The following is a 144,179-nucleotide window of genomic DNA, read 5'->3' as shown; positions in this document are numbered from 1 at the left end:
CAGCTCCGCAGCCTCAATCCGGAGGTCCCTCACGAAATCACAGCCTTTGCCCAGACCGTGTGGGAATATAAATCCGCGGTTGAAGAATGGGTGAAACAGGTCATAGACAACCCCCAGGCCGGAGATCCCCAGCTCACCCGCCGAACCGGAACCGTCCTGTGGTTCTCTGTGGAGTGTGGTGTCGGTTTTGTGCAGGACAATCACTCTGGCAGCGAATTATTTGTAGGCCGCCGCTCAGTCAAAAGGCACTACTTGCCCCAGGCCCGGCATAATCTGTATTCAGGGGACCAGATCGAATTTACCCCCATGCGGTCCATGCAAGGACTATTTGCTACAGGAGTCACCTTGCTGCAAAAGCCACTCGTCCCTGCCATCACCCCAGAGACCTGGCAGGAAGATCCAGGCTCTGCGGCCAGGACCCGTTGCCTGCAGGAAACCCCAGATGGCCGTCTAATCTTCAAAGAACAGCCTCAACCGGAACCTGCACCGCTCATTCCGGGCTTGTCACCACCACCAACCCTGAGGGTGGGACAGATCAATAACAGCGTCCTGACCTTTAATCCCAAGGTCCAGCCCTGCTTCATGCCTCCCTATACGCTCCCTTGGAAGCAGCCTACACCATCTGTTCCAGCTCTCCCTGCACCCATGCAGCCAGTGGTTCTGCCAATCCCTGCACCGGCTGTGGATTCCGGTTTGCAACAGGCAACAGCAACCTTCTCCAGGCTGGCAGTACAGCCTATACCTACTGTTACAGGTAGAGGTCGCTGGCGTGCAACCGTCAACACTACTCTCAGGCACCAGCAGAGGCTAGAGCCACCTCTGATGAGGTTCAGCAGCTCCAGCAGCGATGAAGAGATGAAGAGATGGATGCCTACGTTTAGGGTATCCACAACATAAAGGAAGTCTAACAAATGACTTTGTTCTGGGAGCCACGCCATGGACTGATAACCTGACGGGTGAGGACCTGTTTGGCATTGTTTGTGTGCTGTTTTAACCGTTCTTTTCAGGTTGCCAGTTTTGTCCTCATCCTGATGGTCATGTCAGTAAGGACTCCCCCCATCAGCACTTTAACCCCTTACATCCAAGTTGGAAGTTTTATCCCCTTTCTCAGGTTACCTGATAGCCTGCTGCTATTAACTTTTAACCCTTTGGATTACAATTGACTCTTTGCCCTGTGGATTGCAAGGAACTTTTATTCAGTTTCCAGAGGATTCTACTTCAAGCACTTCCAGGAATACGGACTCAAGTTATTGTTGAGCCTATCCCTTGCACTTATAAGATTGCACTATTTGATAAAATGTTTTATTGCAACATAAAAGCTTGCACTTTATAACTTATGTCATTGTAACCAGATTACAAATGTTATTTAATGTTCAAGATATCCTGCCCATTGTGTGTATTATCTTTCTAGGTGCCACAATGTGAATTTATGCACTGTTCCAAATGATTGCACTTACCATTGCACTTAACAAAAATTGTAGCAACTTACCAACAGTGTGCCTTTTCACAGCTCTTGTTCTTTCCCCCTTATACGGACTGTCAATAGATGGACGTTATACACCAATGGCCTACACCCGGTGAAGTATACCCATAGGTATCCAGGGTAGGACCAAATGATAAGTCCTGACAGGTCCAGATTATTTCACAGGTACCCCTGCTGCTTCGGGAATCGTTAGAAGCCCTAGGCTGCTTCTTCCCGCTTGTTAAATGTTCCGGATTGTTCCCATCCGGAGGTGTCTCATTCCAGGAGCGCACGGGATTAAAGACCCTCCTCCTGTGACATTGCCAGAAGACATGGAGACGACGCATACCTCCCCTTCTGAGCCTTTTTGCCTAAGGTAAGGCGCCTCAAACCTTAGAGCCACAACTTAGCTTCCTCATAGACATCATAGTGATCGTGCTACAAGCCAAATTTCTTCAGGCTATGGTGCAGGGAAGGGACAACAGGATAAAGCCACCCTTCTATTTGTGGGCTTTGCATTACATAATGGTGGGATTACGGAATAAAGACACCCCTATACTTCCTTTGATGTTTGAAGGATCCAGAACATACAAAGTCAGTCAGTAATGTTTGCTTTGTGCAGTGGTTATACCAAGATAAGGAAACTGTGTGTTGGACACCTTATGCTAGCAGGCAGGAACCTCGAGAAAAACGTTAAATGTTTGTCTTTGGAATGTCTTATGTGTAAATTCATGCAGCACGTTGTATTAATTGGGTACCCAGAGCTTATTCCTTTACCGCCTATCTTGCGCCGAGGACGGCTTCACTTAAAGTAAGCGGGTATGTAACATCCCAGAGTATGTCACAAAACTCTGTCTTTCATTATGTTAAGATGTGAATGTGTTAATATCTGATGTAATCTCACTGTGCATTGCCATGTATTTGTCTGTATTTTATATATATGCTGTAATTTCCATGTGCACCAGCAGGTGGCAGCAGTGTGTAGCAGATAAGCATGTAGGAAAGTTAGAATACCTAGACTGGAATGGTACATTCCAGGCTAGTTTCCCCCATCTGAGGAGGAGTGGAATGTTCCCACTCTTACTTCAGAGGGAGGACAGAAGGTTCTAGGAGGTGTACCAGCCACCCCCTGTTGGGGTAGGCTGTGTGAATAGGAACTCCCAGAAACAGGGATCCCAACAAAGGATTCGGGCCTAACCTGAGGCCTAAAGCAACATTCCCAGCCTGAGTTCCTTACCTCAGCTGGAGGAACAAAAGAAAGCAGCAATTGCAGAACTTCTAGATCTCCAGGACGAAACCACCATTCCCTGCGAGCAGTCCTGTAAGTACAGATTCCAAATACAAGGAGAAGATAAGTACCTCCATAGCTAGTCAGGCCCAAAACTAAGCAGAACCCAAGACAGAGCAGAAGACAGATACCTGCCAGATCTATAGGCGTATGTTCAGATGCAGAATAGATATATATTATTCCTGCCACATATTGTCAACACCTGCTGGGACCCCAAGACCAGTGGCGTACCTCCAATAGAGGCAGACCACGCAGCTGCTATGGGGCCCCTGGGGGAAGGGGGCCCGCAGTGGAGGATATGTAGTGTACGGGGACTGTAATACCCGTCACTACCAAAGTGTCACTTGGTGTGCTGTCGTCCCTCCTTAGTTATGGAGAACTTGGTATATGTCAGTTTTATAAAATGTCATGTAATGCAATGCTATGTGTTTCCCTGTTACTATGACACTTGCATGTACAGGCCTGCTAGGGGTGTCATTCCAGCTTCTAGTCACTAGAGGGAGCTAGGGAGCCCTAGTCTATATAAGGCCCAGTCAGGGAAGGGAAAGGGAGACGGAGTCTAGTGTCTGTAATCTACAGTTGGAGATTAGACAATGTCAGAGACCAGTCCAGGCCGGAAGCCTGCTGTCCAGGAGAAGATTCCCTCCTGAATTCCCATATGCAGAAACAGGAATATCTTAGCTAAAGAGCCTGAGGAAGGAAGCAGCAGAGAGAGACAGAGGCAAACTGCAGAGAAGCAAGAGGTACTAAAAATAACAGAGGAGGTACTTTCTAAAGCTATAGCCAAGGATATAATGCCAGAACTAGGTTATTGGGCCTTGGTGAAGAATTGCTATATTCCAGGATCAGACAGAAATAGAGTGCAAGCTCCTGTACTGCAAGTCCTGTGTTCAACACTCTGTAATCACCTTGCTAAATCTGTAATTGCCTGCATCAACCGTATTGCAAAATCGACTGTATGCCAAGGAACTGCGATTCCAATATTGTCTCTGCATGAAAACTACTAAAGTTGGAGTTCTGTTTTAATACCACGTGTTCCTCAATTTATTCCTGCTATCCGCAAACGGCGTGCCACCGTTTAATTGGCACTGGCGTCACTAACAATTTCTACCATCACCTGCCTATGCAGAGAGTCAGCCGTCTCAGGTTAGTGTCATTGCACTACTACACCCAGAAACTCTATTACACACAACTTGAGTACGCTGCACCTCTCTTTTGGCGTCACGAACAGGATACGCACGCTTTCTAGTGCAAGAAGCGTGAACTTTGTGCCTTATACAGTTGCCCTGTGACCAAAGTGACAAATTACCTGTTTATTGAAAGTGGACTTTGTGGACTGAAAATCGTACCCAAAGTGTACCCAAAACTTCTAAAAAGCGCTGTGCAGTGTTGCGCTACCCAGAGAAAGAAAATCGCTGCATTGGAGTGTGGTTTTGTGGACTTTTTACAATCCTGCTTGCTGTCAGTGAATAGACAGCGTTTATACCCAAAGATGGCTGCTGGGCTTGCTGAATTTACTGCTGCGTCACCTTCATCCCGAAAAGGCGGGAAAAATTGGCGCCTTTCCGAGAAAAGAGCAGGAAGGAGTTCAAGGTCAGGCGCCACTGCTTATCTGGATATTTGCATGTCTGCCAGCATGGACACCGCCTTCCATATACTGGAATACCTGGGGGGCGGCCTCCCAGTGCAGTGGGAGGAGCTGGCTGCTGTAATTGACGCGACCCTATCGCTCTCCTCAGAGGGATCGAGCATGTTGGAAAGTGAGCATAATTGTACTGCAATGTCTACGCCTAAAATACCGCAAGTGCCTGATGTTGGTGTAGAGCCAGAGGAGGCTCCACCGGCCTACTCTCCGGGACCGGAGACACCCGCCTGCCGCCCAAGGGAGAAAGAACCAGAGCCCTACTATGGCTCGTGGAGAGACTTTTTTCAGCCCTCGTTCAAGTGGTCATCACTTATGGCGGAGATCCGGGAGGCCGCTATAAAGCGGAATACGAAGACCAAAATCGTTTATGAAGAATTGACTAAAACAATCCATGAAAAGCATGCTAACACCCAACCCCGCCTGGAAAGGAGAAAGGGAGTGGTGCTGTCATTCGACAAAACCCGTGGCTACGGGTTCATCCAGGACTATCTAACTGGCAGAGACCTCTATGTGAATCGAAGGTCTGTCAAAAGAGACTACCTCCCTTCTTACCAGCACAGCCTCCGTGAGGGAGAGGAAGTGGAGTACACCCCTGCCGAGAGCCTACGAGGCCCTTATGCGACTGCCGTGACCCGTCCCAAGCGAACATCTGAGGACTGGGAGGCAGAAGAAGAAGAAGACTACTCTGGCTGCGAGCGGGAACCTGAACGCTCTCCAGAGCCGGCCCATCACGCCTTCCAGGAGCGGAGCTCCTTCATTGGGCCTAACGTCTTCTGGCAGCCAACCGTGTTGGAGAAATGGGTGAGCCCCTATCCTTCCCCCGAGCTGCCTCGTCGGGAGAAGACCCTGCACGAGATGGGGAATTTAAAAGGACTTCAAAATACCTTCAAAAACATCCGGATGGGTCGGAGACCAGACACATCGCCAGAACCTGCAGAGGCCGAGTCCGCACCATCGGTGACTGTACCTGCGCCGGCGGCGCCAGCAGATGACAGCGACTCCGACACAGAGAGCATCGGTGAGCAGATTGTCCGGCTGGAGGAGAAGTTGCGGGAGCTGCGCAAGATCGCGACCGCCAGGATCCACACGCCGCCAAAGAAGGACGAGGTAAGGGTGCCTGTCACCACCCGTAGACCACCTTCTGCTGCCACCGCTCCGTCAGTGCCCCAAAGGAGACCCCCGGTTGCTGTGAATAGCCGCGCAGAGCCCACCGGACCGCTTGAGGCGGCGGTAACCACGCCATTCCATCCCACAATCCTTATTCCGGGACCGGTACGGTCCACCCAAGGGTTTACCCCTAGGCCCATGGGGCCAATACCTATTAGGGGCCCCTTCACCCTACAGCTGCCCCCCAATACAGTTATGTGGGCCCATCCTCCTGTAGGGGACTACTACAGGCCGTACTTGCCAGCAGAGCCAAGTGGTTATGATATGCCACTGTGAATCAGCCTGCTAGGCCTTTGATTTATTTCACTGCAGACGTTTGATGTTAACCCTTCCAGGACAGGAGTCCTATGTTTCTGGTCCTTTGTTGCGGCTGCCAGTTTGTCCACGGCTCAGTGGTAGGTGTTGACCACTGAAATCACAAAGTCAGCAAGGCCACGTTTTGTTTCCAGGACCTCCTGCCTGCTTTTGCTACCCCACGCCAAGTTGTGCCTGTTCCTTCAGTTGCACCTTTTACCCTTCACCCCCTTTTCAGGTTGATCAGGGGTCTTACAGCACTTGTCTTTGCTGTCCTTTTATTGTGCAACTTCATACTAAGGAACCGTGCCCGGAGACAGACTCAAAAGAACCTGAGCCTCTGAGATTTTTGCTCTTAAAAAGGAAATGTGCCCAGAGATGGACTCCACCGCATGAGAGCCTCTGTGATTTAATAGAAAAATAACCTAGGTACGGACTCATGTTTGTTCTTTGAGCCTCCAAGAACTTTTATACTGTTTTATCTATTTTGCTGTTCTATCATGGACTTATTCATTGTCGTGGACTATCCTGGTTATAATGTTACGCTGTCCCAGGTCAGCGCCCCCGTTCCATTCATTATCCTGAGAGAAGAGAACGACGCCCCTTGTCACTACCCTTCACCTTTGCCAATTGGACCTGATGTAAATGTAAATGCAGATGAATTACATGTATGTATGCCTGCATGTCTCTATTTTCTATTTCAGGTAGAGATTCCAGTTGGGCGACCCATGATGGAGTACGAGGTCGTACTCAGCTTAAAGCAGTGGGGTATGTAGTGTATGGGGACTGTAATACCCGTCACTACCAAAGTGTCACTTGGTGTGCTGTCGTCCCTCCTAATTATGGGGAAGTTGGTATATGTCAGTTTTATAAAATGTCATGTAATGCAATGCTATGTGTTTCCCTGTTACTATGACACTTGCATGTACAGGCCTGCTAGGGGTGTCATTCCAGCTTCTAGTCACTAGAGGGAGCTAGGGAGCCCTAGTCTATATAAGGCCCAGTCAGGGAAGGGAAAGGGAGACGGAGTCTAGTGTCTGTAATCTACAGTTGGAGATTAGACAATGTCAGAGACCAGTCCAGGCCGGAAGCCTGCTGTCCAGGAGAAGATTCCCTCCTGAATTCCCATATGCAGAAACAGGAATATCTTAGCTAAAGAGCCTGAGGAAGGAAGCAGCAGAGAGAGACAGAGGCAAACTGCAGAGAAGCAAGAGGTACTAAAAATAACAGAGGAGGTACTTTCTAAAGCTATAGCCAAGGATATAAAGCCAGAACTAGGTTATTGGGCCTTGGTGAAGAATTGCTATATTCCAGGATCAGACAGAAATAGAGTGCAAGCTCCTGTACTGCAAGTCCTGTGTTCAACACTCTGTAATCACCTTGCTAAATCTGTAATTGCCTGCATCAACCGTATTGCAAAATCGACTGTATGCCAAGGAACTGCGATTCCAATATTGTCTCTGCATGAAAACTACTAAAGTTGGAGTTCTGTTTTAATACCACGTGTTCCTCAATTTATTCCTGCTATCCGCAAACGGCGTGCCACCGTTTAATTGGCACTGGCGTCACGAACAATTTCTACCATCACCTGCCTATGCAGAGAGTCAGCCGTCTCAGGTTAGTGTTTATTGCACTACTACACCCAGAAACTCTATTACACACAACTTGAGTACGCTGCAGATAGGCCCCGCCCACTAATTACACTTGTATGGCTACCTGAGAAAGTAAGAGGTGGCGAAGGACCTTTGGTGATGTCATCAACCATGTGACCAGTGCAGGAAGCCAATGAATAGCAGAGCAGCAGAAGTCTAAAGGACCTTTGGTGATGTCATCAACCATGTGACCAGTGCAGGAAGCCAATGAATAGCAGAGCAGCAGAAGTCTAAAGGACCTTTGGTGATGTCATCATCATGTGACCAGTGCAGAGGACTGGTGAAAGACCTGTGGCATATCACTGTGAGGGGGCGGGGCTTCTGTGTGGTGCCTGAAGGAGAGGTTAGTGGTGTTCTGGGATAACATAACATCCTAGAAAAGCTGGGAGTTGTAGTTTTGTCGTATTATATGTTTCTCAATGTAATTTAAACGTATGCCCTAGTACAGGCTGGTAATGCTGGGAGTTGTAGTTCTCTCCTCTTATACCCCCTCTTTGGAATGTATACTGATGACCCATAATAAGTCTGGCCATACTGGGGGTTATAGTTATTTCTTTTTAAAGCTCTTACCTGGTACAACTAGATGATGTCCTATAATCTGGACATGCTGAGAGTTGTAGTTCTCTTTTCTTAGGCTGGATTCTCATCACAGTTTAGTTTTCCGTTTTGCATGCAGGACTTTTTTCTGTCTAAAATAACGGATCTCCGACAGAAATGGCATAAACGGATGCCAAATGTGCAGAACTGATGCTTGAAATACAGGATCATTTTTTTTTCTTTATTTTTCTGTTTATCTGACGGATCAGAAGAACTGAAAACTAAACGGTGATATGAACCCGGCCTTATACTCTGTGTAATATCTACTTGTATCTGATCATAACAGCCTGGACAGGCTGGGAGTTGTAGTTCTCTCCACTTTCACCTCTCCCTGTGTTGCTCCCTAATTTCCAATAATAATCTGGTGATGATGAGACTTGTAGTTCCCTTGTCACTATTATAATGTTCTGCAGCAGCTGAGGTGTGTATTACTTCTTCACTTCTGTGCTGGTGACGGTCGCTGTTCTGCCGTCATAGGAGCACAACAACGAAAATCACTGCAGTTCCGGATCTGGCACTTCATGGACAACAACACCTGACGGATCCCGCTGACTATGATGAGATCTGTCAGGTTTCCATCTTCCAGGCTATAAAATTGTGTCCAGCATTTATGACCTGATCCACGAATGAGGCCCCAACACAGATGTGAACGAAGCTTTATATGTTCTGCAGCAGCTGAGGTATGCATTAGGAGGTTCTGACAGTTCATAAGGCAAGGGGGGCTATGGTGGCACTGGTATACTATTATGCCAGCACCACCATAACACCCCCTGTGTGCTGCTTGTAGTGGACAGTGCCCTCAGACAATGAATGGGGACAATCAAAAGCGGGTTTTTTCCCGGTATTGAGACCCTATGACGGATCTCAATACCGGAAAATAGAAACGCAAGTGTGAAAGTAGCTCCTAATGTCTACACGGCTGCAACTGCTGGGGGTATGGCAGGGGAGAAGCCAGGGCAGGTGGTGGGATGGGCCAGTGGACCGAGTTAGTGGGGCCCCATTAAGATTCTTGCTATGGGGCCCAAGGATTTCTATGCCCAAGACTATTGCTGTAAATTGTATGGATCTAAAGCTGCCACTTATAACATCAAGTAAAGACAAGTTGGACCCTATTATCTGTGTGGAATTCCATCATTACTCAGTTACTCCTATTTGCACCACTCATTTTATTGCATGTGAGCCAGGATACAGGAGTCCAGCCGTACTACAGGTAGGAGACACCGTTGACACTAGATAATATCCCCCTCTGGCATTCCTCACCTAGTACGTGTGCTCATAACATCTTAAAGGGCCCTGCTACAGTACCTGCGCAAGCTGCAATTGGCGTCACAAACTAAAAAACATTAATATTGCGCCAGTGTGCATCTGTCCCAATCCGGCTTACTGCACATGCTTGGGAACACCCACAGCCAGTACACAAAGCGCATGCAGCCAGCCTACATGGTGAAATAGATAGAAGCCACAGAGATGCAGACACGGGGAGCATACATATTCACAGGCAGCAGTTCACACAAAACACAGCAGCCGCAAGCAACCAGCCTACACAGGAGGCAACCTGCAGCCAGTACGCGAGAGGGCATGCAGCCAGCCTACATGACCAAAACTGTCACAGTGAACTGTACAGTGACACCAGGTGTGCTCTGGCAAGGATAAGGGGAGTTGGATGCACTGTGCGGCACCTTCTGTCCTCCTGAATGAACAGAAGCTGCCGCACATTAGTTCCTATGGATCCCCTGACTGTGGCAGGGCTCCATAGGAACATAGGGGTCCTTTACACCTATATTAGGCATATTTCAAATGCAGATCGCGGCGCAACAGCTAGTTGCGATGCAATCTGCAACTTCTCCCCGCTCACGCCAGGTCTAAAAAAGTGGGCGTGGAGTGGGGAAGGGGGCAGGCCCGTCTCAATTACCATTTTCTGCGCCTGTTTCAGGCATAGAAAAAGGTCTAAATGTAAGACAGCTCGGAAGCTGTCTTACATTTAGAAGTGGTGGAGTAAAACTGGTGCACTGCACTCATCCACTTGCAGACTTTATCAATAAAAAGTATAATACATTTTGGTTTCTCAGAGACCAGCATCAGGTGCATTGACAGAAGAGCCAGTGCAAACAAGAAAATAGAGAGTGTTTTCATTTCATGATAGGGAGTGGTAGCTAAAGTTCACTTAATTGTGTATTTACCGATTAGTATCAGGCATAGAAATCCTTACAATCCTTTAACACATTGCACAATCCACAAATAGTAACAAATAGGCAAATTATCTGTAAGGAACCAAAAGGAGGGCCTTGTGGTCCCCATGATAGAAGGGGCAGTAGTGGTAGACTAAAAAGAGGTTGGGATAGGGACCCCTTTGTACAAAGTGGAGATTGCCATGTGACTGATGGCAACATGTAATCTAGGGGGAGATAAGGGAACTAGAGATGAGCGAATTTCCACTTATGAAATTCGTTCACACTTCGTTTGGTGGTAAAAGGTGAATTGCGTTATGGATTCCGTTACCACGGACCATAACGCAATTCTATGACGGAATGCATAACAGAATGCCTTTAGAGGCATTCCGTTATTCATTCTGTCATAATAGAAGTCTATGGCTGCAAAACGGATCCATCCCATCCCGAGAGGACTCCCCTGTATAACGGAAACGGGACGGATCCGTTTGTCAGCCCATAGACTTCTATTATGATGGAATGAATAACGGAATGCCTCTAAAGACATTCCGTTATGCATTCCGTCATAGAATTGCGTTATGGTCCGTGGTAATGGAATCCATAACGCAATTCTGCTTTTACCACCAAACTAAGTGTTAACAAATTTCAAAATATGAAATTTGCTCATCTCTAAAGGGAACAATAGGGGGTGGTTTATTGGATGGGAGATAACATGACAAAGCAGGTGACGAATACCAGATGATGAATAGCAGACTAATTTTGCTCCTACATTATAGAATAAAGCAAGACCTACAGATCCATCCCTTATGATATGTTGTAAGGCGGGATTGTGGTACTTCACACACATGGTGTGGGATGCTATGGATCACGGTGAAATAAACACATGCTTTGTGGAACCGTTTCTGATCTGTGGGAGGCTCAGGTCTCACAGCAGATCTTGATTTTTGGGTGGGCCACAGCGAGTTAAGCAATAAAGGTTGTTCAGAGAGGACCAGTGGTTGCTCAGGGGGAGCCAGTGGAGGTGTGCGGGCACCACTGACTCCTAATCAGTGGGAGGACATACTCCAGCCCTCCGTGTGAGGTGCCGCAATCAGTCAGGTTCACTCAACTGTGCTGTATGGTGTTTTAACTAAAGGGTGGCTTGTGCCACAAATTATTTGCCCCAATGTTTTTTGTCATGGTTATTTGTGTTTGATGAGCGAGGGTGTAACATATGCACTCCTTATAGATATCCAATTTAAAAGCCTCTTAAATAGGGATGAACGGACCCGTGGATGTTCGGGTCCGCCGGGTTCGGCTGAACTTTGGGTCAAAGTTCGTGTTCGGGACCCGAACTCTGACCCAAACCCCATTGAAGTCAATAGGGACCCGAACTTAGGTGCACTAAAATGGCTGTAAAATAGTCATAGTAAGGGCTAGAGGGTTGCAAAAGGACGCAAAATAGGGGTAAGAGAAGGACAATTGCTCTGCAAACAAATTTGGATAGGGAAATTACTTTAAATAACATAGAATAGAAAAAAAAAATCTAGAACTAGGTGGCTGAGGTCAAAGTGGAGTAGGAGGTTGAGGAGGCGGTAGACGTGGCGGTGTAGGTAGAAACAACGGTGGAGGAGGAGGAGATAGCCAAGACTGTTTTTTTTTTTCTCCTTTATTTATATATTCATTTTTTATAATTTTGGGAAGGCCCCAAAACATTGGAAAATAGAAAAAAGAACGCAAAGAGAAAGTGCGCTTGAGTATAACAATGGCTGGGTGTGGCCGGTATACTTGTCTACTCAGCACAAGTCCTGTGGGATCCATGCCAGGTTCATTTTAATGAACGTGAGCATGTCCACATTGGCTATGGACAGGCGGCTGCGATTTTCTGTGATCACCCCCCCTGCCGTGCTAAACACACGTTCGGATAATATACTGGTCGCAGGGCAGGCCAGCACCTTCAAGGCATAAAAGGCAAGCTCAGGCCATGTGCCCAATTTGGAGACCTAGAAGTTGAATTGGGCAGACCCATCAGTCAGTACGTGTAGGCATGTGCACACGTACTGTTCCACCATGTTGCTGAAATGCTGCCTCCTGCTAAGATGTTCTGTATAAGCTGGTGGTGCTAGTTGTTGTGGCGTGCTGACAAAGCTTTTCCACATTTTGGCCATGCTAACCCTCCTTTCTGAGGTGCTGGCGGTGCCCCAGCTGCGTTGACGACTTGTTCCTCTTGCTCTGCTTTCGCCTTGTGCTTCCACTCAGCCCCCACTGTCAGATGGGAATGCCATCAGCAGCGCATCTACCAGTGTGTGCTTGTACTCTCGCATCTTCCGATCATGCTCCAGTGACGGAATTAAGGACGGCACGTTGGCCTTGTATCGGGGATCCAGCAGGGTGGCCTCCCAGTAATCAGCACTAGTTAGAATGTGGGCAACTCGGCGGTTGTTGCACAGGCACTACAGCATGTAGTCACTCATGTGTGCCAGGCTGCCCAGAGGCAACGACAAAATGGACTCTGTGGGAGGTGTATCGTCTGTGCCCCGTCTATCCCCCCAGCCACGTCCAGTGATGCCCATGAGCTGCTTTGGGTGCCACCCTGCTGTGAACACGGTTCCTCCTCCTCATCATCCTCCAGAACTGCATCCTGGCTGGACAATTGTGTACCTTGGCCTCTGTTGGTGCAGGAACCCACCCTCCGAGCCACTTGTGAATGACTGGCCTGATAAGCAGGGTGAGAACGCAGAAAGCACGCACAGACAGCCCGCACTTTCTGCAGCAGCTCTGACATATCGGGGTAATTTTTCAGGAACCTCTGCACCACCAAATTCAACACATGCACCAGGCAAGGGATGTGCGTCAAACCGGCTAGGCCCAGAGCTGCTATGAGATTTCGCCCATTATCGCACACCACCAGGCTGGGCTTGAGGCTCAGTGGCACCAACCACTCATCGGTCTGTTGTTCCCTGCCCGTCCACAGCTCCTGCGTGGTGTGGGCTTTTTCCCCCAAACAGATGAGTTTCAAAATAGCCTGCTGTCGTTTCACCCTGGTTGTGCTGAAATTGGTGGTGCAGATGTCACCCACCGAACTAACAGACGGATTAACTATTATATTTTTGTGTCAGGGGTACAAAGATGGTGTATTGTACCCACAAAAAAAAATCGCTATAAGTCACCCACAGAATTAACAGCCAGATTAATTATATTTCTCTGTCAGGGGTGCACAAATGGTGCATTGCACCCACAAAAGATCGCTATAGGTCACCCACAGGATTAACAGCCAGATTAATTATTATATTTCTGTGCAAAGCTGACAGAATAAATAGCCAGAGGCCCAGATGAGATTCCTAACACTCTCCCTCACTTCAGCTGCCTGCTTCCTGTCCCTGCACTACTCAGAGCTGATGGGCGGTGCTACATGTGATCCAGCTTGTACAGAGGCTGGGTCACATGATGCACTTGCCAATCACAGCCATGCCATTACTAGGCATGGTTGTGATGGCTTATAAGTGCCCACAGCTTAAAAGCTTGTTGATTGGCTGCCCTGCAGCCTGCAACAAGCTTTATTAAATGCCCGAACACCAAACCCGAACTTTTGCTGCAAAGTTCGGGTTCAGGTCCAGGTACCCGAACTCGCAAAGTTCGGTGCGGACCTGAACTTTGCAGTTCGGGTTCGCTCAACACTACTCTTAAAAGGAACCTGTCACCAGTTTTATGGTGTCCTAACTAAGGGCAACATAAATAAGTGATTGATTCTCTTAGCACAATGCTGGGTCACTTTCTTTAATTGACCCAGTCAATCTGCCAACATCTTGTATTGAAAAGCTCCAGCTGATAATGATGAGTCCTGAATATTCATGAGCTCCTGACTCTCCCCGCCCACCTGCTGCTGAATGACAGTTTGTTTCCATATGAATCAGCAGCAGGTGGGCAGGGGAGTGGCTATAGCTCTGAATTAAATATACGCTGGACTCAATGACATCACGCCGGACTCAAATCAGCTCATTAGCATGCGGCATCTTTGTGTGTATATTATGAGATAACCATCTGTCACACCAGTAAGTGAATACATCTAAGGTACTTTTTAGTAGTTAATGATTGTATATAATTAGTTAGATTATAATCAAATATCCACATGACAGGTTCCCTTTAAAGAGTAACTAAACTTTTATTTAACCTGTCCTAAATTGTCTTCAAAATGTACCAAATGCCTAAAAATCTTTTTTCTAATATACTTTAACAAATATTGCCTTTTTACTTAAGAAATTGGCACCCAAAGTACTGATTTCTACCATGCTTTAAATTCACTTCTCAGCGTTGTACAGATTGTTTTTGATTGTTATTACAGTTATTGTTATTATTATTGTTGTGGTTATATACAGTTGCAAGACAAAGTATGTGAACCCTTTGGAATGATATGGATTTCTGCACAAATTGGTCATAAAATGTGATCTGATCTTCATCTAAGTCACAACAATAGACAATCACAGTCTGCTTAAACTAATAACACACAAAGAATTAAATGTTACCATGTTTTTATTGAACACACCATGTAAACATTCACAGTGCACGTGGAAAGAGTATGTGAACCCCTAGACTAATGACATCTCCAAGAGCTAATTGGAGTGAGGTGTCAGCCAACTGGAGTCCAATCAATGAGATGATTTTGGAGGTGTTGGTTACAGCTGCCCTGTCCTATAAAAAACACACACCAGTTCTGGGTTTGCTTTTCACAAGAAGCATTGACTGATGCGAATGATGCCTTGCACAACAGAGCTCTCAGAAGACCTACTATTAAGAATTGTTGACTTGCATAAAGCTGGAAAGGGTCATAAAAGTATTTCCAAAAGCCTTGCTGTTCATCAGTCCACGGTAAGACAAATTGTCTATAAATGGAGAAAGTTCAGCACTGCTGCTACTCTCCCTAGGAGTGGCCGTCCTGTAAAGATGACTGCAAGAGCACAGCACAGACTGCTCAATGAGGTGAAGAAGAATCCTAGAGTGTCAGCTAAAGACTTACAAAAGTCTCTGGCATATGCTAAGATCCCTGTTAGCGAATCTACGATACGTAAAACACTAAACAAGAATGGATTTCATAGGAGGATACCACAGAGGAAGCCACTGCTGTCCGTTTACAGTTTGTACAAGAGCACCTGGATGTTCCACAGCAGTACTGCCAAAATATTCAGTGGACAGATGAAACCAAAGTTGAGTTGTTTGGAAGAAACACACAACACTATGTGTGGAGAAAAAGAGGCACAGCACACCAACATCAAAACCTCATCCCAACTGTGAAGTATGGTGGTGGGGGCATCATGGTTTGGGGCTGCTTTGCTGAGTCATACCCTGGACAGATTGCTATCATCGAAGGAAAAATGAATTCCCAAGTTTATCAAGACATTTTGCAGGAGAACTTAAGGCCATCTGTTTACCAGCTGAAGCTCAACAGAAGATGGGTGTTGCAACAGGACAACGACCCAAAGCATAGAAGTAAATCAACAACAGAATGGCTTAAACAGAAGAAAATACACCTTATGGAGTGGCCCAGTCAAAGTCCTGACCTCAACCCGATTGAGATGCTGTGGCATGACCTCAAGAAAGCGATTCACACCAGACATCCCAAGAATATTGCTGAACTGAAACAGTTCTGTAAAGAGGAATGGTCAAGAATTACTCCTGGCCGTTGTGCACGTCTGATCTGCAACTAAAGGAAACATTTGCTTGAAGTTATTGCTGCCAAAAGAGGTTCAACCAGTTATTAAATCCAAGGGTTCACATACTTTTTCCACCTGCACTGTGAATGCTTACATGGTGTGTTCAATAAAAACATGGTAACATTTAATTCTTTGTGTGTTATTAGTTTAAGCAGACTGTGATTGTCTATTGTTGTGACTTAGATGAAGATCAAATCACATTTTATGACCAATTTGTGCAGAAATCCATATCATTCCAAAGGGTTCACATACTTTTTCTTGCAGCTGTATATAGGGCACTGACATCTAGCCTGGTCCAATGGTACATGGGTGCCCATGTGATGTCATGTAGGCCAGTAATTAGGCTGGATGAGTCCTTCAGATATGAGTGTAAATTGATAACAAATTTCTGTAACTGTATGTCTATGTATTCAGAGAGATTGCAGGTCAATTAATTAACGCCTGAAATTATTGGGTGTCCGAGTGCGTCTATGAGATTTGTGTGTATTTTTGGTATATGGTAGTAAATGGGCATAACTGGATGGTCTAACAGAAGGGAATTTCTTTCTTTCTTGGTGATGACACCATTCTTATAGGCTTAATTGATGAATTCTTAAAAAATAACTAAATATTCCTGATTAGGATCTTTAGGTAATGGCGTGTAATAGTTACTGTCTGAGAGTATATGATTAGCCTCCTGTATACAGGAGTCCCTGTTTTGAATCATGACGCCTCCACCCTTATCAACACTTTTGACATTGATATTAGGATTGGATGTGAGTGAGGTGAGGGCTGTTCTTTCTTGGCGTGCAAGATTGTCCCCTGTTTTTTTTATTTTATTGAGGGACCGAAATTCTGTTGCCACTAAAGAGTAGAAGGTCTCTATGTGGTGACCTTTACTATGGAAGGTATAGAAAGTGGATCTTGGTTTTAAATTGGTATAGATAGGTTTGGGGTCCTCAGATGGTCCTCTGATGTGGAAGATGGAGGGTTTGTACACAATTCAGGGGTGTCGTATGATGGATTCATAGTTGCATTTGTGCTATTAGAGTTCAGCGCAAAATGTCTGGTTAGGGTTAGTTTCCAGATGTAAGAATTGAGATCAATAAAGAGATCAAATTTATTCATAGTCCCTACTAGGCAAAAGGAAAGGCTTTTTTTTGAGGAGGTTCTCCACATTTTTCTTAATGGTGTAGGTGGACAGATTAAATAGTTTTATGTTTTCTTGGGGTTCATTTTTGGACTTTTCATTTTGTTTTTTCTTTTTTGTGGCTCTTCCTCATCTGCATCCCTTGGGTCAGGCCTGTGCATTAACAGAATAATTCCCTCTTAATTATGAATTAATGCTTACAAAGGGTGGGGCAGGGAAGAAGGGGATGGCGGTGGTAACGGAGAAACATGGTTGTATTGTCCTGGATGGTCTATATTTTGGGTGCGGCTTTGGTATAGTGGTCTGTGGTTGTGATCTGGTAGTGTGCAGTTTTGAATTGGTGAAGGTGGTATGTTGTTTCTTGGTTTGTTTGGGAAAAGACGGTTTTGGTATTAGACAAGACGGACATTGTTCTGAACCAGAGCGCATGGGTGGGCTAGATTGGAATGACTGTTGGTTGTAGTAACGTCAGAATTGGACCCTATGGGGAGGGGGGTCGTTAGCCATTCTTTAGACATTTCCAGTTTGATATTATTGGTAGCATAATCTCTCTGATCACGTAGTTTTTTAGAATTTTTTGTCTAGAATCATGCATTACTCATTTTAAATTTTGGAGCAGATTCTCCTTTCAAAACGTGGGAAATTGCCATGATCTTTATGTCTATCTAGGGCACTGATGGCTAACCTCCGGCACATCAGCTGTGGTGAAACTATGACTCCCAGTATGCTCCATTCATTTCTATAGAGTTGTGAGAACAGCTAAGCAAGTGTGCATCTTGGGAGTTGTAGTTTTACCACACCTGCAGTGCCGAAGGTTAGCCATCACAGATCTAGGGTGTGAAGTAAATTATTAATCCTGGACTGATAATCCAAGCTAAGTGACTGTATTTGTGTGCAAAGGAGTTCAATAATCACTTTAATACATATGTGCACTTTGTGCAGATGCTTTTCCCAGGAATCTGAGAAGGTAGGGTCATTGGGGTAAGAAGACTCTAAATATAACCTTAAACCCCTAGGAATAATATCCTCTTCCAAATAGACAAGAATTTATAATCAAATTAATCTTGTATTTCAGATATAGATAGTCTCAATTCTGTAAAAGGCCTATTTAAAGCATCTGAGGAAATGTCAGTGGTGCCTGTTTCAATATTGGTAGATGTTGATCAAGATGTTGATCTCTCTTCTGATCAGCTTCACCTAATTTTAACCAAATCTAGGATATTCTTTCCAAAATAGCCACACTTACTTTGCATTCAAACATTGTCCACACTAAACCCAGCCTCCTCCTCCTCATCCTCCAACACTTCCTGCCTTGAGAGGGGGAAGGAGGAAAAAGTAGACATGGCTACTGCCCGAGAGAATTATGCACTGCATTATTTTTCATGTTCGGCAATTGTGATATCTGACCAAACAAGAGCAAATAACCAAGACACAAAAGGAGATTATGTATGTTTTGTTGGTTGTTCTTTTTTGTATTTGTATTCTGGTTTTAGTTCCCCTTTAACTGTTCTAACAGATCAGAGATAAGATCACTGTGACCTTGCCTAGACCTATATAGTCTATACATGGCCTCAGAGGCCTATCCTTCACAAAGAAAAAAAAATGCTTTGAGAGATGATAAGAATTTCCAAATGAAACCCCTGTGGAAACTTACCTGAATAAAAAACTGACATGATCACTCTAGGTAATGAAAAAGAATACTGTATAATCAACCCTGAGAAGTGTCATGCCTTTGTAAGAGAATGATTGCACAATCATAAGGACAATTATTGGGGAGCATTTCAGTTATCTGTTTAGAGAACACTGCAGCATTATCACAATATTGGATAGGAAATGTCCTGGTCTGGGGGCACAGGAGGATCAAATTAGGTGTAGATAATCATTCTAGTCATTTAGGTGTAGATGACCAATGACAGTAAAGGCACAAACTCTGGTACAGTCTATTGCACCTTTCCTTGAGGCCTTATTCTCACAGTCAGTGTTTGGTCATTGATGGTGAGCCAAAACCAGGTGTTGGTGAAAACACAGGAGAAAATCTTTCCATTATACTTTCTCTGTTCAACCTCCGCTCCTGGTTTTGGCTCACAATCACATGTGAATAAGGCCTTAAAGACAGAGCTAATAGGGCCCACTTGCATAGCTTCAGCAGAGATGGGTGGTACAGTACATACAGAAGTTGGTGAATTGTTGAAGACTGAAGTCAGATGTGAAAGGTGATGGTTCCTCCTACTGAGCCTTTTCCCTGAAACAGCTAACCACCTAAGTGACTAGAGTGATAATGTCATCTAGGGAAGAGGAATTTTTTTGTTTAGCTATTCATCTTTGGTATGACCTGCCAGCCCCTCCCAGAAAGCAGCCACCAAAGGTTATTTCAGGATAAGTATTAAGCTATGGTATGTAATTTGTGGTGTAGGCATATTGCCCAAGGTAGGAAGATCCCTGCTTAAAGGGGTTGTCCCATGAAAAATATTCTATAGTTTTCAAACCAGCACTTAGATCTGATTTTTTTTTATTCAATAAAATGTATCAGTACAACACCACTGTTGTTTTTTATTTCCTTGTCCTACTTACAGAGATGGCCGCACATGCTCAGTTTCATCCTTCAACTGTCTCCTGAGCTGTGATAGGGATAGCATGGACACGCCCCCTGAGCTACAGCAGATAAGACACTCCCCTGAGCTGTCAGCTTGATATAAATCTAGCAGAGCAATGAATGGGGAGATCTCTGGATCCATGTGATACAGGTCTGGTTCTAGCTTTCTTTGAACGAGATTATCATGAACTATATGTCTGATTTTTATTTTGTACATTAGTTATGGGATAACCCCTTTAAGACCAAACATTGCAGAAGCACCTGTAACTAGAGATGTTGCGAACATAAAATTTTCCATTTGGGAACGGCGAACGCGAATTTCCGCAAATGTTCGCGAACGGGCGAACCGGGCGAACCGCCATAGACTTCAATAGGCAGGCGAATTTTAAAACCTACAGGGACTCTTTCTGGCCACAATAGTGATGGAAAAGTTGTTTTGAGGGGACTAACACCTGGACTGTGGCATGCCGGAGGGGGATCCATGGCAAAACTCCCATGGAAAATTACGTAGTTGACGCAGAGTCAGGTTTTAATCCATAAAGGGCATAAATAACCTAACATTCCTAAATTGTTTGGAATAAAATGCTTTAAAACATCTGGTATGATGTTGTATCGATTAGGTAGTGTAAGGGTTACGCCCGCTTCACAGTGACAGACCAAACTCTGACAGACCAAACTCCCCGTTTAACGCACCGCAAACAACCGCAAACAGTCCATTTACACAACCGCAAACTCCCCATTTGCACAAGGTTGGATACCAAGCTAGCCATGTCCCGTTCCTTGTCCTCACTGACGTTATTGAAGGTCTCTTCCTCCACCCAGCCACGTACAACACCAAGGGTCCCCGAAAGGTGACAAGCCCCCTGGGACGCCTGCTGTGGTTGGTCTTCCACCTCCTCAAAGCCACCTTCCTCCTCTGACTCCTCTTCTTCAGACTCCTCTCTCTGCGTTGCTGCAGGTCCAGCAATCGACGACGACAAGGCTGCTTCTGGTGGTGATGGTGACCACAACTCTTCCTCTTCATGCTCATCTACGGCCTGATCCAGCACTCTTCGCAGGGCACGCTCCAGAAAAAATGCATATGGGGTCGATGATGTTGCCTTGGGTTTGACTGACCAGGTTTGTCACCTCCGCAAAAGGATGCATGAGCCTACAGCCATTGTTCAGTAACGCGGCCAAAAAATACCCAGCTCCGCAGAGGCTGTCCTCTTTTTTTTTTTATTAAAAAAATCTGTTCTTACCAGTTTAATCTCTGTTTTGTCCCCTATCAGGGGCCGGTGTATGGAATAGATTTTAGGAACCGGGAGATGGAAAAAGATGCTTGGTCTGTCCTCTTACTTCCAATTTGGGGCACTGCGCGTGCGCCGTGCAATGTACTGTGCTACCCTATATGAGTGGTATGTTAAGTAGTACTATTCCTATCAGTTTAATCCCTGTTACATCCCCTATCAGGGGCAGGTGTATGGAATAGATTTTAGGAACCGGGAGATGGAAAAAGATGATTGGTTGGTCCTCTTACTTCCAATTTGGGGCACTGCGTGTGCGCCGTGCAATGTACTGTGCCACCCTATATGAGTGGTATGTTAACTAGTACTATTCCTATCAGTTTAATCCCTGTTACGTCCCCTATCAGGGGCCGGTGTATGGAATAGATTTTAGGAACCGGGAGATGGAAAAAGATGCTTGGTTGGTCCTCTTACTTCCAATCTGGGGCACTGCGCGTGTGCCGTGCAATGTACTGTGCCACCCTATATGAGTGGTGTGTTAAGTAGTACTATTCTTATCAGTTTAATCCCTGTCACATCCCCTATAAGGGGACGTGTATCAAATAGAGTTTAGACAACCGCAAAAAGTTGTCAATAGTTGACACACTCATGACATAAATTTTATTCCTCTATGCGTCAATCTTGGTGTAGTGATGACTGTGCTCATGCGCACGTTTGGGAGATTGCAGGCGATGGCGGTTTTTCAAAGCCTATGGTCTTGCTGAGGTAGTTCAGTGACAGTTAAGTGACCCAGAAAACAATGATTCTGCAGTGTGGGCCCATTGTTGGCCTAGTAGGCTTTAATGATCACCTTAGATGATCAAAAAGAAAATTAATGTTTTTTCTATGCAAAATTATACAGCCGATCGCTTTTGGTCTGTTCACAATGAAGCAATGACCTTATCATCTGGGGTGTGCCAACATTGCCATTGCCAACACACTTATAGAGGTGATCGCTTCATTGTGATACGCAAGCCCCTTCACCACAACAAGGTAACGATCACGAAGGGGAATTGACACATGTATGTGCCTTTTTTTTGTTTTTGTTTTTGCAGCCACAGTGCAGCACCAGAGGCCAGAAAAATTGATGTTTTCCAGGCAGAAAGTGCACTAAAACATTGCGGCTTGAACCCTAGTTGGTGGCGGAGAAGTCACGCAAGTCATCCGGCATGCAGAGATTAAATACAGCAGCGTGTGGAACATTTTTAGCCCATGGCATCTCATCAGGCCTTTTTTAGTCAAATGCATCCCCCACTGTCAGTCCCTTCGGGATCCATGCCTCATTCATCTTAATAAAGGTGAGGTAATCTAGACTTTTTTGACCTAGGCAACTTCTCTTCTCAGTGACAAGGTCCTTTTTGACAGGACACTTGAAGCGGGGCAGGCCAGAAGTTCTATCGCAAATTGGGATAGCTCAGGCCACAGGTCAAGCCTGCACACCCAGTAGTCAAGGGGTTCATCGCTCCTCAGAGTGTCGATATCTGCAGTTAAGGCGAGGTAGTCTGCTACCTGTCGGTCGAGTCGTTCTCTGAGGGTGGACCCTGAAGGGCTGTGGCGATGCGTAGGACTTAAAAAGCTCTGCATGTCCTCCATCAACAACACGTCTATAAAGCGTCCTGTCCTTGCCGGCGTGGTCGTGGAAGGAGGAGGATTACTTTCACCTCTTCCCCTGTTAGATTCCCGTTGTGCTGTGACATCACCCTTATACGCTGTGTAAAGCATACTTTTTAACTTGTTTTGGAACTGCTGCATCCTTTCCGACTTCCGGTAATTCGGTAACATTTCAGCCACTTTCTGCTTATACCGGGGGTCTAGTAGCGTGGCCACCCAGTACAGGTCGTTCTCCTTCAGCCTTTTTATAGGAGGGTCCCTCAACAGGCATGACAGCATGAAAGACCCCATTTGCACAAGGTTGGATGCCGAGCTACTCATGTCCCGTTCCTCATCCTCACTGATCTCATTGAAGGTCTGTTCTTCCCCCCAGCCACGTACAACACCACGGGTACCAGATAGGTGACAACGAGCACCCTGGGATGCCTGCTGTGGTTGGTCTACCTCCTCCTCAAAGCCACATTCCTCCTCTGACTCCTCTTCCTCAGACTCCTCTTCCAGCGTTGCCGCAGGTCCAGCAAGCGATGCTGATAAGGCTGTTTCTGGTGGTGATGGTGACCACAACTCTTCCTCTTCCTCTTTGCACTCATCTATGCCTACAGGCATTGCGCATGAGTGTCCAGTAACATGGCAAAAAAATACTCAGCTCCGCAGAGGCTGTCCTAGCACCCCAGTGATACAAATAGTCGTTGACAGCTTTTTCTTGTTGGAGCAGGCGGTCGAACATTAGGAGTGTTGAAACCTAAAGTTTTCTTCGATTCAAAGCTCATATCGACCTTAAAAGGATATGCTATAAGAGACTTTTCACATTATCAGGATTCCTGTGGACACTTTATGAACATATTGCACTCCCAGTGAATACACCTACAACATTTTCAGTGACATTCAGTTTCCCAAATTGGGATAGAGCTCTAGAAGATAATACCCCCTCTTTCCCAAATAACAGCATATACTTGAAGTTTTTTGGTGTGATATATATTATTGAATTTATCGACACTATTGAGTGCTATTGAATATTCTATCGAATATTTCAATTTAATTTAATTTTCTATTGAATATATTTTTATTGATTATAGTGTCGATCATATCTACCACAATATATGTGATTGTAATGTTGTATATTATTGCTACATTGTTGTTATAAATTTTATTACTTGTATTTTATGGGGATTTAATAAATATTTTCTGCACATGTCAATTTGGTTGCCAAGTGAATGAGTGCTCGCTCATTTTCCTATTACTTGAATTCCAACGTGTCGGGCTGTCGTTCCTGGCCTGCTTGAGGACGTCCTGTAAGCCTGGGTACTTATGCACAAAGCGTTGTACGATCAGATTCAACACATGTGCCATGCACGGCACATGTGTCAACTTTCCCAAATTCAATGCCGCCAACAAATTGCTTCCGTTGTCACACACCACTTTGCCGATCTCCAGTTGGTGCGGGGTCAGCCACTGATCCACCTGTGCGTTCAGGGTGGACAGAAATGCTGGTCCGGTGTGACTCTCTGCTTTCAGGCAAGTCAACCCCAAGATGGCGTGACACTGTCGTATCCGTATACCTGCCCTGACCGTGATTTGCAAACCAGGTATCATTGGTCAGATGGACCCTTGCCCCAACACTGTGTGCCAGACATGCCATAACTTCCTTTTCCACAATAGAGTACAGGTTGGGGATTGCCTTTTGTGAAAAAAAAATTTGGCCGGGTACCTTCCACTGCGGTGTCCCAATAGCTACAAATTTTTTGAAGGCCTCAGACTCCACCAGCTTGTATGGTAAAAGCTGGCGGGCTAAGAGTTCCGACAAGCCAGCTGTCAGACGCCGGGCAAGGGGGTGACTCTGTGACATTGGCTTCTTACGCTCAAACATTTCCTTGACACCTGACTGTGGGCAGATGAACAGGAACTGCTGAAGGTAAGAGGCGGAGTGGCGGGTGGTTGAGAGGGGGCAAGGAGGACAGCAGTGGTTGACGTGGCAGCAGATGCTGGACCAGGAGGAGGATGGTGGCTTTGAGTTTGTGTGCTACTTGTACTCATCATGTGTTAATCCCATAGGCGTTTGTGATGTGAGATCATGTGCCTTCGCAAAGCAGTTGTACTTAGGTGGGTCTTGGACTTCCCACGACTCTTTCTTTTGGCACAGGTTGCAAATGGCATCGCTATTATCAGAGGCAGACACACAAAAAAAATGCCACACTGCTGAGCTTTGCAATGACGGAATTCTGGTGGTGGCAACAGCATGTGTTGATTGGCGTGCTGTCTGGCTGACCCCGGGTGCCGATACATGCTGTCTGACTGTGCCACTAGCTCCTTGCGACGACCTCCCCCTGCTTCCAACTCGTCTCCTCCTCCTCTCTGTCTCCCCATATGAACTTTCCCCCTGTTCTTCTTCTCTTCAAGCGGGCACCCACGTGCATCCACGGACACATGGTCATCATCAACCGCTTCACTTGTATCTGACAACTCAGCAAAGGAAGCAGCAGCGGGTACAACATCATCATCACACCGTACGTCCATGTGTGTAATGCTGCCTGACTGAGACATACTGTATCCCTGTTATCTACATCCTCTGGCAATAATGGTTGCGCATCACTCATTTCTTTCAACTGATGTGTAAATAACTCCTCTGACAGATCAAGTGAAGCGGCTGTGTTGGTGGTGGCGGCAGGCGGGCGAGTGGTAACTTGAGAGGTGCCCGAAGCTGAGCTGGAGGAGGATGGTGCGTCAAGGTTCCGAGCGGAAGCTGTAGAAGATTGTTTGTCCTGTGTTAGCCAGTCAACTATGTCCTCAGAACTTTTCGAGTTCAGGGTACGTGGCCTCTGAACACTGGGCATTATTCTAGGGCCAAAGGAAATCACAGCACCACGACCACGATGGCCCCTGCGGGGTGGCCTGCCTCTGCCTGTAACTTTTTTTTTGATTAGTGGTACTATGCGTGCAAGGTACTGTGCCACCCGATATGAGTGGTAGGCAGTGGGCACAGTACACTCTGTGGGCCTGACACACACTGGCAGGCAACTGCAATTATATTACAGAGAAAAAATTGTTTTACTGTTTTAAATGCAAGCTACTGTGCCACCAGATATGAGTGGTGGGGACTGGCAGTGGGCACAGTACACTCTGTGGGCCTGACACACACTGGCAGGCAACTGCAATTATATTACAGAGAAAAAATTGTTTTACTGTTTTAACTGCAAGCTACTGTGCCACCAGATATGAGTGGTGGGCACTGGCAGTGGGCACAGTACACTCTGTGGGCCTGACACACACTGGCAGGCAACTGCAATTATATTACAGAGAAAAAATTGTTTTACTGTTTTATCTGCAAGCTACTGTGCCACCAGATATGAGTGGTGGGCACTGGCAGTGGGCACAGTACACTCTGTGGGCCTGAAACACACTGGCAGGCAACTGCAATTATATTACAGAGAAAGCAGACTGGTGTACTAGCCCTAAAAAGGGCTTTTTGGGGTGCTGTCAGAACGCTGTCCTTACAGCAGATGAGTCTTTGAGGACTGGAGTGGACACAGAACACTGGCCTAGCTAACGCTTTCCCTATTAATTCAGCAGCAGCAGCAGCACTCTCCCTGCTCTCACTAACACTGCAGCTTCAGAATGAATTTAAGATGGATGCTGTCCATGCTTTTTGATAGGAGGTGGGAGGGTCTGGGAGGGAGGGTATGCTGATTGGCTGGAATGTGTCTGCTGACTGTGAGGTACAGGGTCAAAGTTTGCTCAATGGTGACGTATAGGGGGCAGACCGAACATCGCATATGTTCGCCCGCCGCGGCGAACGCGAACACGCGATGTTTGCCGGGAACTGTTCGCCGGCGAATAGTTCGGGACATCTCTACCTGTAAATGTGCATCCATGTTCTTCAAACACCTATGGAAAGGTAGTAAAGAGGAGACTGTAAAGTCATTATGCCTGAGGTGACACCCAGGCCAATAGTTCTCCAGAGTAAGGGGTAATGTAAGTGATCTTAGCTGGATCAGAAAGAAAATGCACAACAAAACCTTCAAACTAAATAGAACATTGGTTATAATATGAACATGTCTTAGGATTTCTGTTTTATCTTTGAGGAGGGATGATAAAGAATGGGTCCCATAGCAGAAGCTAAAGTTATAGTAGGTGTGAGTACAGCTGAAGGTGGACTATCTGCTGGCTGGAAGGCACCTAGGCAGTGGGAGATCCTCTAGAGGAATTAGATGATTTCTTACTGGTACTTTATTTGTTGTGCTACTTAATCAACTAGATCAGTGATGCCCAACCTACGGCCCGCGGGCCACATCCAGCCCGCAAAGCCATGTTATGTGGCCCACGCAGTGACTGGAGGCGGAGCTTGCACACAGTTGAAGAAGAAGGTACACGCCTGGGCGGCTGCAGTGGCGCAGTACCATTCTGAACCTCGAGGCAAATCAGAGAAGGAATGTAAGTGTAATAAGCTCAGTGACTGTACAGTGTTGTGTGCGTGTCTCTCACTGCTGTCGTTCCCGTGGGTAGTTGTTTGTAAGGGCAGTGCTGGGCTCCTACTGTGCTGTGAAGGGCTCACAATTCTATATGTTGGGGAAGTGCTGTGTCTGTATTCGTGCGCTGTGCTGGTCCTTGTAACCGGACTGTACGGAGGAAGGAAGGGCTGACTCTTAATGGTGGGCACAGGCGGCAGTGGTCTGGGTGTGAGCAGTGTGGTTTCAGGAGGGCTGACCCCTGTGAGTGTGGCTGGTCCTGGTACCTCAGTAAGGAGAGTTGGGATATCCTGAAGGGCCAGTGGTATCCATGTGGCAGGGGGTCCGGCAGTACATGGCTTTGAGGGTTAAGAAGGGAACCCCTCCTTGTTGTTTGGGAAGGCCAGGACATGGGTGGTGTTCATTGGTCTTAGTTGGAATTGTGACACTTGTAGCTGTGGTCTGAGCTGTGGCTGGCAGTAGAGAGAGTGGCCTCTTCACAGTAATAATGCTCACATGTGCCCCTTCACAGTAGTAATGCTCACATGTGCCACCTTCACAGTAGTAATGGTCACATGTGCCCCCTTCATAGTAAAAATGCCCAGATGTGCCCCCTTCACAGTAGTAATGCTCACGTGCCCCCTTCACAGTAGTAATGCTCACATGTGTCCCCTTCACAGTAGTAATGCTCACATGTGCCCCCTTCATGGTAAAAATGCCCAGATATGTCCCCTTCTCAGTAGTAATGCTCACATATGCCCCCTTCATAGTAATAATGCTCACATGTGCCCCCTTCACAGTAGAAATGCTCACATATGCCCCCTTCACAGTAGTAATGGTCACATGTGCCCCCTTCACACTAATAATGCTCACATGTGCCCCCCTCATGGTAAAAATGCTCACATGTGTCCCCTTCTCAGTAGTAATGCTCACATGTGTCCCCTTCTCAGTAGTAATGCTCACATGTGTCCCCTTTTTAGTAGTAATGCTCACATGTGCCGCCTTCATAGTAAAAATGTCCAGATATTTGCCCCTTCACAGTAGTAATGCTCACATGTGCCCCCTTCACAGTAGTAATGCTCACATGTCCCCTTTTCAGTAGTAATGCTCACATGTGCCCCCTTCATGGTAAAAATGCCCAGATGTGCCCCCTTCTCAGTAGTAATGCTCACATGTGCCCCCTTCACAGTAGTAATGCTCACATGTCCCGCCTTCATGGAAAAAATGTCCAGATGCACCCCTTTACAGTAAAAATGTCCACATGTGCCCCTTCACAGAAAAAATGTCCAGATATTTGCCCCTTCACAGTAGTAATGCTCACACGTGCCCCCCTCACAGTGTTTGCATTCCTTTCTGGCAAAGCTACTTGGTTCTGACCCGCGAAATTTATACCATGTCTAGTGCGGAAAATGGTTGGCACCACTGAACTAGATCATACAGTAAATGTTCACAGGCAGAGCACTTACTCAGACAGTGTCAGTTGCATGGATTGAGTATACAGTTACGTAGGTCTTTTTTGAAACTTGAATTTTGACACTGAAATTGATCTGCTGCCAACTAGAATTAGTTGCGGAGTCTAAGGGATCCCACTTTTCTTCACCAGGGATCTCTACAAAGAATATCATACTTAACTGGTCAGATCCCCAGTTTCTAGTCTTCAGAGTATTCACTGACTGACATCGACACTCATCCAAGGTCCAAGCCAGAGGTCAAACTAGAGAGGCAAAGAGAAGCCAACAAATCCAAGTGGGGGAGGCAAGATAAGACATAGGCAGACTAAAGAAGTTAATTACAGGAAGCATAGAGGAGAAATAACTGGAACTCAGGCAAAGGTCAGGGGCCCTTAATTTGGATGCCAAGGACACAGAAGAGTGGGGAGCAATTTGAAACACTTCCCTAACATACCTATGGGGGACCATAGTCAGTACTTCATGCACATGAGATCTATCAATATTGGCATATTCAAACAAATACTCATGTGTAAGGCCACAATAAGTATTGTGGTCACAGAAATAAATCAAAATTCTTCTTCAAGAAGAAGAGGGGCAGAAAACATTCACCTGTGTCAACAGAAGTAGTGATAAAAGACATCAATCACATGGCTTCCCAGCTAAGGTTCCCTGGAACTTAGGCTACTTTCACACTAGCGTTTTAGTTTTCCGGTATTGAGATCTGTCATAGGGTCTCAATACTGGAAAGAAAATGCTTCCATTTTGTCCCCATTCATTGTCAATGGGGACAAAACTGAACTGAATGGAATGCTCCAAAATGCATTCCGTTCCGTTTAGTTGCGTTCCCATACCGGGGAGCAAACCGCAACATGTAGTTTGCTTTCCGTCCAGGGATGCGGAGCAAGATGGATCCAGCATGACCCCCAATGCAAGTAAATGGGGACAGATCCGTTTTATCTGCCACAATAGAAAATGGATCCGTCCCCCATTGACTTTCATGGACTTCATGACGGATCCGTCTTGGCTATGTTAAAGATAATACAACCAGATCCGTTCATAACGGATGCAGATGGTTGTATTATCAGTAACGGAAGCGTTTTTGCTGAACCCTGCTGGATCCAGCAAAAATGCTAGTGTGAAAGTAGCCTTAGGCCTCATGCACACGACCATTCCGTTTTTTGCGGTCTGCAAACTGCGAATCCGCAAAAAACGGAAGCCGCCCGTGTGCCTTCCGCAATTTACGGAACGGGCGGCCCATTGTAGAGATGCCTATTCTTGCCGCAAAACGGACAAGAATAGGACATGTTCTATTTGTTCTATGTGGGCGTAAAATCAGCACCTAGAGGCTCCGTCTACTCACCCTTTATCCCGCCCAGGTCCCCTGTTCTGCCCGCCCCGCTCCTCTTGATTGATGTGACGGTTCGCAGCATCGCTCACGAAATCCCGCGCCTGCGCCGTTCACTTCTGTATTCGGCGCAGGCGCAGCGAGTGAGTGATGCGCTCCTGGTGCCGGATTCCTCACTGCACCGACTACGTCACAGTGAGGAAGCCGGCACCAGGAAAGCAGCCTTCACTCACTGCGCCTGCGCCGAAAACAGAAGTGAACGGCGCAAGCGCGGGATTTCGTGAGCGATGCTGCGAACCGTCACATCAATCAAGAGGAGCGGGGCGGGCAGAACAGGGGACCGGGGCGGGCAGAACAGGGGACCTGGGCGGGATAAAGGGTGAGTAGACGGAGCCTCTAGGTGCTGATTTTACGCCCACATAGCACCTAGAGGTGCATTAGCATATTATAAAAGTGCTTATTTTACCAAAACGGCTACAGGGGGAAATGTAAAAAACATACTGTTATGTAGTGCTGACATTAGCGCATCGCTAATGTCAGTCAGCTACATAACAGTATTTCTGGTGGTAGAAACCCTATAGGACTTTGCACGCCTGTGGTCATTTGGGGAGATTGCGTAGAACTACTGACTTGTGAAATTCTTGAACACAGTGTCTACTGCTTATATCTGTGCAGCAACCCTCATCATCTACTCAGTAAAGAGAGACTTTGTACTGTATGTGCCAACCAAGTGGTCCTGGTCACTGCCTCCATCATCAGCCAGCACCTGTTCCTGTCCTCCTGCCTTGCACCCTGCCAACCATCCACCGTCAATGGCACCACAGTTGCCACCAGGCAAGACCCCAAGCCCAGAGTGTGCCCCAAGGGGAATAAAGAGTGCGCCCTCCATTCACTGCCCACACAGTTGGGAGAGCACTGGAGCTGGGATTAGCTACTCTGAGGACAACTACCCTCGTGGCCTCAGCCACCACTTCCATCCTTCACTTCACTCCCCACAGCCATCCCTGTGGGCCAGCACACTATCCTATCTATCTATCGCTGTACATGACACACTGTGTCAGATCCAAATGTTATTTGTACGGTAGTTGAAAGCTACTTGTTAGTGTAGTCTCTGTAACGCTATTGTGTGTGGACATCCTTTTAATATGTGGTTTCAGTCATTCCAGCCACACCTATTACTAGTACATAAAATATAAAAGAAAAGCCACATAGTCTCCATAGAGGGTATTAGCAATAGAATGAGTCATTATGAAGAACTCTTTGACTTTTAACATATTGCAGTGATAGTAATCTGCCCTAGCAGCTACAACAATCAACTGTAAGTGAAATTGTGTAAGAATAACCAGGGGAAGATTTGACATTTCTGGGGTACCAAGCACCTCTGGGGATCCTAGTTGCACCACTAAACTCTGCACCACTCTTAGTGTAGCAGTGCAGACTGGGAACGTCTACTACAGCTCTACAGCTGGAAAGGGCCTTTCTTTCCCCCTGTGTCCATGTGAATCTGGTTCAGGTATGTCCACTCCTGTTTTTTTTCCCCAGCCAACCATTTGTAGCCATCAGGGACCTCCTGGTTCTCTGGGGCCCCACACATTTGCATGGTGGTAAAGTCCACCCCTGGGACCAACAAAAGTTCTATCACAAAGTAATAGTCTACAAGAATTCTCAGTACACTGCTCTGTGACATCATCACTGTACACATTCATTCAGGGAAGGCTGCCAATCACTGATAGGCCCGCCCACTGGACTCCTACATATAGATTGAGCATGGAATTAAATTAATAATACTACTTGTCTCACTACCAATAATACTACTCTTCTGAGACTCAAAATACTTCCAATCTGTTCTTGGATTTAAGAATGTGTTTCAGTACAAAATCTGTTTGCCTCCTAGTTTAGGGTGGTTCATCTAGAAAAGCCTAAAAGTATTAAATAAGCTACAAAAAGTCCCACCTTTGTAGGTCTGAGCGATGAATTCATTCATCTTCTTTGGGATTTCTAAGATTTGGACCTCAAGAAATCATGCTTATAAAGGGATTGTCCAGGGTTTGAAACCCACAGCTTTCTTCTAAAGTGAGCACCACCCCTGTCGACAGGTTGTGTGTGGTATTATAGTTCTGCCCTGTTGACTGCAATGGAGCTGAGCTGTAATACCTCACACACCCCATGGACAGGAGTGGTGCTGTTTTTGGATAAAAGCCATATTTTTATAACCCAAGACAACCGCTTTAAGGCCTCATGAAGCCGATCATATCAGTTTTGCGATCTGCAAATCGTGGATCCACAAAAACACAGATACTGGCTATGTGCTTCCCACATTTTCCCATTCCACACATCCTGCCCTATGTTAAAATTGCCTATTCTTGTCCGCAAAATGGACAAGAATAGGACATATTCTATCTCTTATGCGACATAGCGGAAAGGACATACGGATGCGGTGCGGACAGCACACTGTGTGCTGTCTGCATCTTTTGCGTCCCCATTGAAATAAATGCGGACCAAAAATATGATCGTGTACTTGGTAATAAGACATACCCATTTTTTTGTGATATTATAGTGACATCTATTGTAGCTTCATGCCATATTTATGAGCGCTACAGATGTAGCAGTCCTCATCTTCAGTCTTAGGCCTCCTGCACACGACCGTAGGTGTCCCATTGCTGTATTGCGGATATTTGTGGATCCGCAATACACAGGCACTGTTCCGTGTGCATTCGGCATCACGGATGCGGACCCATTCACTTCAATGGGTCTGCAAATCCGGAGATGCGGAATGGTGCGGAACGGAAGCACGCAACGGAACCCTACGGGAGCACAACGGAGTGCTTCCGTGGGGTTTCGTCCTGTACTTCCGTTCTGCAAAAAGATAGAACATGTCCTATCTTTTTGCGTAACGGCCGGATCGCGGACCTATTAAAGTGAATGAGTCCGCGATCCGCTGCGGCTGCCCCACGGACGGTGTTCGTGCATTGTGGCCCGCATTTTGCGTGCAGGAGGCCTTAAAGTGTAAGGGCTCATTCAGACGGCCGTATGCTGTCCGCAAAAATGTGGATCGTTTTTTTTTTGCGGACAGTTCAGCATGTCCGCAAAAAAAAGGATTGCATTCCGTTTTTTTGCTGATCAATAGACTTCAATAGGGCCATGTCCTGATTTTCACTGACAAGTATAGGACATGTTTCATTTTTTTGCTGAGCCGTGCAATGGAAAAAAAGGGCCCCATAGAAGTGAATGGGACAGTATCTAATCCGAAAAAAAAACGGATCCGCATTTTTGCAGACAGCATACGGCCGTCTGAATGAGCCCTAACTGTCATGTTTTCACCCCAAAAAATTTTTTTGCATATATTACTGCTGCTGCAGCATTATGCATAAAACAGTCTTTCGTTTCTTCACATACCACTGTTTTCCTTGAGTTTTTCCATTAGTTATGGCTGTTTTAACCTCTACAATGAGGATTTTCTCAAGATGGCTCCTCTGCCAGTTCTCTGAGGCCAAAACTGCCTTCCCTCACTTCTCATACACACTTGCTGTAGTCAGCAGCTTCCTGCCAGCCAATCCGATTGGATTACTGAGAGACACGCCTCCTTACTCTAAAGCCCAATGCAGTGTCACGGTGGGGAGTGGGGGAAACCCCCCACCGTACAATGTGAGGATTATCGGGAAGCACCTAGGCCTGGAAACAGGGAAAAGGGAGCTGGAAACCAACTAAGCATCCCTAAATCCTATCCCTGACCTCCTGACTGTATGAGCCGCCCTCGATGGTAGGGGGGCTCATACTCTCGAACCTGGGCCCTACTGACCCTAACTGTCCCTGCAATATGGCGTCAGAAGGTGGAGACAACAGATTCCTCAAAGACTTGGAGGAACCGGAGTCTCCAACAAGCCTAGCAACAAAGGGGAAGAAAGCAGCCAGCAGTGGACGACACGACAGGTAAGTGTCCAGAGCAGAAAACACCACTGCCAACAGGACCAACATGGACACCTATCTGACACAGCTGCAACAGGAACTCGAGCCGTACACACCGCTACCACTGGATCCTGGAAATGTGCATAGGCCCAAACACACACACCAGGCAGGACCCAGCACAAACACCAAACACAGAATCCAGTAGAAACAACCTGGACCACCATGAGGCATGAACCATGACGGCACCAGGCCGATGAGCTTGTAGTTCCCCCACAGGGGAACTCCAGGGACCCCCTTCCGGAGGTAAGGACATACAAAGGATATGTCTGGCATCCATGCTGACCAGAAACACCAAACAGGCCAGACATGAAACACCAAACCAGACATAACAACAAACCCCAAACATAAACCCACACCAAACATACAACATGTGAGGTAGGGAAACAGCAACAGACACAGAGGGGTGACATCAGAAGACATCAAGTGACATTGATGTCCCATAAGGTGGCCCTCAAGGACTGGGCAGATGGAATAGCACCAGCTTCTCAAGACACTGAAGACAATCAGAACTCAGGCTCACAACTCAGAACAATAAGGCTACGTCTACACAACAACATTTGTCGCGCGACATTTTGTTGCACTAATGTCGCGCGACAATTTTTATAATGGCAGCCTATGGTGTCGCACTGCAACATGCAACATGCTGCTACTGCGATGCAACAGTCGCAGAAAATCCATTCGAGATGGATTTTTCTGCGACTGTTGCGTCGCAGCATGTTGCATGTTGCAGTGCGACACAGACTGCCATTATAAAAATTGTCGCGCGACATTGGTGCAACAAAATGTTGCGCTACAAATGTTGCAGTGTAGTTGCGCCCTACAAATGTCGTCGTTTAGACGTAGCATAAGAGCCAAGAGGCCACACCCAGCTCCACCTGGCACACACATTAACCCCATACACACCAGAAAAGGGAACGAAAACAGCTTTAAAGGGGAACTGCACATGTATGCATAACAAACAACACGTTGCCACCGGCAACCATCATGTGCGGCGAAACTGTCACGGCAAACTACCACCAAGCCGTGACATGACTGTGCAATGCAATGCCCCTCTGTCTTCTGTTTACACTAAAGGGAAGACAGACCAGCCATAGCAACAGTCTTTTAAGGGACCAGTTGACAGGGACAGGGGACATTAATGAAAGCTGCTATTATAAAGTAACTAGCTAAAGGACCCGGCTTCGCAAGGGTATATTTAATTTATTTCATTTAATGTTTGTTTGTGTCGTAAAAAAATATTGACAATATCCACTATAACAGTGACATTCACAGCTCCTCACCCCTTAACACTGACCCCGCCCCCACAGTGCCCCGTCTTCTTAAAATGGGACCTCCACAGCACCCCCTTAACTTTGACCTTTACAGCAGCCTGCCCCTTTAATAGTGAGTTCCACAGCACCCCACCCCCTTGACAGTGACCTCCACAGGGGCCCACCCCTTAACAGTGACCTCTACAGCACCCGCCTCTTAACACTGACCATAGGTTACAGTCCTCCACCATTTCTGGCCCCCTTAACAGAGACCTCCACAGCAACTGCCCCTTTAACAGTGACTGCTACAGTACCCCGCTCCCTTAAAGGGCTTCTGTCACCCCACTAAACAGTTTTTTTTTGTTACTTATAATGCCTATAATGCGATTTATGCATACATACTGTAATTAATCATTTTGGTTCAGCAGATTCTGTTAAAAATGTACTTTTAAAATATGCAAATTACCTTGCTACCAGCAAGTAGGGCGGCTACTTGCTGGTAGCAGCCGCATCCTCCTATCCTAAAGACGCCTCCTCCGCATGCTGATTGACAGGGCCAGCGGACGGGATCTTTCTTTGCTGGCCCTGTTTGCATGCAAAATCTGGCGCCTGCGCCGTACCTGTCTTCAGTCGGCGCAGGCGCACTGAGAGGAGGACGCTCGCTCGGTCGCTCCTTCCTCAATGCGCCTGCACCGGGTGTAGATGTGACGTCATCGGCGCAGGCGCATTGAGGATGGAGCGACTGAGCGAGCGTCCGCCTCTCAGTGCGCCTGCGCCGATTTGAATACCGTTACAGTGCAGGCGTGAGATCTTGATAGCAGACAGGGCCAGCCAGAGAAAGATCCCGTCCGCTGGCCCTGTCAATCAGCATGCGGAGGGGGCGTCTTTAGGATAGGAGGATGCGGCTGCTACCAGCAAGTAGCCGCCCTACTTGCTGGTAGCAAGGTAATTTGCATATTTTAAAAGTAAGTTTTTAACAGAATCTGCTGAACGAAAATGATTAATTACAGTATGTATGCATAAATCGCAGTATAGGGATTCTAAGTAACCAAAAAAAAACAAAAACTGTTTAGTGGGGTGACAGAAGCCCTTTAACAGTGACCTCCACAGAGCTCCGTTCCCTTAAAATGTGACTTCCACAACACCCCACCCCCTTAACAGTGACCTCTACAGCACCCCGCCCCTTAACACTGACCTCCATAGCGGACCGTCCCCTTAACTTTGACCTCCACGTTCCCTGCACCTTTACCAATGACCTCTACAGTGCCCGCCCCTTTAACAGTCACATCCACAGCCAGGGCCGCTGATAGAAATCATGGGGCCTCGTACAGCATACATGACGGGGCCCCCTTCAGCTCCACCCCCTGATCCCTCCTTCAGCCACACCCCTGGCCCCGCCCTTGGCCCCTCCCCAGACGCCGCCTTGAAACAACATGCAGATTTGTCTACAAGTGATATTTATGGCGCTGGGGGGTCGTCTGTGAATGGCGCTGTTATGGAGGGGATCTGTGAATGGCACTGTTATGGAGGGGATCTGTGAATGGCACTTTTATGGAGGGGATCTGTGGATGGCACTGTTATGGAGGGGATCTGTGGATGGCACTGTTATGGAGGGGATCTGTGGATGGCACTGTTATGGAGAGGATCTGTGGATGGCACTGTTATGGAGGGGATCTGTGGATGGCACTGTTATGGGGGGATCTGTGGATGGCACTGTTATGGGGGGATCTGTGGATGGCACTGTTATAGAGGGGGATCTGTGGATGACACATACCGTATATAGCATCTTATGCTATGTGTCATCCACAGATACCCCTCCATAACAGTGCCATTCACAGATACCCTCCATAACAGTGCCATCCACAGATCCCCCCCATAACAGTCATCCACAGATCCCCCCCATAACAGTCATCCACAGATCCCCCCATAACAGTGTCATCCACAGATCCCCCCCATAACAGTGTCATACACAGATCCCCCTCCATAATGGTGCCATCCACAGATCCCCCCCATAAGTGTCGTGAAATTTTTTTTCAGACAGCACATGGTGTGCTGGACTGACCCATCAACCGGCTATATACGGACGGACTGGTAATATCGTATATAGCCGATGTATGGGTCAGTCCAGCATTATTGCACACAAGGCTCACAGACACTGCCTACCCCAGGGCCAGTGCCCGTGCCTGGCGCACACACTGCTTGCCTGTGGCCTGCCCCCTGGCACACACACACTGTCATTAATTTAAGTGCCCAGCGCCAGTCAGCAACAGACAGTCACAGTGGGCATCACGTTGGGGGCCTGGGCCGCTGCCTGCAGCCTGCCCCTGGCAGGCTGGCACAGTGGCATGCACCCACACTTGCTTGCAGTGCACTGCCCCTGCCTGGTGCAGGCCCACACACTGCCTGCGGCCTGAGTCTGACCCTTGGGCCTGGCACACACTCCACACACACAGTAAGTAGTGTGCCCACTGCCCAGTAACCACTTCAGCCACAGAATTCAGAGTCCCAGTCCCACCACTCACTCCATGATCCCAACTTCCCAAGACCGTCCCAATCCCATTCCATTGCCAATCAATCCCATTCCCCATCATCAAGCTGGCCTGGGCCCTGCGCTGCCGCCGCCTGCCATGCTGCTTCAGTCAGAGACAGACAGTAGAGAGTGAGTGACACTGACACTGTAGTCAGTACTAGAGACTGCGCTGCCGCCGCCTGCCATGCTGCCACTCAGTCAGAGAGTGACACTGTACAGTTACAGTACTAGAGAGTGAGACACTGACAGTTTCAAAACTCACCTCGCCGCCAGCCACCGCACGTCCGCACTGCCACTGCCGCCTGCTTCTGAGTGTGACTTGTCTGACTGGGAGCCGGAGATGCGCGGTAACCACGCCTCCGTCCGGCTCCTCCTCACTTAGTCAGACCCGACATAGACAGACAGCGCTGCGCCGTGCGCACTGCCCCCAGGGCGGGCCCTTAGCCGGGATTTTGAATAGGTGGCGGTGGGGGGGCAATTGCGACCGCTGCGACCCCTGTAGCTACGCCACTGCCGGGCCCCCCTGCCAGCCGGGCCCGGTACAACTGGGCCAGCTGTACTGGCCTATCAGCGGCCCTGTCCACAGCATCCCGCCCCCTTATCAGTAACCCCCACAGCGGCCGCCCTTTTATTAGTGACCTCCACAGTACCCCATCTCCTTAACAGTGATTTCCACAACACCCCGTCCCCTTAACAGTGGCCTCTACAGCAATCTGCCCCTTAACACTCACCTCCATAGCGGACTGTCCCCTTAACTGTGACCTCCACAGCAGCCTGCTCCTAGGGTAGCCAGAGGTCCGGTTTTAGGCCGGACAGTCTGGCTTTCAGACTCCCTGTCCTCTGTCCGGCGCAAGGATGTTCTTTTGAACAGCTCACTCTCAGACAGCAGCACTGTGCTGTCTGGGTGTGAGCTGCAGGGAGAAAGTCTCCCTCCCTCCCATCCCTGCAGCTGACAGAAGTTGATTTTTACCTTCATTTTTTCAATCACCGTCGGCTGCGGAGTGGGAGGGGGCGTGGCTTAGCAGGACCTGGGGGCGGGGTATTTAAGTCTTTTGAGGGTAGACTGAATGGCCACCCTACCTGCCCCTGAACTGTGACCTCCACAGCACTCCGTCCCTTAACAGTGTCATCCACAGCCCCTTTAAAGCTGACCTACAGCAGTGTAGAAAAATGGCTGGGTTGTTATGGAAAGCTGGTGTAAAACTGTGTGTATGTGGAGACTAAGGGCCTGGGAGCTTTTATTGGCTGATAAGGGTCATGTGACCAGGCTTCTATTGGCTAATGCATTTTTGGGGAATATCTCACGGATGTCCTTTTGAACAGCTCACTCTAAGACAGCAGCACTGTGCGGTCTGAGCGTGAGCCGCAGGGAGAAAGTCACCCTCCCTCCCACCCCTGCAGCTGACAAAAGTAGATTTTTACCTTCATTTTTTCAATCTCTGTCGGCTGCGGAGTGGGGGGCGTGGTCTAACTGGATTGGGGCGTGGCTTAGAGGGACCTGGGGCGGGGTTTTTAAGTCTGTCTTTTGAGGGTGGCCTGAATGGCCACCCTACCTGCCCCCTGAACTGTGACCTCCACAGCACTCCGCTCCCTTAACAGTGTCATCCACAGCTCCCTGTCCCTTTAAAGCTGACCTACAGCAGTGAACAAAAATGGCTGGGTAATATCACACTAAAGTTTAGAACTATTCCATCTGAATACATATACTGTATCTATATCTATCTTTCTATCTACACACACACACACACACACACACACACACATTTTGGCTTATTATAACCCTGTAATCATGGTTTATAGGTCCTACGGTACACATCTAATATGATATATCTACAGTATACATTACATGAAAAGTATACCAGGTATAAAGGTAATCTTTCAGTGTGCTATTCCATCTCCAGTACCATGTACAGGTATGTGCAGTGTACTAGGTGATCTGTTGAAGAAGTTCCACAGAGAAGATTTAGCTATCATCTAAACCCAATATTCACCTGTCATCCTGCATAGTTTAGTTACATACTGAGATATCTGTTTCTCCAGTTCTTTATCCCTCACTAGCCTGCAACACCTTTTACAGGTGAGCATGACACAGCTGAGGGAGTGGTAGAGGGTTTACCATCCCTCCAAGGTGGAGTGGGGAGTGAATAAGTAGCTTTTACCTGGCAGAAGTCTCAGCATTATACAGGCAGCCGCTATTCCAGTATTACACAGGCTTGTCACCAGACTTTACACAATGGCAACCACCAATGCACAACCTGTGTATGGAGACGTCTCTCCACTACCATCAGGACTAAAGACTGTGACTACTTTTCCAGATTTCCTCATGCTACTTGAATTTGTAAGTATTAATAATAGAAAGTTGTGCTTTTTATTTTATTTTATATAGTATAGTTATATACATATAGTTTAGACTGGAAGCATTCAGGTAAGGCATCATTTTTTAAAACTTTTTTTTAACTTTCTCTTGATTCTATTTTGCTACTACATACTGTATGTGAATGTATTCATGACAGCACATGACTCTGATCAGCCCAATATGATTCATGAAAACTATTTTGGATTCTCATGGTTCCCATTTTTAAGACTGATGCCCTACCCTAAACAGGGGTCTCAGTGTACGGCCACATGTTCAGGCTTCCTGAAGCAGTTTTGGAAGCCAAAATCAGGAGTGAATTCAAAAACTAAGATTAGTATCTGTCCATACTTCCTCTTCTTTTATGATTCACTCCTGATTTTGGCTTCCAAAACTGCATCAGGAAACCTGACCTTGTGGCCGTACCCTTATGCCTGTTTCTGGATTCGATCTCTGTATGCCACTGTGGATACAATATGCACACCATTGACCTTTTGCAGAATAATTCTGGATTCAGCAGCACATAGTAATAATTGGCTTTTTATAGCTTTACTGCGTAGAGTTTTATTGAACATCTGTACATGTATGGTTATGGGTGTAAATTTAAGGAGATAGGTAATTGCTTTATTTCTTACAAGAATCTGACACCTTTCCCTAAGCCCTATTATCATAAATTAATTTAATAGAGGGGAGTCCTACACTTGGAATACCATCTCTATTAGCCAGTGCAGACACTCTGGAGAACCCATTGATGGGCACCGTGAGGGTACATCCCAAGGTGCGGCTGGCCAAGCTACGTACACCCTTGGCAGCCAATGGCTGCATGATTTTACAGCAAAATCGTGTGGTCATTGGCTGCCTTGGGTGGGAGTGGCTTGACCACACTGTGGGGTTGTTTGCTTCAGCTCCACTGCAGCAGGTGAATTGAGGACTTACCTGATTCTTCACACATCACTTTCAAAACCAGTTCTTCACCCAAAGACCTTTTATCAACCAAAGTTGCCTTGTAGCAGGAGTTGAAAAAAGTAAATGTAATAAAACTCTTCTGAAGTGAAGAAACTTCAAGATTCTCTCCCTTCTTACAACTATACTTTAAGTAGTTTTTCTTTATTATCAAATATTTCTCCAAAGATTGTTCTGTATCAACTGTGTCATGAGAACAGGGAGTCCACCACAACTGACCAATATTTGGCCATACACTACTCACAAAAAGTTAGGGATATTTGGCTTGTGGGGGAAATTTCAGGATGAACCTAAATTGCACTCTAACCTTTACAGATGAACTTAATGTGACCTTCTCTAAACCTTTGAATACACATGTCTAACTGTTCAATGTTTCAGTACGTTTTGCACAACTTGCTGTCCTCTAACAAAGAGCTTAACGGCAAAATTCACAACAGGTGTTTGATCCATGATTCGCCCAATACATTTCCTGGTTCAATTAGAATTAGTATTTAAACAATTGATCAACAGTACCTCGCCATTGTGAGGCTTCAAGCAGAATGTACTCAAACTGAAGAGGCCACTGATCTTAAAGCGTGAGTGTCATAAGGAGGTTGCAACAGAGATACAGAAAGATTGGAGGAGTCACAGAAAGGCATAGAAGTAGGCATCGTTTGGCCGCATCCCCCACTTCATTGTTAACAATGCCCTGCAGAACTGGATGAATGCCACACAACTCCAGGCACATTTAAGGGAGGTGAGAGGCACCCAAGTGTCACGTCAGACCATTCAAAACCATTTACATCAGCATGGTCTGCATGCTAAACGACCTGTAAGGGTACCTGACCACAGGCGTCATCATCTTGCACGGGCCAGGGAGCATCTATGCTGTTCACTGATAAAAGTCGATTCACACTGACCAGAAATGATGGCCGCCAACAATGTTGAAAACGTCAAGGAGAGCGGTATACATCAGCCACTGTTGTCACCAGACGAGCCTTTGGTGGTGGTTATGTTACAGTGTGGGCAGGTGTGTCTAGTCAATACAGAACTGCCCTGCACTTTGTGAATGGTACAGTGACAAGCCCATACCTCTGTAGCCTAGAACCTCAATGACTTGAGGGCCGCCCTTCCAGAAGAGTGGGATGCCAAGCCTCAGCAGACAATAAGTCAACTTGTGAACAGCATGAGACGTCGTTGTCAAGCTGTAATTGATGCCACATGACAACTTTTTGAGACATTAACATTTTTTGTGGGGGTATACCCAACACTGTTGTTGCCTTTTGTTTCAATAAGGCCTCATGTACACGACCGTTGTTTTGGTCAGCAACCGAGCCGTAGTTTTTGCGACTTGGATGCGGACCCATTCACTTCAATGGGGCCGCAGAATATGCGGACAGCACTCCGTGTGCTGTCCGCATCAGTTGCTCCGTTCCGTGGTCCGCAAAAAAAATATAACCTGTCCTATTCTTGTCCATTTTGCGGACAAGAATAGGCAGTTATGTTAATGACTGTCCATGCCGTTCCGCAAACTGCGGAACACACACGGACGCCATCCGTGTTTTGCGGATCCGCAATTTGCGGACCGCAAAACATACAACAGTCGTGTGCATGTAGCCTAAATTGTTTAAGATGAGGAGATCACCATTGCATGCTTCTACTTAAATGCCCTACTTTTATGATATAATATCACTGTAGCATGAACTTTTTACGTTTTCCATAAATTTCACTTGAAAGCCAAATATCCGTAACTTTTTATGAGTAGTGTATGTATTAGATAAATGTTGGCCAAACCCACCAGACGTGAGAAAGATATAAATCAGGCAGTTGGATTGAAATTGACTGATCTTTTTGTTCTCACCAAGATCAGTCAGTGCCTGAAGTGTCAGGCAGTGGCATTCTAGCCTCAACTTGTTCAGGACACATGCATGCTCAGCCAACCTAAGCATGCATGTGTATGGTGGGGTTGGGAGAGATAGCTGTCAGATAATGTGCATGGCTGATGCTGCTTCATTGTGAATTACTGGTCGGTGTGTTTTGGAGAACAGTATGTTTACAATGGCTTATATATTTAGTATAAATTCTAAATAAATTAAATGATTATTCAAGTCTGTATTCTTCAGGATTTATGACACAAATGCTACGTGTGTGTGTGTGTGTGTGTGTGTGTGTGTGAATCCCGCTTGAGGATAATGCAGCAATGCGGAGGACACTTTAGCTGAACTTGCAATTTGACTTTACTCCAGTAGGAGGCGCAGTGTTTAGCAGTTACAGTCACAACCGGGTACAAAGCTCAATGGTTACAGATGAATTATAAGCTTGGTGGTTACTATGAGCTACCAAATAGTCCATCTATGAGAGTAAACAGCTTAATAGTTTCAGTCTTTCAATGAAGGCACACTGTCCTCTGGTTATAAATCTCTTCCTGAAGGCAGTCAGCACACTGGCCACAGTCTCTGCCAAAAACACCTGCCAACAAGATATGGTTCATTGCACGGGTCAGGGCGACGCTATGAAGGGTGTCAGCCACTCTATGTTCTCTGCTACCAATTGTTATCATCCCCTCGACTGCCTTTTACAAGCTCATATTAATCTCCCAAAAACTGAAGAATAACTGACAACCTCCTCATTTACTGATGTCTACTGAACTACTCTTCCCATTATTCACTGATGTGGTAATAAATGGTAGTCTCACAAGCTATAGTAAAAGATCTGTCTGTCTGGAAAATTAACATTTTTGTCAAAGAATCTGGTTCCAGTTTTCTATAAGCATATATTATTCCCGGTATGTCTCTTCCCAATGAGAGAGGTAGAAGAAGGATTGGATGCCTAGAAGAGCTGATATTGGCAGGGTATAGCCATCAGGGTCACTGGCTGATATTAGATTGGTTTGCCATGTATGAAAACTGAGTTAATTTGCCATGAGTGGCGGTAGGGTTGAACGAACACCTGGAAGTTCGGGTTCGCCGGGTTCGGGACCCGAACTTGACTCCGAACCCGAATCCCATTGAAGTCAATGGTGACCCGAACTTTGGGGCACAAAAATGGCTCTAAAAGAGTCATAGAAAGGGTTAGAGGGCTGCAAAAGGAAGCAAAATGGGGGGGAAGAGCAGGACAATTGCCCTGCAAACAAATGTGTATAGGAAAATAATTTTAAAATAACATAGAATTAAAAAAATAAGTAAAAAAATAATGATCTTGAACTAGGAGGCGGAGGTCAAAGTGGAGTAGGAGGTTGAGGAGGTGGTGGACGTGGCGGTGTAGGTGGAAGCGGTGGTGGAGGAGGAGCAGGTAGCCAACACTATTTTAGTATTTTTTTTATTTTTTTATCTTATTTTTTTATTTTTTATAAATTTGAGAAGACACCAAAACATTGGGAAATATAAAAAAGAAAACAAAGAGAAAGTTTGCTGGAGTATAACAATGGCTGGGTGCAGCCGGTATACTTGTCTATTCTGCACAAGGTATGGACAAGTCCTGTGGGATCCATGCCTGGTTCATTTTAATGAACGTGAGCTTGTCCACATTGGCTGTGGACAGGCGGCTGCTCTTGTCTATGATCACCCCTCCTGCCGTGCTGAACACATGTTCGGACAATAAACTGGCCACAGGGCAGGCCAGCACTTCCAAGGCATAAAGTGCAAGCTCAGGCCATCTGCCCAATTTGGAGACCCAGAAGATGAATGGGGCAGACCCATCAGTCAGTACGTGTAGGCGTGTGCACACATACTGCTCCACCATGTTGCTGAAATGCTGCCATCTGCTAAGACTTTCCATATCAGCTGGGGGTGCTGGTTGTTGTGGCGTGCTGATAAAGCTTTTCCACATTTCGGCCATGCTAACCCTTCCTTCTGAGGTGCTGGCGGTGCCCCAGCTGCATTGGCGACTTCTTCTTCCTCCTCCTCTTCCTTCGCCTTGTACTTCCACTGAGCCCCCGGTGTCAGGTGGGAATGCAATCAGCAGCATGTCTACTAGCGTGCGCTTGTACTCGCACATCTTCCTATCATCCAGTGACGGAATTAAGGATGGCACTTTGTACTTGTAGCGGGGATCCAGCAGGGTAGCCACCCAGTAATCAGTACTGGTTAGAATGTGAGCAACTCAGCGATCGTTGAGCAGGCACCGCATCATGTAGTCGCTCATGTGTGCCAGGCTGCCCAGAGACAACGACAAGCTGTGTATTGTCTGTGTCCTCTGTATCCCCCCAGCCACGCTCCAGTGATGCCCATGAGCTGCTTTGGGTGGCACCTGGCTGCGAACACGGTTCCTCCTCCTCATCATCCTCCTCATCCTCCAGAACTCTGCCGTGGCTGGACAATTGTGTACTTGGCCTCTGTTGGTGCAGGAAGTAGGAACCCACTCTCTGAGTCACTTGTGAATGACTGGCCTGATAACCATGGAAATGATCCCTCTTCCTCTTCCTCCTGTGCCACATCCTCTTCCATCATCGCCCGAAGCGTTTTTCAAGGAGACATAGAAGTGGGATAGTAACGCTGAGGACTGCGTCATCGGCACTGGCCATGTTGGTGGAGTACTCGAAACAGCGCAACATGGCACACACGTCCCGCATGGAGGCCCACTCGTTGGTGGTGAAGTGGTGCTGTTCCGCAGAGCGTCTCACCCGTGCGTGCTGCAGCTGAAACTTCACTATCGCCTGCTGCTGCTCGCACAGTCTCTCCAGCATGTGCAAGGTGAAGTTCCACCTTGTGGGCACGTCGCATATGAGGCGGTGAACGGGAAGGCCGAAGTTACACTGCAGCGCAGACAGGCGAGCAGCAGCAGGGTGAGAACGCCGAAAGCGCGCACAAACGGACCGCACTTTCTGCAGCAGCTCTGACATATCGGGGAAATTTCAGAAACCTCTGCACCAGCAAATTCAGCACATGCGCCAGGCAAGGGATGTGCATCAAACCGGCTAGGCCCAGAGATGCTACGAGATTTCGCCCATTATTGCACAGCACCAGGCCGGGCTTGAGGGTCAGTGGCACCAACCACTCATCAGTCTGTTGTTCCATGCCCGTCCACAGCTCCTGCGCGGTGTGGTTTTTTTTCCCCCAAACAGATGAGTTTCAAAACAGCCTGCTGTCGTTTCCCCCTGGCTGTGCTGAAGTTGGTGGTGAAGGTGTTACGCTGACCAGATGAGGAGGCTGTAGAGGAGGAAGCGGAGTAGGAGGAGGAGGCAAAGAGAAACGTCCTGGAATCCTCGGTGGCGGAAGGACATGCACCAAACTGCTATCCGCCTCAGGCCCAGCCGCCACTGCATTTACCCAGTGTGCAGTTAGAGGGATATAACGTCCCTGCCCGTGCTTACTGGTCCACTTATCGGTGGTTATGTGGACCTTGCCACAGATGGCGTTGTGCAGTGCACACCTAATTTTGTCCGCCACTTGGTTGTGCAGGGCGGGGATGGCTTGCCTGGAAAAGTAGTGGCGGCTGGGAACCACGTACTGTGGGACAGCCACCGCCATAAGTTTTTTAAAAGTCTCCGTCTCCACCAGACGGAATGACAGCATTTCAAAGGCCAGGAATTTTTAAATGCTGGCATTCAGGGCCAGGGATTGTGGGTTGGTAGGGGGGTACTTCCTCTTTCTCTCCAGTGTTTGGGAGATGGACAGCTGAACGCTTCCATGGGACATTGTGGAGATGCTTGGTGACGGATGTGGTGGCGTTGCTGCCACATCCTCTGTTTGCGGGGTGGCAGGTGCCACTGTCACTCCAGAGGGGCAGGAAGAGGCCGAGACTGCAGCAGAAGAGGGACCAGAAGGAGCGTGAGATCTTTCGTGGTTTTTGAGGTGTTTACTCCACTGCAGCTAGTGCTTTGCATTTAGATGCCTGGTCATGCAGGTGGTGCTCAGGTTTAGAACAGGCTCTGATTGCACAGTGTGCAAACCACTCGCGTCTTGTCGTCAGCACATTGTCTGCCATGCCAGGGAACTCTTTGGAGCTGGCTTTGTTGTGCTCAGTCCCTGGGTGCGGTGGGCAGTAGCAGGCGTACTAGCTAGGGGACGGCCACTCTGCTTTTGCACACTGCTCCCTCTTTTGCTGTGTGGCTGGCGCTGTGTGACCACCACCTCTTCCTCCGAACTGCACACGTCACTCGCATGACCTTGATTCCATGTGGGGTCTAGGACCTCATCATCCTCCACATCATCTTCCACCCACTCTTCACCCCTGCCCTCTTTGCCGGTCTGCACACTGCAGAAAGCCATAGCAGTTGGCACCTGTGTTTCGTCATCAGAGATGTGCTGCGGTGGTCCTCCTAATTCTTTGAGGTCACCAACTGAACTAACAGACAGATTAACTATATCAATTTCCCTGTCACATATGCAGTGCAGGTGTACTTCACGCAATAAATGGGTATATGACATGCACCTAAGGGCTCGTTCACATGAACGTTTTTTGCGTTCCGTATACGGGCCGTTTTTTGCGTTACGTATACGAAACCATTCATTTCAATGATTCTGCAAAAAAAACTACTTATGCATTCCGTTTCTGTATTTCCGATTTTCCGTTCCGTTGAAAGATAAAATATGTCCTATTATTGCTCGCAAATCACGTTCCGTGGCTCCATTCAAGTCAATGGGTCCGCAAAAAAAAGGAACACATATGGAAATGCATCCGTATGTCTTCTGTATCCATTCCATTTTTGCGGAACCATCTATTGAAAATTTTATGTCCAGCCCAATTTTTTCTATGTAATTACTATATACTGTATATGCCATACGGAAAAACGGACTGGAAAAACGGACCAGAAACGGAAACACAATGGAAACAAAAAACGGAACAACGGATCCGTCAAAAACAGCCCGCAAAACACTGAAAAATACGGTCGTGTGAACGAGCCCTAACTAACAGACAGATTAACTATATCAATTTCCCTGTCACGTATGCAGTGCAGGTGTTCTTCACGCAATAAAGGGGTATATGACGTGCACCTAACAGACGGATTAGCTATTATTTTTGTGTGTCATGGGTACAAAGTACAATGTTGCATTGCACCCACAAAAAAAAAAAAAAAAAAAAGAAATCGCTGTAGGTCACCCACAGAATTAACAGCCAGATTCATGTCTTTCTGTGTCAGGGTTGCAAAGATGGTGTATTGAAGCCACAAAAAAATCGCACTAAGGCCTAGTTCACACGATCGTTTTTTTTGCGAGTGTACGGGCCGTTTTTTTGTGTTCCGTATACAGTCCGTATACGGAACCATTCATTTCAATGGTTCCGCATTAAAAACAGAATGTGTTCCGTAAGCATTCCGTTTCCGTATTTCCGTTCCGTTGAAAGATTGAACATGTCCTATTATTGCCCGCAAATCACGTTCCGTGGCTCCATTCAAGTCAATGGGTCCACAAAAAAAAATGCATCCGTATGTCTTCCGTATCCGTTCCGTTTTTGCGGAACCATCTATTGAAAATGTTATGCCCAGCCCAATTTTTTCTATGTAATTACTGTATACTGTATGTGCCATACTGAAAAACGGAACTCAAAAACGGAACGGATCCGTGAAAAACAGACCGCAAAAAACTATAAAAGCCCTGCAGCCTTTCAACAAGTTTTATTAAATTTGTATTGATGGTAGGATATATGCACTTTGATACTAATATTATAATATGCACTTGACACTTTAAGACACTTCAAGAACAGATCTGGTGTGATGTTGTGAACTGTGGAGTGGGGAGAGTCGTCTGCCCGGTGAGATCACCAAGGATAGATGATGCACCGTCCCGCATGTCTACATCTACCACACACAGACTGATATATACACTCACCTAAAGAATTATTAGGAACACCATACTAATACGGTTTTGGACCCCCTTTTGCCTTCAGAACTGCCTTAATTCTACGTGGCATTGATTCAACAAGGTGCTGATGGCATTCTTTAGAAATGTTGGCCCATATTGATAGGATAGCATCTTGCAGTTGATGGAGATTTGAGGGAGGCACATCCAGGGCACGAAGTTCCCGTTCCACCACATCCCAAAGATGCTCTATTGGGTTGAGATCTGGTGACTGTGGGGGCCATTTTAGTACAGTGAACTCATTGTCATGTTCAAGAAACCAATTTGAAATGATTCGAGCTTTGTGACATGGTGCATTATCCTGCTGGAAGTAGCCATCAGAGGATGGGTACATGGTGGTCATGAAGGGATGGCCATGGTCAGAAACAATGCTCAGGTAGCCCGTGGCATTTAAACGATGCCCAATTGGCACTAAGGGGCCTAAAGTGTGCCCAGAAAACATTCCCCACACCATTACACCACCACCAGCCTGCACAGTGGTAACAAGGCATGATGGATACATGTTCTCATTCTGTTTACGCCAAATTCGGACTCTACCATTTGAATGTCTCAACAGAAATCGAGACTCATCAGACCAGGCAACATTTTTCCAGTCTTCAACAGTCCAATTTTGGTGAGCTTGTGCAAATTGTAGCCTCTTTTTCCTATTTGTAGTGGAGATGAGTGGTACCCGGTGGGGTCTTCTGCTGTTGTAGCCCATCCGCCTCAAGGTTGTGCGTGTTGTGGCTTCACAAATGCTTTGCTGCATACCTCGGTTGTAACGAGTGGTTATTTCAGTCAACGTTGCTCTTCTATCAGCTTGAATCAGTCGGCCCATTCTCCTCTGACCTCTAGCATCCACAAGGCATTTTTGCCCACAGGACTGCCGCATACTGGATGTTTTTCCCTTTTCACACCATTCTTTGTAAACCCTAGAAATGGTTGTGCGTGAAAATCCCAGTAACTGAGCAGATTGTGAAATACTCAGACCGGCCCGTCTGGCACCAACAACCATGCCACGCTCAAAATTGCTTAAATCACCTTTCTTTCCCATTCTGACATTCAGTTTGGAGTTCAGGAGATTGTCTTGACCAGGACCACCCCCCTAAATGCATTGAAGCAACTGCCATGTGATTGGTTGACTAGATAATCGCATTAATGAGAAATAGAACAGGTGTTCCTAATAATTCTTTAGGTGAGTGTACATGTAACTGGTTGGAGGATGCTGTGGCATCTGTTTGTGTGGGGGGGGGGGGGGGGGGGGGTGAGGTGTGCTGTTACAATATCATAATTATTGAAACCTGTAGTATTAGGCTACTTTCACACTAGCGTTCGGGGCTCCGCTTGTGAGTTCCGTTTGAAGGCTCTCACAAGCGGCCCCGAACGGATCCGTACAGCCCCAATGCATTCTGAGTGGATGCGGATCCGCTCAGAATGCATCAGTTTGGCACCGTTTGGCCTCCGCTCCGCTGGCGGACACCCGAACGCAGCTTGCAGCGTTTTCGTGTCCGCCTGGCCGTGCGGAGCCAAACGGATCCGTCCAGACTTACAATGCAAATCAATGGGGACGGATCCGTTTGACGTTGACACAATATGGTGCAATTTCAAACGGATCCGTCCCCCATTGACTTTCAATGTAAAGTCAGGAGTCCCTATTAATATACCATCAGATCGGAGTTTTCTCCAATCCGATGGTATATTTTAACTTGAAGCGTCCCCATCACCATGGGAACGCCTCTATGTTAGAATATACCATCGGATTTGAGTTACATCGTGAAACTCAGATCCGACAGTATATTCTAACACAGAGGCGTTCCCATGGTGATGGGGACGCTTCAAGTTAGAATATACTGAGAACTGTGTACATGACTGCCCCCTGCTGCCTGGCAGATGCTGCCAGGCAGCAGGGGGCAGACCCCCCCCTCCTGTATTTAACTTATTGGTGGCCAGTGCGGGCCCCCCCTCCCTCCCCAGTATTAATTGTAACCAGTGCGGCCCCCCTCCCTCTATATTCATCGGTGGCCAGTGCGGATTCCCAGTATTAAATATGACCAGTGCGGCCTCCCCCTCCCTCCCTCCCCAGTATTAAATATGATCAGTGCGGCCTCCCCCTCCCTCTATATTTATTGGTGGCCAGTGCGGATTCCAAGTATTGTGACCAGTGCGGCCTCCCCTCTCCCCCCCCCTTAATTAAAATCACCCCCCCCCCCCCATCATTGGTGGCAGCGGAGAGTACCAATCGGAGTCCCAGTTTAAATCGCTGGGGCTCCGATCGGTTACCATGGCAGCCAAGACGCTATTGCAGTCTTGGCTGCCATGGTTACTTAGCAATAAATAGAAGCATTATACTTACCTGAAGAGCTGCGATGTCTGTGTCCGGCCGGGAGCTCCTCCTACTGGTAAGTGAAAGGTCTGTGCGGCGCATTGCCTATAGCATAGACCTGTCACTTACCGCACTGGTCACAATACTTGGAATCCGCACTGGCCACCAATAAATATAGAGGGAGGGGGAGGCCGCACTGGTCATATTTAATACTGGGGAGGGAGGGAGGGGGAGGCCGCACTGGTCATATTTAATACTGGGAATCCGCCCTGGCCACCGATGAATATAGAGGGAGGGGGGCCGCACTGGTTACAATTAATACTGGGGAGGGAGGGGGGGCCCGCACTGGCCACCAATAAGTTAAATACAGGAGGGGGGGGGGGGGCTGCCCCCTGCTGCCTGGCAGCATCTGTACACAGTTCTCAGTGTATTCTAACTTGAAGCATCCCCATCACCATGGGAACGCTTCTGTGTTTAGAATATACTGTCGGATCTGAGTTTTCCGAAGTGAAAAATCAGATCTGAAATAAACAGTTATGCAGACGGATCCGTTCTGAACGGATGCAAACGTCTGCATTATAGGAGCGGATCCGTCTGTGCAGACACCAGACGGATCCGCTCCTAACGCAAGTGTGAAAGTAGCCTTAGATATGATATATTCGACTCCAAGTCGATAATTTTGAAACATACATATGTGTACAGCCCCCCTCCTGACACTGCAACTCTGATCTATAGTGCATGGTTATGTATGTATATGATACATGTACACCATGTTGTGCATGTTTGACTCATATGCATACATACTCTTTCTCACAGACACCTATTAATAGACACAATATTGTTGGCACTACATTCATATTGATATGTCTTCATATATGATTATATATATATATAGACTCTTTCTGCACACCCGAATATACAACTATGTAATTATTGGATTGTCATTGCATCATAATGCCAAGATATTTGTGAATGATATCAATATATATGAGTTGACGTCGAAGCGGTCTGAATCTCCGATACCGAAATATCTAGTGACAGTATATGTTGCCCTCTATTTCACTCTATTGGGGGGATAGGAGATTGATGGAAGCAATAGTCATACCAAGATTAGGAAGGATCTCCACCTACCCACATACCTAGTAAATAAACGCAATGATTTCGGTGCGCATCACGAGTCTCAGATAGGAGGACTTGCGCCGTCCCGTGGGGCAGGATTCTGGTGACGTCAGACGTCGTCTGCCCTCACTCGGATCGCGCAGACGGAAGGGCGGAAGTCCCTTCAATAACCAAATCTGTTGATTGCGTGATGCGCCGCAAGTGAAATCAACGTTAAACGGAACACATGACGTTAGTAAAGCCAGCCATTGGCCACTAGCTAGTTAAAAGACCTCCTAAGCCATTAGAAAGTAAATCCTCCTGATGAAGCATTAGCGAAACGTGCGTCGAGGACTACGCCAGACAGAGACAGCCCATACACACACTGCTGGATATCGGGTAAGAAGGAGATTCTGACCGCTTCGGTGCACACATTGCAGCATCATTGTGATGCGTTGAACTGTTTATACCGCACAAGTCGGATCATACGGATGTTATCTATGCCCCACATATCCATACCAGATGGTGTTTATAGCTAGAGGCAGCTTTTATATTACATGCTGGTCTAGATACTTAATACACAGTGTTTAACAGTGACTTTCTACCAGTTGGTAGCGGTGTTATTGTGGACTGCCCCTGTAGGCACTCTGTATGGTCTCTACAAATATTTATTTGTTTGTATGTTTTTATGTCATAATAAAAGATTTAATTTTATTGGGTATCATATAGTACCGGTTCTCTTTTGTTGGTATAAGTTTTATTAAATGCCCGAGCACCGAACTCGAACCCGAACTTTTCCAGCAAAGTTCGGGTTCGGGTACCAAAAATCGTAAAGTTCGATACGGACCAGAACTTTACAGTTCGGGTTCGCTCAACACTAATTGGTGGGGATCAAACAACTGGGACCCCCATCGATTCTGACAATGTGGAACCCATGTTCTCATCATGATGGAGCGAGAGGCCAAGCATGAACCTTGCTGATCCATTCATTCTCTGTGGGACTGGTGGAATTAGCTAAGTGCTGCACTCTACTCTCACCAGTAGTCCTCTAGAGAATGAATGGAGCTGCAGGGAGCATGCTTGGCCTGCCACCTCATCAGGACGGGAACATGGATTCCTCATTCTCAGGATCAATGGGGGTCCCAGTGGTTAGACCCCCACCTGAGCATTTGCTTATCTCGTGGATAGGAAATAACTTTCATACTTGGCACAACCCCATTATAGTGTTGACAATGTAAGTTGTAAGATGACTATTTCCTGTCTCAGACACTAATGGTGTCTGGTTTACAAGAAATCATATGCACATACACTGCTGTTAGGTCTATCATCCGTGCTTGCCACCCTCCTGCTGTTCCCTGTGGGCACGGGCACCGCACTACTTACCGTGTCATCCAGTGTCCTGGTCCATGCTTCTGCCTGATGCTCCCTCTTAAGCAGCCATTGTGTGTGCTCCCGCATCCTTCCCCAGCCAAAGCCTGAGGGTTCCCGGATATTTAAGGCACCCTCTCCAGCAGGAGCGTTCCTGAACTTTAGGTTCCCTGGTGACCAGCAAAGGTGTTTGATAGTCTAGTGTTATTGCGATTTACCTGTGTTTATTGTGCATTATGTCCTATATGTACACCAGCCAAGTTTCAAGTGTTTGCCATTGTGACCCTACACTTTTAAGCCCAGGTTCAGTGCGGATAATGTAAGCTCGTTTGTATACCCCTGTCCGTGCTCCAGTCTAGTCTCCTGCCTGCCTTGTGTTTGCTTCATCAATACTCTGCCCGCAAATCTTTCCTGTGTATGCATTAACTGTGCACTGCCTGAATCTTTAAAAAACAGCATTCTAGACTTGGTGAATGTTCAGACTATACCTGCGGTTTTCCTGTGTTTTTGCTGCATTTCCTTAACCCTGAGCCTGAGGTACTTGCACCCAAGGGGTGGATTGGGAACCTAAAGTGGCACTGGAAAAAATTACCTAAAAGTGGCCCCATATTGTAGGATGGTCTAAATTGACAGGGGCTGCGGCAACAAAAGTAGGCGGTCAGCAATACCATAGTGCAAAATACCACATACCACAGTGCCGCACAGTATATTGCCCCAAAAGCTGTCTCTCTGAGTTGACCATCAATAGAGGCCATTTTCTCTCCTCCTCTCCCAGGTGTCTCTGATTAAGATATGGAGCAAGGTGCTTAGGAGGTGAGATGCGGGACATAGTTGAATTCAGGAGGGCATGTCGCCGGCCTGGTACATGAGTATCTGATTCTCGCAGAGTTAATTACCACTGATTATGTACCCAGCCAGAGTCAGAGATGGGGGCTTGGGCAGCCCTCTGGGCATCAACCCACTGGGCAAACTTCCCTGTAAGGTCTATAGCCAATCCGCCCCTGCTTACACCAGAGTCCCTGACACCAGTAGTTCAGCTGCCAACTACCTGGACTATCCTAGGAGGAAGCAGTCCGGTTCATTCCCTGCAACTAAGTCTAGGTCCCTGTACAGGAATTAAAGGTTGAATACCAGGGAAGCCCCGAAATAACCACCCTTAGGATTTAGCTCAAAGCCAAACCGGTTAGTTGGCACAGTGGGTTCAGACTTGCTGATCCGTAACAACCGTATATATGGATTCTCACACAGTTCAGCTTTTTATTTTATTGTTGGTCTGATTATAGGCTTTTAGTTGAGGGTAATTTTATAATTTTTTGACAATGATTATCAAGATAGATCAGCGGGTGGCATTTATTATGTAAAGGAAGTTAATACAAGGGACTTACTAATGTATAGATTATTTTTTCTATAACGTTATACACTGCTCGTTTCCATGGTTATGGCCACCCTGCAATCCATCAATGGTAGAAAAAAGCGCTGGACTCTCTGGTGGCCGGGACCACAGGCCAGAGCAAACACGGCCACCGCTGATGGATTGCAGGGTGGCCATAACCATGGAAACGAGCAGTGTATAACGTGATGGAAAAAATAATCTAGCCAGAAAAGGAGGCAACATGGACAATCACAATACATTAGTAAGTGCCCTGTATTATCTTCTTTTACATAATAAATGCCACCCGCTGAAGTCAGACAACCCCTTTAATAGGGGTAGCCTCAGGTATGCTTGCAATTCTATTCCTGAGAAGCAAATGCAGCAACAAAGTACAAAATAACTTTAGCGTGATGTGAAAGGGGTAATATGATGTCAAATTTTTCGGTTATTGTAAATTAATAGAACTTAATATGTGCTATAATTCTCAATAATATGCCACTGACCCCGTTTCACACCCCCTCTGGGGGTCCTGGAGGTGTAGGTTCTGCTGTTATTCCAACGTAGGCAGAGAAATTGTCCCCCCTTCTCTTATGAATTGGGAGGTGGAGGGCAGGGTCCCCTGTAGTGGTGGGGGCAATGATAAGGCAGTTTTGCAGCAGAACAGTGCTTTACTGCTTTAGGCCTCATGCACACGAACGTTGTTGTGTTCCGTTCCGCAAAATGGGGTTCCGTTGTTCCGTGATCCGTTTCCGTTTTTGTTTCCGTGTGTCTTTCTTTATTTTTGGAGGATCACCAGACATGAAGGAAAGTTAAAAAAAATCTAAGTCAAGTTTGCCATGCAAATGATAGGAAAAAAACGGACGCGGACGCGCGGATGCGGATGACAATCTTGTGTGCCTCCGCGTTTTTTCACGTCCCATTGACTTGAATGGGTCCGCAAACCATTTTCCGTGAAAAAAATAGGACAGGTTATATTTTTTGGACGGACTGGAACCACGGATCACGGACACGGATGGCAAACGGTGCATTAGCCGAGTTTTCAACTGACCCATTGAAAGTCAATGGGTGCGCAGAAAATCACGAAAAACGGAACAACGGACACGGAATAAAACAACGGTCGTGTGCATGAGGCCTTACAAGCACATCAGTGACAGTTCTCAGCATGCATGGACTGGCAGTTCTTACACAAAGTGCAGTCCTTACAGGTTACACGGCTGCATTTACAGTTAATAGGCCAAGATGTCTCTTAAAATCCGTTTTCTTTAGCTGCCTTTTGCGTGAGCATGCGGAAATAGGGAAGCAACAAAAGAGAGTAGCGCAGCCCTGTATATGTACAGTAGCACAGAATATTTACAAAGTTTACAAATATCCTTTAAAAAAGACCCAACACCTCTCCTAACATGTCTGTTTTTGTAAATAATTGTATTCCACATGAAATGACAATTCTGCAGCATTTATTCTTATGATTGTATGTTGTGCCATTTCTCTATTATTCCTGCTAGAAGTTAATGAATAAAAGTACTACTGGGTGTTACCAGTTGGGGGGAAGGGGGGTGTCTCTATGCTGAGTCTGAGACTGGCAGCACTGGTAGGACATTGTCAAATGATGCTGGGACACACCGCGAACTGGTAAGTAAGTTGGACTTTTATTCGTAAACTTCTAGCAGGAATAACAGAGGGATGATACAACACAAGTCATAGGAATAAATGCTCCAGAATTGTCATTTTATGTGGAATACAATTATTTACTAAAACATGTGAGGAAAGGTGATAGCAGGTCCTCTTTAAATAGTAAGTCAGGTATGGTGAGATACTGTTCTGTATAGGAGTACATGAGGACAGGCTTTCCAGTACACGATCCAGGCTTGCACTTTCATTTCATGTTTTCTTGCCTTTTCCCATGTTGACACCCTTGCCTTTCGGCTGGTTGTGTCATTACTAATAGGCTATCTCCACCCTTATGTCAAATATTTCTTCTCCTATCTATGGTCTTCGTGCCTTGTAATCTGAACTGTAGCTCAGATTGGTTTTCAAGATTCTACCTTGCCACATCTGGATAATATTTCCCAATCTGCAATGTCATCTGCGAATTAGAGGGACTTTCCATGAGAAATCTGTATCTCTTTCAAAAACTCAATATTCATAGAAAACTTTTTTTTTTTTTTAGAATTGTTGACTTTTTTTTTCTCTTCCATTTCGGCAGTACTGTCTAAAATGTTATACAAATTATTGTCCTTTGGTAGTGTTCTGGTTCTGGCGAAGCTGCCAGTTCGGGTGATGTACTGCTCCAAATTAATTAATGTTAAAGTATACGTATACTGAGAGATCAATACTGAGACAACACACAGCTGGGTTATAACAGGGTCTCTGGTTTATTTGCGGAACAGTAGACAGTATATAGGACGGAAAGGAGTGGGGGGTGTAAGGTGGCGTGTATCTTTTCTATTGGCTATAAACTCTGTATTTTCTGTCACATCAATGACAAGAGGAAGTCCCCCCCTCCCCCCTTGCTGGTGGGTGAAGCCGTTACTTCTTCTTTCTTTGAAGCTGCTTGCTTGAGCTGAACGGAAACCGTCTTGTGACACATGATAAAGCAAAGAGCAAGATTCTTGTTATATGCATTGGCTGGGTACCTGGCCGCCATTTTAACTAAAGTATAGTTCTCAAAAAGCAAGTATCCATTTTGTATCAATAGTCCATAACAGTAGTAGCAATCAACAAAAATAATATAGCCTCCTGCATATGTAGATCAGATCTGGGATCAGCAACCTTCGGCACTCTAGCTGCTGTGAAACTACAACTCCCAGCATGCAAACGAATCCAGCAGTTCTTTTAACTCCCGCAGAAGTGAAAGGAGGATTCTGGGAGTTGTTCAGGAGGTTGCAGACCCTTGATGTAGATAATCTATTGTTAATTTGCTGTTGGTGTGATGAGAAGAGGTTATCTACAAAGTAATCCTCATTATAACAGTAGATATAGAATTGGGATAACAGTACGACAGCTCTATTGTTCTCTTGCTAGCCCTAGATAAAGAGCATTGAACTGCTTAATGTACAGTGCTGTAATTGAGTCCCGTCCCCCCCACTCCCAACAGATATGATGGGATATGAGCTACTAATGGCATACCTCCCAAGTGTCCCTCTTTTGGAGGGACAGTCCCTTATTTGGACCCATGTCCCTCTTTGATCCTTAAATATCCCTCTTTTTGACCTAAGGAATTAGTGCATAAATGTGCATTAATAAATTTACTACATTTCTCCTTACTATACTATCTGTATGGTTTCTACCTGTATATTAGGCCATAACGTCATTATTTGGTGTAATTTGGACCTTAAAGGGAACCTGTCACCGGGATTTTGTGTATAGAGCTGAGGACATGGGTTGCTAGATGGTCTCTAGCACATCCGCGATACCCAGTCCCCATAGCTCTGTGTGCTTTTATTGTTTAAAAAAACCGATTTGATCAATATGCAAATGAACCTGAGATGAGTCAGAGCTTGAAAATATGACTCTTCTCTGGTCACACAAGCAAGATATGACTCTTTTATGTTCATTTGCATAAAAGGCGGGAATTACAAAAATGCATAATACTTATTGAATTCGTCTGCAAATGAAATTAAAAGTGGAATTTATATGTTTAGGGTAACACAATGAACATTTAGAAACGCTCAGTGAGGGTAGCGTAGTCGAGGTGACAGGTTCCCTTTAAAATATCTATAATCCCATGAATTGCGTGCTAGTATTTAAATGGATATTGAAGCGCAAGAGAAAAAAATTGTGCCAGGGGCTCCACATGCTGTAAAAAAATAAAGGAACTTATACTCCCCGATCCCCAGCTGCTGCAGTTGTGATGGGGGTCAGTTAGAGGCGTGGCCTAGTATGAAAACAAGGGCCGTGATCCATGCCCGCATATATTGTCCATCTTTGCCATTTTTAAAAGTTGGGACAAACCATCAAACCACTGGAATCTGCACAACCTGCTGAAACATATTGGCGTAACCATCAGTCTATGTATTTCTGTACTAGCTGGCAGTGTCGGACTGGGGTGCCTAGGGCCCACCAGTAAAATTTATTTTGGGGGCCCACCACACGGATACATTCAAATAATACCTGCTCACACAGCAGCAAGATGCTACCAGATGACTAAATATGGGGGTCCCTGCAGCAACTTTGAGAAGGTAGGTCCTGGGGTAAAAAGGATACTGGCAGCTTTCCTCTATACCTAGAAGTCATCTCAGCTCTGATCGTGTCTAGAATAATAAACTGGGGAGATTCTTTAATAATCTATCAGTTTTTTTTTAATGAACATAGGCTGGTTGAGGGTCTGTACATTGAATATATGTAAGACTACTGTGTTATGTGCCACTTGTGTAGGGGGTGGGAGAGAGGGGCCCATCGGGGGATTCACCTGTACCCCTGTGGGCCAGTCCGAGCCTGCTAGCTGGGCCAAACTTATACCTTGATAAATGCCGTTTTAGCAGTGCAGTAGGACCGGAGAAGGTACAGATGTAGTAGAGAAAACATGATTTAATTATGAGACGTGTTATCTAAATTAAATGCGTTAAGCAAACACCTTCAATTGCTTTTCAATGGCTTTTGTCTCAAGATAACGCGATGGGTTAAGAGCTGGAGTGTGTACTTAGAAATTTTATTAACAGGGCAAATATCCCCCGCCCCCGCCCCTCCATCCTTGACTTTACAAATATTCAAAAGCTTTGCCCTCAGCAGGATCATGACTTTGGTTTTGTAGAAGAGTCATGATGGATAACACTGATCACACCAGGCTCAAACTGGCCCACAGGGAAACCGGTGAATCCCAAGGGGGCCCCTGAACAAGGGTGGGCCCCCAGTCCCCCACCTTTTGCACAAGTTGCACATGGCACAGTAGATTCAATGCACTACATACAAATAAGCAGCTCATCCAGGCTATGGCCTTTCACACGGGCGAGATTTCCGCACGGGTGCAATGCGTGAGGTGAACGCATTGCACCCGCACTGAATCCGGACCCATTCATTTCTATGGGGCTGTGCACATGAGCGGTGATTTTCACGCATTACTTGTGCGTTGCGTGAAAATCTCTTTGTGCGTTTTGCACGCAACGCAGGCCCCATAGAAGTGAATGGGGCTGCGTGAAAATCGCGAGCATCCGCAAGCAAGTGCGGATGCAGTGCGATTTTCACGCACGGTTGCTAGGAGACGATCAGGATGGAGACCCGATCATTATTATTTTCCCTTATAACATGGTTATAAGGGAAAATAATAGCATTCTTAATACAGAATGCATAGTAAAATAGCGCTGGAGGGGTTAAAAAAAAAGAATCATAATTTAACTCACCTTAATCCAGCCCGGCTTCTCTTCTGTCTTCATATTTGCTGTGCAGGAAAAGGGCCTGTGATGAGCGTAGTGACGTCATCAAATGGTCTGTCACATGATCCATCACCATGATAAAAAAGATCATGTGATGGACCATGTGATGAGCGCAGTGACATCATCAAAGGTCCTTTTCCTGTGCACAGCAAAGATGAAGACAGAAGAGAAGCCGGGCTGCGCAAACAAGTGGATTAAGGTGAGTTAAATTATTTTTTTATTTTTTTTAACCCCTATTGTACTATGCATTCTGTATTAAGAATGCTATTATTTTCCCTTATAACCATGTTATAAGGGAAAATAATAAAATCTACACAACACCTAACCCAAACCCGAACTTCTGTGAAGAAGTCCGGGTTCGGGTCTGGGAACCAAACATGCAGATTTTTCTCACGCGCATGCAAAACGCATTACAATGTTTTGCACTCGTGCATTTTCCCGCAACGCACCCGCATCTTATCCGGGCCAAAAACATGACGCCCGTGTGAAAGAGGACTATGCGTTCATATTAAAAACTGGGTCAATTATTTAGGACTACCCAGTTTATTATTGTAGATACATTGGGTGGTGAAGAAGACTTTTAGGCACAGAGGCAGGCCAACCAATGTCATCTTTTATCAGGGACCTCTGGAAGTCGCTGCAGGGGCTCCATAATGAATCATTTTGAGAATCTTGCTGCTGTGTGAACAGGTAATATTTGCATGTAGCTGTACATTTTGCCCCCAGAATGAATTTTACTGGTGGGTCCTAGGCACCCCAGTCTGAAACTAGACCACATTGACTTAGACTATTTTCACACTTGCGTTGTTGTTTTCCGGTATTGAGAACCGGCAGAGGATCTCAAAACTGGAAAAATAAAACATTTTCCTCTGGTCCTCATGCATTCTGAATGGAAAGAGATCAGTTTAGGATGCATCAGGATGTCTTCCGTTTCGGGCATCATTCCGTTTTGGGACTGGACACAAAACGGCTGCAAGCTGCGGTTTTGTGTCTGGTCATAAAAACTTAAAAAACGGATCCGGCACTGAAAACAATGTAAGTCAATGGTGATGGATCCGTTATTTTAGGAGCCAAAAAAAATGGATCATCACCCATTGGCTTTCAATGTATTTAGTGACGGATCCGTATTTTTCCGTTTTGATTTTACACAACTGCATCCAAACGGAACGGATGCATCCTGATGTGCAAAATCAAAACGGATTTTTTCCAATAAGGCTCCTTTCACACTTGCGGTAGCCGCCGGAACAGCCTGCCGGAAAAGGCTACCGCAAGTGTGAAAGTAGCCTTACCTGGGCAGGTGATGAAACACAAGTTCTCTTCTAACTCATGCCCGTGTCCTGCTGCTGTGCCAGAATCACTGACTCAGGGGGGATTAATGAAGTCACAAACACAAAAGAAGTCACGGATTACATTACTCTTACCCGCCCCTGATTCCTTTTGGCAGTAGTCATTATTACACCACCACCCTTAACTTCTCTTTTTTTTAGTTTTCCAATTACATTCATTGTCTGCCCACTCCTTTCTTTACTTGGTTGGGTGGTTCCATTTTTCACATCTGTGTTCATCGAGGTGTGACATGAGTTTTCAAAATACTTTACATGCTATTTCTTGACTAAAGGTTAGCCTGCATACTGTCAGGTGGGCATGTATGAGAATAGTTGTCATTTTCTTCTCATAGCCATGCATTGTTTTTTACCCTATGAACTTTCTACAGTGGGTGGAAACCGTGGAATTCTCCATTAGGGCATTATACCAAATGTATCAAGAGTTGCAGGTTGTTTGTTAAAGTTGGCGGACCTATAAACACTTTTGTCTAGAAATGCTACCTCTTTTTTATTACCACACCCTACTGGAGTAAGGCTACTTTCACACAAGCGAATTTGCTGGATCCGGCAGCGTTTTTTTTCCGGTATTGAGACTCTATGACGGATCTCAATACTGGAAAATATTAACGCGAGTGTGAAAGTAGCCTAAGGCTGGGTTCACACGAGCGTGTCCAGATTAGGTCCGGATGCGTCCCGGTGTGTTGCGGCAAACCCGCGCGAGTAGGAATGCAATTGCAGTCAGTTTTGACTGCGATTGCGTTCCGATGTTCAGTTTTTATCGCACGGGTGCAATGTGTTTTGCACGCGCGTGATAAAAAACCGACTGTGGTACCCAGACCCAAACTTCTTCACAGAAGTTCAGGTTTGGGTTCGGTGTTCTGTAGATGTTATTATTTTCCCTTATAACATGGTTATAAGGGAAAATAATAGCATTCTGAAAACAGAATGCTTAGTAGGTGATCAATTGAGGGTTAAAAAAATAAATAAAAATTAACTCACCTTCTCCTCTTGTTCGCGTAGGTCCTAGGTTCTTTACTTCTTTAAAGATGAACTATGGGCTAAAGGACCTTTGGTGACGTCAGATCACATGCTCCAATCACATGGTCCATCACCGCGGTGATCGACCATGTGATTGGAGCATGTGATCTGACGTCACCAAAGGTCCTTTAGCCCATAGTTCATCTTTAAAGAAGCAAAGAAGAGACCGGGACCTACGCGAACAAGAGGAGAAGGTGAGTTAATTTTTTAAATTTTTTTTAACCCTCAATTGATCACCTACTAAGCATTCTGTATTCAGAATGCTATTATTTTACCTTATAACCATGTTATAAGGGAAAATAATATAGTGAATAGACTGTCACCTAGCAACCATGCGTGAAAATCGCACCGCATCCGCACTTGCTTGCGGATGCTTGCGATTTTCACGCAACCCCATTCACTTCTATGGGGCCTGCGTTGCGTGAAAAACACAGAATATAGAGCATGCTGCGATTTTCACGCAACGCACAAGTGATGCGTGAAAATCACCGCTCATCTGAACAGCCCCATTGAAATGAATGGGTCAGGATTCAGTGCGGGTGCAATACGTTCACCTACCGCATTGCACCCGCGCGGAATACTTGCCCGTGTGAACACACTGATAAACCTGGAATGAAGCTACCCTCACCCACACTCCCCACCCACTTTTAAAACTGGTTTGAGTGGTGTAAAAATGCGCTTGTAAGACCAAAAAAGTTGCAAAGCCCTTATTTTGCAACCTTTTGAAGCCAGAATTTTGGAGTACAAGGATTGATAACTTCCTCCCAATGATTTTTCTGTGCTTAGGGCGTTCATTTATCAAGACGAGGTTTGGCGAGGGGCAGGCCTCGTCATAAATTAAGCGCATCCTCTGAGAGTCCCTGCGCCGAGATTGACGTCTACTCTAGCTAATAGCTGGTGAAGATTTCAATCATCATTTATGATAAATGATGGAGAATGTGCTGGGGCTGATTGAAAAGTGGTGACAGCGGTTTGGAAACGCCATTTGCTTCTAAGTTTAGGCACAACGGGGGTAATTTATGATGCTGAAATACGCCTATATTAGGCGTATTTCAAACGCAGATTGCGGTGCAGCGGTTAGTTAAATACATGGCAAATACATGAAAAAAAGAGAAAATGTAAGTGGTTTCTCTGAAAACAAACATATTTGGGGTCATTGACTAACATCTCTATGCCAGTTTTTGGAGTAAAAAAAAAAGCCACAAGACCCTTTTTCAAATATTTTTTTGCACAGGTGTTTTTAAGTCATCCTCGTTACTTGAGATGGCGGGGGCCTGGCTGGGGCCAATGTTACTCCTGGAAACAGACGTAAATGTTGGCGAAAAACGACTCCACTCATGCCGTGGAGTCGTTTCTCATTCCAGGCACAAGAACTGCTGGAGGATGAGCCTAATTTATGATACCGCGTGCACCTCATCATAAAAACTAGGCACATCCTCCGGTAGCACTAAGGGAATTAAAGACCAGTCTGTATAAATGAGCCCCATTTCGTCGATATGTTCCCACATGCTTATTCTATTCCAGGCCATGCTACTGGTATTTTTAAAAGCACGAATATTGCAGTCAAAAGGATCCATCAGGATTTGTTGTGATAGCTGTCATGGACTCATTAATGCATCATGGAAGTCATGATGCCAGTGTTAATAGTGGGTTTTGCTGCAATGTTTTTTTCTGGCATTTTTGACAGATTTACTAATAGTGTTGAACTTTGCACTGTCTAAGGACACGAATCCCAGTCTTAAAATTAGACACATTGACTGTTCAGGCACAAAGACCTTTATAAATTTGGCATAACTTAAATCTTGCGCACAATTTACTCCGCAATTCTGTGTGTGTGCCAAATTTTGGCCCAGTTTCAGAACGGTGGCATTTTTACCACTAAATAAAGCCATAGCAGGGAACTGATTACTCTCTCTGTCTATGGCCACATTCACAAACGCTGTCAGTTTTTCATGGCCATTTTGCATCCACATGGACATCCATTTTCTGGCCATCTGTTCGTTTTTATCGGCCATTTTGCATCCATTAAAAACATCCCAACCCCTGCAGTGCCCTCACAGTGCAAATAATTCCCCCCATAGTGCCCCCTGGATATTAGATGGCTCCCACAGTGATCCCTAGTATGAATAAAGGCCACCATAGTGCCCTCCAGTATAAAGAATGCTCCCATTAGTGCCCCTTATGATTTATAATGCCCCCATTAGTGGCCCCCAGTATAATGAATGCCTCGCAGTACTAATAATGCCCCCATTAGTGCCCCCCCCCCCCCACGTTATGCTGGGAGCTCGTTGCGACATTATCATTCTGGGAGAGCAGGTACTTCACTGCATCAAGTGAGGAGCGTGTGTGCAAGTGGATGAAGGGGTAATTTTTTTATATTAACCCCTAAAAGACCATTTTTCGCTAGTGTATCCGGTTTTAACAACCCTGTCTAAATGGATGTTAAAAATGATCCCACTGATTTCAAATAGGACATGTCCTAATTTCTGACAGACGCTATTTACTAGCCATTAAAAAAATGTTCATGTGAATAGCCCTATTGACTTTAATTGGTTCTGAAAACAGTTGTGTTATGGCAGCTAAAAAAAACGCTATCACATGGCCGTTTTTCACCTTCATGTGATTGTACACTAACAGTAGGCAGTGTAAACATTTTATCACAGCGGCTGATGCTGGCTGATAAATCTGGGGCATCTTTAGGCTGTCTAGTCTAAGTTTACATCATCTATAAGTTGGCTTAAGTTTGCTCCAAAAATATTAAAAAATTGCACAAAGGGGCTCATTTATGAACTGATATACACCACTTTTGTGATGTATATCAGTCGCAGATTTTGTTGTACGCCATTTTGCAGAAAAAAATGCCACTTTTACAACAGATCGAGAAAAGCAAGTGTGGCTTGGGCAAGGAAAAGGGCGGCCCGGAAGGCCACCTGTTTTTGGCATAGAAAATGGCTTAAATCTACGCCAGCAAGGGAGCTAGTGTAGATTTAAGGAAGTTTCCAAAGTTATGTAGCCCTGCACCTCCACATAACTTTGGAGCTTCCTCCAGCTGTACAGACACACTTAGGACCTGCATATGCTGGTCTTAATAAATGAGCCCCAAAGAGCACATTTAATTCACTCCCACTTTCCCACAAAACCACTGCACCTTTCCACAAGGCAACGCCCCCTTGTTGGACAAGCCATAAAAAGGTTAGAAATTAGATCTGGATTTTCAAAAGTAAATCTGCCCCAGTGTGTCTTACCACTAGCATTCTTTCTCCTCCCCTTTATGGCATACAAAATGAATTTCCACATTATTCCTTTTCTTCTATCATCACCATGTCTGTAGTACATAAGGCCGAAAAAAGACATTTGTCCATCCAGTTCGGCCTGTTATACTGCAAGTTGATCCAGAGGAAGGCAAAAAAAAAACCTGTGAGGTAGAAGCCAATTTTCCCTACTTTAGGGGAATAAAAAATTCCTTCCCGACTCCAACCAGGCAATCAGAATAACTCCCTGGATCAACGACCCCTCTCTAGTAGCTATAGCCTGTAATATTATTACACTCCAGAAACACATCCAGGCCCCTCTTGAATTCCTTTATTGTACTCACCATCACCACCTCCTCAGGCAGAGAGTTCCATAGTCTCACCGCTCTTACCGTAAAGAATCCTCTTCTATGTTTGTGTACAAACCTTCTTTCCTCCAGACGCAGAGGATGTCCCCTCATCACAGTCACAGTCCTGGGGATAAATAGATGACGGGATAGATCTCTGTACTGCCCCGGGATATATTTATACATATTAATTAGATCTCCCCTCAGTCGTCTTTTTTCTAAAGTGAATAACCCTAATTTTGATAATCTTTCAGGGTACTGTAGTTGCCCCATTCCAGTTATTACTTTAGTTGCCCTCCTCTGGACCTTCTCCAGCTCTGCTATGTCTGCCTTGTTCACTGGAGCCCAGAACTGTACACAGTACTCCATGTGTGGTCTGACTAGTAATTTGTAAAGTAGTAGGAATATGTTCTCATCACGGGTATCTATGCCCCTTTTGATGCAACCCATTATCTTATTGGCCTTGGCAGCAGCTGCCTGACACTGGTTTTTGCAGCTTAGTTTGCTGTTTATTAAAATTCCTAGATCCTTTTCCATGTCAGTGTTACCAAGTGTTTTACCATTTAGTATGTACGGGTGACTTGCATTATTCCTTCCCATGTGCATAACTTTACTATGCAAGCCTTCTACGAGATCATTAATAAATATATTGAAGAGAATAGGGCCCAATACTGACCCCTGAGGTACTCCACTAGTGACAGTGACCCAATCTGAGTGTGTACCGTTAATAACCACCCTCTGTTTTCTATCATTGAGCCAGTTACTTACCCAGACGTTTTCTCCCAGTCCGAGCATTCTCATTTTATATACTAACCTTTTATGTGGTACAGTGTCAAATGCTTTGGAGAAGTCAAGATATACCACATCCATTGATTCGCCGCTGTCCATTGATTCGCCGCAGTCTAAATACATCACTAAGGATTCCCTCATTCTTGGAAGCTCTATGTTTTCCTCCAAAACTCAGTTTTGAGACCTCCAGGTAAAGTGTCTCCAACTTATAAATCCACTCCACTTCCTTGTCATTTATATTTTTGACGGGATTTTCACCACTTTTTTTTACCAATTCCAATCCCAAAAATCTTATACCTCTTGGATCTTTTCCATGACACTTTTTAAAATGTAATGGTATACTGTGAGTTTCCAAGCCAAAAATGTTGGGAAATGAGAACCAACCTTGTCATCCATTGTAAACCTTGTCTTAGAACTACTATGTAGATCAATAAACCACAACAAACTGTTATTGTGCAATAATGAAAAATACCTGGTGCAACATCTAATCACCATTATCTTCATAACCGTCCATGTATAAGCACTTCCACAATAACAGTATATATTACAGAACCCACTCTCTCTGGTGACACAATCTCCTGAGATCTCAATATGGACAGGGAGTTGCCAAACCATACTTTAGTTTAGTACTTTAGTAACTTTAGCATATACAGTATATATTACCGGTAGCTGTTGTAAGGGCATAGAAACATGTGCGGATACCTTATAAAAGTAGAGTAATTAAAGCCCTCTTGTTTTAGTAAAAAAAACTTTATTAGCATAACATAAAGTACACATAATATACATGTATGTGGTATCCCCATATTCATAACTAGGGCCATACAGTAAGCTTACCTACTTACTTAGGGAATGGAATGTCTAACCTATATTTTTCCTCCAGTTAAAACCAATTAGATAGCTGCCTTACATCTGGTGGCATTAGAAGCAGAGCTTGTTAAGATCTCATTTGCATCCCTTCCAAACCAAATAGTGACACATATCTTTTTCCAAATCAGATTTTATTTTCTGTTTGTTTTCTATTTCCTGAACTGAACATGATTAGGGAGGCGGCCATCTTGCCTGAGCTGTTCTTAACAGCATTTCAAAATATGCTTCACAGCAGCCACCATGGGCCATAGACAGAATGGTCAGGAGGTGACTAGGAATGAGCGAATCGGTTCTTTCATTTGAACGAATTCTCCGTCTGTGAGGGGCTGTACAGATGATTCCCTATCCTGGTGGCAGACTGACATGGCCGCACATCTCGCAAGGCCATGACAATCTGGCACATGCACCTTTGATGTGAGCATTGGTACATGTGAGGATGATCTGCCTGCAAATATAAATCAGCGATTGTGCACACTCCGCTAAAATTCATAAGGCTTGGGGGGTTGGTTCTTCCGAATCCGCCCAACTTCAACATATGAGGGACTGGGAAGGGGAGGAGGGAGATACCCAAAGTAGGTTACTAAAAGGATTCTTGGCGGTACCAAACTTATACGTAGCGTTAGAGGCAGATAAGTTGAAAATATCAGGTCTGGCATTCCCTACGTTGCGTCTCTTGCATAAGACATGGTGGAAAGTGAGGGACCTAGAAGGCATAAAGGGCATCACGCAGTATACCTCAATATGGAACACTCCATGGTTGCCGCATCTGGGCTCCCTACAGGGTATGGGGGTTGGCGTCATAAGAGCATTATCAGAGTTCACCAACTCCTTGATCATAATGTTCTCAAAACTAATGAGCAACTTCAGGCGGAAACTGGTTTACTGTCCTCGGACATTTATAGGTATTTACAGCTGTGTCATGCCTTCTGGGCTGACTATGCTAACGGTATGTGGAGCACGTTATAGCAAAACAAAATCATTGCCCTGGTAGACCGGAGGAATTCCTTGTCTGGAGTTATTTCCCTGCTCTATCAGGCTATACTGGACTGATTTCTGCAAGACTACCCAGTGATTAGTAGGACAAAATGGGAAGTAGAGGTGGGGCAGTTAGAGGAAAACCAGTGGCAGGAGATATTGGAGAGGACTCCACAGCTCTCACTCAGTGAAGCCCATAGATTGTCACAATTGTACCTGATTCATCGGATTTACAGAACCCCTCAGTTTCTGTTTAATATAGGACTCCGTTTGAATTCCAAATTTCCAAATGTCCGCGATGTGGGGAGATGGATGCGGGTATGTTACACATGCTGTGGTCATGCTTTGGCATGCTGTGCTGCATCTCATTAAGGCCTCTTTCACACGGGCGAGATTTCCGCGCGGGTGCAATGCGTGAGGTGAACGCATTGCACCCGCACTGAATCCAGACCCATTCATTTCTATGGGGCTGTGCACATGAGCGGTGATTTTCACGCATCACTTGTGCGTTGCGTGAAAATCGCAGCATGCTCCTCTTTGTGCGTTTTTCACGTAACGCAGGCCCCATAGAAATGAATGGGGTTGCGTGAAAATCGCAAGCATCTGCAAGCAAGTGCGGATGCGGTGCGATTTTCACGCACGGTTGCTAGGTGACGATCGGGATGGGGACCCGATCATTATTATTTTCCCTTATAACATGGTTATAAGGGAAAATAATAGCATTCTGAATACAGAATGCATAGTACAATAGGGCTGGAGGGGTTAAAGAAAAATAAAAAAGTAATTTAACTCCAGCGCTATTTTACTATGCATTCTGTATTCAGAATGCTATTATTTTCCCTTATAACAAAAATAATACAATCTACACAACCTTGAACCCAAACCTGAACTTCTGTGAAGAAGTTCGGGTCTGGGTACCACATTCAGTTTTTTATCCCGCGCGTGAAAAACGCATTGCACCAACGCGATAAAAACTGAACAACGGAACGCAATCGCAGTCAAAACTGACTGCAATTGCGTACCTACTCGCGCGGGTTTGCCGCAATGCACCGGGACGCATCCGGACCTAATCCGGACACGCTCGTCTGCAAGGGGCCTAACTCTCTATACGAAGTTACATGGAATGTGACCCGATTTGTTTGTATATTGGGATATGTGGAGGATCTGCCAATCACTGAACCCAGAAAGGTAGCGGTGGTCAGAATGTTATATATGGCTCGCAAGCTGATTGCCCAGCATTGGCTAGATGAGTGTAGTCCTAGTAGAACCGAATATATATCCAAGATTAACTGACTAATCAATTTGGAACGAGGAGTGCTATGACCAAATTTGAGAAACTATGGACTCCTTGGATTGACGCCCCAGGGCTGGCATCCAGGGAACTCCAGAGATACTGTCTGGGACTAGTGAGAGGGGTACTCATGCCTGATGTGTGTAGCTGGATCTGTGATTGGCGGTCTCTTGCAGGATTTAGGGAATGTGTCTCCACTATTTAATAAGGGGAAGTTGTGTCTGATGGCAAAATGCAATTTTACCCACAGGATCAAAGATTCAACGCAGTATTGTTGAGAGTACTGTAGGAAAGGAGCATGTATTTATCACAAAGACATGATGGTGGGGTCGGGTGGTGGGGAATGTGGAGGATGGAGAGCATCATCAAGATGTTATGAGGGGGGAGGGTATGGGGGTGTTGGGGTTTTGTGTTTGTAAAATATGTTAATAAAAAATTACTTACAGTAATAAAAAAAAAAAATTCATGTAGATTCGTACACAGATCACTCACAGTAATGGCACAGGCGTAAGATTATGGGGGCTGCATGGGTTGTGCAACGCTATAATCAAGCATGTCCAGAGCTGTGGGGACGCTTTCTCGCTAGTGTAAAATTTGTTCAGATGAAGAAATTGCATTGCCCCTCTGAAGTATATGCAGTTCTGTTTATAACTGCCTGCATTCAGCCTATGGCCAGTTTCATCCAAATGTATATGATATTTGGGGTTTTGGTAACGTTGAATACAGTATTCATGTATTTTAAACATGCCATTTGTAACTGTTTGATGAGTACAAAACACACATTAATGCATTCATATGTCATCTGTATTTCACCAGTATAATACCACCAGCATGTAGTCTGCTTTATATACCCATTTCAAAGGGGCTGTCTTATTGGGGTACAATACTGATGACATAGGTATGGTAAAGATTCATAACTATGGATGCATTATGGAATCTATATTTTGCATATTGAGGCACATTCTTATGTAAAACTGGGGAAATGTAATCCTCGCTCTTTATTCTAGGTTGAGTTAATAATTAAAAAAACATGAAATGCCAGAAAGGTTTATACAACTGTATGAAAAACAGACAAGAATAAGAAAATATGTGCAAATACTGCAAAATATATAATAATTATATAATAAAATACTGTTCTACAGGCTGCACTTAAGACATCAAAAGCAACTAGAACTAAAGAATAGGACGTGACCTGACTTGAAATCCTAATTTCATGGCAGCAGATCCTGTAGGGTTAAAAAGTAACAAGTATCCCATTAAAATTGAGTTTCAGGTTAAAGGTAGAAGTTTAACTAGGAGTATTTGCATTTCTTGATAATATTTCACAAGGCACTTCCATAATAGTTTCTTTATTACCTGACAACATGTCTAGCAGGATCATATTTGAACGTTTTCTATGCAATAACCGGAATATTGCATGCGAACATAGAGTGTGATTTGCAGAGCAGAAGGAGCTGAACAGTTTAAGGGTGCATTCATATCACCATTTAGCTTTCCGTTCTGCTGATCCATCAGAAGGAGAGAGAGAGAGAGAAAAAAAAAAAAAACAGGATCCTGTAAAAAAACGGATCCTGTTGCATCAGTTAGGGCTTATTCACACGGCCGTTGTGGTTCCGTCTGCAATTTGCGGCCCCCAATGCACAGGCAACGTCCGTGCGGCGGCCGGGACGGATCCAGACCCATTCAACTTCAATGGGTCCGTGATCCGTCCGTTCCGCAAAAAAATAGAACACGTTCTATTTTATTGCGGAACAGAAGCATGGATTGGAACCCCACGGAAGCACTCGGTAGTGAGTAGCAGCTCATATTTTTTTTAGGATAATTAGCAGAATAAACAATTGTTTTCACCCCATTCATATTTCTTTACAGTTTCTTTAAATGTTCCTTTCATTTCGTTGCAGGTATTTGGTGGTCTAGTGTGGATTTTGGTAGCTTCATCTACATTGTCTTCTGGTTCACTACTTCAAGGATGGGTCATGTTTGTTTCTGTGACTTTATTTGTATGTACGACCATTCTTCTAATCTTGTCCCTTGTGGGAGCTCACGGAGGAAGATCTACATGGACAACCCTGGTAAGATATGAACTTCTAAAACTGGGTTGACATCACATTTTTCCCATCCATTTAATGTGTACAAAAAGACATATATATGTTAATGGAAGCCTCAGACAGTTGCCATACAGTGGCATCCGTTCACCATAGAGTTCCATTGTAAATAAAAAAAATTAAAAAGTATACGTTAATTAGGGATGGCCAAACTTCAGGTCAAAGTTTGGGTTCGGGACCCGAACTTGACCCCGAACCCGGACCCTATTAAAGTTAATGGGGACCCGAACTTCACTTTATTATTTTCCGTTATAACATGGTTATAACGGAAAATAATAGCATTCTTGAGACAGAATGCTAAATAAAATGGACATTGAGGGGTTAAAAATAATAAAAAAATAAGTCACCTTATCCACTTGATCGCGCAGTCGGTATCCTCTTCTTTCTGCAGGACCTGCAAAAGGACCTGTGATGACGTCACCACGTGGTGAGTGCGGTGATGTAACCGCAGGTCCTTCTATCTTCACTCAACAGGACCTGCGATGACGTCACCGCGCTCACCACGTGGTGAGCGTGGTGATGTCATCACAGGTCCTTTTGCAGGTCCTGCAGAAAGAAGAAAGAAGAGGATACCGGCTGCACGATCAAGTGAATGAGGTGAGTTTTTCTTTTAGTATTTTTAACCCCTCAATGGCCATTTTATTTAGCATTCTGTCTTAAGAATGCTATTATTTTCCATTATAAAAAAAAGGTGGGGGGTTGAGTCAGCACAACCTGCCTGCAGGTGCAGATCACTATGGCGAAATACATATACAAACGGAAAATGCAAATGTGATCGCACACTACATCCAGCACTCTGCCCTCCATGCTGGATGAGACATTGGTTTATATTTTGGCCAAAGCATAGTAAGCCACTCACCGCGTCAAGGTCGTCTCAATTGAGTGGTCCCTAACTCTTGTTCCTACCTGTTCATGGGCCATGACAGCCACATAAAATCCAGGGAATGTAGGTCAGCATGCAAGCCAAGTACACTTTGCTTGTAACCCCGTCCGGTGCCATTACAGCTTTCATCGGATCCAGGGATGCAAGTACCAACATGCATGCTGAACCCACCATATACTTCTCCTGGAGCCAGATGGCTAATGGTAGGTTCTGTATAAGCAGACCCACCTTTTTTTCTTTGTAGCATATATTGGAGGCGTGGCGATCTCCTTTGAGTCAAGCACACCTGACCAGTCAGTCAATCTGTCCTGGAGGCTGGTTTTAAAGTCAGTAGGAGCTGATTCACACGGCTGTTTATAATATCTTCAAATGATCGCAGGTATCGACCATGATGTGCTGGACAACAATGATTACTATAGTTTTATCTACTAAGGCCTTAAAGGGATTATCCAAGACTATAAAATGCTCCCCCATATGCCAGGCCCCTCACAAAAAATATACTTACCTGGCCCCCCGCTCTCTGTGCCGCACCTGGTCCCCTGACCGCAGCCGCTGCTGCTTCTCCCTGTGCATGGATGAAAACATCCAGGGGAGGGGGGGGGGGGTGAGCCAATGGCAGGCGGTGATCGGGATGAGCCTCCCTAGCATAGGGGGTGACGCTAGGGAGGCTCATCCCCGTCACCGCCTGCCATTGGCTGCTCTCCCCAATACCGGATGTGGTGGTGCGGGAACCAGGAGCAGTGCAGGGAGCGGGGAGCCAGGTAAGTATATTCATCCATGAGTGTTCAGAATTCCATGAAAAAATCCATGAATGTTCAGAACTAAAAAAAAAAAAGTTTTTTGTAGGCTCAAAGCTTCAAAATTATAACAAATAAGTAAAAAAAAAATGAAAGTTTAAATCACTCCCTTTTTCTAGAATAAAAAATAAATACATAAATAACAAAATATATAAACACCATGGGTATCACCGCAACTGAAAATGCCCGTACTATTAAAATATAAAAAGATTTTTTCAAAATGGCGAATGGCGTAATGGAAAAAAGGGTCAAAATGGGCAATTTGCCTTTTTTTCATTGCTTCTCTTTCTGAAAAAAATGTAATAAAATGTGATCAAAAAATCACACACACTTAAAAATAGTATCAATAAAAACTACAGATTGTCCTGCAAAAACTGAGCCCCCACACAGCTCCGTAGATATAACTATAAAAAAAATTATGGGGGTCAGAATATGGTGATGTAAAAAAAAAAGATTTTTTTTCCCCCAAAGTTTACATTTTATTTTTACACCATTTAGATATATACCTATATACACTGCTCAAAAAAATAAAGGGAACACTTAAACAACACAATGTAACTCCAAGTCAATCACACTTCTGTGAAATCAAACTGTCCACTTAGGAAGCAACACTGAGTGACAATCAATTTCTCATGCTGTTGTGCAAATGAGATAGACAACAGGTGGAAATTATAGGCAAATAGCAAGACACCCCCAATAAAGGAGTGGTTCTGCAGGTGGTAACCACAGACCACTTCTCAGTTCCTATGCTTCCTGGCTGATGTTTTGGTCACTTTTGAATGCTGGCGGTGCTTTCACTCTAGTGGTAGCATGAGACGGAGTCTACAACCCACACAAGTGGCTCAGGTAGTGCAGCTTATCCAGGATGGCACATCAATGCGAGCTGTGGCAAGAAGGTTTGCTGTGTCTGTCAGCGTAGTGTCCAGAGCATGGAGGCGCTACCAGGAGGAAGGCCAGTACATTAGGAGACGTGGAGGCGGCCATAGGAGGGCAACAACCCAGCAGCAGGACCGCTACCTCCGCCTTTGTGCAAGGAGGAACAGGAGGAGCACTGCCAGAGCCCTGCAAAATGACCTCCAGCAGGCCACAAATGTGCATGTGTCTGCTCAAACGGTCAGAAACAGACTCTATGAGGGTGATATGAGGGCCCGACATCCACAGGTGGGGGTTGTGCTTACAGCCCAACACCGTGCAGGACGTTTGGCATTTGCCAGAGAACACCAAGATTGGAAAATTCGCCACTGCCGCCCTGTGCTCTTCACAGATGAAAGCAGGTTCACACTGAGCACATGTGACAGACGTGAGAGAGTCTGGAGACGCTGTGGAGAACATTCTGCTGCCTGCAACATCCTCCAGCATGACCGGTTTGGCATTGGGTCAGTAATGGTGTGGGGTGGCATTTCTTTGGAGGGCCGCACAGCCCTCCATGTGCTCGCCAGAGGTAGCCTGACTGCCATTAGTTACAGAGATGAGATCCTCAGACCCCTTGTGAGACCATATGTGGGTGCGGTTGGCCCTGGGTTCCTCCTAATGCAAGACAATGCTAGACCTCATGTGGCTGGAGTGTGTCAGCAGTTCCTGCAAGACGAAGGCATTGATGCTATGGACTTGCCCGCCCGTTCCCCAGACCTGAATCCAATTGAGCACATCTGGGACATCTTGTCTTGCTCTATCCACCAACGTCACGTTGCACCACAGACTGTCCAGGAGTTGGCAGATGCTTTAGTCCAGGTCTGGGAGGAGATCCCTCAGGAGACCGTCCGCCACCTCATCAGGAGCATGCACAGGCGTTGTAGGGAGGTCATACAGGCACGTGGAGACCACACACACTACTGAGCCTCATTTTGACTTGTTTTAAGGACATTACATCAAAGTTGGATCAGCCTGTAGTGTGTTTTTCCACTTTAATTTTGAGTGTGACTCCAAATCCAGACCTCCATGGGTTGAAAAATTTGATTTCCATTTTTTATTTTTTGTGTGATTTTGTTGTCAGCACATTCAACTATGTAAAGAACAAAGTATTTCAGAAGAATATTTATATCTAGGATGTGTTATTTTTGTGTTCCCTTTATTTTTTTGAGCAGTGTATATATATGTGGTATCACTGTAATAGTACTGACCCATAGAATTAACCACCTCCGGACCGCCTAACGCAGGATCGCATTCCGGAGGTGGCAGCCCTGCGCAGAGTCACGCATATACGCGTCATCTCGCGATGGCCGAGATTTCCTGTGAACGCGCGCACACAGGCGCGCGCGCTCACAGGAACGGAAGGTAAGAGAGTTGATCTCCAGCCTGCCAGCGGCGATCGTTCGCTGGCAGGCTGGAGATGTGTTTTTTTTAACCCCTAACATGTATATTAGACGCTGTTTTGATAACAGCGTCTAATATACCTGCTACCTGGTCCTCTGGTGGTCACATTTGTTTGGATCGACCACCAGAGGACACAGGTAGCTCAGTAAAGTCCCACCAAGCACCACTACACTACACTACACCCCCCCCCGTCACTTATTAACCCCTTATTAGCCCCTGATTACCCCTGATCACCCCATATAGACTCCCTGATCACCCCCCTGTCATTGATTACCCCCCTGTCATTTATCACCCCCCTGTAAAGCTCCATTCAGATGTCCGCATGATTTTTACGGATCCACTGATAGATAATTCGGATCCGCAAAACGCATCCGGACGTCTGAATGAAGCCTTACAGGGGCGTGATCAATGACTGTGGTTATCACCCCATATAGACTCCCTGATCACCCCCCCTGTCATTGATTACACCCCTGTCATTGATCAACCCCCTGTAAAGCTCCATTCAGACGTCCGCATGATTTTTACGGATCCACTGATAGATGGATCGGATCCGCAAAACGCATCCGGACGTCTGAATGAAGCCTTACAGGGGCATGATCAATGACTGTGGTGATCACCCCATATAGACTCCCTGATCACCCCCCTGTAAAGCTCCATTCAGATGTCCGCATGATTTTTACGGATGCACTGATAGATGGATCCGATCCGCAAAACGCATCCGGACGTCTGAATGAAGCCTTACAGGGGCATGATCAATGACTGTGGTGATCACCCCATATAGACTCCCTGATCACCCCCCTGTAAAGCTCCATTCAGATGTCCGCATGATTTTTACGGATGCACTGATAGATGGATCCGATCCGCAAAACGCATCCGGACGTCTGAATGAAGCCTTACAGGGGCATGATCAATGACTGTGGTGATCACCCCATATAGACTCCCTGATCACCCCCCTGTAAAGCTCCATTCAGATGTCCGCATGATTTTTACGGATGCACTGATAGATGGATCCGATCCGCAAAACGCATCCGGACGTCTGAATGAAGCCTTACAGGGGCATGATCAATGACTGTGGTGATCACCCCATATAGACTCCCTGATCACCCCCCTGTAAAGCTCCATTCAGATGTCCGCATGATTTTTACGGATGCACTGATAGATGGATCCGATCCGCAAAACGCATCCGGACGTCTGAATGAAGCCTTACAGGGGCATGATCAATGACTGTGGTGATCACCCCATATAGACTCCCTGATCACCCCCCTGTAAAGCTCCATTCAGATGTCCGCATGATTTTTACGGATGCACTGATAGATGGATCCGATCCGCAAAACGCATCCGGACGTCTGAATGAAGCCTTACAGGGGCGTGATCAATGACTGTGGTGATCACCCCATATAGACTCCCTGATCACCCCCTGTCATTGATTACCCCCCTGTCATTGATTACCCCCCTGTAAAGCTCCATTCAGATGTCCGCATGATTTTTACGGATGCACTGATAGATGGATCGGATCCGCAAAACGCATCCGGACGTCTGAATGAAGCCTTACAGGGGCGTGATCAATGACTGTGGTGATCACCCCATATAGACTCCCTGATCACCCCCTGTCATTGATTACCCCCCTGTCATTGATTACCCCCCTGTAAAGCTCCATTCAGACGTCCGCATGATTTTTACGGATCCACTGATAGATGGATCGGATCCGCAAAACGCATCCGGACGTCTGAATGAAGCCTTACAGGGGCGTGATCAATGACTGTGGTGATCACCCCATATAGACTCCCTGATCACCCCCCTGTCATTGATCAACCCCCTGTCATTGATCACCCCCCCTGTCATTGATCACCCCCCTGTCATTGATCACCCTCTGTAAGGCTCCATTCAGACATTTTTTTGGCCCAAGTTAGCGGAATTATTATTTTTTTTTTCTTACAAAGTCTCATATTCCACTAACTTGTGTCAAAAAATAAAATCTCACATGAACTCACCATACCCCTCACGGAAGCCAAATGCGTAAAATTTTTTAGACATTTATATTCCAGACTTCTTCTCACGCTTTAGGGCCCCTAGAATGCCAGGGCAGTATAAATACCCCACATGTGACCCCATTTCGGAAAGAAGACACCCCCAGGTATTCCGTGAGGGGCATATTGAGTCCATGAAAGATTGAAATTTTTGTCCCAAGTTAGCGGAACGGGAGACTTTGTGAGAAAAAAATTAAAAATATCAATTTCCGCTAACTTGTGCCAAAAAAAATAAATTTCTATGAACTCGCCATGCCCCTCATTGAATACCTTGGGGTGTCTTCTTTCCAAAATGGGGTCACATGTGGGGTATTTATACTGCCCTGGCATTCTAGGGGCCCCAAAGCGTGAGAAGAAGTCTGGTATCCAAATATCTAAAAATGCCCTCCTAAAAGGAATTTGGGCACCTTTGCGCATCTAGGCTGCAAAAAAGTGTCACACATCTGGTATCGCCGTACTCAGGAGAAGTTGGGGAATGTGTTTTGGGGTGTCATTTTACATATACCCATGCTGGGTGAGATAAATATCTTGGTCAAATGCCAACTTTGTATAAAAAAATGGGAAAAGTTGTCTTTTGCCAAGATATTTCTCTCACCCAGCAAGGGTATATGTAAAATGACACCCCAAAACACATTCCCCAATGTCTCCTGAATACGGAGATACCACATGTGTGACACTTTTTTGCAGCCTAGGTGGGCAAAGGGGCCCATATTCCAAAGAGCACCTTTAGGATTTCACAGGTCATTTACCTACTTACCACACATTAGGGCCCCTGGAAAATGCCAGGGCAGTATAACTACCCCACAAGTGACTCCATTTTGGAAAGAAGACACCCCAAGGTATTCCGTGAGGGGCATAGCGAGTTCCTAGAATTTTTTATTTTTTGTCACAAGTTAGTGAAAAATGCTTATTTTTTTTTTTTTTTTTTTTTTCATACAAAGTCTCATATTCCACTAACTTGTGACAAAAAATAAAAACTTCCATGAACTCACTATGCCCATCAGCGAATACCTTGGGGTCTCTTCTTTCCAAAATGGGGTCACTTGTGGGGTAGTTATACTGCCCTGGCATTCTAGGGGCCCAAATGTGTGGTAAGGAGTTTGAAATCAAATTCTGTAAAAAATGACCTGTGAAATCCGAAAGGTGCTCTTTGGAATATGGGCCCCTTTGCCCACCTAGGCTGCAAAAAAGTGTCACACATCTGGTATCTCCGTACTCAGGAGAAGGTGGGGAATGTGTTTTGGGGTGTCATTTTACATATACCCCTGCTGGGTGAGAGAAATATCTTGGCAAAAGACAACTTTTCCCATTTTTTTATACAAAGTTGGCATTTGACCAAGATATTTATCTCACCCAGCATGGGTATATGTAAAAAGACACCCCAAAACACATTCCCCACCTTCTCCTGAGTACGGAGATACCAGATGTGTGACACTTTTTTGCAGCCTAGGTGGGCAAAGGGGCCCATATTCCAAAGAGCACCTTTCGGATTTCACAGGTCATTTTTTACAGAATTTGATTTCAAACTCCTTACCACACATTTGGGCCCCTAGAATGCCAGGGCAGTATAACCACCCCACAAGTGACCCCATTTTGGAAAGAAGAGACCCCAAGGTATTCGCTGATGGGCATAGTGAGTTCATGGAAGTTTTTATTTTTTGTCACAAGTTAGTGGAATATAAGACTTTGTATGAAAAAAAAAAAAAAAAAAAAATCATCATTTTCCACTAACTTGTGACAAAAAATAAAAAATTCTAGGAACTTGCCATGCCCCTCACGGAATACCTTGGGGTGTCTTCTTTCCAAAATGGGGTCACTTGTGGGGTAGTTATACTGCCCTGGCATTCTAGGGGCCCAAATGTGTGGTAAGGAGTTTGAAATCAAATTCTGTAAAAAATGACCTGTGAAATCCGAAAGGTGCTCTTTGGAATATGGGCCCCTTTGCCCACCTAGGCTGCAAAAAAGTGTCACACATCTGGTATTGCCGTACTCAGGAGAAGGTGGGGAATGTGTTTTGGGGTGTCATTTTACATATACCCATGCTGGGTGAGAGAAATATCTTGGCAAAAGACAACTTTTCCCATTTTTTTATACAAAGTTGGCATTTGACCAAGATATTTATCTCACCCAGCATGGGTATATGTAAAAAGACACCCCAAAACACATTCCCCACCTTCTCCTGAGTACGGAGATACCAGATGTGTGACACTTTTTTGCAGCCTAGGTGGGCAAAGGGGCCCATATTCCAAAGAGCACCTTTCGGATTTCACAGGTCATTTTTTACAGAATTTGATTTCAAACTCCTTACCACACATTTGGGCCCCTAGAATGCCAGGGCAGTATAACTACCCCACAAGTGACCCCATTTTGGAAAGAAGAGACCCCAAGGTATTCGCTGATGGGCATAGTGAGTTCATAGAACTTTTTATTTTTTGTCACAAGTTAGTGGAATATGAGACTTTGTAAGAAAAAAAAAAAAAAAAAAAACATCATTTTCCGCTAACTTGTGACAAAAAATAAAAAGTTCTATGAACTCACTATGCCCATCAGCGAATACCTTAGGGTGTGTACTTTCCGAAATGGGGTCATTTGTGGGGTGTTTGTACTGTCTGGGCATTGTAGAACCTCAGGAAACATGACAGGTGCTCAGAAAGTCAGAGCTGCTTCAAAAAGCGGAAATTCACATTTTTGTACCATAGTTTGTAAACGCTATAACTTTTACCCAAACCATTTTTTTTTTACCCAAACATTTTTTTTTTATCAAAGACATGTAGAACAATAAATTTAGAGCAAAATTTATATATGGATGTAGTTTTTTTTTGCAAAATTTGACAACTGAAAGTGAAAAATGTCATTTTTTTGCAAAAAAATCGTTAAATTTCGATTAATAACAAAAAAAGTAAAAATGTCAGCAGCAAAGAAATACCACCAAATGAAAGCTCTATTAGTGAGAAGAAAAGGAGGTAAAATTCATTTGGGTGGTAAGTTGCATGACCGAGCAATAAATGGTGAAAGTAGTGTAGGTCAGAAGTGTAAAAAGTGGCCTGGTCTTTCAGGGTGTTTAAGCACAGGGGGCTGAAGTGGTTAAAGGGCTTCTGTCACCCCCAAAACACATTTTTCATTTTTGGGCTTGTTAAAATCCTTATTGAACGGGGCGTGGCCTGCTGCGGACCGAGATGGCTGCATGGTGAGGGAGCTCCGCTTCACCATCCCTGTTAAGCGACCCAAAGCACCTTGGCAAAAGAGGGACTGAACCATCAGATCGTCTCCTACCTGCACAGTGACATGATGACCAGGAAAAAAGCCTCTCGCCCGGGTCTCCGACGCCTCACAGACTTCTTTTCTGCTCAGGAGTCTGATGGCGGCTTCCCGCCATTACGCGCCGTCTCTACACCAGCGCTGCAAGAGGCCGAGAACTACCTGTCACCCACGGACAAGAGAAGCTCCCCTTCTTCGGCAGCTAAATGCAGGGACTCAGAGGGGCAAGACACGCATTCACAAACGCTTCATCGATCCGATGCAAGGGGAAATAAACCCCATGATGTCTCCAGGCCTGATCAAGGGGACGCCATGTATCCTGTATCGCCGGTGAGTGACTCCATAGCTGGCAACGTGGAAAGCAGTATTAACCCCTTAGATAAGCCCCGATCCCCTGCTGTAGCTAGGACTACAACTAAAGTGGATGCGGTGTTGGACCCTTTGCAGAACTTTGTTTGTTCTGATCAAACAGTGTCAGAAAACTCGCTAAAAGCGATGATGTCAGCGGTACATCAGTCTCTCATTTTGCAGCTGCAACAAGTGGCCTCTTCTATTACTTCCTCCTTGGAAGATATGGGATCCAGAGTGAATCACATTGAAAATAAAATGGGGGAATTAACCAGCTCCCACAATGATTGATGCGCACTATTCTCTAGAGGATGAAGTGGCAGGGCTGAGAGCTAAGATGGCTGACCTGGAGGACAGAAATAGACGCAACAATTTAAAATTCAGGGGCATCTCAGATTCAATATCCCCGGCTAACGTACAACAATATTTGGGAGAAATGCTTCAGCTGGTATTCCCAGATAAAGATCTTCAACTGCTCTTGATTGACAGGGCTCATCATCTGCCCAAACCTAAACATTTTCCAGTGCAACGCCTAAAGACGTTATTGCGCGTTTTCACTTTTACTGCATAAAAGAGGAACTAGTTTCCTATGTCAGGAAAAATCGCAACTTACCAGCGCCATTTCAGTCCATCCAAATTTTCGCTGCTCTTTCGCAAGCGACACTGCAAGCTAGAAAGCAGCTATCCACAGTTACCAAAGCATTGAGGGATCTCCAAATTCCATACAAGTGGGGATTCCCGATGAAGCTTCTGTTACACAAAGACGGGAAAACGTACGTTATCAGGAACTCTGAAGAAGGCGAATCTCTGCTCAAATCTTGGAACATTGGTAGTTCATCACCACCGGTTCCAGCAAGAAAGAAAACAAATACCCATGTGGCCCCAGACTGGACTTCAGTGGGAGACTGATCCTGAAAGTAATACCTCCATGGTTCACTATTTCCTCCTAGTCAGGTTGTTATTATTAATATTAGGGATGGCGGAATAAGGCCGAACTGTTCATCCCCGATTTTTCTGGTCCAAGGTTCTTGTAACCCTTATTAGACCAGACCGAGTTTGTTCTGCTGCTAACCTATGTTTTCTTCACAAGTTGTCTATCTGCTAATGTTTGATTTTTTTTGTCCTATTATTCTTTTCATTTTTGATGGTCATTTGCTTGTAATCCCTTCATCACTTCAGCTTAGATATGTAAGATTTGTATTATGTATTCAGCTCTTAGATAATTTCCATTTTTATGGCAGTTAAGATAATGTCTATTAATGCTAAGGGATTAAATTCCCCTTATAAGAGATCCTCACTCTGGAAAGACGTTTGCTCCTCACAAATAGATATTTTATGTGTCCAGGAAACACATTTTGTACGCGACAAACACCCTGATTTCTCCCGTAAAGGTTTCTCTAATGTCTACTAGCCAACTCTAACAAGAAAAGAGCAGGGGTGGCTATTGCAATTAAAGACTCCCTGGGCTTTCAGGTTGATAAAGTGTTATGTGACGAGGGGGGAAGATACATTGTTCTGGTGGGTTTAGTGGGTTCGGTTGCAATTACCCTGGTTAATGTATACGCCCCCAATAAATCCCCTATAAGGTTTTTAAACAAAATCCTGAGGAAGACACGCACTATACAAAAGGGTTATCTAATGATCTGTGGGGACTTTAACATAGTGCCAGATGGGATTCTGGACTCATCAAATCCGGCCAGGCTAAAAGCTCCAACCCTGGGGCGTTGGTTGAGAGATAATCAGCTATATGACACATTTCGATGTTTAAACGCAAATTCTAAAGAATTTAGCTTTTATTCTGCGAGGCACAGATCGTTCTCCCGAATTGATCTGTTTCTTTCTGATAGACCACTATTATCCAGGATATCTAAATCTTCTGTTGGGATCACATCATGGTCTGACCATGCACCAATTTCGTGCTCAATCACCCAAATTCTGCCTGTTAATACTCAAAAATCCTGGAGGAATAACACCTTTCTCCTGCGGCACCCCAAGTATAAACCACTTACAGAATCCGCCATAGCAGACTATTTCTCTTTCAATGATACTGAAAACATTAACACTTTTACTCTTTGGCAGGCTCACAAAGCCACCATCAGAGGGGAATTGATAAAACAAAGCTCACACTTCAAGAGAGCCCGTGAGGCTAAGCTGTCAGCCCTTCTGGATGAAGAAGCTAGGCTAGAAGAGCAAGTCAGATCAGATCCTTCCTTATCTCTCCACAAGAATTTAATGTCCCTGAGACATGAAATTCACTCCACCCTACAAATGGATTACGATCGGCAATTAACATCTATGCGGCTTTCATACTATCAATCCTACAATAAACCGAGTAAGTTAATGGCGAGGAAAATAAAACCAATAACTCAAAAGATAAATATCCCCTACTTAATTGCACCTGACCAAACTTCTAGAATTACTCATCCAAATGAGATATCAGAAGCTTTTAGCCATTTTTACTCAAAGTTATACAACCTTAATAAAGATCCATCTACTTATCAACCATCCTTGGAGAAAATTAACTCCTTTCTTCAAAAAGTTCATCTTCCCTCTTTAAATAGAGAGCAGGTTGCTGAGTTAAACTCCCCAATTTTGGCTTCAGAAATTGAGGCTACAATCAGATCTCTTAAACCAAATAAATCACCTGGCCCTGATGGGTATTCCAATGAATACTATCAATTGTTTTCACCCCTGTCACAACCTCATCTTGTGCAACTTTTTAATAAGGTGTTAGTTGGAGAACAATTCCCATCGGAAATGTTGCAGGCTACGATAGTTACCATACCAAAGCCGGGTAAACCGACCGACTCCCCTGCAAACTTCCGCCCGATTTCTCTCCTCAATTGTGACGTAAATATCTATGCAAAACTGATTGCCCAAAGGCTTTTGAAAATATTGCCTTTGTTAATACATACTGATCAGGTGGGCTTCACAAAGGGTAGGGAGGCACCGGACGGTACCCGTCGGATATTGGATTTGCTGCAAAAGGCTGGGGGGTTGAAAACACCTTCTCTGCTTCTGACTTTAGATGCAGAGAAGGCATTTTGGATAAATTCGGCTTCCGGGGCCCTATTAAAAATGCGATCCAAGCATTATATTCCACCCCATCAGCTAGAGTATTGGCTAATGGTTCCCTCTCCTCCCCTTTTTTAATTACAAACGGTACCCGTCAAGGTTGCCCTCTCTCTCTCCTTTCCTTTTCTTAAGGCCTCATGCACACGACCGTATGGCTTTTTCAGTGTTTTGCGGTCCGTTTTTCACGGATCCGTTTTTTGTTTCCGTTGTGTTTCCGTTTCTGTTCCGTTTTTCCGTATGGCATATACAGTATACAGTAATTACATAGATGAAATTGGGCTGGGCATAACATTTTCAATAGATGGTTCAGCAAAAAACGGAACGGAAACGGAAGACATACGGATGCATTTCCGTATGTGTTCAGTTTTTTTGCGGACCCATTGACTTGAATGGAGCCAAGCACCGTGATTTGCGGACAAGAATAGGACATGTTCTATCTTTTCACGGTACGGAAATACTGAAATACTGAAACGGAATGCACACGGAGACACTTCAGTATTTTTTGCTGAACCATTGAAATGAATGGTTCAGTATATGTTCCGCATACTGAACTACAAAAACGGCCAGTATACTGAACGTAAAATACTGTCGTGTGCATGAGCCCTAATGGTAATGAAACCTTTCGCAGAAATGGTACGGATGTCAGATTCGATTCGTGGCATTTCAGCAGGTAATAGACAACATAAGATAGGACTCTTTGCTGACGACGTCATTCTGACCGTAACTGACCCCTTGCCTTCATTGAGGGCTACATTGCAGATAATCAGGGAATTCGGAGAAGTATCCTACTATAAAATAAACGAATCAAAATCCCAAATCCTAGCTGTTAAGGTTTCCCCATCTTTAGAAAGGGCATTGGAGAGTGAATTTCCCTTTCAATGGGCAGTAGACTCAATCACATATTTAGGCGTACAAATTTGCTTCCCTCTCACACGGTTAATCAAAAGTAACTTTGATGTTTTATATAACTCCCTCCAAACTGATATAGATCGTTACTCTAAATTGGACCTATCCTGGTTAGGGCGAATAGTAATATATAAAATGATGGTGCTTCCAAAGATTATATACCTATTTCGTACTCTACCCATCCCAATTCCCACCTCAGTCATAGCAAAATTTAAGTCTCAAATGCTTTCATTTATCTGGAAAAAAGGTCCTCACAGAATAGCGGCCTCTATACTTTACAGCCATAGATCCCACGGAGGGTTAGGAGTTCCGAACCTTCAGGGTTACTATGACTCCTTTGTCTTCAAACAACTGAGATATTGGTGTAGCCAAAAACAGACCCCTAGCTGGCAACAGATAGAAGTGGACCTTAACAAAGGAATTCCACTTTATTCTCTTCTTTTATTGCATGCTATAGATCCTAGCTTTCCGCTTCCCACAGCACAGACTCTGAAATCATCTATACAAACGTGGAAATTATTAATACAACGTATTGATCAGACATCTCCAAAAAGAATTGTTCAGGTTCCCATTGAGATTCTGCAATATTACTGTATATAATAGATTTCTCGGTGAGTGGCTGGCGGAAGGCGGGGATACAGGTACTAAATGACTTTTACGATAACAATGTTATGAAGTCGTTTTCAGACCTACAGGTCTCCTTTAAGTTACCAGACTCTTACCAGTATAATTATTCTAGGATTGCTCACTTTCTATCGAATTGGCCCAACAGCGTTGTAAGGCTTATTTGCTGTGCGCGCAAGGGGTTTCACAGATTCCCACAAACATAATTTACAAAACCGTGATAGGAGATGTACACTTGTCTAAAAAAGCACACTTCTTGAACTGGGAGAGAGATTTACGGATCTCCTATCCGAATTCTAAATGGTTAGCAGCGATCAAAACCACACACCACGCTACAAAATGCTCTAACTTATTAGAATGCTATCACAAACTACTCACTCGGTGGTATTTTACTCCCACTAAACTGAGTAGATTCTACCCCAATGTTGAAAATGTGTGTTGGCGCTGTCAGAAATCTCCAGGTAATCTATTACATATCTTCTGGGAATGTGTTACACTCCAGCCCTTCTGGACAGAAGTTGGAGACCTGATGAGAGAGGTGACAGGTCCCAAAATTTCTCTATCCCCGGCTATGGCACTCCTCTCATTGGATCTCGACCTGATTCCAAGACAATTGAGACTACTGATTTGCCATATATTACTAGCAGCTAAACTCTTAATTGCTAAAAAGTGGAAAACATCCTCAATCCCTTCCATGAATGACCTTATAGAAAAAATTTCCACCCATGCTATATTCGAACATCTTTGGGCTCAGCGGACCGACAGGATTCGTTATTTCCAATCCTATTGGTCTCCTTGGCTTGCAAAATTCCCTATGCCTAGTTAGGCTACTTTTACACCTGCGTTCGGGTGTCCGCTCGTGAGCTCCGTTTGAAGGGGCTCACAAGCGGCCCCGAACGCAACCGTCCAGCCCTAATACATTCTACGTGGACGCGGATCCGCTGAGAATGCATCAGTCTGCCAGCGTTCAGCCTCCGCTCCGCTCAGCGAGCGGACACCTGAACGCTGCTTGCAACGTTCGGGTGTCCGCCTGGCCGTGCGGAGGCAAGCGGATCCGTCCAGACTTACAATGGAAATCAATAGGGACGGATCCGCTTGAAGATGACACCATATGGCTCAATCTTCAAACGGATCCGTCCCCCATTGACTTTCAATGTAAAGTCTGGACGGATCCGTTCAGGCTACTTTCAGACTTAGTTTTTTTTTCAAACTATAATGCAGACGGATCCGTTCTGAACGGATACAAACGTCTGCATTATAGGAGCGGATCCGTCTGAGCAGACATCAGACGGACCCGCTCTGAACGCTAGTGTGAAAGTAGCCTTAACTTAACCCTTCTTATCTGAACATAGAAAAGTTTTTCTACACGGATCCGGTTTTCTAATGAAGCTAATTAGTTGACCATCCATTTCTCTACTTATCTCTCCTTCTTTTCTTTTCTTCCCTTTTCCTTACTTTGTCTTTATGTGTCTTGATTTCCCTTCCCCCAGTGTTTCCTTATCTTAAATGTCTCCGTTCTACGTTGGCAGCATCCAAGCGGGTGCAGTAGGACAAGATGTCTGCTTAATTTTGGCGTATGTTAACTCATTAGTGGCTGCGCCCACTCTTTAATGGTTTGTTGTATATGTATCTTACCATATGTGGTTGCGTCCACAAAGCAGCTGTTGTACCTCATTTAATGCCATTTTGACAATAAAACATTTTTGTGAAAAAAAAAAATCCTTATTGAACGACTATTCCCTATATAGGGCTCTTACCTTGGTCTGTGGCTTCGTTTCATTAAAAATCGATCTTTTAAAATATGCAAATGACTTCACTACCAGCAAGTAGGGTGTCTACTTGCTGGTAGCCGCCGCAAAAAACCGCCCCCTCCTCCAGTTGATTGACAGGGCCAGCGAGCGCTCTCCTCCTCCGGTTGGCCCTGTCAGCATTTCAAATCCCGCGCCTGTCTTCATTCGGCGCAGGTGCTCTGAGAGATGGACGCTCGCCTCCTCAGCACTCCCTCAGTGCGCCTGCGCCAATGACGTCTTCTCTTTCGGTGACGTCATCGGCGCAGGCGCACTGAGGGAGTGCTGAGGAGGCGAGCGTCCCTCTCTCAGAGCGCCTGCGCCGAATGAAGACAGGCGCGGGATTTGAAATGCTGACAGGGCCAGCCGGAGGAGGAGAGCGCTCGCTGGCCCTGTCAATCAACTGGAGGAGGGGGTGGTTTTTTGCGGCGGCTACCAGCAAGTAGACGCCCTACTTGCTGGTAATGAAGTCATTTGCATATTTTAAAAGATCGATTTTTAATTAAACAAAGCCACAGACCAAGGTAAGAGCCCTATATAGGGAATAGTCGTTCAATAAGAATTTTAACAAGCCCAAAAATGAAAAATGTGTTTTGGGGGTGACAGAAGCCCTTTAAAAGGGCTTCTGTCACCCCACTAAACTGTTTTTTTTTTTTTTGTGTACTTATAATCCCTATCATGCGATATTGCTATACCTTATGTTATTAATAATTTCCGTTCAGTAGATTTTGCAAAAAAACGTACTTTTATGATATGCTAATTGCCTTTCTACCAGCAAGTAGGGCGTCTACTTGCTGGTAGCAGCCGCAGAAAACCGCCCCCTCCTTCTGTTGATTGACAGGGCCAGCCGCGATCTCCTCCTCCGGCCAGCCCTGTCAGCATTTCAAAAATCGCGCGCCTGTGTTGATTCGGCGCAGACGCTCTGAGATAAGGTGGCTCGGCTCCTCAGCACTCCCTCAGTGCGCCTGCGCCGATGACGTCACCGAAAGAGAAGTGGTAGACAGGTAATTAGCATATTATAAAAGTAAGTTTTTTGCTAAATCTACTGAACGAAAATTATTAATAACATAAGGTATAGCAATATCGCATGATAGGGATTATAAGTACACACAAAAAAAAAAAAATCAGTTTAGTGGGGTGACAGAAGCCCTTTAAGGTCACAGGTCAGTTTTGCCAACGGAACGCTGTGGGAACAAAACCCGTAAAGCGGTGGCGTAATTGCGTTATTTTTTTTATTCCACCCCATTTGGAATTTTTTTCCTACTTCCCACTACATTGTAGGCCATATTAAATGGTGTCATTAGAAAGTATAACTTGTCCCACAAAAAATAAGCCCTCATACAGCTATGTGAACAAAAAATAAAAAAGTTATGGCTCAAGGAAGATAGGGAAGAAAAATGAAAATGCAAAAATGAAAAAACCTTCTATATCCTAATGGTTAAATTCTTATTAAACTGATAATAATATAGCTTAAATCAGTGTTTATGAGCTGTCAGGGAACTAGAGATAAGGGTTACAGATTGAGCTGTCAAAGTGTCTCACTGACGGGTTCTCTGAGGAGGAGAAAGAAAAGTCTGCAGATACAGTGAAACCAGGCCTCCCAAGTGTCCCTCTTTTGGAGGGACAGTCCCTCTATTTGACCCAAGTCCCTTTGTCCCTCTTTGCTCCATGAATGTCCCTCTTTTTGATCTGAGGTATAGATTTTCATTATTGCATGTACAATATTGATCCAGAAAGTGTTTGGCTGGTTCTTATGTCCATGTTAGAGCCCTCCTTGTATATTATTTCATTATTTAATGCAATCTGGATTTTAGAAATTTCTATTTTTACATAATTTTTGCACTATTTTGTAAGAGAAAACTATTGGAGTGTATAGATATGTAGAAAAAATGTATCTTTCACAAAATGGACCAAAAGTGTCCCTCTTTGAACGTCCAAACAGTTGGGAAGTATGTAAATCTGAAAGCTGTAGAGGAAAAACTGTTGAAAATGTTTAAAAGAGTTTTCCAGGAGTTTGGTTGGGATCCGACACCCTTAACCCCCGTCATGTATGAGAAGGCACCAGCGCTTGCAGTAGCATCACAGCCTTCTCTCACCAAACCAAGCACAGTGCCGTACATTGTATAGTGGCTGTGCTTGGTATTGCAACTCAGCCTCATTTACGTCAATGGGGCTGAGCTGCCCCTAAGCCATGTGACCGATCAATAGCCTAGGCAAAGCTGGAGAAGTCTGCGGTGCTACTGCAAGTGCCGTGCCTTCTCAAACAGCTGATCTTCGGGAGTCCCGAGTGTCAGACCCCCACCGATTAGATATTAATGACCTATCCTGAATGATCATCAGTGTAAAACTCTCAGAAAACCCCTTTAATGAACACCAAATGAAAGATAATTTAGGCCAAAAGATGTCCATAGCTTTTAAAATTGTGTTTTTGACTGTGCATTTATAATGTAGAACATTAGTAGGGGATATGTGAACCTAAAGGGTGAGGCTTTATTGTTAAAAGGACATAATGTAATCTCACCAAAGGAGTTTCTCATATAAAACACACCTAACAGCAGATAAGTTGGTTTCCCTCCAAACAATGTGTGCATAAGAAAGAAGACATTAGTACACAGAATCTGTGAATAGATATGTCACCTGAATGGTTTATTCAGCCCTTCCTTTCAAGTGAATGTCCACAATAGAGTGTACCTGCAGGAGTTCTGTATAACATCAATACATGGCATCTATGTGTAAACAATCCATATACAAGTAGTAAGTGATATCAAATGAAAAGCCTAACCCCACTTAAAACCTAGAAATGAATGTGTATAAACATCACTATATTCACAGCACAAAAAGTTTAGACTTTGTTGAGGTCCTTAAAGAGGACCTTTCATCAGAATCAAGTATGTAAACTGAATATACATACATGGAGAGCGGCGGCGCCCAGGGATCCCCCTGCACTTACTATTATCCCCGGGCGCCGCTCCGTTCTCCGGTTATAGGCTCCGGTAAAGTCATAGTTAGGCTCCACCCATTTGAGCCTGCCGGCGTCTCTTTCTCCTATGTTGTAGCGCTGGCCAATCGCAGCGCTCAGCTCATAGCATGGCTAAGAGCTGAGCACTGCGATTGGCCAGCGCTACAGCATAGGAGAAGGAGACCGCGGCAGGCTCAAATGGGTGGAGCCTAACTATGACTTTACCGGAGCCTATAACCGGAGAACGGAGCGGCGCCCGGGGATAATAGTAAGTGCAGGGGGATCCCTGGGCGACGCTCTCCATGTATGTATATTCAGTTTACATACTTGATTCTGATGAAAGGTCCTCTTTAAGCAGGAGAGCTGGTGATTCTCTATTCTTTTGGTGGTGGTGGTTGGGGCGTATTTTTTTACACCTTTACATTTTTTTTACAAAGGCAAAGCCTTTACTTCATATGTCACTTTGCACAGCAGCTGTTTTTGTATCTCCCAATGGGGCACACTCATTACTATTTACACTAGTGACCTAAACACAAATCCTTTGTCTGGTTCCCTTCAGAAAAAGCACCTCCTGCAAGTGACCCCATATTAAAGGCTTTGTACACCTTTGAAGGCAATTTTTTTTTATGATTGCATTTGACTCATTTTTGGCTTTTATTAAATATATTGAGCCGTTTTGTTACAAAGGGTCAACTCTTTTTCTAGCTGTATTACTGGTACTTTCACTTTATGCCGGTCATCTAATAAATCTTATCTCTAAACTACTGAGAGGTCATAAACACTTATTTAAGCCACATTCTTATCACTAAGATAAGAACTGAGCTATAATGAGTGTTTATAAGGGCAGCGAGCAGAGATAAGGAGCCCGTCTGCTCCCCAGATGACGGAAAAGACAGAAAATCCACAGGCTGCTGCTAGAGCATCTCAGCTATGTACACAAAAAGGGATCCCATATTATTAACAAAGACCAATCGAAAAAATGATTTTTGGCTGAAAATAAGTACGGTAAATAAAAAAAATGCCCCCAAAGGTATACATAGCCTTTAATGAATCTGTTTTAAAGGACTTTAAAAGGAAGGTAATATTAATCAATGTAAAGATGAATGTGGATATTTTTATTATGTTTTTTACCATCAGTGTTTCAAACCACAGTCCACATTTCAAATATGCAGTATTTTACTGGTGACCATATTTAGCATGTAGAAGTCAGCCTAGCTTGATAAAATACACAGCCCCCCTTTCAGGGAATAAGCAATATGTTCATGTGGATGTCAGTAAATACTTGCATTCCCAATGCATTTTAGTTTGACTTTCGTGTGCTGTTCTTCTGTTATTCTTCCTGGATATGTATATTCACAACTGGGTGCTACCATTCCTCTTGTCAGTAGGCTAATTCCATATAGCCTGACACTGTTGGCACTGGTAGGACAGTGTTGGATGTGTTGGACTGTATAGCCACACGCTCTTATGGCAATGGGAATAGTGATGCCCAGGTGTTAATTTAGTCACACATTTCCAGGAGGACAAATGGGGAATGGAACAACACTGTCTAAGTCAAAATTCTCCAAAATTGGTATTTTATAGGGAATAAATGTATTTCCTAAAACAGACAATTCAGGAGAGATGACATTCTTTTTTGTAACACAGGTGTTCCATTTTTATAGATATACATCCAGTATATGAAATGCCTCCAAAAAGCTCCAGCTCTGGGAACTGATCTTAATGCCAGTGCCACCAACAAAGATGCATTAAGTTGGCATACCGTTAATAGGAGGAGATTACAGGGGTGCTATGGGGCCTGAGGGAGGAGAGGCCCTTCTCTGAACTTCCTCTTTCTGACATGAAAGCACAGCTGCCAATAGGGGGAGCTCAGTCCAAATAGATTAACCACTTTCAGACCGGGCCATTTACTCCCTTCCTAACCAGGCCTAATTTTGAAAATCTGACATGTGTCACTTTATGTGGTAATAACTTTGGAACACTTTTACTTATCCAAGCCATTCAGAAATTTTTTTCACGTGACACATTGTACTTCATGTTAATTGTAAATTTGAGTCAATATGTTTTACCTTTATTTATAAATAAAAATCAAAAAGTTAATGAAAATGTGAAAAAAATTCACTGGTTTCTAAATTTGAATCTCTATGCTTTTAAGACAGTGATGCCTCATAAAATATTTATTAATTAACATTCCCCATATGTCTACTTCATGTTGGCATCATTTTAGTAATGTAATTTTGTTTTTTTAGGACATTAGAAGGTTTTGAATTTTAGAAGCAATTTTAAGAAAATTTCCAAAGTCAACTTTTTTAAGGACCAGTTCAGTTCTGAAGTCACTTTGTGGGGCTTACATAATATAATCAACCCATAAATGACCCCATTTTAGAAATGACACCCATCAAACTATTCAAAACTGGTTATAGAAATGTTATTAACCTTTTAGGTATTCCACATGAATTAAAGCAAAATAGAGGTGTATTTTCAAAATGTCACTTTTTTTTTCAGATTTTCCATTTTAATAAATGTTTTACTGGAACACATCAAGGGTTAACAACAAAACAAACCTCAATATTTATTACTTTGATTATGCAGTTTGCAGAAACACCACATATGTGGTCATATACCTGTCACTGATGGTGTACAGGAAACAAGACAATGCAAAATAATCTATGACTCACTGGATCCACAACTATGGAGCAAAAGGGAGACCCCTGCATGAGACCTGGCACACTCTCCCTGACTGCTCAGCCTATGCGAACACCCCAAAGGTGGATGGTCGCATATCCACGTACCTCGACTATCTAACGCCTGAAGACCCTACAATAGTGAGGGGACACGACCACCGGCTCCCTACACTAGACACGGAGGGAGTCAGGGTCTCCTAAGATCCAGCAAACCGAAAATCACAAATAAATATACAGCACTTATCTTGCAGAAGACTGGGATATGGGAACAGCATGCACACACATTCCAGGAAGTTTTATAAGCTGCACACTACTGCATTATGGGGAGGAATTTAAAGGGAAGCAATCAGTCCAACTGCATGACAGCTGAGAGAGGCTAACGAGATGAGGAACTGAAACCAAAACAAAGAAAACTCAAGGAGGAGGTTCTGAAAGGCTTCTATCAGAGCTTCTCAGCTGTCTGGTTGTGACAGTACCCCTCCCTCTACGAGTGGACTCCGGACACTCAGAGCCCACCTTCTCAGGATGGGACCTATGGAAAGCCCTGATGAGACGAGTGGCCTTAATGTCCGTTACTGGGACCCACATCCTCTCCTCAGGACCATAACCATCCCAATGAACAAGGTACTGGAGAGAACCGCGGACAAGACGAGAATCCACAATCCTAGAGACCTGAAATTCAAGATTCCCATCCACCATAATCGGAGGAGGAGGCAAAGGCGAGGGTACAATGGGTCGAACATAAGGTTTCAATAAGGACTTATGAAAAACATTATGGATCTTCCAAGTCTGAGGAAGATCAAGACGGTAGGCAACAGGATTGATGACAGACAGGATCTTGTAAGGCCCAATAAACCTAGGACCCAACTTCCAGGAGGGAACCTTTAATTTGATATTCTTGGTAGACAACCACACCAGATCACCAACATTCAGGTCTGGACCAGGCACACGTCTCCTATCTGCCACACGGTTATATCTCTCACTCATGCTCTTTAGATTATCCTGAATCTTTTGCCAAATAGATGACAAAGACGAGGAGAATCTGTCCTCATCAGGTAAACCAGAAGACCCCTCTCCCGAGAAAGTCCCAAACTGCGGATGAAACCCATATGCACCAAAAAATGGTGACTTATCAGAGGACTCCTGACGACGGTTATTCAAAGCAAACTCAGCAAGGGACAAAAAAGAACACCAATCCTCCTGATTCTCCGCCACAAAACAGCGCAGATATGTCTCCAGATTCTGATTGACGCGCTCCGTCTGGCCATTCGACTGCGGGTGGAAAGCAGAAGAGAATGACAACCGAACCCCCAAGCGAGAACAGAAAGCCTTCCAGAATCTGGAAACAAACTGCGTGCCCCTATCAGAGACTGTCTGAAGGAATACCATGCAATTTGACAATGTGGTCAATGAATGCCTGCGCCAGCGTCTTAGCATTGGGCAAACCCGGAAAAGGGATGAAATGCACCATTTTGCTAAAACGGTCCACCACCACCAGAATCACAGTCTTCCCCGAGGAACGAGGCAGGTCCGTTATGAAGTCCATGGACAGATGTGTCCAAGGACGGGAAGGATTGGGTAAGGGAAGGAGAGGACCTGATGGCCGTGAATGAGGGACTTTGGCACGAGCGCAAGTCTCGCATGCTGCCACAAAACCCTCAACCGACTTACGAAGCGCAGGCCACCAGAATCTCTGAGCGATGAGATCCAGTGTGGCTCTTGCCCCCGGGTGCCCAGCAAGGACCGTATCGTGGTGTTCCTTAAAAATCTTGTGTCTCAAAGCGAGAGGCACAAACAACCTCCCAGGAGGACAAAGATCAGGAGCCTCTGACTGGGCTGCCTGCACCTCTGCCTCCAATTCAGGAAAAAGAGCAGAGACCACCACACCTTCAGCCAAAATGGGACCCGGGTCTTCAAAATTCCCACCTCCCGGAAAACAACGTGACAGGGCATCTGTCTTCACATTCTTAACCCCAGGGCGGAACGTAACAACAAAATCAAACCTTGAAAAGAACAAAGACCATCTGGCCTGTCTCAGGTTCAGACGCTTGGCTGACTCCAAGTAGGCCAGATTTTTATGGTCAGTAAACACGGTAATAGGGTGTCTAGCTCCCTCGAGCCAATAGCACCATTCCTCAAAAGCCAACTTGATGGCCAACAATTCCCTATCTCCCACATCGTAATTTCTCTCTGCGGAGGAGAGTTTCTTCGAGAAAAAGGCACACGGTCGCCATTTGGCAGGAGAGGAACCCTGAGACAAGACCGCACCCACACCTACCTCAGAAGCATCAACCTCAACTATGAAGGGTAAAGAAATATCAGGTTGTACCAGGATGGGAGTGGAAGCAAAACTCTGCTTGATATTAGAAAAAGCCTTACGCGCCTCTACCGACCAGGAAGAAAAATCTACCCCCTTTCTGGTCATATCAGTGAGTGGTTTAACAACAGAGGAATAATTCAAAATAAACTTCCTGTAATAATTGGCAAAGCCCAAAAAACGCATCAGCGCCTTCTGATTCTCAGGAAGCTCCCACTCAAGCACAGCGCAGACCTTCTCGGGGTCCATGCGAAAACCAGAAGCGGAGAGAAGAAACCCCAGAAATTGAATTTCTGGAACCGCAAACACACATTTTTCCAGTTTCGCGTATAATTTATTCTCCCGCAGGATGAGCAAGACCTGACGTAAGTGTTCCTTATGAGTTTTGAAATCAGGATAAAAAATCAAAATGTCATCCAAATACACTAATACAAATTTTCCCATTAAATGATAAAAAATGCTGTTCACGAAATGCTGAAAAACGGCTGGGGCATTCATCAAACCAAAAGGCATAACCAAATTCTCAAAATGGCCCTCAGGGGTATTGAAGGCCGTCTTCCATTCGTCTCCTTCTCTGACCCTGACCAGGTTGTATGCCCCTCTTAGGTCTAATTTGGAAAAGACTTTAGCCCCAACAACCTGGTTAAACAGGTCCGGGATCAGAGGATGCGGATAAGGGTCACGAATAGTGATACTGTTCAGCTCCCTGAAATCCAGACAAGGTCTTAAAGAACCATCTTTTTTCTTAACAAAGAAAAAACCAGCGGCAACAGGTGACTTCGAGGGTCGTATGTGTCCTTTTCTCAGACTCTCAGAGATATAAGTACGCATAGCGACCCTCTCAGGTTGGGAAAGGTTGTATAAACGAGATTTAGGCAGTTTGGGATGAGATTAATAGGGCAATCGTACTCCCTGTGCGGGGGCAAATCCTGAACTCCACTCTCAGAGAAGACATCCGAAAATTCAGAGAGGAAAGGTGGTACAATCTTAGTAGAAACCTCAGAAACAGATGTTGTGAGGCAATTCTCTCTGCAAAAATCACTCCAACCATTTATTTGCCTCACTTGCCAATCAATGGTGGGGTTATGTTTAGTGAGCCAGGGTAGCCCCAACACTAGAGGAGTAGGCAAACCGCCAAGGACGAAACATGACACATCCTCAACATGAGAATCACTCACAATTAAACGGATATTGTGAACTATGCCCTTTAATGATCTCTGAGAAAGTGGAGCGGAATCAATAGCAAAAACAGGAATATCCTTTCCCAAAGTGCATACCTGGAAACCATGAGTTATTGCAAATTGACTATCAATGAGATTGACAGCTGTTCCACTATCCACAAAAATCTCACAAAAAATGCTCTTGCTCTCTAGCGCCTGAAGACCCTACAATAGTGAGGGGACACGACCACCGGCTCCCTACACTAGACACGGAGGGAGTCAGGGTCTCCTAAGATCCAGCAAACCGAAAATCACAAATAAATATACAGCACTTATCTTGCAGAAGACTGGGATATGGGAACAGCATGCACACACACTCCAGGAAGTTGTATAAGCCGCACACTACTGCATTATGGGGAGGAATTTAAAGGGAAGCAATCAGTCCAACTGCATGACAGCTGAGAGAGGCTAACGAGATGAGGAACTGAAACCAAAACAAAGAAAACTCAAGGAGGAGGTTCTGAAAGGCTTCTATCAGAGCTTCTCAGCTGTCTGGTTGTGACAATACCACTGTATGGACACCCGACAGGGCACAGAAGGCAAGGAGCGCCATATGGTTTTTGGAGGGCAGATTTTGCTGGAATGGTCTTTGGGCACCATGTTGCATTTAAAGAGACCCTGAGGTACCCCCACAGTGAAAACCCCCAAAAAGTGACCACATTTTGTAAACTACACCACCCAAGGAATTTCTAAGAGGTGTGGTGAGCACTTCACTCAACAGCTTTTCATAGAATTTTTAATACTTGGGTGTGAAAATGAAAAATTACACATTTTTTTTTACAAGAAAATGGTGCTTTAGGCCCCCACAATTTGCTACCCACTTTCTCCTGAATACAGTAACACTCCAATTGTGGTCGTAAACTGTTATTTGGGGATACGCCAGGGCTCAGAAGGGAAGGAGCGGCATCTGGATTTTCTAACATGGAATTTTCAAGAGTATTACATTTTTTTTAATTTTTTGTTGAATAAGCTGCGCGAGGGCTTATTTTGTGCCAGACAAGCTGTAGTTTTTATTGGCACCATTTTGTGGTACATTTGGCTTTCTGGTTGCTTTTTATCTCATTTTTGGGAGGTGTAGTCACAAAAAAAGCTATTTGGTGTCATTTTTTTTTTTTTTTTTACACCGTTCACTTGATGGGGGTAGATCAAGTCATTTTTATAGATCCAGTCATTACAGATGCAACAATACCAAATATGTCTATTTTTTTAAAATATTTTTACGTTTTACACAATAAAAACATTTTTAGAAAAAAAATCATGTTTTTATGTTGCCATTTTCTTAGAGCCATATTTTTTTTCATTTTTCCGGCTACATTCTTGTGTGAGGGCTTGTTTTTTGTGGGACAAGGTGATGTTTTTATTGCTACCATTTTGGGGTACATACAACTTTTTGATTGATTGATTGATATTACGTTTTTTGGGAGGTGAGGTGACTAAAAAAAGCTGTTTTGGCATAATTTTTTTTAATTTTTTTTATATAGTTCACTTGATTAGATAATGTGAATTGTTACGGATGCGGCGATACTAAATATGTCTATTTTTTATTTATTTTTTACATTTTACACAATGAGAGCATTTTTAGAAAAAATATCATGGTTTTTTTGCAATTTTCATAGAGCCGTATTTTTTTATTTTTCTTGCTATGGTCTTGTGTGGGGGCTCATTTTTCGTGGGATGAGGTGACGTTTTTATTTCTACCATTTTGGGGTACATATGACTTTTTGATTGATTAACATTATGTTTTTGGGAGGTGAGCACAAAAAAAAATTGTTAAATAACGGATTTGGGAGTAAATTTTTCTTTTTAATGTGAACCTTTTTTTTCCCAAAATACAATTTTTTTTATTTTTAAATTTTTTTATTTTGCACTTTGTGTCCCCCATAAGGTCATAACTATTGATTACTCCTGTAACTGGAGCTGACATAGTAGCCCCAGTTACAGGGAAAATACACCCCCCAGAGAGGCTGTACAGCATAATACTATGCTATACAGCCTCAGTGCAGGGCTGATCAAGGTCTGTGGAAGACCCGGCAGCTCCTGCACTCCCCCGGCCCCGGCGATCACCTGACCCCTGGGCTGGGACAGCAAGCGGCAGATCGCTTCCTGGCTGTATACACAGCGCTCATTCAGTGCTGTGTATACAGCAATCTAGAAGGCAGGGACACCAAGCGCACCCCTTGTACAGCATAGCGTGCAGCTGCCATTTCTGAAAGGACGTTCCAGAACGTCCATTCAGAGACAAACCCGACCGCCCAGGACGTTTATAGTCAATGGGCGATCGGAAAGTGGTTAAAGGGAACCTGTCACCGGGATTTGATGTATTGAGCTGGGGACATGGGTTGCTAGATGGTCGCTAGCACATCCGCAATACCCAGTCCCCATAGCTCTGTGTGCTTTTATTGTGTAAATTTTTTTTATTTGTTCCATATGCAAATTAACCTGAGATGAGTCCTGTACGTGAGATGAGTCAGGGATAGGACTCATCTCAGGTTAATTTGCATATGTATCAAATCAGTGTTTTTACACAATAAAAGCACACAGAGCTATGGGGACTGGGTATTGCGGATGTACTAGCGGCCATTTAGCAGCCCATGTCCTGAGCTCTATAAACAAAATCCAGAAGACAGGTTCCCTTTAAAGTAACTGTATAAATTCTAATGCACTGAGATCCCCCTAGTGGTGGCTGCAGGCAGCCAGATATAAATATATTATGTGAAGGGATACAGTGATTTACAGTGGAATGAGGGAGCTTGGTATTACAGCTCAGCCCCATTAACTTCAATGGGGCTGAGCTGCACCTAGGTCATGTGACCGATGAATGTGACATCACATGGCCTAGGGAAAGCTAAGAGAAGGCTACGGCACAACCGCGAGCACCGGTGCCTTCTCAAACAGCTGACTGGTGGCAGTCCCAGGTGTTGGACCCTAACGAACAGATACTGATGACCTATCCAGAGGATAAGTCAATAAGTCATCAAGTCATCAGTTTGTACGGTAAGTCTTGGAAAACTCATTTAAACTCAATCAGCATTATTTTGGGAGTATTTACCAAATGGCAAAGCTAGTGTATATAAAATGTTGTGCAATGTAAAGGAATTGTCATAAAAGCTTTCTTTCCTTTTCAAACTTTATTTTTTTTTTCCTTACAGGATGCCTTTTATCATTATGCTGCTTCTTTGATGTACCTCAGTGCATCGGTGATCCAGGCCGTTGCAACAATTGTTGCAAAAAATGAAGTGTTCACCACCAGGTTTTATCAAGAGAACATTGCAGCAGTGGTAAGTATGTCTATTTTCTATGGTTAAATAGAATTACCAACAGAGTTAGCTTAAAGGGACACTGACAGGCCCAATAAACATATTTAGTTATTCCTATGCAGTCATAGGTCTAATAAAGTGTATTACAATCACATAAGTGTACCCCCTGTACGCATTTTAAACGATGTAAAAACAACTGTCGCTTCCTAGTATTATTCACTGGCTGGGCGGCTTTTACAGTCCACGATCCTCCCAAGCCGACGCAGGTGCAGCAGGAGACGCAGGCATTGAATAAGGGACGCAGGCGCACTGTGAGTGAGGGTGGCAAGTTATCCGGCGCATGCGCAGAAGGTACAAGTGAGTTCAACGCACGCGTGCGCCGGATAACTTGCCCGGCACCCTCACTCACAGTGCGCCTGCGTCCCTTATTCAATGCCTGCGTCTCCTGCTGCACCTGCGTCGGCTCGGGAGGATCGGGACTGTAAAAGCCGCCCAGCCAGTGAATAATACTGAGCTGGGCGGCGCTAGGAAGCGACAGTTGAGGCGCGGCTGGGCACAAAGGTAGGAGTAAAAACGCCCCTTGGGCATAAAGAGATGTGGAAAAACCGCCCCTTGGGCATAAAGGAAGGTGATTGACAGATGATTATAAAGTTGTTTTTACATCGTTTAAAATGCGGACAGGAGGTACACTTATATGATTGTAATACACTTTATTAGACCTATGACTGCATAGGAATAACTAAATTTGTTTATCGGGCCTGTCAGTGTCCCTTTAAAGAGGTTGTCTGAGTTATGAAAAAAATGCAGCACTTTAAGGGTCCATTCACACGTCCGTAAGTGTTCTGCGGATCCGCAAAACACGGACACCGGCGATGTGCAGTCCGCAATTTGAGGACTGCACATCGCCGGCACTATAATAGAAAATGCCTAATCTTGTCCACAATTGCGGACAAGAATAGGACATGTTCTATTTTTTTGCGGAAACGGAAGCACGGAAGCGGAAGTGCGGATCTGCAAATGCGGACAACACATTCCGGCCCCATTGAAAATGAATGGGTCTGCACCCGTTCCGCAAAATTTCGGAACGGATGCGGACCCATTTTGCGGATGTGTGAATGGACCCTTAATCTGATGGTCAGCAATATATACATAAGCTTAGCAAGTTTTATGCAAAAAAAATTCTATTTCCTCATTTCCCTGGCCCTCCTGGCCCTTTGTTAACCTGCAATAACATCAATCTCTGAGGTTTTCCTCATGAATATTTGTGCCCCTCCCCCTGCTCTGCAAAGGGAGGGAATAAAAGTGCTGCTCTGAGTGACATGTCTGACTGCTGGGAGATTCAGCAGCATGTTGTACAATGACACTGGTGATACACACAGGATCTTCTGCCTCCCTGTTCTTGTGAAATTCTCTGCAAAACGCCTCCAGTCTGTCAGCTCTGTGTCTGCAGGATGAAGATCGCAGATCCTGTGCCAGGCATTTATCTCTTCACCGCCTGCAGCTTCTCAGCAAAGCCTCCAGCCCTGAGTGTTGAGTGTGTGCTGCAGAAGGGGTTAATCTTTCCCGAAGACTCCAGTGAGAGGGAGACACAGGGCAGACAGCAGTGCAGGGGGGCGTGGCAGGCACAGTGACCTCTCAGACACAGACATGCTCTTCAGACTTGTGCATGAAACATCAACAAAGCAGGGAAGGAAGCTGAAATCTCAGGTCATGTTACCCTCAGTGAAATCTGAGAAAGGAGCAACTACAGATGAAGCAAGTGAATTGTAAACCCCTTACATTTGATTAGTTAGAAACATACAAAGAACAGAAAAATAACTTGTACAACCCCGACTGATATCTAATGAGGCTCTGCCAATTGAGTCCTTCACCCCTTGCCTCCTCTCTACTATGTGTAGCAGTGTCTGATTATGTCACAGGTAAAAGGTTTTATGGTTCTAACTAAAGATGAACAAATTGATTCTAAACTTATTGGCTTTGTTACCCATTTTACAAAAAAATCATCCACGAAACAAATCAATAGAATTTCTTATTTGTTTCGGACGAATTGCATAAAAACTCGCCCCGCACGATTTGTTGGCTTGGAAAACCGTGAGGGGTGAGGTAAAGATGGAGGATCACATGATACTGGGAGGAAGTGGGGGGAGGGCTTGCCCTGACTGGCAGTGGTCAGGGAGATGCCTGTGTTGAACCACCAAAAGCACTATACTGTGTTCAGCCGCTGACTAGGGCGGAGTGTGTATGAAATGTGTCCCAAAAAAAAGATTTCATGGTATACAGAGCAAAAAACTACTGTGGTGTGATAAGGGACAATATAGAGAAAGAATACAAATATATTGTAATTGTGTAGATTTTAGGGAATTTCTTCAGGGAAAGCTGAGGGAAAGTTCACTGTGCTTAAAGGGGTTGTCCAAGTTATATTTATTGATGACCAACACCCACCAACACCCGGCACCCCCACCGATCAGCTGTTTGAAGAGGAGCCACGTGCCGTGCCAGAGCTGCCTCCTCTTCACTGTTTACCTTTTTGTCGTTGCATCTGCAGCGGTGAGCAGGTGTAATTACACCCAAGCCGTCCCATTCCTTTCAATGGACGGCTTGGGTGTAATTACACCTGCTCACCACTGCAGATGCAACGGCGAGAAGGTAAACAGTGAAGAGGAGGCAGCGCTGGCACGGCACGTGCCTCCTCTTCAAACAGCTGATCGGCAGGGGTGCCGGGTGTTGGACCCCCACCGATCTGATATTGATGACCTAACCTGAGGATAGGTCATCAATAAATATAACTTGGACAACCCCTTTAAAGTTGTTTGCTGTATGCTGCTGCAATTCACCTAGCAGTTCTACAGAGGCAGCAATTTTCTATAAGCTTATTGCCAGCACAACGCTCCAATAGCATTCTGATGCAAAGGCAGCTGCTGCATTTTCTTCAGTGCATTATATCTGTCCGTGTTATTAAAGGGGTTATCCAAACCCTATCATGCCCCCTCTAATACCTGGGCGCCTTACACAGGTTGTAATTGCCTTGCTCCCAGCACCTCCCAGATTCAGAATGTAGGTAGGAGCAGTAGCAGCACCAGCCATCCGGCCAGTAGTAGCACGCCACAGTTCTCACTGGTTTACGAAATGCACAATGTAATCATTAAGGACAAAGAGGATGAGATTGTGGACTGAATAGCATCCTCCTCTTAGTTACAGCCAGATGATGTGGAGGTCACCTCTGATTCTAAAACAGGAGCCAGGGATCACAGCATTCCTTCTGCTTCTCCTCTTTGCAACCCCAGAGAAGTTTTGCAGTTGCATATTCTCTGTCTTAAAAAAAACACCCCACCACATGCTATGGAAGATGGTCAGAAGAGTATCCCTGTTAATAAGTTGTTTGAGAACAGCAAGTAAGGACTGCCATGAGGAGAGGTTCAGGGGGAGGGGAGGCCCCATGCATAGCTGTGTTGGTGGTGGTAGTGGCAATTCTAGCGACAGACGCACTCGGGGAAAATACAGAACAGGGAATCCGAAGGAGACCACAATGATATAAGACAGTCTAATAAAAGCGGTGGAGAGGGTGAGGACTATGACAATGATTGTATGTTGGACAGGACCTGGAAGCCTGATCAAGGTGCTGAGGAAGAGGTAACATCAGAGAAGGAGGGTTGTGGCAGCGGCATCAATAAAGAGCAGAGGCAATGTATGGTCAGAACCTTCCAAAGAACTGCCAGGGAGAGATCTGCTTCTATATTAGCTCAAGAACTGGTGATACTGATACTGTGACCACAGGTTCAAAATGTGCCTGACCTAAGTGCAGCTTGGCTGCCACTACCTCTGTATGAGTATCTCCCGTCTGGCAGTTTTTCTCCACAGTGCCAGGAGAGTTCCATCTTTAGCCATCGATAACAGAATATGTGGCCAAGAAATAACTACATGCGAGCAATTAGCTGGTGTACAAGCTTAACTCCCACTTGGCCAAGTTATTGGTGGTGCAGTCTCAGCTGTATCACTTAGTGAATTCTACTGCCTTTAGGAGCTGATGGCGTGCCCCCAGCCTCGCTGGTAGATACCTAGCCGGCATTATTTCTCCCAAAAAGCCATCTCTGCCTTGTCCTATCACACCAAGTGCTTATCCTCGTCCTTCACCTCCTCCATGGACATCCTCCCCTCCTCAATTGAAGCATCAATTCCATTCCCCCTCCCTCCTATTATATTTGTATAGGGAAGTTTTGCCTTGCGATGTTAGAGCTGATCAGCCTGGACGAGTGCAGCCACACAGCCGATCACTTGCTAACGTGCATCAAGCAGCAAACATCCCACTGGCTTTCTCCCTGCGAACTCCAACTGGGCAAGGTAGCTGTGCAGCATTTGGGGAAAATAATACATGGCACACTTGAAAAACCTAGTTGTGCAATTATTTTTGAAAAAGAACACTGGCTTGCACAGGGTGCTGGTAATGTCCAGGAGACTGTTCTCACATTTCAGCCATTCTTATGTGGTAAGGAATACCCTCACTAACTTGCAGCGACAGAACTGTCTGCCAATGTATTGCTTGATCAGCAACTTACCCGTATTTTTCGCCCTATAAGATGCACCAGCCCATAAGACGCACCTAGGTTTTTGAGGAGGAAAATAAGAAAAAAATATTTTGAACCAAAAGGTGTGCTTTTGGTGGGTATTGAACTAATGGTGGTCCGTGGATAACACTATTATGGGGGATCTGTGGATGGCACTGTCATGGGGGCATCTGTGGATGGCACTGTTATGGGGGCATCTGTGGATGGCACTGTTATGGGGGCATCTGTGGATGGCACTGTTATGGGGGCATCTGTGGATGGCACTGTTATGGGGGCATATGTGGATGGCACTGTTGTGGGGGCATCTGTGGATGTATAAAATTTAACTTTTACTGTAATTTCACTTTAAAAACGTTGGTGGTAGCAGTGAGACAAGGACAAATTAGACATACATACATACATATAAACACTTATTTTGCCACCATATAATACCACGGTAAGATAATACTGGGTGGGTCTTACCCCGTCCTGTAGGTACACGGTCAGGGTTGGTGGGTGGTGACAATGCTCCAGTGTGGTCACAGGCACCAGTGTCCAGTTGTTAGGTTGATATGGCAATCTGGAAACTCCTATAATGCCCTGGTCTAGAGCCCTCCCTATATGGATGGTCAGGGGCTATCCACATAGACCTGCCTCAACGACACGGAGCACCCGCCCCGACAGGGGTGACCCCATACGGAACCTGTCCCTAAATGGGGCCTATTCCCTAGAGGTCCCTTACTGTGTGGCCCTACATGCCATGTTTCGTTCCATAAAAATGGAGCTCATCAGGGGCTCATTGAAATCAGAAGGTTTCTACAGAAAATACACAAAAAGAAATATGCCTAGCGTGGTCACTAAAATGTGCCTATTTAGATATACACTCAGACAGCATTAGGTATGTAGTCTCAAACTTACTTTTTCAGTAGAGAGTTTCTTGCGAATACAAAATGGTGTGGACGGTCAGTGGTACACGTCCCTGTCGGGGTATGGAGAAGTGTCCCCAATAATACCCTCGCCTCACCTCACTGCTAAATGCTGGCAGTGTGAGAACACAGCCCATTCAGCCACCTAACCTTTTAAAATCAGCGCTTCCAGCTGTTTCCGCCCTCCTGCTCCACCCACCTCCGGTGAAACGCACATGGAACGCACGCTATTTCCATGCGCTCCACTCCACCGGAAGTCGATGTCACATGATCACTCGGGCTGCCGGAAGTTCCATGTGAATGTGTCTGAGCATCATCCGTCGCCCAGCAACCGGACGACGCGCAGGCACTCCACGCTGATCAGCCGTCTCTGATGCCGGACGGTAATTTTAAGGAATACAATCATTCAAGGGTGGATTTCTTTAGCAAGTTTCCATCCATACTTGTTTCTACATGCACTTGGCCATACGATACTTGTGAGGAGAATATACTGGACACACAGGTCCATTTGTGTACCAGAATAGAATTGCAGATTAATGTCATTTTTGTCATTAGGTATACGTGAGGCAAAAAAGAAAAATTTCTACATTATTCTACAATTGGGGATATTTTAACTTTAACAATGAGATCATCTATCAGGTCCGTAGAGGACAAATTCCTGCACGTATTGGATCTTACGGTTAGGGCCTGCAGTCAGATATAGGACCGGTCCTAGTTATTGTGACCATCGTGCCAGTCAGATATTCAAATAAAGCACGTATAGCTCTGTTGCTCATTGAGGCCGTTGGGGTATAGTGTCTTCAGATAAAAAATCCACCTTGCCTCGCATTGGAGGATTCTCCTATCCTAATCTCCACCTCGCAAAGGTGGCCTCACTTTTTCGATTCCCATAAAAGAAAGGCACCTTGGGTCCCCGCCGTGCTCAGTACGTACATGGCGTGAGACCACTGTATCCCTGCTATTATGGACATCATTTATATGCTCTCCAATTCTTCGTCTCAGCTCCCTTTTTGTTTTGCCCACATATTCCTTGTTACAGGAACATGTGATTTTATAGACAACCCCCATAGTTTTACAGTTTATCAGATCCCTGATAACGTATGTTTTTCCTGTGTTGAAGCTCCTAAATGATTTTCCGCACTGCATGTACTTGCAGGCTATGCACCCCCCACATCTGTAGTTACCATGAACACCTTTTTCCAGCCAGGTTTTTAGCGCTGGTTTAGGAGAGAAATGACTATTCACCCAGAGGTCACCCAGACATTTGCACAAGAAACTGACTTTGGAATAAAAGAAAAACAGCTTCAGACAGCCTTGGAAAAATTCCAATACCATTTAAAAGAAAGAAAGCATAAGAAATTTACACGTGATTTGTCCGATTTTAAAGAAAATAAAGCTTATATTCTTTTAAATGAGAAAGGGAGGATAGAAAGGGACACTGATCCGTCTTCAACGGAAACTGATCCATCTGAGTCTGACAGAGAACAGCCAGGCAGCAGAAGGAATGTGACCAAGGGGAGGGGACGTGGGAGGAGAAATTATAAAGGTAACTCTCATAATAAATATAATCAAGGTTTTTTAGACCAGAATTTGTCCTACCCCCTCAGAAACCGGTCACAGCAACAACCGTTGGCAACACAGGCCCAAAAATAATTAACTTGTCTTCCTACCCTCTGACTGAATCTGAAAATAGTATTTTGGAAAAAGGGCTCTCGTTTGTACCAACACCTAGGTTCAACCTCTTTAGGACAATAGTTGATCTTAACTTATTTGTTAGAAAATTAAGGTGGTTTAAACATTTCCGTAACATAGAAAAGAAACAGAGCTTGGAACTTGGGGTCCCGACTAATATGGTGGCGGATGTACGACTCTTACAGAGTCTGGCGACTCCTTTAGAAACATCATTGGGAGAGGGGCCATTTACACCACTGAAAAACAAGAGCACCAGGATGGCACCCACTACTGACACAAACTGTATTGATGTCTTCTTAAATTTAGTGAGTACTGAACTCGAGTCCACACGCTTACATCTATCCCCTCAAAATTGTACACAGGAAGAATCACGGGCATTAGAAAGTTTGGCTGAAAATAGGAACATAACTGTTAAGCCCTCTGACAAGGGGGGAAATACCGTCATAATGGATACAGACAGTTATAAAATAATGTGTGAAAAACTTCTGGCCCCACGTGACTGTTATGAGATTTTAGATGGAGATCCCACGACCAAATACAAACGTGAACTCAAGAGTATATTGGATACAACAAAAAACAACAAATTAATTAGTCCAACTGAATATGAATTTTTGTTCCCACAGCACCCGCAGATAGCGACATTTTATTGTCTGCCGAAAGTGCATAAAGGGTGTGACCCACTCAAAGGTCGCCCAATAGTTTCGGGAATAAACAGCCTGAGTCAAAATGTAGGAATCTACATAGACAAAATTCTATCACCATTTGTGTAATCACTTCTCTCATACGTTAGGGTCACAGGAGACCCTTTGAAACAACTAGAAGAGATACATCTCGAGGATGGGTGTATATTGGGGAGTATCGATGTGGAGGCCCTATATTCATCCATCCCGCATAAATGGGGCCTACACGCAGTGGCACATTATTTGAGCACGCGTGGATGTCAATTTATGACACATAACAGTTTTGTCCTTCAATTATTGGAGTTTGTACTATGCAGAAACTATTTCCTTTTTAACGGCAGGTTATACCACCAGCTCAGGGGCACCGCGATGGGGTGTTCATGTGCCCCATCGTATGCAAATTTGCTCCTGGGCTGGTGGGAGGACACATTGATTTTCCGTGATGAGACAGTATGTGAGGTCCGAAATGTCCAGATATGGGCACGTTATATAGATGACGTGCTGGTGGTCTGGAAAGGTGGCCGTAAGTCTTTTTCGGACCGGGCAGCAAGTCTGAACAATAATCAGATTGGCTTACGTTTCACGTCAGAGTGTGACGAGAAGCGGTTACCATTCCTTGATATCCTTATTACCAAAGACCAGGATGGTTACCTGGAAACTACAATCTTCCGTAAACCTACCACGACGAATTCCCTCCTGAGGTGGGACAGTTGCCACCCTTTCCCCCTCAGGAGTGGAATTCCTCGGGGTCAATACCTGAGAATAAGGAGAAATTGTTCTAGGGAGGTGGAATTCCAGAGGCAGGCAACAGATCTCAAAAAACGCTTCATGGACCGGGGTTATCCCATTGGCACATTAACACCAGCCTATAAGGCCGCAAAAGCTCGCTCCCGTAGCTCCCTTCTTTCCCCTAACAAGACGAGCAACACTGAGAACGTGTCCCCAACAGGGATCCAGAAGACACGTTTAATCAGTACATTTAATGAAGCCTCCGCAGGCATAAGAGAAATAATTGCCAAACACTGGCATGTACTCAGGATGGACCCTGACCTCTGTACCACCATAAAAGAACACCCAAGTATAACATATAGGAGGGGAAGGAGTGTACGAGACTGGACGGTGAATAGTCATTTCTCTCCTAAACCGGCGCTAAAAACCTGGCTGGAAAAAGGTGTTCATGGTAACTACAGATGTGGGGGGTGCATAGCTTGCAAGTACATGCAGTGCGAAAAAATTTTTAGGAGCTGCAACACAGGAAAAACATACGTTATCAGGGATCTGATAAACTGTAAAACTATGGGGGTTGTCTATAAAATCACATGTTCCTGTAACAAGGAATATGTGGGCAAAACAAAAAGGGAGCTGAGACGAAGAATTGGAGAGCATATAAATGATGCCCATAATAGCGGGGATACCGTGGTCTCACGCCATGTACGTACTGAGCACGGCGGGGACCCAAGGTGCCTTTCTTTTATGGGAATCGAAAAAGTGAGGCCACCTTTGCGAGGTGGAGATTGGGATAGGAGAATCCTCCAATGCGAGGCAAGGTGGATTTTTTATCTGAAGACACTATACCCCAACGGCCTCAATGAGCAAAAGAGCTATACGTGCTTTATTTGAATATCTGACTGGCACGATGGTCACAATAACTAGGACCGGTCCTATATCTGACTACAGGCCCTAACCGTAAGATCCAATACGTGCAGGAATTTGTCCTCTCCGGACCTGATAGATGATCTCATTGTTAAAGTTAAAATATCCCCTATTGTAGAATAATGTAGAAATTCTTCTTTTTTGCCTCACGTATACCTAATGACAAAAATGACATTAATCTGCAATTCTATTCTGGTACACAAATGGACCTGTGTGTCCAGTATATTCTCCTCACAAGTATCGTATGGCCAAGTGCATGTAGAAACAAGTATGGATGGAAACTTGCTAAAGAAATCCACCCTTGAATGATTGTATTCCTTAAAATTACCGTCCGGCATCAGAGACGGCTGATCAGCGTGGAGTGCCTGCGCGTCGTCCGGTTGCTGGGCGACGGATGATGCTCAGACACATTCACATGGAACTTCCGGCAGCCCGAGTGATCATGTGACATCGACTTCCGGTGGAGTGGAGCGCATGGAAATAGCGTGCGTTCCATGTGCGTTTCACCGGAGGTGGGTGGAGCAGGAGGGCGGAAACAGCTGGAAGCGCTGATTTTAAAAGGTTAGGTGGCTGAATGGGCTGTGTTCTCACACTGCCGGCATTCAGCAGTGAGGTGAGGTGAGGGTATTATTGGGGACACTTCTCCATACCCCGACAGGGACGTGTACCACTGACCGTCCACACCATTTTGTATTCACAAGAAACTCTCTACTGAAACAGTAAGTTTGAGACTACATACCTAATGCTGTCTGAGTGTATATCTAAATAGGCACATTTTAGTGACCACGCTATGCATATTTCTTTTTGTGTATTTTCTGTAGAAACCTTCTGATTTCAATGAGCCCCTGATGAGCTCCATTTTTATGGAACGAAACATGGCATGTAGGGCCATACAGTAAGGGACCTCTAGGGAATAGGCCCCATTTAGGGACAGGTTCCGTATGGGGTCACCCCTGTCGGGGCGGGTGCTCCGTGTCGTTGAGGCAGGTCTATGAGGATAGCCCCTGACCATCCATATAGGGAGGGCTCTAGACCAGGGCATTATAGGAGTTTCCAGATTGCCATATCAACCTAACAACTGGACACTGGTGCCTGTGACCACACTGGAGCATTGTCGCCACCCACCAACCCAGACCGTGTACCTACAGGACGGGGTAAGACCCACCCAGTATTATCTTACCGTGGTATTATATGGTGGCAAAATAAGTGTTTATATGTATGTATGTCTAATTTGTCCTTGTCTCACTGCTACCACCAACGTTTTTAAAGTGAAATTACAGTAAAAGTTACATTTTATATATACTCAGTCCACATATGGTAAATAAGTTTATAGGAGGTGTGACATATCTCTGCACATATGTACTTGGTGCATTGAGGTATTTTTTTGTATATGGGCATCTGTGGATGGCACTGTTATGGGGGATCATTATGGGGGCATCTGTGGATTGCACTGTTATGGGGGCATCTGTGGATGGCATGACACTGCTATGGGGGGATCTGTGGATGACACATATATAGCATCTTATCTAATGTGTCATCCACAGATCACCATAACAGTGTCCCTGTGTAGTGAATGGGGGCCGGCATCTGGTTTTGTAATGGCAACGGGGCCCGCTGCAGTCACTTTATTCTACTACACCGGGCCCCGCTCACAGTAGTATAATCATATCTAACTTGCAGGTATTGTTAAACTATTCAAATATCATCTGAAATCCAGCACTTTACTTACTACTAACTTCGTAGCAGCCAGGAGGCCGGTCGGGCGCTCGCAGCGTGACTCACTATGTCACTCACCTGCGCCGCCTGCTTCATTCATAAAGTGGGCGGAGCAGGCGCGTGACGTAGTGAGTTACGCTGCCGCCCGCCTGGCCTTCTGACTGCTACGAAGTTAGTAGTAAGTAAAGCGCTGGATTTCAGATGGTATTTGAATAGTTTAACAATACCTACAAGTTAGATATGATGATACTACTGTGAGCGGGGCCCGGTGTAGTAGAATACAGTGACTGCACCGGGCCCCGCTGCAATTAAAGAACCAGATGCCGGCCCCCAACCCCTCCTCCCTCTCAGTCGATACACCCGACGGCCGCAGCATTTGCCCCATAAGACGCACTGCTATTTTCCCCCCTTTTGGGGGGGGAGGAAAGTGTGTCTTATAGGGCGAAAAATACGGTAACAACTCACTGAAAATTGGTGAATTATTTTCTCATGCCCCAGACCACCTCAGCAGGGAACATGTGTTGTTTCGAGTCAGACAGTGACAGCTCATCAGAGATGCCAGTCGCATATTGAAGCTCTTGGAAAAGGTAACAAAATTTGTCAGAAGGGAATACTGCAGCATAAATGATGTCATTCCCCTCATATTTATCTTAAAACTGATGCTCACGCTGATGCTACAAGGGACGGCGGAACAAGAACAACTAACCGCCTCAACACCCAGGTTCAATCTGGCGTATTACATGTTCCCTGACCTCATGGACTTTTGGGGAAGTAGACTGGAATACTGGCCCAATTTGCTGTCTCTGTTCTCTCCTGCCCAGGCTCCAGTGTCATCTCAGAGAGGGTTTTCAGCACTGCAGGGGGTGCTGTGACACCCAAGTTGTCCTCCGCCAGTGTATCAAAATGAATGGGCCATGGATCCATGAGGATTTTCACACCCCTCTGGCTAAGGGTCCATTCACACGTCCGCAATTGCGGACAAAACCGGCCGGGTTTATTGTGGATCTGCAAACACTGCGGACGCATGAATGGACCCTAAGGCTGATGCATAGATCTGCCCTTGCTAATGGTGCCCCATAATGCCACTGTTGCAGTCTGCCTGTCTACAATTATGTTCTGTACCATATGGCTGCTGCTGCCATAATGCCGCTGTCTGCCTGCCTACCATCATCTTCAATAAAGCATGGCTGCTGCCGCCATGATACCACTGTCGCTGTGTGCTTGCTTACCATAATGTTCAGTACCGTATGGCTGCTGCTGCCACTACCACAGCTGCTAATGTATCATTTTTGGATGCTTGTACAGAACAAGCCCCTCTTTCTTTCAACATTAACATGTGTATGTATGTATAAACTGGGGTAGGGATTTGCCCCTGTTGAGGCATTGTTTTTGGATGCTTGGTCCCAACAAGTCATAGTTTTGTTTCTCATAACATTGTGGGTGTTTAAACACTATCTGACTCTGATAAGGGACACATTTTCGAAGCTTTCTAATAGGAAAAAGCATATCACATCCAATGGTGCAGTATGCTTTTAAAAACGTTGTTTGGTAACACTGTCAAACATATACTTAACCATAGATATATTTGCCGGTGTCACTCTGACATTATTTGCTATTGCTGTCTTTGTGTTCAAGCGCTTAAAGAGTGTGTGTGTGTGGGAAGGGAGGGGATGGCAGACATGGAAAGAAATAACATGTTTTCATAAAAAATCTGAGTCCTAGGAGACTAAAGAGTGTGATATATAAATTTTCAGGGCAATTGGAGCAACTTTGATTCGTGTAGAATCGATTCGGATACAAATCAAATTGTTTAAAAAATGTAGTTAACTTAGTTAAATTGATAATGTAGACGAACTAATCCAAAATATGTTTACTGCCTATATAAAGTACTCTAAAATAGTTTATTAATTATTATAAAAATTCTCCATATAAATAGGCTGGGTAGGGTGAATAGGAATGTCTCAGACTACATAATGCTGATCCCTAAGAAACACCCTATCACTAGAACTCCTTCATAATAGGAGTAAAATTAATTGGTATAATTCCTCTGCCAGTCAAAAGGAGCGTGATACACATAACAATTACCAGGGCTGTAAACCCTTACTGGCTATGTGGTATCTATATACTTGGATGATCAAGTGTATATCCTAGCATACAACCTCCTATGTACTAAGAGGATATGCACTAGATATAATGATCAAAGGAAGATATCAGGCGGCACTGTGTGTGAAGGCCAACCCTAAACAAATCGCTTCCTGCAGAGGAATAAACCTATATGGCTCTATATAACAGCGAGAGTCAGTCTGCGTATGTAACACTGCAGAGATATTTTGCTCGACGCGTTTCCTTATCCAACTGTCTGTTGGTTCATCAGGAGCAAACCTCTAAGTCCACTGCTATTGCCACCTTAACGCTCGCTGGGTGTGCAATAAACGGCAGAGAACTTAGGGATATTACTGACTAGAAATGTGCTGCACGCCACTGATGTCGTGCGTGCAGCAATGAGCCTCTGGCATGTATTGGCCGTGACGCGCGCGTAGCGCGAACTTGTTTAAATGGAGGACACTCCTCCCAAATGTATGACATACCCCCAGTAAGCATCCAATAGAAGATACACACGTCGCATAGCTACGTCCACTGTTCACGTCATAACCAGGTGACACGCGATCCATTGCATCGTCAGACTGAAGGCTGACATAAAGCTGGCACCGCCCACCCGTTGACGTCACTTGTAAGTGGGAGGATAAATAGATGACGTGTGCTCCGTCTGCTTCCAGTATATTGGTCAGTACAGTGAGAGGGAGGAGTTGTAGGTGGTCCGTGACGCACGCTTGAGTCACCTAATGGGCGGGGACAAAAAGCTACAATTGGCATTCAGATGTATCTAGTGATATCAAGGGAGACCAAATGAGGTTCCCCATGATAAATCACAATGGAATCAATACGAGAGGGTATAAGGGATATATATATATTATAGAATGGCACTTAAAATCCATGGATGAACAGATCAAGGACCCATAAGGCATTGATATAGTCAAATTTGGTATCAAGGACTGGAGGAAAGAGATAGACAATATATCATCTAGAAGCAAGGAGTGACATTGAACAAAGTTAGTATTAAACAACAATTGTTCATTCACCCTTGTTTAGGGTTGGCCTTCACACACAGTGCCGCCTGATATCTTCCTTTGATCATTATATCTAGTGCATATCCTCTTAGTACATAGGAGGTTGTATGCTAGGATATACACTTGATCATCCAAGTATATAGATACCACATAGCCAGTAAGGGTTTACAGCCCTGGTAATTGTTATGTGTATCACGCTACTTTTGACTGGCAGAGGAATTATACCAATTAATTTTACTCCTATTATGAAGGAGTTCTAGTGATAGGGTGTTTCTTAGGGATCAGCATTATGTAGTCTGAGACATTCCTATTCACCCTACCAAGCCTATTTATATGGAGAATTTTTATAATAATTAATAAACTATTTTAGCGTACTTTATATAGGCAGTAAACATGTTTAAAAAATGTGACAAATATGACATGAAACAAATTTTGCTCATCTCTAGTGGTAAAACAAGAATGGTCTTATGAGCAAGGACACCGCCCAGAACTTGGCGAGGTCCTGGAGTTGCCTGCTGCTGCTCTCCTCCAATGCCCTTGCTGGTAGTTACAGGCTAAGATGTGGAGGCTGAGGAAGAGAGATGCAGTTGCCAGGGTTCCCTGTTTGGATTAAAAAAAATTGTGGAATGCTAGCTGTGTAGCACTCCCCAAAAAATAGACCTTCTTCTATACCCCCAAAAAATACTCTACATACTCTATATATACACTGCTCAAAAAAATAAAGGGAACACTTAAACAACACAATGTAACTCCAAGTCAAACACACTTCTGTGAAATCAAACTGTCCACTTAGGAAGCAACACTGAGTGACAATCAATTTCACATGCTGTTGTGCAAATGGGATAGACAACAGGTGGAAATTATAGGCAATTAGCAAGACACCCCCAATAAAGGAGTGGTTCTGCAGGTGGTGATCACAGACCACTTCTCAGTTCCTATGCTTCCTGGCTGATGTTTTGGTCACTTTTGAATGCTGGCGGTGCTTTCACTCTAGTGGTAGAATGAGACAGAGTCTACAACCCACACAAGTGGCTCAGGTAGTGCAGCTTATCCAGGATGGCACATCAATGCGAGCTGTGGCAAGAAGGTTTGCTGTGTCTTTCAGCGTAGTGTCCAGAGCATGGAGGCGCTACCAGGAGACAGGCCAGTACATCGGGAGACGTGGAGGAGGCTGTAAGAGGGCAACAACCCAGCAGCAGGACCACTACCTCCGCCTTTGTGCAAGGAGGAGCAGGAGGAGCACTGCCAGAGCCCTGCAAAATGACCTCCAGCAGGCCATAAATGTGCATGTGTCTGCTCAAACGGTCAGAAACAGACTCCATGAGGGTGATATGAGGGCCCGACGTCCACAGGTGGGGGTTGTGCTTACAGCCCAACACCGTGCAGGACGTTTGGCATTTGCCAGAGAACACCAAGATTGGAAAATTCGCCACTGGCGCCCTGTGCTCTTCACAGATGAAAGCAGGTTCACACTGAGCACATGTGACAGATGTGACAGACGTGACAGAGTCTTGAGACGCCGTGGAGAACGTTCTGCTGCCTGCAACATCCTCCAGCATGACCGGTTTGGCATTGGGTCAGTAATGGTGTGGGGTGGCATTTCTTTGGAGGGCCGCACAGCCTTCCATGTGCTCGCCAGAGGTAGCCTGACTGCCATTAGGTACCGAGATGAGATCCTCAGACCCCTTGTGAGACCATATGCTGGTGCTGTTGGCCCTGGGTTCCTCCTAATGCAAGACAATGCTAGAGCTCATGTGGCTGGAGTGTGTCAGCCGTTCCTGCAAGACGAAGGCATTGATGCTATGGACTGGCCCGCCTGTTCCCCAGACCTGAATCCAATTGAGCACATCTGGGACATCATGTCTCGCTCTATCCACCAACGTCACGTTGCACCACAGACTGTCCAGGAGTTGGCAGATGCTTTAGTCCAGGTCTGGGAGGAGATCCCTCAGGAGACCGTCCGCCACCTCATCAGGAGCATGCACAGGCGTGTAGGGAGGTCATACAGGCACGTGGAGGCCACACACACTACTGAGCCTCATTTTGACTTGTTTTACGGACATTACATCAAAGTTGGATCAGCCTGTAGTGTGTTCTTCCACTTTAATATTGAGTGTGACTCCAAATCCAGACCTCCATGGGTTGAAAAATTTGATTTCCATTTTTTTATTTTTTGTGTGATTTTGTTGTCAGCACATTCAACTATGTAAAGAACAAAGTATTCCAGAAGAATATTTAATTAATTCAGATCTAGGATGTGTTATTTTTGTGTTCCCTTTATTTTTTTGAGCAGTGTATATATATATATATATATATATATATATATATATATATATATATATACACACAGTACAGACCAAAAGTTTGGACACACCTTCTCATTCAAAGAATTTTCTTTATTTTCATGACTATGAAGGCATCAAAACTATGAATTAACACATGTGGAATTATATACATAACAAACAAGTGTGAAACAACTGAAAATATGTCATATTCTAGGTTCTTCAAAGTAGCCACCTTTTGCTTTGATTACTGCTTTGCACACTCAGGTAGTCCCCTGAAATGGTTTTCACTTCACAGGTGTGCCCTGTCAGGTTTAATAAGTGGGATTTCTTGCCTCATAAATGGGGTTGGGACCATCAGTTGCGTTGAGGAGAAGTCAGGTGGATACACAGCTGATAGTCCTACTGAATAGACTGTTAGAATTTGTATTATGGCAAGAAAAAAGCAGCTAAGTAAAGAAAAACGAGTGGCCATCATTACTTTAAGAAATGAAGGTCAGTCAGTCAGCCAAAAAATTGGGAAAACTTTGAAAGTAAGGGCTATTTGACCATGAAGGAGAGTGATGGGGTGCTGCACCAGATGACCTGGCCTCCACAGTCACCGGACCTGAACCCAATCGAGATGGTTTGGGGTGAGCTGGACCGCAGAGTGAAGGCAAAAGGGCCAACAAGTGCTAAGCATCTCTGGGAACTCCTTCAAGACTGTTGGAAGACCATTTCAGGGGACTACCTCTTGAAGCTCATCAAGAGAATGCCAAGAGTGCGCAAAGCAGTAATCAAAGCAAAAGGTGGCTACTTTGAAGAACCTAGAATATGACATATTTTCAGTTGTTTCACACTTGTTTGTTATGTATATAATTCCACATGTGTTAATTCATAGTTTTGATGCCTTCATAGTCATGAAAATAAAGAAAACTCTTTGAATGAGAAGGTGTGTCCAAACTTTTGGTCTGTACTGTATATACAGTATATATATATATAAATATAGTAAATACAGCGCCAGAGCCAAGCAGCACAGATTGTGCACATGTAAAGATATGGCAGAATAATGCAGTATCCGAATCTATCTTAACCCCTTAAGGACACATGACGTACCGGTACGGCATGTTTCCCGAGTCCTTAAGGACAAATGACGTACCAGTTTGTCATGTGTTGTTCCGATCGGAACAAGGTGCCTGCTCAAATCGCGCGGCGTCCCGTGACCCCCCGTGTCGTTGATCGCAGCAAACAGCAGGTCAATTCAGACCTGCTGTTTGCTGCGATTTCTGCAGTTTCTGGTCAGGGACCGCGGGGATCAGAAACTTTAATATGCCGAAAGTATATATTTTTCACCCCCCCCCTGCACCCCTGAATGATTTTATGCCGGCGGGTGGAGCAGGCGGTGCGGGAGGCGGGCGTTGTGGCAGGCGGGATCACGATCCCCCGCCCGCCTCCTCTTGAATAGTCATAGGCGTCCAGTGGTTATACCAGAGTGTCAGCACATTGCTGACACTCTGGTATAAACGGCTGACATCTGTGCTGTGATGTCAGCCGTTCAACCCTTTCCATACCGCGGTCCGTACGGACCGCTGTATGAAAAAGGTTAACAGTCAAGGGGGGCTCCCTCCCTCTCCGATCGGGGGGCTGCTGTGCCTTTGCAGCCCCCAAACAGGATGGGGTCACAAGCAAGAGATCAAAAAGTCATATGCTCCCCAAAATAGTGCCAATCAAACCGTCATCTCATCCCACAAAAAATTAGACCCTACCTAAGATAATCGCCCAAAAACTGAAAAAACTATGGTTCTCAGACTATGGAGACACAAAAACATGATTTTTTTTGTTTAAAAAATGAAATCATTGTGTAAAACTTAAATAAATAAAAAAAAAATTATACATATTAGGTATCGCCGCGTCCGTGACAACCTGCTCTATAAAAATACCACATGATCTAACCTGTCAGATGAATGTTGTAAATAACACAAAAAAAACGGTGCCAAAAAAGCTATTTCTTGTTACCTTGCCTCACAAAAAGTGTAATATAGAGCAACCAAAAATCCTATGTACCCTAAACTAGTACCAACAAAACTGCCACCCTATCTCGTAGTTTTTAAAATGGGGTCACTTTTTTGGAGTTTCTACTCTAGGGGTGCATCAGGAGGGCTTCAAATGGGACATAGTGTCAAAAAAAACAGTCCAGCAAAATCTGCCTTCCAAAAACCGTATGGCATTCCTTTCCTTCTGCGCCCTGCCGTGTGCCCGTACAGCAGTTTACGACCACATATGGGGTGTTTCTGTAAACTACAGAATCAGGGCCATAAATAATGAGTTTTGTTTGGCTGTTAACCCTTGCTTTCTAACTGGAATAAAAATATTAAATTGGAAAATCTGCCAAAAAAGTTAAATTTTGAAATTGTATCTCTATTTTCCATTAAATCTTGTGCAACACCTAAAGGGTTAACAAAGTTTGTAAAATCAGTTTTGAATACCTTGAGGGGTGTAGTTTCTTAGATGGGGTCACTTTTATGGAGTTTCTACTCTAGGGGTGCATCAGGGGGGCTTCAAATGGGACATGGTGTCAAAAAACCAGTCCAGCAAAATCTGTCTTCCAAAAACCATACAGTAGTTTACGGCCACATATAGGGTGTTTCTGCAAGCTACAGAATCGGGGCAATAAATATAGCATTTTGTTTGGCTGTTAACCCTTGCTTTGTTACTGTAAAAAATGGATTAAAATGGAAAATTTGCCAAAAAATCTAAATTCTGAAATTTTATCACCATTAGCCATTAACTCTTGTGGAACACCTAAAGGGTTAACGACGTTTGTAAAATCAGTTGTGAATACCTTGAGGGGTGTAGTTTCTAGAATGGGGTCATTTTTGGGTGGTTTCTATTATGCAAGCCTCACAAAGTGACTTCAGACCTGAACTGGTCCCTAAAAAGTGGGTTTTTGAAAATTTCTGAAAAATTTCAAGATTTGCTTCTAAACTTCTAAGCCTTGTAACATCCCCCAAAAATAAAATATCATTCCCAAATTGATCCAAACATGAAGTAGACATATGGGGAATGTAAAGTAATAACTATTTTTGTAGGTATTACTATGTATTATAGAAGTAGAGAAATTGAAACTTGGAAATTTGCTATTTTTTTACAAATTTTTGGTAAATTTGGTATTTTTTTTATAAATAAAAATTATTTTTTTTTTACTTCATTTTACCAGTGTCATGAAGTACAATATGTGACGAAAAAACTATCTCAGAATGGCCTGGATAAGTCAAAGTGTTTTAAAGTTATCACCAATTAAAGTGACACTGGTCAGATTTGCAAAAAATGGCCTGGTCCTTAAGGTGAAATAAGGCTGTGTCCTGAAGGGGTGGTTAAAGGGCCTCAGTATAAACATCCCTTATTCACAGGATAGGAAATAAGCATCTGACCACTGGGAACCCCGCAATAACGAGTACCTTAGAGATAAAATGGGACGGCAGCACGAATATTAGACTTGCCCCTCCATTTTATCTCTATGGGACTGTTGGAGATAGCCAAGTACAGTTTTGCCATGATCGGTGGGGGTCCCAATGGTTGGACCCCCACTGATCAGCTGGCACAACCCATTTAATGCATCAGAACTAAACTCTTAACAACCTCAGTGCATATATATGGTACCAGAACCAAGCTCATGAGACCTCCCCAAAGTCTGTGCCATGGTAACTGATGCTGACAGTACTAGTTATGGTTATTTCACACTGTGTTTTCAGTGTACATTTAACATATGTGCTGCAAAAATGCATACATTAAACCCTTCCCGCACCTGGGCGTACTTGTACATCCAAGGTGCAGGACTGATGTTTAGTCCGGGCTCACAAGCTAAGCCTACTCCATATGAAGAAGGTAACCCCTCAGATGCCATGGCCAATAGCAACCACAGCATCTGAACAGTTGGATAGTGGGAAAGCTCTCTCTCCAATCAGAGCTTCCACAGTGAAATTGAGGGGCACTGATCATTAGCTATGACAACTTGTTGCCTTGTGATGGCTTCCAGGCCCACCATAGTAAGGTGACAGTAATGTAACTGTCAAGCCATGCCTGCGGCACAGCTTGACAGGCAGCCAGTAAAAAACCCATAGATTGCAGTAATATTCTATTGCAGTCTATAGTATAAACGATGAGAGGATTGCATGTCAAAGTCCCCTAAATGGACAAAAATGACTGTAAAATTATTATTTTTTATTTAAAAAACACAAATATATAAAATATGCAGATGATCCCCTTTCCAATTTTACATATAAAAATAAAACAATAAAAAAAATGTAATTTATATTGTCGTGTCGACAAATGTCCAAACTACAAAAACATAAACAATTTTCCTGTGTACTGAATGCCATAATAAAAAAATAAAAAAATGCTGCATTTTTTTTTACTGGATGTTAGCATAAAATTGTGCAGTCTGCTACGCGAGTCCATGCAGTAAAAAATGTGGCAAACAGCATATACCTCTATTAGTAACGGGAATCTATTGGTCCATTGGCGCATATAGTAAACATACACTGTAGATGCAATGGGAATTGACCACTATAACTAGGAATGGAATTGAAGTTTTCACCCAGCTGGAAACAAATAGGATATATAAAGGAGGATAAGACTTGGGGGAAGTGCGCTACTCTATTAAACTTTCGGGGTGTTGGTGCACACAACCGTGGCTCCACATGATCATTAAAGTTGTCCCGAACTATTCGCCGGCGAACAGTTCCCGGCGAACATCGCGTGTTCGCCGCGGCGGGCGAACATATGCGGTTCGGTCCGCCCCCTATACATCATCATTGAGCAAACTTTGACCCTGTACCTCTGCAGCACGCCAGACCTGCAGGGTATAGCGAAGCGAGGTCACGGTTATGGGCAATCGAGGGTTGCTCACTGTATTGGAGAACCCTGGGCAGGCATGCGGCAGTAAAGGAGAGGTAGACACAGTTCCTGTGGGGCACACTCTGTATATAGGGACCAGGCCTGATGGTGGATGAGGTGCCCTGGATGTTACAGGTATTTTTAGTGCCTGGGGCAAGGTCCCTGTTGGATTCGTGACGCCAGTGCCTGTAACGGTGGCACACCGATTTATAGGAGGAATAACTCAGTGGATAAACCAAACGTTGCTTTACTTGGTGAACACAGTCCAACTTTGTACATACAGTTAGTGATGATAATGCAGTCCCTTGAACAATACTTCACAAGCAGGTAGACTTTAAATAGTGGCAGGTATTAAATCATGCAAGATACTTGGAGGGCACAACGGTTAATGCTTTGCAGTACAATGCTGCTCTATCCCCTTCAGCTATTCTAGCTGGCTGGATCCCAAGGCCCGGATGCCTAAATGCTGGCTTTAATCCTTGGTATATAAATCCTTCCTCCAGTATTGGCGCTTGCTTTACTTTATAGAACCTCTGCCCATCAGGGTACTTATCTGACCTTACTCGGCTTGAGGGTAACTGCAGGTTTCTCCCAGGAGGTGCTGTCCTGCAACTGGGGTGTCTTCAGAGCTAACTAAGGCTCTCTTGATCCGCAGGTAGGCTAGGATCCCTCTACTAGCCCCCTGGTAACAACTAGAAGCCTGGGCTGTCTAGCTGCATGTCAGGAGGAGGCCCTCAGCATATCACTGGCTGGAGCCTTCTAACTTCTGTCTCTGCAGACTCCTGACTCTGAACTAACTCTCCCTGTCTGGGCCTGGACATTTATACTAGGGGCTCCCTATCTCCCTCTAGTGTCTGGGATGTCTAACTACACCCAGCTAGGCCTGCTATTGCATCATACAGGGGAACATTGCATATAAAACACATTAGAAAATACATAAAATGCATAATAAAATATAACATTTCTGTCCCTTGTGAGTAGGAGTAACGCGCACTCCAATTGACCCTTGTGTAGTGCCCACGCCTATCTAGTGGGACACTACACCTCACAGTCAGCAGACACATTCCAGCCAATCAGCAGCATACCCTCCCTCCCAGACCCTCCCACCTCCTATCAAAAAGCAAGGACAGCATCCATCTTAGGCTACTTTCACACTAGCGTTCGGGTGTCCGCTCGTGCGCACCGTTTGAAAGGGCTCACGAGCGGCCCCGAACGCATCCGTCTGGCCCTGATGCATTCTCAATGGAGGCGGATCCACTGAGAATGCATCCGCCTGCCAGCGCTCAGCCTCCGCTCCGCTCAGTGAGCGGACACCTGAACGCTGCTTGCAGCGTTCGGGTGTCCGCCTGGCCGTGCGGAGGCGAGCGGATCCGTCCAGACTTATAATGGAAGTCAATGGGGACGGATCCGCTTGAAGATGACACCATATGGCTCAATCTTCAAGCGGATCCGTTCCCCATTGACTTACAATGTAAAGTCTGAACGGATCCGCTCAGACAACTTTCACACTTAGAAAATTTTCTAAGTTTTAATGCAGACGCATCCGTTCTGAACGGATGCGAACGTCTGCATTATCGGAGCGGATCCGTCTGATGAAACATCAGACGGATCCGCTCCGAACGCTAGTGTGAAAGTAGCCTTAGATTCATTCAGAAGCTGCAATGTTAGTGAGAGCAGGGAGAGTGCTGCTGCTGCTGATTTAATAGGGAAATCGTTAGCTAGGCCAGTGTTCTGTGTCCACTCCAGTCCTCAAAGACTCATCTGATCTGCTGTAAGGACAGCGTCCTGACAGCACCCCAAAAAGCCATTTTTTAGGGCTAGTACATCAGTCTGCTTTTTATTTTATTTTATTTTTTCTATATATATATTGCAGTTGCCTGCCCGTGTGTGTCAGGCCCACAGAGTGTACTGTGCCCACTGCCAGTGCCCACCACTCATATCTGGTGGCACAGTAGCTTGCAGATAAAAAAGTAATACAATTTTTTCTCTGTAATATAATTGCAGTTGCCTGCCAGTGTGTGTCAGGCCCACAGAGTGTACTTTGCCCACTGCCAGTGCCCACCACTCATATCTGGTGGCACAGTAGCTTGCAGATAAAAAAGTAATACATTTTTTTTTCTGTAATATAATTGCAGTTGCCTGCCAGTGTGTGTCAGGCCCACAGACTGTACTGTGCCCACTGCCCACCACTCTTATCGGGTGGCACAGTACCTTGCACGCATAGTACTGATATGAGACTCTGCAAAGTAACATGATAGAAATCTAGAAAGTTGTAAAAAGATAGTATCAGAAAAAAAAAAAAAAAAAAATTATATATATATATATATATATATGTAATGTAATATTACAAAAACAGTACCATCCCTAGACAAACATGTACCTCTATCAGCAGGATGGGTATTGGCCTGTGGAAATACTAGTCACACATATATACCGGCCAATATTACTGAGGGACCCTGTACAATAGCTAGGTTGACATTAGCAATGATACCATTATTCCCAGCAATGCAGACACGACACATGAGAGACACTTCTCTAAAGGTAAAAACAGATAGATGTCACTAGTGCAGTTCTGCAAGATATGCTGCTGGATATACAATCATATAAAACTATTGACTATTTATTACTTCAACATGGTATAGGATGCTCAGCGTTCCAGGGATGTGTTGTTCCAATTTATTAGATCACTCCCGTGGAATAAAAGATAAAATAGGCCAACTAGAAGAGATGATAAAACATATAAAACAAGATGTTGACCAAGGTTGGTGGGACTGGCTTTTTGGCTGGATACCTGACTTTGGTCAAATAAGGTATGTTGTAGGAGTGGCACTCGCCATGGTCGCTGCAATAGTGTGTCTCTGCTGTTGTCCACAGTGTGTGCCCTCCCTTCTGGCCGTATGTAACAATGTGGCCAAAAGAGGGGTACACTCAACATTCCTCTATACTCCGGTAGAGGTAGAAGAGGCAAACACAACCCCAACAAAGCCTGAGGATTATACTCCTGAAGGGTATATGGAATACCTAAAGGCTTACAAGCAAACTAAGAAAAAAAACTAGAAAGGAACAAAATGAAAAACCCACATTATATAGATATATGTAAATGGGTTTTAGGGCTCTTTCACACCTGCGTTCTTTTCTTCCGGCATAGAGTTCCGTCGTCGGGGCTCTATGCCGGAAGAATCCTGATCAGTTTTATCCAAATGCATTCTGAATGGAGAGAAATCCATTCAGGATGCATCAGGATGTCTTCAGTTCCGGAACGGAACGTTTTTTGGCCGGAGAAAATACCGCAGCATGCTGCGCTTTTTGCTCCGGCCAAAAATCCTGAAGACTTGCCGCAAGGCCGGATCCGGAATTAATGCCCATTGAAAGGCATTGATCCGGATCCGGCCTTAAGCTAAACGTCGTTTCGGCGCATTGCCGCTAAAGTCCTGGCAGCCATGGTAAAGTGTAGCGGGGAGCGGGGGAGCAGCATACTTACCATCCGTGCGGCTCCCCGGGCGATCCAGAGTGACGTCAGGGCGCCCCAAGCTCATGGATCACGTGATCGCATGGCACGTCATCCATGCGCATGGGGCGCCCTGACGTCACTCTGGAGCGCCCCGGGAGCCGCACGGACTGTAAGTATACCGCTCCCCCGCTCCCCGCTCCTACTATGGCAACCAGGACTTTAATAGCGTCCTGGGTGCCATAGTAACACTGAAAGCATTTTGAAGACGGATCCGTCTTCAAATGCTTTCAGTACACTTGCGTTTTTCCGGATCCGGCGTGCAAATCCGGCAAGTGGAGTACACGCCGGATCCGGACAACGCAAGTGTGAAAGAGGCCTTAAAGAGAGGATTGCTAGGTTCTATTTCAGTCCAAACCATATATTTTTTATATAAGCTTATATTACATCATGTTCCATACATTGGTGCATTACGTAAGCATGGACACATGACAGGTGAAAGTCCATATGATAAGCTATTACTAAGAGGTTTTTCTCGTATGTATGGATAGCCTTGGACTCTGGTAGAAGATAAAAGATAATTAGCTGGCTAAAAACATGTGTTACTGTTTAACTTAAAGATCATGTCATTGAGTACTATATATATGTGTCACAAGGATAATAAAATTCAGAGTGATTTTGAAACCGCACAAGCACTGTGTCATATCTCATTATCACTCTCTCTGGCCAGATAGACTCAAATCAAGCTGAATACCTAAGTCTTGTACCTCAGGTACAATATAAGGGAAAGATAAGAATATTTCCTTACAAGTACCACTAATCTAAAAAAAATGACAGGCAGAGGCAGGCCAGCCCGCAGGGGCCGTCGTGGTCGTGGTGCTGTGATTTCCTTTGGCCCTAGAATAATGCCCAGTGTTCAGAGGCCACATACCCTGAACTCGAAAAGTTCTGAGGACATAGTTGACTGGCTAACACAGGACACCCAATCTTCTACAGCTTCCGCTCGGAACCTTGAAGCACCATCCTCCTCGCCCGCCTGCCGCCACCACCAACACTAGCACCACAGCCGCTTCACTTGATCTGTCAGAGGAGTCATTTACACATCAGTTGGAAGAAATGAGTGATGCGCAACCATTATTGCCAGAGGATGTAGATAACAGGGATATGTCTCAGTCAGGCAGCATTACAACCATGGACGTACGATTTGATGATGATGATGTTGTACCCGCTGCTGCTTCCTTTGCTGAGTTGTCAGATACAAGTGAAGCGGTTGATGATGACGATGTGTCCGTGGATGCCACGTGGGTGCCTGCTCGAAGAGAAGAAGAACAGGGGGAAAGTTCAGATGGGGAGACAGAGAGGAGGAGGAGACGAGTTGGAAGCAGGGGGAAGTCGTCGCAAGGAGCTAGTGGCACAGTCAGGCAGCATGTATTGGCACCCGGGGTCAGCCAAACAGCACGCCAATCAACGCATGCTGTTGCCACCACCAGAATTCCGTCATTGCAAAGCTCAGCAGTGTGGCATTTTTTTTGTGTGTCTGCCTTTGATAACAGATATGCCATTTGCAACCTGTGCCAAAAGAAACTGAGTCGTGGGAAGTCCAACACCCACCTAGGTACAACTGCTTTGCGAAGGCACATGATCTCACATCACAAACGCCTATGGGATCAACACATGATGAGTACAAGCAGCACACAAACTCAAAGCCACCATCCTCCTCCTGGTCCAGCATCTTCAGCCACGTCAACCACTGCTGTCCTCCTTGCCCTCTCTCAACCACCCGTCACTCCGCCTCTCACCTTCAGCAGTTCCTGCTCATCTGCCCACAGTCAGGTGTCTGTCAAGGAAATGTTAGATTGTAAGAAGCCAATGTCACAGAGTCACCCCCTTGCCTGGCGTCTGACAGCTGGCTTGTCGGAACTCTTAGCCCACCAGCTTTTACCATACAAGCTGGTGGAGTCTGAGGCCTTCAAAAAATTTGTAGCTATTGGGACACCGCAGTGGAAGGTACCCGGCCAAATTTTTTTTTCACAAAAGGCAATCCCCAACCTGTACTCTATTGTGGAAAAGGAAGTCATGGCATGTCTGGCACACAGAGTTGGGGCAAGGGTCCATCTGACCACTGATACCTGGTCTGCAAAGCACGGTCAGGGCAGGTATATCACGTACACTGCGCATTGGGTAAACCTGCTGACGGCTGCCAAGCATGGAATGCGTGGCTCTGCAGAGGAGTTGGTGACATCGCCACGACTTGCAGGCAGCCCTGCTGCCACCTCCTCTACTCCTCCTACTCCATGCTCTTTGCTAACCTCCTCGGCTCAGTCCTCTTCTGCTGCTGCGTCTTGCTCCACATCAACTGCACCCCCCCCCCCCGGCTCCCCAGGGGCTATTCCACATCCCAGATACGACAGTGTCACGCCATCTTGGGGTTGACTTGCATGAAAGCAGAGAGTCACACTGGACCAGCACTCCTGTCCGCCCTGAACGCACAGGTGGATTAGTGTCTGACCCCGCACCAACTGGAGATCGGCAAAGTGGTGTGTGACAACGGAAGCAATTTGTTGGCGGCATTGAATTTGAATCTGATCGTACAACGCTTTGTGCATAAGTACCCAGGCTTACAGGACGTCCTCAAGCAGGCCAGGAAGGTGTGTGGCCATTTCAGGCGTTCCTACACGGCCATGGCGCAATTTTCCGATATTCAGCGGCGAAACAACATGCCAGTGAGGCGCTTGATTTGCGACAGCCCGACACGTTGGAATTCAACACTCCTAATGTTCGACCGCCAGCTCCAACAAGAAAAAGCCGTCAACGAGTATTTGTATGACCGGGGTGCTAGGACAGCCTCTGCGGAGCTGGGTATTTTTTTGCCACGTTACTGGACGCTCATGCGCAATGCCTGTAGGCTCATGCGTCCTTTTGAGGAGGTGACAAACCTAGTCAGTTGCACCGAAGGCACCATCAGCGACATCATCCCATTTGTTTTCTTCCTGGAGCGTGCCCTGCGAATAGTGCTGGATCAGGCCGTAGATGAGCGTGAAGAGGAAGAGTTGTGGTCACCATCACCACCAGAAACAGCCTTATCAGCATCGCTTGCTGGACCTGCGGCAACGCTGGAAGAGGAGTCTGAGGAAGAGGAGTCAGATGAGGAATGTGGCTTTGAGGAGGAGGAAGACCAACCACAGGCATCCCAGGGTGCTCGTTGTCACCTATCTAGTACCCGTGGTGTTGTACGTGGCTGGGGGCAAGAACAGACCTTCAATGAGATCAGTGAGGACGAGGAACGGGACATGAGTAGCTCGGCATCCAACCTTGTGCAAATGGGGTCTTTCATGCTGTCATGCCTGTTGAGGGACCCTCGTATAAAAATGCTGAAGTTGAACGACCTGTACTGGGTGGCCACGCTACTAGACCCCCGGTATAAGCAGAAAGTGGCTGAAATGTTACCGAATTACCAGAAGTCGGAAAGGATGCAGCAGTTCCAAAACAAGTTAAAAAGTATTCTTTACACAGCGTATAAGGGTGATGTCACACCACAACGGGAATCTACCAGGGGAAGAGGTGAAAGTAATCCTCTTCCTACCACGACCATGCCGGCAAGGACAGGACGCTTTACAGACGCATTGTTGATGGAGGACATGCAGAGCTTTTTAAGTCCTACACATCGCCACAGCCCTTCGGGGTCCACCCTCAGAGAACGACTCGACCGACAGGTAGCAGACTACCTCGCCTTAACTGCAGATATCGACACTCTGAGGAGCGATGAACCCTTGGACTACTGGGTGTGCAGGCTTGACCTGTGGCCTGAGCTAACCCACTTTGCGATAGAACTTCTGGCCTGCCCCGCTTCAAGTGTCCTGTCAGAAAGGACCTTCAGCGCAGCAGAAGGTATTGTCACTAAGAAGAGAAGTCACCAAGGTCAAAAAAGTCTAGATTACCTCACCTTTATTAAGATGAATGAGGCATGGATCCCGAAGGGACTGACAGTGGGGGATGCATTTGACTAAAAAAGGCCTGATGAGATGCCTTGGGCTAAAAATGGTCCACACGCTGCTGTATTTAATCTCTGCATGCCGGATGACTTGCGTGACTTCTCCGCCACCAACTAGGGTTCAAGCCGCAATGTTTTAGTGCACTTTCTGCCTGGAAAACATCAATTTTTCAGCAGCGGCTGCAACAATACCTAATTTTCCAGGCATGTGTACATGCCTAATTTTTCTGGCCTCTGGTGATGCACTGTGGCTGCAAAAACAAAACAAAAAAAAAGGCACATACATGTGTCAATTCCCCTTCGTGATCGTTACCTTGTTGTGGTGAAGGGGCTTGCATATCACAATGAAACGATCACCTCTATGAGTGTGTTGGCAATGGCAATGTTGGCACACCCCAGATGATAAGGTCGTTGCTTCATTGTGAACAGACCAAAAGCGATCGGCTGGATAATTTTGCATAGAAAAAACATTAATTTTCTTTGTGATCATCTAAGGTGATCATTAAAGCCTACTAGGCCAACAATGGGCCCACACTGCAGAATCATTGTTTTCTGGGTCACTTAACTGTCACTGAACTACCTCAGCACGACCATAGGCTTTGAAAAACCGCCATCGCCTGCAATCTCCCAAACGTGCGCACGAGCACAGTCATCACTACACCAAGATTGACGCATAGAGGAAATAAAATTTATGTCATGAGTGTGTCAACTATTGACAACTCTGCGGTTGTCTAAAATCTATTCGATACACATCCCCTGATAGGGGACGTAACAGGGATTAAACTGATAAGAATAGTACTACTTAACACACCACTCATATAGGGTGGCACAGTACATTGCACGGCGCACGCGCAGTGCCCCAAATTGGAAGTAAGAGGACCAACCAAGCATCTTTTTCCATCTCCTGGTTCCTAAAATCTATTAGATACACCGGCCCCTGATAGGGGACGTAACAGGGATTAAACTGATAGGAATAGTACTACTTAATATACCACTCATATAGGGTAGCACAGTGCATTGCTGTGCTACAAAACAGAGATTAAACTGGTAAGAACAGATTTTTTTTAATTTAAAAAAAAGAGGACAGCCTCTGCGGAGCTGGGTATTTTTTGGCCGCGTTACTGAACGCTCATGCACAATGGCTGTAGGCTCATGCGTCCTTTTGCGGAGGTGACAAACCTGGTCAGTCAAACCCAAGGCAACATCCTCGACCTCATCCCATATGCGTTTTTTCTGGAGCGTGCCCTGCGAAGAGTGCTGGATCAGGCCGTAGATGAGCATGAAGAAGAAGAGTTGTGGTCACCATCACCACCAGAAGCAGCCTTGTCGTCGTCGATTGCTGGACCTGCGGCAACGCAGAGAGAGGAGTCTGAAGAAGAGGAGTCAGAGGAGGAAGGTGGCTTTGAGGAGGTGGAAGACCAACCACAGCAGGCGTCCCAGGGGGCTTGTTGTCACCTTTCGGGGACCCTTGGTGTTGTACGTGGCTGGGTGGAGGAAGAGACCTTCAATGACGTCAGTGAGGACAAGGAATGGGACATGGCTAGCTTGGTATCCAACCTTGTGCAAATGGGGGTTTTGCGGTTGTGCAAATGGACTGTTTGCGGTTGTTTGCGGTGCGTTAAACGGGGAGTTTGGTCTGTCAGAGTTTGGTCTGTCACTGTGAAGCGGGCGTAACCCTTACACTACCTGATCGATACAACATCATACCTGATCGTATACACACACTGGATGTTTTAAAGCACGTTATTCCAAACAATTTAGGAATATTAGGTGATTTATGCCCTTTATGGATTAAAACCTGACTCTGCGTCAACTACGTAATTTTCCATGGGAGTTTTGCCATGGATCCCCCTCCGGCATGCCACAGTCCAGGTGTTAGTCCCCCTGAAATAACTTTTCCATCACTATTGTGGTTGAAAGAGTCCCTGTGGGTTTTTAAATTCGCCTGCCTATTGAAGTCTATGGCGGTTCGCCCGTTCGCAAACATTTGCGGAAATTCGCGTTCGCCTTTCGCGAACGGAAAATTAAATGTTTGCGACATCTCTAATGATCATTAAACATAATTGCTTACGTATTCTTCTTGTTTCTATTTTGTATTGCTGTACTATATTGTCTTATTATTATTTGCTATAGTATTAGTTTTCTTATATAATGCTTTGTCTTAGCAATTCTCACATTCACATTTTCATACTTAGCTATATAATTGGGGTGCTCATTGCTGCAAACTGTGAATCCACCGTAAAATAACTGGTCACTCCATCCTCTGACTCGCACCCATCCACGACCCATAGGGCAATAAAAAAAAGACTTGATTTCTTCTAAGTATTAATTCAAGCCGATGGGACCAAACAATGAGAACAGAACGCTACACTTTAGTAATATACTAGCAGAAGGACCCGGCTTCGCACGGGTATATTTCATCTATTTCATTTAATGTTCGTGTTTGTTGTTAAAAGATATCGACAGTATCCACTCTAACAGTGACATCTACAGTACCCCGCCCCTTAACAGATGCAATTGTAACAGAAAACTGCAGCACTCTCCAGCCTTGGTCTTTACAAACTTTTATTCACCAATACAAATGCGACGTTTCGATCTGTGTGATCTTTCTCAAGCAATTTAACAGTGTGAACTAAAAACCGGATACATATACCCTACTAAGCCGGTCACATGACCCAATCAATTATGTTAATAAACCATTTATAAAAGACTGTGAGTACCGCCCCTTGCCATGTTCATCCTGCAATAGGGTTAACTTAACGTGTCATTCTCAAACATCCTATACTGTGCATACATAAAAATATATATACATACGACTCTATCCACTTACTACGATGCATAATGTGAACCTGGGGATATCGCCACTGAGGTAGACTCCAACGGCATGTGCGGCCGATCGCATCACTTCCCTCAGCGTTCCTCCATATCAAATGCGCCTGCGTGTCTCCTCCATGACGTCAGCCGCAGGACGCTCAACTGGTGCCATGGAGACCGGACGCCTCCCATCCACGTCACCACTAGAGCAAAGCCCGCATGCGCGCCCAACTTCCGTAGTGACAGGATCCAGCGTCGGGCCTCCTGTCACCGTGTAACGCCCCTACAGCCGCTGCCATAGTAACCTTGTGTATAGTCCTCTGATCATCACAATTGTTTGATGGGGGAGGGCGCTGGTCCACTCTAGAACAGGAGTGGTATTTACCTCTTGTGATCTGGACTGGATAGTGCCGCCCTGTGTATATGAGTATATGAGTCCCAAACCATCTATCATGAGGCTTAATTCAATTTAGTGACTGGGTACTCTAATCCTAAGATATGGACGAGTAGTGGACACCTAGCTCATTTGGTTATTTACGTTCTCCTTATTAAAAGTTTAGAATATATATAATAATACAGAAGCCTTTATTATAGGCTTCATTCAGAAGAGGACTATACACAAGGTTACCATGGCAGCGGCTGTAGGGGCGTTACACGGTGACAGGAGGCCCGACGCTGGATCCTGTCACTACGGAAGTTGGGCGCGCATGCGCGCTTTGCTCTAGTGGTGACGTGGATAGGAGGTGTCTGGTCTCCATGGCACCAGTTGAGCGTCCTGCGGCTGACGTCATGGAGGAGACACGCAGGCGCATTTGATATGGAGGAACGCCGAGGGAAGTGATGCGATCGGCCGCACATGCCGTTGGAGTCTACCTCAGTGGCGATATCCCCAGGTTCACATTATGCATCGTAGTAAGTGGATAGAGTCGTATGTATATATATTTTTATGTATGCACAGTATAGGATGTTTGAGAATGACACGTTAAGTTAACCCTATTGCAGGATGAACATGGCAAGGGGCGGTACTCACAGTCATTTATAAATGGTTTATTAACATAATTGATTGGGTCATGTGACCGGCTTAGTAGGGTATATGTATCCGGTTTTTAGTTCACATTGTTAAATTGCTTGAGAAAGATCACACAGATCAAAACGTCGCATTTGTATTGGTGAATAAAAGTTTGTAAAGACCAATGCTGGAGAGTGCTGCAGTTTTCTGTTACAATTGCATCTGGATTTGGGGAAGCACAAGACTGGCTTCTGACACAGCGGGCACCACCACAGTAAGGAACAATATTTATTTTTTGTAGTGCTGCTACATTTTTCTTTTTCTTTTTACTGTCCCTTTAACAGTGACTTCCACAATGGCCTGCCCCCTAAACAGTAACATCCACACCGCCCTCCCCTTTAACAGTGACCTCCACAGCGGCTGCCCATTTATTAGTGACCTCCACAGTACCCCGTCTCGTTAACAGTGATTTCCACAATAATCAGTCTCCTTAACAGTGACCCCCACAGAACTCAGTTTCCTTAAAATTTGACCTCCACAACACCCCGCCCCGTTAACAGTGACTTCTATAGCACCCCGCCCCTTAACACTGACATCCATAGCGGACCGTCACCTTAACTGTGACCTCCACCGTTCCCTGCCCACTTAACAGAGACCTCCACAGCGCCCGGCCCTTTAACAGTGACCTCCACAGCATTCAACCCCCCTTTAACAGTGACCTCCACAGCAGCCCGCCCCTTTAACAGTGACCTTCACAGCACCCAGCCCTTTAACAGTGACCTCCACAGCATTCCACCCCCCTTAACAGTGACCTCAACAGCATTTCCACCCCCCTTAACAGTGACCTCCACAGCAGCCCGCCCCTTTAACAGTGACCTTCACAGCATCCCGCTCCCTTAACACTGACATCCATAGCGGACCGTCACCTTAACTGTGACCTCCACCGTTCCCTGCCCACTTAACAGAGACCTCCACCGTGCCCGGCCCTTTAACAGTGACCTCCACAGCATTCCGCCCCCCTTAACAGTGACCTTCACAGCAGCCCACCCCTTTAACAGTGACCACCACAGCACCCGGCCCTTTAACAGTGACCTCCACAGCATTCAACCCCCCTTTAACAGTGACCTCCACAGCAGCCTGCCCCTTTAACAGTGACCTTCACAGCACCCGGCCCTTTAACGGTGACCTCCACAGCATTCCACCCTCCTTAACAGTGACCTCCACAGCAGCCCGCCCCTTTAACAGTGACCTTCACAGCATCCCGCTCCCTTAACATCGATTTTCACAACACCCCGCCCCCTTAACAGTGACCTCTACAGCAATCTGCCCCTTAACACTGACCTCCATAGCAGACTGTCCCCTTTACTGTAACCTCCACAGCAGCCTGCCCTTAGGGTGGCCAGAGGTCCAGTTTTAGGCCGGACAGTCTGGCTTTCAGACTCCTGTCCCCTGTCCGGCGCAGGACCTGGACGGACACAGGGATGTCATTTTGAACAGCTCACTCTCAGACAGCAGCACTGTGCAGTCTGAGCGTGATCTGCAGGGAGAAAGTCACCCTCCCTCCCACCCTTGCAGCTGACAAAAGTTGATTTTTACCTTCATTTTTTCAATCCCCGTCGGCTGTGGAGTGGGCTTGGCCTAACCGGGTAGGGCGTTTTTAAGTCCGTATTTTGAGGGTGGCCTGAATGGCCAACCTACCTGCCCCTGAACTGTGACCTTTACAGCACTCCGCTCTCTTAAAGGGTTTCTACCATCAGAATTTCTGTTATGTAGCTGACTGACATTAGCGACGTGCTAATGTCAGCAGTACATAACAGTGTTCTTTTTACATTTGTCCCTGTGGCCGTTCTTCTAAAAAACACACTTTTACAATATGCTAATGAGCCTCTAGGTGCTATGTGGGCGTTGATTCAGCACCTAGAGGCTCGGTCCACTCAGCCTTTATCCCGCCCAGGTCCTCTGTCTAGCTCGCTCCGCTCCTCTTGAGTGACGTCCGAGTTCGCAGCATCAAAAATATAAAAGTTTTAATATGTTGCAGAAAATGTAGACATGGCAGCTTTTACTAATATCTAATATATAAAGCTGAGTGTATGTGTGTATGTATGTGCGCTAAATGAATACGCACCGTCGCATTTACAATAATGAAATTTGGCACACAGGTACATCAGGTGTCCGGGAAGGTTTTAGACCGGGTCTCAGCTCTCTAGCACGTACCGTTCCTGAGATATTACCAAAAAATGCATTAGCCAATAGAAGCCTGGTCACATGACCCTTATCAGCCAATAGAAGCTTGCAGGCCCTTAGTCTCCACATACACACAGTTTTACACCAGGTTTCCATAACAATACAGCCATTTTTCTTCACTGCTGTAGTTCAGCTTTAAAGGGGCAGGGCGCTGTGGATGACACAATTTCTGTTATGTAGCTGACTGACCTTAGTGATGTGCTAATGTCAGCAGTACATAACAGTGTTCTTTTTACATTTGTCCCTGCGGCCGTTCTCTTAAAAAACACACTTTTGCAATATGCTAATGAGCCTCTAGGTGCTATGTGGGCGTTGATTCAGCACCTAGAGGCTCAGTCCACTCACCCTTTATCCCGCCCAGGTCCTCCGTCTAGCTCCCCCCCCCGCTCCTCTTGAGTGACAGCCGAGTTCGCAGCATCGCTGACGAAATCCGGCGCAGGCGCAGTGAATGAAGGACGCGCTCCTGGTGCCGACTTCCTCACTGCGCCGCGCCGACTACGTCACAGTGAGAAAGCCGGCACCAGGAGCGCGTCATTCAATCAAAAGCTGCCATATCTACATTTTCTGCAACATATTACAACTTTTAGATTTTTGAACCTATAGAAACCTTAGGATTTAGGGTAAATAGGGAATAGGGGCCATTGGGGGTGGAAACAAATACCCTTTTTGCCTTCCCCAGCGGCGGATTTGGAACTTAAAGTGTCCCTGGAAAAAAACTAAAAGTGTCCCCATGTTGTAGGCGGGACTAAATTTATAGAAGACAGGGCAACATAAGTAGGCAGGGCCAACAGAAGTCAATAGGGCCTGCAATACCATAGTGCAGCAGAATCAAATACCACAGGGCAGCACAAAATACTGCCGCCCTCTCCACAGTATTTAACTGTATCACTGTCCTGAGGATGGTAATACAGTTGAGTTAAGGAGGGCACCTGGGGCTGTTGAGCATCAGATCATTATGTACCTGGCCTGTGGCCATCAGGAGAGCTTGGGTGGCATCCTGGGCATCGTCCCACCTGGAAATTTCCCTGTAGGGTCTATGGTCAATCCGCCCCTGGCCTTCCCTTCAAGCTACCCACCTTGCCCACTGTATGGGTGCCTGTCATTTATAATTTCTGCTCAAATTGTATTTTCATCTATTTTGCAGGTGTTTTCCTTTCTTGTCACACTGGTGTATGTGATCCACGCTGTGGCCTCACTAATAAGATGGAAGAGATCGCCTTAAATCAACAAAACCCACTGAAAAAAGTCAAAAGATCCAAGAAGCAACGACATGCAGTACTTGGAAATGTTCTTTTAAAAGCACAGACTACACCTCAATAAGAGTCTCCAACATTTGCTGACAGCATGTACTATGTCCTGTACATATGTAGCATAAACACATTTACTTTGGGCTTTTATTTTGGAATTTACTGTCTTCTTAAATCAATGCAATAAAACAGACACGTAAAAGAAAAATGTTATATAACGTGCCACCAATACAGTTTACTTTAGTATATAAAGCATGATATTGTATGTGCAATAAAAGAACAGCTACATTCTCATATAGAGCACAAGATGACAATTGTGGGGTTTTTTGTTCTGATTAATAGTCATATGTCATATAGTTATGTCTTAATATTGTAAATGACGTTGAAGAAGCGATGCCTCTTTATTCTAGAAATAAAACACACCCGTTGAAGTCATATCTGACTGGTGTCCTATAAAACATATAAAAATAATCCCTTTAAAGGGTTTATCCCATGAATAATGTGATAAATAAAAATCTGACATCAAGAAGTACATTACAATCGCTTTTCAACAAAGCCAAAACCAGCCCTGTATCTGAACTTTCAATGCTCCAATTGCTCTGTTAGATTTTCTTCTGGCTGGCAGCTCAGGGGTTGTGTCCTTTCTGCTGCAGCTCTCTCCCCATCACAGCTCAGGGGGCACTTCCTTTCTGCTGCAGCTCTCTCCATGTCAGGGCTCATGCACATGAACGTATTTTCTTTCCGCTTCCGTTCCGTTTTTTTTTGCGGACCGTATGCGCAACCATTCACTTTAATGGGTCCGCAAAAACAACGGAAGGTACTCTGTGTGCATTCCGTTTTTGTATCTCCGTATTTCTGTTCCGCAAAAAAGTAGTGCATGCACTATTATTGTCCGCAAATCACGGTCCGAGGCCCTGTTCAAGTCAATGGGCCCGCAAAAAATACGGAACACACACAGAACACATCCGTATGTCATCCGTATTTCATCCGTATTTTGCGGATCCATACTGTAGAAATGCTATGCCCAGCCCATATTGCTCACACGTTTGGTAATTAATAAGTTACTGTTTCCGTTTCTGATCCGCAAAAAATGCATCAAATACGGAAACCATAAGGATATATTTTGTGCAATTACGGAACGGAAGAGGACTTAAATCAGAGAAAAAAAACCCCACAGATACGGAACAACGGATCAGTGAAAAACAGACCGCAAAACAACAACGATCGTGTGCATGAGCTCTAACAGTCACAGCTTCTAACAGAACATCTGGCTGGTGGCAGTTAAAACTGAGCTTGGGAGACCACCTCAGTTAGGGCTCATGCACACGAAGGTTCACAAAAGATGCGGACAGCACTCTGTGTGCTGTCCGCATCCGTTTTTTCGTACCGTGGCCCTGCAAAAATTATGAGACATGTCCTGTTCTTGTCCGTTTTGCAGACAAGAATTAGGCATCTCTATAATGGGCCTCCTGTTCCGTTCCGCAAATTGCGGAAGGCACACAGGCGGCATCCGTTTTTTGCGGATCTGCAATTTGTGGACCGCAAAAAACGGCACGGTCGTGTGCATGAGCCCTAAGGTGGACAGAGAAGAGAAGAAAACAAACAGCAGGTGGCGCCTTACAGATAGAGATCAGTGAATAACTGTTAATAATAATAATTTTTTAATTACGGTACATGCAATTACAAAAGTATTCAGATCCAGGTGCTGCTTTGAAAAATGTAGAATATTTATTGTGGGACAACCCCTTTAATGTAGGATAGATGAGTCGAGGGTCTGTTACTTAAGCTAACTGTTTATTTGAACTTTTGAAGTCTTTACCTTACTTTACTGTTTTTCATTAATTTACGATAGTGTTTTTCTCTCTGTATAACAGATTTCAGATTTTCAATAAATGGTTTTTAACTAAACAGACCAATTTGTATAATTTATTTGTTAAATGGACAGCTGGCATGGCCATAAGTCATTTTAGCATTGCAAAGTAGGTGGGAACTGTCGTCCAAGACAGAGTCATAGCTTGAAGATCATGGACCCCAGTGCAAAATCTTTAACAGGACTTACCATGTGCTTTCTACAATAGCGGTGTCTTCTTATGTGGCAGAGGGCTTTTTTGGTCCAGTAGTGACTGTTACCTCTGCCCTCCCTATGGATGCACATGAGTAAGTAAGCAATAATACTGTGCAACAAGTTAAGCCGGGCGTCCAAATTCAATGTATGTCAGCTAAACTAGTGGATTTCAGTGGGACCGGTCGACCATCTAATGTGTAAGTCACCCCCCTGATTCTCCCTCGAGAGCAGGTTTAGTGGAAGATAAGGGTTGGGCAAGTTGGATTTTAACTTCCTTATTCATTTGTTCTTGGGAAGCTAAGCCGCTGCCAGAAGATTCCTCCTGGCTTCCTACTGACAACACGCGCTTGCGCTGCTGCACTGGTATGTGTATGAGGGTGTCAGGAGTGATAGCTGTTAGCCGAACAAGTGTTAAGCCAACTGCTTTCTTATGTGTCTGTCCGGATTTACACAATGAGGGTCCATTCACACATCCGCAAAAAGGGTCCGCATCCGTTCCGCAATTTTGTGGAACTGGTGCGGACCCATTCATTTTCAATGGGGCCGCAAAAGATGCGGACAGCACACCGTGTGATGTCCCCATCCGTACTTCCATTCTGCGGCCCCGCAAAAAAGATAGAACGTGTCCAGTTCTTGTCCGCAGCCATGGACAAGAAAGGGCATTTCTATTATAGTGCCGGCCATATGCGGTCCGCAAAATGCGAAACGCAGATGTCCATTGTCTGTATTTTGCGGATCTGCAATTTGCGGACCTCAAAACAGTTGTGGGCGTCTGAATGGACCATAAAGCTGCTAAACTGTTACCAATTAGAAACTATGGATAAAATGACTAGTCAACTAATGGTTTCTTGCTTATGTTGTAAGGTCAGGACACCATAGATGTGCCAGAATGATACAAGATTGATTTTCAACACCGCTTGGTATTTTTTGGTCCATAACTATGAGAGAGATGGGCTCACTGAGGGTCAGATTGACCATATGGGTAGTTAGAAACTGGCCAAGTACCTGGAGAATTAGAAGGTTGTTAGCCCTCCACCTAGAAACTGTATCATATAGGGGAGGATGGGGCTGGAGCTCTGTTTTTATATCTGGATAACTCTGCAACCGCTGCTGGAAAAAGGGGAGGCTCACAACACCTGGAATTTTAGTGGAGAGGGAAAAAAAAGTTTCTAAAATCACTGAATATATTTGCTTCACGTGGAAACAAAAAAACACTTCCTAACCACTAAGGCTTTTTTTGTAGTTTTTTGTCACCTGAATCTTCTGTCATGGTCCACTTGATGTAGTTTGGCACTTCCAGTTTTGCAGCATGCCAGAAGCCCTTTTACTAGACCTCCCAGATTGAAAATGCAACTTCATCTTGTTGAGCAAGCTTCCACAGACCATCCTTATCACTTACATGGTTCCCATTATGTCTGTGAGTGTACTCAAGTTTATTCTATTCAACGGGAATCTGTCATCACTTACATTGAAATTAAACTTTCCTCATGTGCAGATGTGCACTTGTCAGCATATTTCAAATGCTTTTGGTCCCATCTTCATAAGTGGCCCCTATCTGGAGAAATATGTTTTTTAAGTCTATGCTTATTGGTTGCCGTTGCACCTAAGGGCTCGTTCACACGAACGTTTTTTTTGCGTTCCGTGTACGGGCCGTTTATTGCGTTCTGTATACGGTCCGTATATGGAACCATTCATTTCTATGGGTCCGCAAAAAAAACCGGAATGTACTCCGTGAGCATTCCTTTTCCGTATGTCCGCATATCCGTTCTGCTACATTTTGAGTCTTGTCCTATTATTGTCCGCAAATCACGTTCCGTGGCTCCATTCAAGTCAATGGGTCCGCAAAAAAAACAGAACACATACGAAAATGCATTCGTATGTCTTCCGTATCCGTTCGGTTTTTGCGGAACCATCTATTGAAAATGTTATGCAGAGCCCAATTTTTTCTATGTAATTACTGTATACTGTATATGCCATACGGAAAAATGGAACAGAAACGGAAACAAAAAACGGAATAACGGATCCGTGAAAAACGGTCCACAAAACACTAAAAAAGCCATACGGTCGTGTGAACAAGCCATAAAGCTTAGCTCAAATTGTTTACAGACCGTGCCCCCACCACTTTGACTGACAGGACCAAGCAGTGAAGACGTACTCACTCTTGACCCTGAAGTCTCACGGCAGCACGTTTGGTGCAATACAGGTGATTTCCATGCTGAACACGCTTCTGCCCACAAATGACATAGGAAAAAAAAAGTTATGGGTTTTGGGATGCTATGAAATCTATCTATATATATATATATATATATATATATATAAAAAAGAAAAAGGATGAGCAGCACACAACTCACAAGGGTGCAATTCCTTGGGTAGATCACGGACTTGATCCAATAAGGTATATATGTAGAAAAATCCAAGGCAGCACACGAATGACGGTGAAAAAAATGAAATTTATTCCCCCATGTGCAGACAGCAACGTTTCAGCTCTCTCAATGGAGCCTTTGTCAAGCCATAACAATCAGTGCAGTCTCAAGTGTTTAAATAACATACATGATTACTGTGTAAATTGCATAATTATACAAAAAATTACATGATTATACAGGAATAATATATAAAAGATTCATCCTAGTTAACCACATTAGTGACACATGTTTATAATAAATCAACCAAACAATTCATATCCATCGTTGCAGTTATACTATTTGAACAGTATCCCTAACCCACTTAATTGTGATGTGTATACATAATTCATAATAATTACAATCAGGTGCCTGTGGTTGTGTAATGTTAAAAACATGCAAGGAAAACTCACATACTGGAGGAGAACAGGAGTCGTTCGGCGTCCGGAAATCGCAAATGCGCATGCGCGGAACTTCATCAGTGCCGCGAGACAATCAGTGTTACACAGAGATCAGAGACCCACAACCAAGATGGCCGCGGCGCGGACAAAAGCAATCTGCGCATGTCCATTCCTAACCAAGGGCGGAATCAGTGCTACCAGCGTGACAGTCATATGTCCGATCACATGATGTAAACAACCCACCACGTCATGGACTATTAGCGATCATACGCTGCACATACTATATTCGATCCTCACAAGAAAGGGGGGTCCAGCGGTTAATTATGAAGCAGTGGCATCCACCACCAAGCTATATTACCACCTCGTCCCAATATTCAATACAAAATATAACTCATATCCATGTGGTTCATACATACAGATGACGATCTCTCGAGCCCACAGTCTTCAACCGGAATTCAATCGGAGACCCTAGGCTTATGCGGCAGCTGCAGGCACGGGTGCCACCCCTAAGGGGCCCCAAGCCACAGCTGTCCCAAGGAGAGATACATCAAAACAACCATTCAGCACACACATCTCCTGTCACTGCCCCTGATCCAAACACCTGTCAGTCATGGAGATCATGCCCAAGATCGTCGCCAGGCCACGCCCCCTCCCTGGTCCCAGGTCTCAAAAATCCAACCGTATACATTATAACCCTATACAAATGTGTAAACATAACAGCTAATAATTGACGATCGATCCTGCCTTCATCCAGTATGTCCAGAGATAATCCAGTTGTAGAGCTGAATTTCATATTGGTCTATAAGACATAAAAACAAAGAAACAATATTAATGTTCCCTATTATTAAATACTTGCACTTAAATACAGCCTTACTCATGAGGTAAGTAGAATTTCTCAGAACCCCAATACATATAGATCACAGGACAAAACAAAAGAAAAGAAAAGGGTCACCTACATTCATAACATACAATACACAAAAGGATAGGGGAATAGAACAGGACTGAAAGAATCAAATTACCCTAAAATCCACATTGAGCCCCATTGGTTTGAGAGTCTGCAACTCAAAAATCCAATAGAGCTCTCTTCTTTTGAGACGTGTGGTCCTGTCCCCACCCCGTCTGGGTAAGAGCACTTGTTCCAAAATCCTAAATTTTAAATCACGCTCAACATGACCTGCTTCTGTAAAGTGCTTGGGCACAGGTAAATCCAGTCTCTTCTTTCTGATAGTATATCTGTGCTGATTTAATCTAGTTTTGACATCCCAGGTCGTTTCTCCAACGTACCATAGTCCACATGGACATGATAGTAGGTAAACGGCATAGGTTGAGTCACATGTCAAGTATTGTTTAATATGCACTGTCTTCCCATTTGCTGGGTTAAGAAATGACTCGCCCCTTAACATATATGGGCAGTTCACACACCCGTGGCACGGATAACAGCCCTTCCGAGACGAGCCAAAATATGTGCCACAGTCAATCTTAGTAGACCCCACGTCAGATTTAACTAGTTTGTCACCCAGGTTTCGACTTCTTCGGAACGAGCACAGTGGGGGGGACTTTGAATTCCTCAATCTTGTCGAAACCACTGGTCAAAATTGACCAGTGTTTCCTGACAATGGACGACACCTGTGGACTACTATTACAATAGTCAGTGACCAAAGGTATTCTAGATATGGATTTTCTAGATCTAGCCAGGTCACCATCTCTCATCCTTATTTTTGTCTTCTGAATGCTATCTGTAACAAGCTTGTTAGGGTACCCCCTCACCCTGAATTTACTGGCCATTTCACATAAACGCTGGTCCCTCACTGGACCTTCCCCAACTATCCTAGCCACACGTAACATCTGACTTAGGGGAAGAGATGGCCTGGGATGGTGACTCTCAAATCTAACCAAGGTATTTTTGTCTGTAGATTTGACAAAAAGGTCGGTGACTAGGGTGTCACCCCGAACCATCACCTCTGTATCAAGAAATTGCATTTTTTCTTTCGAGTACAGTACAGTAAATTTGACACTAGGGTGCCATTCAGGAATGAATGAAACGCCATGAGGTCCTCTGTGGCGCCCACCCATATCAAAAACACATCATCTATATAGCCCCACCACCCCAGCACATGGCTGAAGTGGTGACACCGATAGACGAATACGTCTTCCAAGTATGTCATATATATGTTTGCATAGGTGGGCGCCACATTGGAACCCATCGCGGTCCCCCTTAACTGTACATAATAATCATCCCGAAATAAAAAATAATTTCTGCACAAAATAAATCTCAATAAGCCAAGCAGAAATGTTCTACATTCCTCTGTGTAATCCGTCTGGAGGAGACATAATTCCACAGCATGTAGACCCAACTCGTGTTCGATTGACGTGTACAGACTGCACACGTCAAACGAAGCAAGAGTAGCTCCATCTGGGATCCTCAGATCTTTGATCTTGTCCAAAAAATCATTCGTATCTCTGATATAAGATCTGGCAGA

The 144,179-nt window shown here is 45.2% G+C and overlaps 1 protein-coding gene across 1 annotated transcript; it reads left to right on the top strand.

The window, feature by feature from the left end:
• The first annotated feature begins 39,737 nt into the window (after positions 1–39,737).
• MAL (mal, T cell differentiation protein) lies at positions 39,738–137,086 on the top strand. Its single transcript, XM_040429631.1, has 4 exons — positions 39,738–39,880; positions 71,930–72,100; positions 100,481–100,609; positions 136,732–137,086. The coding sequence occupies exons 1-4, from the start codon at positions 39,776–39,778 to the stop codon at positions 136,807–136,809; spliced, it is 483 nt and encodes a 160-aa protein (XP_040285565.1). The 5' UTR covers positions 39,738–39,775; the 3' UTR covers positions 136,810–137,086.
• The last annotated feature ends 7,093 nt before the right edge of the window (positions 137,087–144,179 follow it).

Source organism: Bufo bufo, chromosome 4, assembly GCF_905171765.1.
Source record: "Bufo bufo chromosome 4, aBufBuf1.1, whole genome shotgun sequence".
NCBI lineage: Eukaryota > Metazoa > Chordata > Amphibia > Anura > Bufonidae > Bufo > Bufo bufo.
The sequence above is the reverse complement of the archived record's forward strand: the minus strand, read 5'-3'. Positions and strand labels throughout refer to the sequence as shown.

Coding starts and splice junctions, on each gene's coding strand:
- MAL (XM_040429631.1), top strand. CDS start 39,776: ATGGCAACCACCAATGCACAACCTGTGTATGGAGACGTCTCTCCACTA. Junction 39,881..71,929: donor TCCTCATGCTACTTGAATTT/GTAAGTATTAAT, acceptor ATTTCGTTGCAG/GTATTTGGTGGTCTAGTGTG. Junction 72,101..100,480: donor GATCTACATGGACAACCCTG/GTAAGATATGAA, acceptor TTTTCCTTACAG/GATGCCTTTTATCATTATGC.